This window comes from Python bivittatus, unplaced genomic scaffold (assembly GCF_059951505.1).
Source record: "Python bivittatus isolate LINGU-HERP-01145 unplaced genomic scaffold, Pbiv_v1 ctg000070_np1212, whole genome shotgun sequence".
NCBI lineage: Eukaryota > Metazoa > Chordata > Lepidosauria > Squamata > Pythonidae > Python > Python bivittatus.
Window position 1 is genome coordinate 49,039,175 of NW_028277034.1, and position 130,579 is coordinate 49,169,753.

At 40.3% G+C, this 130,579-nt stretch overlaps 2 protein-coding genes across 2 annotated transcripts; one reads left to right on the forward strand and one right to left on the reverse strand.

Annotated features, from left to right (window-relative positions):
- The first annotated feature begins 28,875 nt into the window (after positions 1-28,875).
- Positions 28,876-85,314, forward strand: PRKG2 (protein kinase cGMP-dependent 2). Its single transcript, XM_088133139.1, has 19 exons — positions 28,876-28,996; positions 32,089-32,619; positions 46,853-47,019; positions 51,117-51,230; positions 53,685-53,790; positions 54,909-54,972; positions 60,628-60,705; positions 65,426-65,520; positions 66,238-66,306; positions 68,980-69,078; positions 72,203-72,353; positions 74,206-74,342; positions 75,168-75,257; positions 77,145-77,286; positions 77,888-78,051; positions 78,834-78,956; positions 80,902-80,964; positions 81,999-82,065; positions 82,776-85,314. Exons 2-19 carry the CDS (start codon positions 32,102-32,104, stop codon positions 82,869-82,871), a joined length of 2,343 nt encoding a protein of 780 aa, XP_087989265.1. The 5' UTR covers positions 28,876-28,996; positions 32,089-32,101; the 3' UTR covers positions 82,872-85,314.
- Positions 85,315-90,615: 5,301 nt separating this feature from the next.
- Positions 90,616-121,578, reverse strand: BMP3 (bone morphogenetic protein 3). Its single transcript, XM_007425362.3, has 3 exons — positions 120,821-121,578; positions 99,553-100,463; positions 90,616-93,763 (listed from the first exon to the last, which is right to left on the reverse strand). The coding sequence occupies exons 1-3, from the start codon at positions 121,152-121,154 to the stop codon at positions 93,572-93,574; spliced, it is 1,437 nt and encodes a 478-aa protein (XP_007425424.2). The 5' UTR covers positions 121,155-121,578; the 3' UTR covers positions 90,616-93,571.
- Positions 121,579-130,579: the final 9,001 nt, after the last annotated feature.

Genomic DNA, 130,579 nt, shown 5'->3' on the forward strand with positions numbered 1-130,579 from the left:
TCCTTCCTTCCTTCCTTCCTTCCTTCCTTGGAATTGGAAATGCTGTGCCAAAATCTCTCTTGCAATTTCTTAGAACTATCCATCCTCTGAAAAAAGAGACTTTGGTTTTTCTTCTCTTCTTCTTAGAGTGCTTGAAACATAACCATCCATTGGGGGAGATAGTCAACATCAACAAGATGGTGGATGGAGCATCGGGATAAAAGCTCCACCCCTTAATGTACATGTACATTAAGTTTTTGAAGGGAAAAAAAAATTATGGAGCACAATAATCTGTGAATCTGCAGAGGAATAAATCTCAAGGCCCTATAAGTTATAGCCAGATTATCAAACAGACAAAGAGTCCTGCATTAGAGGGTACGAGTTTCGTATTACAATATTGGAGTATTTTGTTAATTTTTCCCGTGATTTCTACAATACAGCACAGTAGTTTTGATGATGAAACCAGTGCTGAAGGGGGAAAGAAGAGCATACGCTGCTTTCAGTATGTGTTGATGCTCTTAATGTATGTTGATTTGTTAAATCAATTACTGAAAGCCCAAACAATTTCAAATTAGCATGTACGTATGTGTGTGTGTGGTCACATATTTTCTGACCATCTGGTGAAATGTTTAGGTATGTATCCTTTTAAAAATAAGCATTTCTCCCCTGAGCTCTGCCCTCCCCTTCCCTGAGGAATTTCATACGGTTATTATCTAATTGTATATCCGGAAGGGGCCATTTACGCTATCAAATCGGTCAGCTTCATTCACATTTCTTACCATTTTATCTCAGGGAGGTCATGTTGCCTTAGAGGTTTCTGTAGGTGGAATTTGGTGGCAGCCTTAGATCATACAAGGTTTCCTCTGAGGACTTGTTCTTATCCAGCCAAGATTGTGAAGGCATCTCCCAGAAGAAGCTCTGCTGACTTGGGAACTCCAAAAGCTTCAAGGTACTTTCAAGAAGGGTGTCCTAATCTGGTTCAAATTCTCTAAACTTTTCTCTGAGAACTCTAAAATGTTTTCCTGATGAACAGCCATGACTTTCTCAACCACCAGATGTCAGCTTTCGGCAGGAGGAAACAAAGAATGCTATTTGTTATATAATAATTACTAGCAGTATCCTCCAGACAAAACGAGAACTATGATCTGCTGAAGAATCTGGAAGGGCATTCTTGGATTACAAGCTTAGACCCATACAGGCTGCATACTGTTACGTCCTAACTGATATCAAGCATCTCTTTTATAGATGTGTAGTAATATGGATTCCTGGAAGTTGTTGAGTAATATACATCCTTGATTGGATTTTGCAAGTCCAAATGCATGTAAAAGAGAAGAAAGAGAGGTTACCCTCCAATCAGACCAGACAATTTTGAAATATAATGTTCAAGGGTAACAATAACGTCTCCTTCAAGTCAAGTACAGTTGACTTAGTTATTTCATGAACACAGCCATACAGTCTTTTTGGCAATAGTTCCAAAGTGATAATGATTGATGATGATGATTCCATGCTATCAAGTCGTTGCTGACTCTTAGCAACCACAGAGATAGATTTTCTCCAGCATCAGAGCCTTCTCCAGAGAGCCAGATCTTCGCATTACATGTTCGAAGTAGGATAATTTGAGCCTGGTCATTTGTGCCTCAAGTGAGAACTCTGGGTTGATGCATTTAATGATCCATTTGCTTGTTTTCTTGGCTGTCCACAGTATTTTCCAAAGTGAAACGTTTTCTATATTCCCATCTGACCTACAGCCCTGTTGTTCCCCATGGTTCTCCCCTCCAAGTTCTCATTGAACCTGGCGTTGTTTAGCTTCTGAGCCCTAGCCCATATTGATCTCATTCATTCCCATATCAAGTAGGGCTACGCAGGAATTTTTGTTTCAAGCTCAGAACAAAAAGCCCATTGGAACACTTCAGGTGGATTGGAGTGTAACAGAATACAATTTACATCCAGTACAAAGCTGTATAGGACCAGGCGTCTTTCCTTATATTATACAGGAAAGCCTTCTCTATTATCTAGGCTAACCAGCTATCATTTTTTTAAAAAACTTGTTGCAAAAATATAATTTGTGGTGGCCCAATCGTGATCAGAACTACCAAAATGAGAAGTGAGGAAAGCTTGTCCTTCTTCACTTGCTTTCTGCTCCAAGTTACTTCTTCAAATACCTGCAGTGGGGAGTGAAATGGAGGGCCTAGAGAAGCCTTGTTACCACAGGACTGTTCTAGGCTCTCATCTCTGTGTCTAGCAGCTGGAAGAAAGGGCTAACCTTTTGTTTCCCTTTAATTACTAGAATAGCATAATTAACCCCGTACTACTAAAGGGGTGTTGTACTTTCTACTTCAATACTGACTGGATTTTTATGTCACACTAGCACAGCCCTTCTCCTAGTTAAGCATGTTGTACAAAAATGGCCAATATGTATGGAACAATAAGTTTGGGACAAAGAGAACTTGAAACATGGTCTTGCCTCTTCAGCAGTAGATGGACTGGTATTGCTACCTGTCACCCAAACTATGCAAAAAATAGGAGATGGCTTTTTTTAGATTTTTTTAAAAATAAATATTGTTCAGGCTGGCTTTAAAAATACCTTTATTTTTTGCTTTAAGGTAGTTTAGGTTGTTTTCTATGGAATTGTTTCATCTATTTTGAGGATCTTAGACTGAAAAATGATGGATCAAGGACTTGTTTGGGGTTTCCATTGTTCCTAATAGAGGAACACTTGAAATATCAAAGTGGATCTTTTGTTCGAAGCTCTGAAACCTGATACGGCTATTCTGAGTTCAGAAGGTTTTGAGCGTGGAAATTGATTCAATATCTGAAATAATTTCATGCAGGGGTTTTGTAGCCCTTTCATAGGTGCCCAGGTGCCCATAAATAAAATTGGTCTAGGATACAACTGTTAGGAAAAACAAAACAACAAACGAATTAATAGTGACACTGAGAATGTATTGATTCCATTTTCTCCCTCACCACTACTCAACTGATGAGTTTCTTCTTGGTATTGGTTCCAAAAATGTCTCCAGGGGAATTCTAAGAAATCATCATTTCTCATACCTCTACAAAGGCCTACAGTAAATTAATGCTTAATTTTACCTGCAGGCTTCCCTTGGCTGATACTACAGAATTTGTCCAGACCGTGATTCAGTTATGAGGATCTCTGATAAGGAAGTGCATTGAAACAACTAGGTAAGCTGTTACGAAAGAATTCCAGTGACTGCCAAGTATAAAATGCAAGCCCTGTTTATAGTAAAATCAAGGTTCATCTTGCACCTCTTTTTCCTATCACTGGAATGCAATAGACTGGAAGACTCACACTTTTGGACAGAAGGAACACTTGCCACATGAACTGGATCAATGGACTGATGTGGTTTCAGGCTGTTCTCTTCTGACCTTGCCAAACTAGTTCTGTCAGCCCCACTAAGTAGACCTGACCTGGAAATCAACTCCACAGGAAGGCTAAAACTACTTTTATTGAGATTGGCTATAACAACAGAATCTTGCAAGTCTGATTGTGCTGTTTCTCCTCCCCCTTCTTAGACTCCAGTGAATCAGGAAGGACTCTGAGCTGCTTCTGAATATTATCTTGCTCTGGACTTGCAAAATGTTTCAACCCCTTTTGCCTAAGTAATGGTTCTTAGATATTTCTGATAAGGTCATCTTCCTTACTCTCTACAAATTCTGAAAAGAATCCCCAAGGGTATGAGAGAGAATCTTTTGATCTGGGTTACATTCCTAGAAGGTCTTGATGGCACCTTTGTTTGGAAGAATCAACTACTGGTAGAAGCTGGTTTGCAGGCAAAATGAGCTCCATCAATAGGTCTGGATTCCAATCTGTTTCCAGATGATGATGGAATTACACAGTCTGGTGATGGATTAGGCAGACAGCAAGAAAACCAGTTTTGCATGCTGTTTAGATGTGGACTCTATTTAGCACCAAACCTAATGTCTGCTACACCCCCCAAAGCTATACCCAAAGGTTTCTCCCTTTTTGAAACAAGTTGTCTAGTGAATAATTTATTGGAATCCTTTGGCACTCATTCCCATTAGACCTGCCAAGTGTACAGCAAAACTCACATTATTCTACCCACTGTGAGTTAAATCCTTCATCTTAAATCTCATGTGAGTTTCTGAGGAGCAAGTGACCTTTGAATACTTTTTAGAGCAAACAGAATTCTTCTGGGATTCAGAGCTTGATGACTCACAGAGCAGAAGCAAATGCTGATTTGCTCAGGTCATGAATTAATTCAGTTCGTTCACCATTACACCATGCTGGCTTAAAATATGGCTGCTAATTCTGTTGCATCCCAGCATGTGTTTTTTTTAATTTTTTTTACTCAGTTTACTATTGTAAATTAGCAGGATTTCATCATGCTAATAATAATAATAGTATTAAACTCGTAGACCCAAGTTTTTCACAGGAAGGGGAATTCCTACATCAAAACTCATTTCGAAGAGAGAGCACAATAGCCAGTTTTGTATTACCGAGAAAAACCTGGTTGGAACTGGTTACTAGTTTTTCCCCTATGTTTTCTGGAAACTTGCAGTAATTTTAGCACCTCCCGGCTTTTTGAAAGTAACCAACAAGAAGCTGGAATGGAGAGTGAGGCAAATGTTTCCTCTGGGTGTCTTCTTGTATAGAGCGGACCTTCTTACTTTAAAGGTAGCATGGTCAATTCTTACATCGCAAGTGTGCATGCCAGATCACCTGTGGTTATTACCTAAAAAGATCTATGTTATTTGGGGTTTTATTAACAAAAGCACAGAATAGAGATCATGGGAAGCAATTTTCCTATTTGACTCTTTCTTGGAATCCACCTGGAATCCTGTATCCCATTCTGGGCACTGTAGTCTCTAAAGGGCATTGACAGACTGGAGCAAATTCAGAGAAAAGCTACCAAGATGACAAGGGGACTAGAAATCAGGTCTTATGTGGAGGTGGTTAAATAAAGTGGACATGAGAGAGGAGATAGCAAACGTAGCCCTGGTCCCTCAGGGGAGAGGACTAAAACCCAGTGGGTTGAAACTAGAGGGAAAGCTTGTAGATTCATGTTGGATATGGAGAAGAATTTCCTGGTAATAGGAGCTTTCACCATTGCAATCGGGTATCTCATGAAGTGATATTTATTTATTTAAATTATTTATATGGCCACCCACCTCACAAGAGTCATTCTGGGTGGCATACAAGAATTAAAACAGCAACCACAACATACAACCCCTGGTGCCCAAGTTCAAATAACCCCAATCATAGGAAGCCACAGCAGCAGCCACAGATCAGCTTCCTGGGGAAACAAATATGTCTTCAAAGCCTTGCAAAAGGCTAACAGGATCAGGGCCATCTGGATTCCCATAGGGATGGTGTTCCATAGGGCAGGCGCTGCCACAGAGAATGCACAACTCCTGAGTCCAACAACATGACAGTGTTTGATGGAAGGGACACTGGAGTGTGTTAGATTTGGGGGGCTGAGCAGAAACAATGGGAGAGAAGTGGCCCCACAAATAGTCTAGCCCAGTGTTGTCCAAACTTGGCCACTTTAAGATGAGTGGACTTCAACTCCCAGAATTCCCCAGCCAGCCCACTTAGTGTTGCCAGGGTTGAGCTGAAGCCCATTCTCCCCCATCCAGACCTTTATAGCCTCCAGGCACCAGGAAAGGAACTTGGCAGCATTGCTTGGTCAGTGCAGGATGGTATCCTCACCATACTGATGATACTGCATCCTGTTTTGGTAGATGACTTCACCCAGCAGCTTCATGTAGATGTTGAATAGGAGCAGGGAAAGGATAGAGTCCTGAGATATTCCACAAGCAGGGGTCTCAGAGTTGACCTTCCCCCCACCAACACCAACTGGAACTGGCCCCAGAGAAAGCAGAACCACTGTAATACAGTCTCCCACTCCCAATCCCCCAAGCTGGTCCAGAAGGATATCATGATTGATGCTATGAAAAGCTGCTGAGAGATCAAGAAGGGCCAATATGGAGACATTATCCCCATCCCAAGCCTGCCAGAGGTCACTGACAAGAGTGGTCAATGCCATGTCAGTACTATAACCAGGACTGAATTCTGACTGAAAGGGGTCCAGATAATCTGCCTCTGGAGCTGTAAGACAACCACCTTCTCAACAATCTTCCCTAAGAAGGGAAGATTGGAGACTGGATGAAAATTGTTCAGACCCACTGGTCCAGCAATGGTCTCTTAAGGAGGGGACAGACAACTGTTTCCTTCAAGGCAGTGAGGTTTGCAAACTTAGTGTCCTTTAAAAGTCTCCACTGCGGTTGCGAGCAAGATGGCTAATCCCATTGTCTCCTGGCACTCAAACCCATGGAAAACTGCTGTCCTGTGGTCTCCTTGCAAGGAGCAGCTGTCCAGAGCACATGTGAACAATCTCCCATCCTCTCCTTATCTGGAGAGGTTCCAGGGAACTGGTCTACTCACTGGTTCCTTCTTGTTTGCCGTGGTCATCAGCTACGCTTTCACAGAGCCATCTTCAGTTCGCCATACCTCCCCTGGAAGCTGGGACCAAAGCATTTTTAAGTTCACAATAATAACATTTGGAAGGGACTCAGTTAGACATTCACTGAAGTATAAGAAGGAGGAGGAGGTACAGCACAATCAGATTTGCAAGATTCGGTTATTAGGGTCAATCTCAATAAAAGTAGCTCTAGCCTTCCTGTGGAATTGATTTTCTAGTCTGGTCTGACACAACCTCAAACTCTCTTTGGAATCCAGGACGGCCCATCAGGTGCCTGGGGCAGACCATTTGAGTAGGCCCTGCCTCCCTGCAGATACAGGACCAGAGACCTCCAGAGCCAGTGGTATGTTCCCCTTCGCTTCCAAAATGCTTTAAGGGATCTCATACCAGACTGGGATGAGTAGACTAGATTATTTTTGAGATCCCTTCCAACTCTGTTATTCTGTGATGATCAGGTTCACCTAACTCTTTCTGGTAAATGGGGGCAGTTAAAATACCGTTCTGTGGTCATGGGTTTGTAGATCTATTTTATTTTAGCTTAAGGGGGTAAAAAGCACAACGAATTAAAGAACAGGATATGTCAAAATGCATTTTAGTCAAGGAATTAGTTTTTACTACCAGACTTATCAAACTCCTTTCCTATTAAAATTAATTATTGATTTCTGCCCAATCTGAATTTGTTAGAGTATCTTCGTATGGGAATATAGCTGGATAAGACTTTTTTGTATTGTTAGCTAGTGATAGAAAAATATTACAGAATCAATTTCTGTCAATTTCTCATATTTGTGAATTGGTCAGGTTCAGTTTTCTCATTTCTCATTTTTGTGAATTTGTCAAATTTGGTTTGTTAAGTTTGGAAATTTCACACTAAGATTTCTATTATACAAAATATATTCTCATAACATATGCATTTTAATGTGCTAATTTCACTGACATACATAGCCTTTTTTGCAAACAATTTTCCATAATTTGTTGTTGTTGTTTAGTCGTTAAGTCATGTCCGACTCTTCGTGACCCCATGAACCATATTGCGCCAGGCCTTCCTGTCCTTCACTGCCTCCCTGAGTTTGCTCAGTTTCATGCTCATTGCTTCAGTGATGCTATCTAACCATCTCATCCTCTGCCGTCCTCTTCTCCTTTTGCCTTCAATCTTTCCCAGCATCAGGGTCTTCTCCAAAGAGATCTCTCTTCGCATTAGGTGACCAAAGTATCTGAGCTTGAGCTTCATTATCGATCCTTCCAATGAGCAATCAGGGTTGATTTCCTTTAAGATTGACTGGTTTGACCTCCTAGCAGTCCAGGGGACTCTCAAGAGTCTTCTCCAGCACCACAGTTCAAAGGCATCAATTCTTCGGCGCTCAGCCTTCTTTATGGTCCAGCTCTCACAGCCATACATTACTACTGGAAAAACCATAGCTTTGACTATGAGGATCTTTGTCGGCAAGGTGATTTCTCTGCTTTTTAATATGCTATCTAGGCTTGCCATAGCTTTCCTCCCAAGGAGCAAGCGTCTTTTAATTTCATGGCTGCAGTCTCCGTCTGCGGTGATCTTGGAGCCCAAATAAATGAAGTCTGTTACTGCTTCCATTTCTACCCCTTCTATTTGCCAGGAATTGATGGGTCCAGATGCCATGATCTTAGTTTTTTTAATGTTGAGTTTCAAGCCAGCTTTTGCACTCTCCTCTTTCACCCTCATCAAGAGGTTCTTCTTCACTTTCTGCCATTAGGGTGGTATCGTCCGCATATCTGAGGTTGTTGATGATTCTCCCTGCAATCTTAATTCCAGCTTGTGATTCTTCCAGCCTGGCATTTCTCATGATGTACTCTGCATATAGGTTAAATAAGCAGGGTGACAGTATACAGCCTTGTCGTACACCTTTCCCTATTTTGAACCAATCGGTTGTTCCATGACTGGTTCTAACTGTTGCGTCTTGTCCCGTATACAGATTTCTCAGGAGACAGGTAAGGTGGTCTGGTACTCCCATCTCTTTAAGAATTTGCCACAGTTTGTTGTGATCGACACAATCGAAGGCTTTTGCATAGTCAATGAAGCAGAAGTAGATATTTTTCTGGAACTCTCGTGCTTTCTCCATGATCCAGCGAATGTTGGCGATTTGATCTCTAGTTCCTCTGCCTCTTCGAAACCCAGCTTGTACATCCGGTAGTTCTCGGTTCATGTATTGCTGAAGCCTAGCTTGTAGGATTTTGAGCATAACCTTGCTAGCATGTGAAATGAGTGCAATTGTGCGATAGTTTGAGCATTCTTTGGCATTGCCCTTCTTTGGAATTGGAACATAAACTGACCTTTTCCAATCCTGTGGCCACTGTTGCGTTTTCCAAACTTGCTGGCATATTGAGTGCAGCACTTTAACACCATCATCTTTTAGTATTTTAAATAACTCAGCTGGAATACTGTCATCTCCACTAGCTTTGTTGTTAGCAATGCTTCCTAAGGCCCACTTGACTTCACTCTCTAGGATGTCTGGCTCAAGGTCAGTGACCACACCAGTATGGACATCGGGGACATTAAGATCTTTCTTCTATAGTTCTTCTGTGTATTCTTGCCACCTCTTCTTAATCTCTTCTGCTTCTGTTAGGTCTCTGCCTTTTTTGTCCTTTATCATGCCCATCTTTGCACTAAACATTCCTTTCATATCTCCAATTTTCTTGTAGAGATCTCTAGTCTTCCCCATTCTATTGTTTTCCTCGATTTCTTTGCATTGTTCATTTAAGAAGGCCTTCTTATCTCTCCTTGCTATTCTCTGGAAATCTGCACTCAGTTGCTTATATCTTTCCCTTTCACCCTTGCTTTTCACATTCCTTCTTTCCACAGCTATTTGTAAAGCCTCATCAGACAGCCATTTTGCTTTCTTGCATTTCTTTTTCTTTGGGATGGTTTTAGTTGCTGCCTCCTGTACAATGTTACGGACCTCCGTCCATAGTTCTTCAGGCACTCTGTCTACCAAATCTAACCCTCTAAATCTATTCATCACCTTCACTGTGTATTCACAAGGAATATGATCTAAGTCATATCTGAGTGGTCTAGTGGTTTTCCCTACATTCTTCAATTTAAGCCTAAATTTTGCAGTAAGAAGCTCATGATCTGAGCCACAGTCAGCTCCTGGTCTTGTTTTTGCTGTCTGTATAGAGCTTCTCCATCTTTGGCTGCAAAGTATATAATCAATCTGGTTTCGGTATTGACCATCTGGTGATGTCCATGTGTAGAGTCGTCTCTTGTGTTGTTGGAAAAGAGTGTTTGCTATGACTAGCTTGTTCTCTTGACAGAACTCTATTAGCCTTTGCCCTGCTTCATTTTGTACTCCAAGGCCAAACTTGCCTGTTATTCCGATTACTCCTTGACTTCCTACTTTAGCATTCCAATCCCCTATGATGAAAAGGACATCTTTTTTTGGTGCTAGTTCTAGAAGATGTTGTAGGTCTTCTTAGAAGCGGTCAACCTCAGCTTCTTCAGCATCAGTGGTTGGGGCATAGACTTGGATGACTGTGATATTGAATGGTTTGCCTTGGATACGCACTGAGATCATTCTGTCGTTTTTGAGGTTGTACCCCATTACTGCCTTTCCCACTCTCTTATTCACTATGAGTGCAACTCCATTTCTTCTAAGGGTTTCTTGCCCACAGTAGTAGATATAATGGTCACCCGAATTAAATTCACCCATTCCCGTCCATTTCAGTTCGCTGATTCCCAAGATGTCGACGTTCAATCTTGTCATCTCATGTTTGACCACATCCAGCTTGCCTTGGTTCATAGATCTTACATTCCAGGTACCTATACAATATTGTTCTTTACAGCATCGGACCTTCTTTTCGCTTCCAGATACATCCACAGCTGAACGTCCTTTCGGCTTTGGCCCAGCCGCTTCACTCTTTCTGGAGCTACTTGGAATTGCCCTCCGCTCTTCCCCAGTAGCATATTGGACACCTTCCGGCCTGAGGGGCTCATCTTCCGGCGTCATATCTTTTAGCCTTCTAACATTGTCCATGGGGTTTTCTTGGCAAGGATACTGGAGTGGGTTGCCATTTCCTTCTCCAGTGGACCACATTTTGTCAGAACTCTCTGTCATGACCTGTCCGTCTTGGGTGGCCCTGCACAGTATAGCTCATGGCTTCACTGAGTTACGCAAGCCCCTTCGCCACGACAAGGCAGTGATCCATGAAGGGGTTTCCATAATTAATGCATTTCTATACATTATTTTCATACCCATATATGCATATGCACAGAGATGTTTCTGCAGACTTTTCTCCAATCTACATTTTTATTGCCAGCCTGCATTGCAAAATTAGGAAAACTGATAATTATATTTTGCTTTGTCTAGCAGTTTGAAAACATGACATTTGATGCATTCCTATTCAAATGCAAAATAACTCTCCTCTTCGCTATGGTGACAGAAGGAATCTGCTGGCAGATACTGAGAAATATAACAGTAAAACCATTTGCTTGAAGTTCTCTGTTGCATTTGTGAAAAGTATTAAAGGGATGGGAAGGTGACTACCCTCTATAACCTAAGAATGGCTTTTTCACCTTGGTGTCTGTGTCCCCAAGAATACTTAAAAATCAGACCATCCACAGGAAGTCTTAAAGTCCGTGCAAAGAGCCTCAATAAGCAGTACTGAACCTCAGTATGAAGTTTTGTTCTTCTCCCACCCAGCTGGAAGCCTAGAGTATCTGCTGCAATAGGAGAATCTGAAATGTCCGTAATGGTAATTTTAGCCAACATAACTGCAGAAGCTTTTCTATAATTCATATAAATGGCTCCCCATCTTCTTTAAAATTACATATGCCTTGGACTGGGGAATGGGTTTTGGCTGCAAACAGGGAGAAAGGGAAGATTATCTGTCTCTTTTACCGTGGAAAAATGTGGAAAATAAAAATAAGAATGAATTCTTGTGGGACGATATTTCAGGTTTTCTCATCCTCTTTATAACCTCCATTGCGATTGTCCACTGATAACTTCAATTACCAAATCATCCAGCTTTTATGCTTAGCTTTTCTAATCCAAAAAGTCAATATTTGCATATTGTAAAACTTTATTGTCATCTTTTATCATTCATCCACAGTTTCCATGATCATATGCTCTTCTCCCAACTTCCTCTTCCTTCTTTGATTTATTTTCTGCTCTTCTTCTCATAGTGCACTCAAGGCAGCTAACAATCCAGAATAAAACAAAGTCTTTAAAACCTGTTATTATTAGCATAATTCAAAAGGCCTAGCGGAAAAGGATTTCTAAAAATGGAAGGAGTTGGAGCCAAATGCAGCTAAGCAGTTATAACTCTCCAAAGCTCAGCAGCAATATAGCGTATAATTCTTTCTTGCGTGCCTTAATGATGAGCCTTTAAAGAGAGGGCATCTTTAGAAAGGCCTCTTCTTCAGCCCTGAATGCCCAAAACAAGGTGGTTCTGGCAAAAGAGGCTTCTGTTTTTCTATTTTATTTTCAGGGTGCTTGAGAATTCCCTTCAGATTCCTCTAGTGGTAGATTTGAGCTGAGCTTATTGTTCAGTGTGGCACAACCAGTAAGAGCTGGTTTTCTGTGATGCCTCTCTCCATCCTTCTCCAACCTTCCTGGCTGCTTTAGTCTGCAATCTGAAAAAGTCTCATAACCTCAAGGGTATTGGCAGAATGTGATTTTAAAAAAAGGCAAGACATGATCATGACGGGGCAATTGAAGCTCTGCCCATTCTTCTGTGGGGTAGACAATGGCGTTCTTGGCTTTTTGAACACACCTGTGGACACCCCCGCACTACCTCCTGATCGCTTCCTTTGTGATATCTGGAAATGTAGGAACCTGATGGGCTGCAGGCTGATTTTGAAGAGTTTTGTATAACAAAAGGTAGGACATTCATACATAGACACACCCGCACACGTTTATCAACTTGCAACTGACTAATTGCAAGAATGCATTCTCCACCCATGAAAAGCCCTAAAATTCTCTTCTTCTGTAAACGAATATATCAAGCAAATTCTCATGCACCGAAACGTGCAGAAAAAAAGGAGAACTTCTGTGGCTAATGATGACATTAAGCCAGTTCAATAGAGCAGTCCTACAAAGAAATAACTTCAATTGTGTTCTGTAGTGTTTATTTCCAACAGGATTAAAGTTTATGTCTGAAATCTTATGCACACTTATTTGGAAGTGGACTCTCAAGCACAGTGAGGCATTCCCCAATGAAGCTGCATAGAACAGTGAGCAATTCTGGAGCTTAAAATCTATAAGGCTTGAAGTCTTGCATGGATGCTAACTTTGAATAGAGAAGGAGGATGTGCTAGAGGAAAGGGATGGATTTTAATAGAATGTAAAGCATTCTATTGCCTATTCTATTGCCTTGCAACATCTGGGAAACCTTCAGATATCAAAAAGGCTATTTGAACTACTGTACTCAATGAGCAAACATGGAGCAGCTGAACTGTTCATTTGGGTGAGGGGCAACTAAACAATAAATGTGAACCATCCCCTAGGACGACACATTCTGAAAATAAAAATACAATTCAGTCTGTCTGGACAAAGGCATACGCTCAAATATCTCCTCTCATAAACTTTTATTACCATTATCAAGAGGAACAGATCGTGCATTGCCTTTTAAGGACTAGATGTTACAGAAGGTAATCATTGCAGGGAACTTTGCCCAGTATGATTGTTAGTAAAATATTAAAATGCAGTATGAAAAATCTTGTTTGGCAGAGTAAACAAAAAAGGTTGCATTTGTTTGTTTTCCAATAAATATTACCAAGTTAATAGCAAAAAAATAAATGTTTTCACTACAGCGAGAAAAGCTTCTGTTCCAGCAGAATCAACCAACATCTGCCATGCCTATATGTATGTTTCTGTATGTATGTGTGTGTGCAAGTTCATTCCTTGGCTGCTTGTGGAAAAATCCCAACAACTGGGCTGCCACGAATTAGATGAAACAAAGATTACACCTTGATGGTGTGGACTAATTTAAACTACAGCTTCCCATATAGGAGGCTGCTGTAAGCTTGGCCCTGTTTCCTTCTATTTTGACTACTGCTGTTCTGAAAAATCCTTCTACCTTTACTTCTATCAGTTCTTGTTCAATAAAACGAAAGAGAATTTGCTTGCAGTAATATCTCTGTGAGCGGGGTATAGCGTTCTTACATATGATTGGAAATGAACGTTCAGCAATACAGTTCCTTCTCCTTTTACCCACTAGAACATTAGGGACATTCAGAGCAGGGACAGCAAACAAGGGACTCCCACTTTACCCCTATCTTTGAGCAGAGGCATAGAGAAAGGAGAGTCAAAAATGTCAAGATGGCTGCTTGATCATATGTCATAACCACTACCTTGATTTTTTGATGCCCCCTGCAGACACTCCTGTCTTTTCTGCTCTGCTTTCCTTTCCCCTGATTGGAAGGCTGAAACTCTTAGGCTTTCATCAACAACATGAGATTCAGGTTTTCTATCCAAGTACATGAGTTCCTAGATAAACTCTATTGTCCTTTAGGACTGTAGCATCTGGCTCAAGATTAACAATTCTCAAACTATGGTCTGCTGAGGTCTATGAGATGGTCCAAACAGTCTTCCCACCTTCACCAGCAGTCAACTGGACAGAATAGAGCCTGTTTGCTCACTGTTTCTCTGCTTTCATAGCCAATCAGCTGGATTGGTGGCTGAAAACTGGCTCATTGTAGCGTACGAGTGACGATACAAGCAGCAACATCCTAAAATGAGTCCTAAAATACAGAAAACTGACAGTTGTGAATGGGCATCACTGTCTGACTGGGAGTCCACATATACTGTGGTAAGTGAACTCTCACATTGCAACCCTCCAAAAAACCTGCAAATAAGAACTATGGCAGTGAATATCTAAAAATAGGTACGTGCTGGAGATCTACTCACTCCTGGCTCCTCAGTGCTCACATATTTCTGCTGAAGAATATGGTTGCCCATCAGATTTGTACTATGAGTTTTTCACATGGCATGGGATGCATAACATAATAAGTAATACATAAATGTATTATTTGGATTATTTTTTAGTACAGATTTAATTTAAAAAGACCCTTTAACAAGGAAGACATGGAATGGCACACGCAGCTAGAGTCATTATTTTATTCACTAAGAAACATGAACTCCTAAGCTCTTAAAGACAAAGATTTATGGAGAGCTTGCTGGTTTAACTGGGTGGTGCCTGAATTTTCTAAACATTTATTTAGTTGCCAACATTGAGAAATGCTCTCCTATATATAATACAGATCTGGGAATATTTGTCTGCCAAGCTTCTTGACAAAATAGATGGATTTGTTGAGAAGATTGACCAAGCATGTTGTAATGAAATTACAGAACAAGAACAAGTTGTAATGGATGATTCTGAAATTACTTTGAAGAGGGACTGAAATGTAACAAGTAATGAGAAAGATATGGAGAACGATACGGGCAAACAAATGGAACCGATGGATGATTTATTCCCAAAAGGAGATATACAAATATTAAACCAGGATATATTTATTTCTATATATAAATAAAACTGGATATTCAAAAGAGCTCTGTTAAGGTTTTGAAGGACTTTATTAGAAGTGACAAACAAAAGGACAAACTTTACTTATTGGATATACAAAAGAAATCTGCTAAAATTCTGGAAGATTTTTGGCTTGAAACACAGATGAACAGAAAAGTAGCTCTGGAATTCTTTTCGAAGGGGTTAAAAGATATTTTTAAAAATTCAGGGAAGGAATACAAGGTTGGCTGATTCAACCAGGGCTAGAGGAGAACAATAGGTACATCTGGTTGCCCTTACTGGACTTTTGGTGATAAAGAATGACTGATGAAGCATTTGGATTTTTTTTTTTAATTCAATAGATGAGATATCAGGTGAAGAGAGATTATGTTGTATTTAGAGATAGTGATAAGCTATTAAGATTGTCTTTACTGGCTGGGATGAAGGAGGAAATTACTTCTTCCTTTTTTTCCTCTTTTCCTTTTTCTATTTTTTTCTTTTTTACGCCTTTTTCTTTTCTTTTGTATTTTTCTGTTTGCATTTCTGTAGCCTGTATTGGCTTTTATTCTTTTCATTTAGAATTCTTAATAAAATTATTTGAAAAAAAAAAAAAAACCTAAAGAAGAATTGGGCAAATCTGAATCTCTAACTCTATCATCAACCACATCATTCATGAAACATTCTAAATCATGCCATACCCAAAATTGTGCTAGAAGAAGAGGAAAAGATCACTTTAAGCGGTCACTGTTGTGCACTGAGGATGAGACAAAGACAACAACATGAATACGTGTCATTAAAAAAAAAAACACTTTTCATCAAGCATTTTGATCCTATTTCAGCATTCCTTCAAATATAATTTTTCTTAAGAATGTTAATTATAATTGTAAAATCAAAATATAATGTTTCATTGTATTTTTATTGTACTGTGGATTGCCATATGGCTATTGTTAAGTGCAAAGAGTCTGTGTTCAGTGGTGGGTACCAATCTTATAAAAAGATAAAATAACATTTTATGAATTGTATCTTCCTTTTTTTTTTTTAAAAAAAAAAGACCATCTTAACATTTTTATAATTTGAATTGTATTTCGAAGCTGTAATCTACTTTGTGAACTTTTGAGTTGCAAAAGTGAAGACTCTCTCAAGCTGAACTTGATTTCAGGTAATACCTGGACAATGTTGGCCTTTAGGAAAGTGGTGAAGACCTGGCTTTTCCCCCAGGCACTGGGGCCACGATGTTGACAAAGCTGGGACGAGGTGCTGGTAGATGAACACTAGTTTTATCAGGGCCTCAACACTGTTTATTGTTTATTCTTTTAAATGGTCTTTTTACTGTATTGTGTTTTCATTTTGTTTGCTGGCCAGAGTTGGTTCTGTTATATGGGCAGCTATATAAGTTTGTTGAATAAATAATAAAAAGTTTTCTTGGCAAAAAAATATCCCTTCTGTTGGGATTTTTTTTTTTAAAGCCTTGTTCTAACCTACATCCCTGGGACATTCTGCTGGTCTCCCATCTAATCAGATGTTGCACGTGCACACCCACACCCACACACACACACACACAGAGCGGCAGGGTGTAAGATGCAGGCAGGAACAGCATACACTGAATGGCACAACCAAGTAGCTAGCATTGTGTACAGGAACATCTGCACAGTGTATGGCTAGACCCTCCCAAGTCCAGATGGGAGATTCCACAGAAGATCATGGAGAATAACAGGGCTAAGATCCTGTGGGACTTCCAGATCCAGATAGACAGGCAGGTACTGGCCAATCAGCCAGACATTGTGATAGTAGACAAAGACCAGAAGACAGCGGTGGTGATAGATGTAGCAGTGCCAAGTGACAGCAACATCAGGGAGAAGGAGCATGAGAAGCTGAAGAAGTACCAGGGCCTGAAGGAGGAAGTAGAGAGGATGTGGAAAGTAAAGGCCAAAGTGGTCCCAGTGGTGGTAGGAACACTTGGGGCTGTGACTCCTAAGCTGAGAGAGTGGCTCCAACAGATCCCAGGAACCACATCAGAGTTCTCTGTCCAGAAGAGTGCAAGGCTAGGAACTACACAGAACCATCAAACTCCCAGGCCTCTGGTAGTGGACCCGAGTTTGAGGAACATGCATACCACCTATAGGGGTGAGAGAGGATACACACACACACACATCATATATATATATATCAGACCATGTCAGACATACACACACACACACACACACACACTATATATATATATATATACACACACACACACACACACACACTATATATATATATATATATACACACACACACACACTATATATATATATATATATATATATATATATATACACACACACACACATACATACACACACACACACTATATATATACATACCTACATACGTACATACATACATAATATTAATCAGTCATGGGTCAACAAGGCACTGATGTGAAGAGTGAGCTGTACCTCTATTGAACTAAAATCCAGTCACTAATAGTTTGAACAATATAATAGTTGTCACTACTGAGGCTTTAAATTGCACTGCTCCTGACAAATTCTTAATGCTTTTGGTATCATCCAACACTAGCCTACATGTAAACTGATCTAACTACACATGGGATTATTTTTTTTCCTAACATAGTTCAAGGTAGAAGTGTGAATTTGCCCAGATGCTGAAGTTGTTGTTGTTCAGTCATTAAGTTGTGTCCGACTCTTCGTGACCCCATGAACCATATTGCGCCAGGCCTTCCTGTCCTTTACTGCCTCCCTGAGTTGGCTCAGTTTCATGCTCATTGCTTCAGTGATGCTATCTAACCATCTCATCCTCTGCTGTCCCCTTCTCCTTTTGCCTTCAATCTTTCCCAGCATCAGGGTCTTCTCCAAAGAGATCTGTCTTCGCATTAGGTGACCAAAGTATCTGAGCTTGAGCTTCATTATCGATCCTTCCAATGAGCAATCAGGGTTGATTTCCTTTAAGATTGACTGGTTTGACCTCCTAGCAGTCCAGGGGACTCTTAAGAGTCTTCTCCAGCACCACAGTTCAAAGGCATCAATTCTTCGGCGCTCAGCCTTTTTTATGGTCCAGCTCTCACAGCCATACATTACTACTGGAAAAACTATAGCTTTGATTATGCGGATCTTTGTCGGCAAGGTGATGTCTCTGCTTTTTAATATGCTATCTAGGTTTGCCATAGCTTTCCTCCCAAGGAGCAAGCGTCTTTTAATTTCATGGCTGCAGTCTCCGTCTGCGGTGATCTTGGAGCCCAAATAAATGAAGTCTGTTACTGCTTCCATTTCTACCCCTTCTATTTGCCAGGAATTGATGGGTCCAGATGCCATGATCTTAGTTTTTTTAATGTTGAGTTTCAAGCCAGCTTTTGCACTCTCCTCTTTCACCCTCATCAAGAGGCACTTTAGTTCTTCTTCACTTTCTGCCATTAGGGTGGTATCATCTGCATATCTGAGGTTATTGATGATTCTCCCTGCAATCTTAATTCCGGCTTGTGATTCTTCCAGCCTGGCATTTCTCATGATGTACTCTGCATATAAGTTAAATAAGCAGGGTGACAGTATACAGCCCTGTCGTACTCCTTTCCCTATTTTGAACCAATTGGTTGTTCCATGGCCGGTTCTAACTGTTGCTTCTTGGCCCGCATACAGATTTCTCAGGAGACAGGTAAGGTGGTCTGGTACCCCCATCTCTTTAAGAATTTGCCACAATTTGTTGTGATCCACACAATCGAAGGCTTTTGTATAGTCAATGAAGCAGATGTTTTTCTGGGACTCTCGTGCTTTCTCCATGATCCAGCGAATGTTGGCAATTTGATCTCTAGTTCCTCTGCCTCTTTGAAACCCAGCTTGTACATCCAGTAGTTCTTGGTTCATGTATTGCTGAAGCCTAGCTTGTAGGTGCCAAACAGCAAACATATCTCTTGCCACTCATTGCAACATCCCTGGTACAAAAATATAACCTCACAATGAATTCTGACCTTATTCTCACTGTGCTTAAACTGTTTCACAGCAATAATGAAAACTGTAGCAACGGTAGGAAACTGCACCTTAATTACATTGGTGAACAAATCTTCAGAACTGGAAAATGCATGTTTGTTTGGAAGGCTTTTCTCTCACTGAAATATAAGGATGTTTTCTCAGTGACCATAGAGAAAATAAAATGAAGATGAAAAATGAACCCTTTTTGAAGACAACATTTTTTAGTACCAACAAAAAATGTGTTTTTACAAAAATTGGTTATAATTCCTCCAGAGGGAATCAAGCTAACCTAATTTTGTTTTATTTTTCAAAGCAAACTATTATACAGTATTTGGCTGTTCTTTTTCCTTTCTTTCCTTCTGTAATTGATTTGCAAAGCTTGTGTTTGCTGTTACCTCAACCCTTGGAGTCTAGCAAATGTTGCTTATTGGATACTATAATCTTTGGTTGGGTTTGTATGAGTTATTAAAGCACCTTTTGGGATAAAGGGGCAACCCTATAATTGGGCAGAATGAAAAAACAGCATCATTTTACAGATTCTGGGGGTGGGGACTGGTCACAGCATTCATGAACATTTTGGCCATAGACCTGGATAGGTTCATGAGGTCCCCAAGGTGAAATCCAGACATTTCCATGTAGAATGAGAAAGGAACACAACTTAAATCATTGCCTTAAACAGCAAAATGTCTTGGACAATAACAAAGACCCTATAGGTGTGTTGAAACTATACATGGGGGGGGGGGCAGGATTAATTGTGACAATACACCAAAAGCCCAAAGATCCAAGATTTTTTAAAGTGAGCATGAATTCTTCTTTAGTGTGGGTTGATTTGTCACAATCCCAAAGACTTCCAAAGTATGCTTCTCTAAAGCTGGAGGAATAGTGTTACTGAAGGGAGATTGTCAGCATAGAACTTTGTAACATAGTTTATCCATCTGGTTCCTAGAGATGCCAAGAACCCAGGACAGGGACAGAATTCAAAGCCAACTGCAGGGATAATAAATAGGCAAAGAAGTGTTGCTATAAACTTTATTAAATAAAAGTGTAATATCCTTCCTAAAAGTATCCTGCTAGTATAGCAAAAGAAGAAAACTTTTCATCAGTCTTAAAATAAGATCAGCTGGGAGCCCAATTAGTTGCTATATAAAACTGGAGTATCTTTGTGTCAAGCAGCAAAAAGGCTTGGATAGGGAGTTAGAAGGACTTGTCAGATTTGGCACCACTGGCATTGAATGATCTAAAAACTAAGCTTGGTCAGGCCAGATTAGTATATGGATGGGAGCCAGATCGCAAACATTGAAAAACATCCTGGAAGAAAGTCCATGAAAGCATCAGGAATCAGGCATGATTTAAAAAAACAAACAAACATGAAATATTCTGCAAGCATTTTCATGTATGAAGTTTCTATCAAGTTCTCAGCTTCACCCAATAATTCAGCTTCTATTCATGATTGATATAGTGTTGTCCAGAAATGTGGAATTAGCTTTAGTCTTTACACAAAAACCCAATTTTCATATATGCATTGCCATAGTATTACTGGATCTGCAGTTACTGTATGCTTATGTGGAAGGGGAAAAATATTGCACACCTGAGAGATCTGCAGGACTAGCCATACACACATCTATGCAAAAACTAGAATTTATAACCCATTGATGTTTGCACTCTACTGAGAGCCACAGAAAGAAATGGATGCCAGATCAGTTTAAATAACATAAAATAAAAATAAACTGGGAATGTAACATTGCAGAAAAAGTTTCAGGGGCTTTCAGACAGATGGCAACCATTGCTATCAATTAAAAGGTGTTTTACAAGTATTCTAGCTTTTTTCTATTTAATGGATTTTATCTGGAAAGAAAAACAAAGGGAAAAATGAGTGGGAAAACAAAGGAGGTTTACAAACGAGAGGTTACATTGTCAGGACCTCTTGTGAAAATTCTGCAAATGAATCAGGGCAGTTGTGCCATGATTTTTTTTTACCTAGAATACCTGAACATTTTTCTGTTACTGCCAGTCATCTTCATATATGTATCCAATCCATTTTATTACTTGTGATAGCAGCTCCAAAGAGCCTACTTGATAACTAAATACTTCTGACAGTATGGTGTCATGGCAATATTTGGGAACTTGCTGTAATATTTTGTAAACAAACTCTACCTGTAACTTTTAGAAATACAGTCATTTTATAGTTCACTTGAGTTATTTTTATCTTCAATTATTATTCTACAGTTTTACCCAAATTCTATAAATCTCTACTACATTTACTGTCATCTTTAAAACCTTAAAACTCATAATTTTAGTGGCATTGGTATCATGATTTTATAGTTTGTGCTCATGATACAGATTTTAGTCAATTTTTATAGCCCATAGAATAAACTACTACGACTGCTACAATGGGACTCTAAAATTTTATTCTTGGATGTTATGATATGAAATGCTGGTTGATGACCACAATAAAGAAACTATTACAGTGTTTTTCTTTCTCTCAATCCCAGGGATTACTTTTTCTGAAAAAAAAAAAAGTATGAGAATGATAAAGAAAAAGTGCAAAATGTTCTTGTCCTGAATGAAATGACTGGCTTTGATTTATCTTTACAATGAGAGATAAATCTTTTGGGAATCTCTAGGTAAACATTGTTTGCTATTAGTTAATAATTTACTATTAGCAGCTAGAATGTTAATTACTGTTATATGGAAACCAACAAACTACTATCAAAAGTAGGAAATATAACATATTTTTAAATACATTGCTGGCTAATTTTTAAATAGACTTGCTTTCTGCCTTGTTTTCATTATCTACCAAGTTAGTAAAACTGTAACAAGGAAAAAAACGGTGTGGGTTTTTCTCCTAAAAACACGTCAGAATGTTATAATACATTTCTAGTTATACTGCATTACGTCCTTTGGTGCAGGATTTCATTTTGAATAGCCCCCTTTTATCAAAATCTCACTATCAGGCAGAGGGGTTTTGGGGTTCCCCCCACGTACCTGAATTCTGCATCTAGGGCAGTGTTTTTCAGCCTTGACAACTTTAAGATGGGTGGACTTCAACTCCCAGAACTTTCAGATTCAGCATGGTTCTCTTCCTCCAGGGGTTACTAAACTATCACTCATGTTGGCGTGCAAGACCCCAATGTATTCAATGAGAATAGCATTTGCACCTTGTCAAGCGGCAGAAATGAAAACCCCAACCCTCAAATCAGCAAACCTGGAGGTATTATTGGCAGCCTGGCTTGCATAGTACCTGACACGTGTGGCAGATCTCTCATAACATGGGCCCTGTAGGCTTCTGAGTACATGCACTGAAGCACATGAGAGCGATCATATTACTGGAGGAGGGAAGAAGAACCACAGTGCAGGAGTGTCCGCAGGATGTGGTCAAAAACGTCAAGTTGGTAACTGCAACAGTGCGATTGAAGTTCCTCCTGGTTTTGATAAACCTGAAAAACAGGCAGAACCTCGCCATCACAGTGGCCATCTTGACTTTTTTGACCACCCCCTGCAAATACCCCAGCTACAGGGCCTTTAGATCCAGTCCATAGCCTGCTCACTCCATCTTCTAACATGACATTTAGGTTCACCCCCCCCAAAGCAGCTGTTTCTGGGGCACAATTTCCAGAAAGGCAGCAAAGAGGGTAAGAGACTTTTGAATGGCTTGAATTCTCACAAGCTTAGGCTTTTGAATGGCTTGCCAGGAGCCCGACAAAAGAGGCTGAAAACAACATTTAATTTAATTTGAATTACAAATGCATATAATTAAGACTGAACTAAATTGATTAAATATAGTTGATATAGTAACTGCCCTTGCAATGAACAATTTCCCAATCCCCCTCCCCATGACAATTGAGTGAATTTTTAGAAGAGCTTTGCAGGATACATCTAATGCTTGGCGGGCCTCTATCTATGTACTCTTACGCCATGGACTCTTCCTTTGCATCGGATCCACCCAGAACAGCCATAAATTGCTTGCTTTCTTACCACATTGTTTTTTGTTTCTCCTCTGGGAAAAACAATGAAAAGCTAAAATACATCCGTAGAAAGTTGAAATTAATAAAGATGAAATGGGCAGCCTATCTATTAGTTTTGGTCCTGATTAACTAAACTAATTAATTTTCTTATTTGCTGCCACATTTTCTTCTTAGAGATGCCTCTGCCCTGTTTGTTTGGATTGATGCCCATAGGATGGCATAGAGCTGGTTTTCTGTCCCCCCTCCCTCCAGAAGTGTTGGGTTATGGGTCTTATCAACTCCCTGATGACACAGCTTTGGACTACGTTGATTGTGGATGCAGGTGGCTGTAGTCCCACATACTGTACATGGACAGCATCAGACTTGGAAAGGCTGGTGTGATAGCTTTGTAGAATCTGATGAAATCATCTCCTCCCTTGAAGAAAGCAGTTGACTCTTTGTCTAAAGTTGGTAGCTTCTTTTTAATGAGGGCTTCTGGAGATGCATGAAAGACAAAAATCAACCCATGAACTCTTTGCAATATGCATATCCATATTCCCCTGAACTAGAATCAAGACCTTCAACCAGAGCTTTCACTACCTCCAACTTGCATATGAGAACTCACCTTTTTCTTTTCCCAACAATTGGCATGTTGATAACTTGCTGGCTTCTGAGTAGGTTCAGTTGCAATCCATTCTAGGCCAGGTGCGGTAGCAGTCCTGACTCCTGACCCATTGTGAAGGCAATTCCCTAGAAGCTTTATTGTAGCTAACCAGCACATTTATTTCCTCTTTCCCTGACTTAATTACTCTCCCATTTCTTCTTCACCCTCATTGGCTGTGAATTCCCAGGTATAAGACATGGTTTCCTTCTGCAGCAAATCTCAGAACTTAATCTTGGTCATTTGTTTCTAAGTGCTATTATTAGGCTAGAGAGCTCTGTGACAAATTCAGCAACGCAGCTCATTTTCTGTAAATAAACTTCAGTGTTTCACAGCTCCTGCTGCTGTTACAAAGAGCGTTGGCCCAAGATAGTACGCTCAGAAACAGTCCTAGAATTCTTTGCCAACCGATGCCATTCAGGGAAGCTCCTGGGGAGATTTTCAAATCCGGTTCTGCAGCACGAAAGGGAGCGATAAGTGTCGGAGCCTGTATTTGGGGAAAGGCGGTGTGGCTGCCTGGCCTAATAGGCAAGAATACAATGCTGTGATCCTTTGCCATGGAAAGATGGATGAAACTGCAGATTGCCAAAAATACAAACATTGCTATTAACCATCATTAACGTTACATTTCCATTTTAAGCCTAACAAATTCTCCCAGGCTTTGGCTGGATTTCCACTGCTGTCTCATTCAGCATGTTCGTTTCCTTGTTGTCCCAGTCCTATTTTATGGTTTTTGGCTTTGGCAGCATTTTATGGTCTTCATTTTCGTGGTTTTGTGCGGTTTGAATTTTCGTAGGTAGCTCTGCCCATCTCAGAGGTATTTACACACAACAGCAGCAGCAGCAACAACAACAAAGAGAGAATCTTTTCATCATGGTGGAGCCCTCATTTGGCCAACCTAGAGACAATGATTTATTTTCATCATCCTTTTTCTTGATTCTTAGAGCAGCTTCTCTAGGTTGTTTCTTAACTTGTCCATTTAGCAGACAAACTTCTGCTTTTAGACCAACTTCTCGGTTGCTTCTTCACCTTCACTCCAGGAACTATCAGAAGTGATTCTCCTAAAACTTCCAGACCATTTTAGAACCCTTTATTTGTAGTCCTTGAACAAGTCCTGGTAATACTTGCTGGAACTGATGGTGGTGTTTTCTGCTATTCTGAGATGGGAAATGGTCCAAAACATAGTGTAAATTTTAAACCAAGGATAACCTAATTTATAAAACAGACCTTTAAAACTCTTCCCAAGAACTCAGGAACAAAGCAATCAGAAAATCCTGGCTTCGTCCATATTGCATCCTTCCCCAGCTCCTTTTAGTCCTTGGCCACTGTCAGAATGTGAAGTAGTGGCCAACATTTACATCAAAAGTTTGCCCATCTCTGAAGTAGATTATTTTGCCATCAGTCTGTATTATGGATTCTAAATAATATTATTTTAAACATTACAAAATAATGCACAACAACAACTACCACAATGTCGAGGAGGAGGAAAATCACTGGTGTTGAGGTCAGAAAATCTATCATTGCAGTACCTCCATGACTTCAAAAGTATCCACCACTTCACCTTGAAGCTTTCCTGAAACCAGGTCCTACTGAATCCAAATGGTATGCACTTGGACGGGGGGTTGGACTCAACGGTATCAAACGTCCATTCCCACCTATACATTTGATTATTTTATAACTTTCTGAGTTGGCCCAACTATTAAATTGGATTTTTGGGGGTGGGGTGGAGGTATGGCTAAACCTTTGTTGTAGAGCCAGTTTGGTCTAGTGGTTTAAGGCAGCTAAAAACTGGGAGACCGTGAATTCTAGTCCTGCCTTAGACACTATGCCAGCTGGGTGACCTTGGGCCAGTCACACACTCTCAGCCCTAGGAAGCAGGCAATGGCAAACCACTTCAGAAATCTTGCCAAGAAAACTGCAGGGACTAGTCCACGCAGTCACCAGGAGTCAACACTGTCTTTAATAGTTACACAGGAAGAAAATTTGCAAGCTTTCCAGGTAGAGGTCCTGTAGCAGATACTGGAAAGCAGCACCAGGTCCTCTCCAAATATTAATTAATATAACTGTAAAAGGCGCAGAAGATCACCTGCTAAATTGGTCTTTTAAATTGGATGTGAGCCTTCTGCCTCATTATGTTGCTGTCACTTTCCCACTGTTTACTGCAATGTCTTCTTTTCTGCTAAGTGCCTTATTGAAAAGAAGCCTGTGTGAGTATGGCTCTTGATGGGGAAAATTTGAACACTTCTATGCAGATGCTTTGGGTTCCATGAACATGTCTTTGGACTGATCACACTTATTCAAAAACAAAGTAATTTTACTTGTCAAGAGCAGGAAGCCAAACTAATTTTGGTGGTGAACAGTGGGTTCTCTTTCTACAACCACAGATTCAGGTAACTCATGCATACTAGGGGACACTGCAATATTTTGGGGAGGGGCGCTTTTTAATTTCTGAACTTGTACACTACCTGGTTCCAATTAGGTAGGTTTGGAGGCTTGCATAGGGAACAGCTACTCCAGTAAGTGTTCTACACTACAGGTACTCCTCATTTAGCAACCACCTCATTTAGCGACTGTTCGCAGTTACGGCAGTGATGAAAAAGTAACTTTGTGATCAGCCCTTGCATTGATGACCTTTGCAGGTCTATAAAGCAAAGATAAGCTGAAGCAAGATTGTAAACACAGTCGTGGTTTCACTTAGAGACCGCTTCGCTTAATGACTGAGTTGCCAGTCCCAATTGCAATTGCTAAACGAGGACGATTTGCACATATCACATTAGACAGGGTGTTTGAATGTATTTTGGAGAGAAGACAGCTGCAGTTTGTGTCCAAACAAGTTTCCTGCAAGATCTCTCCTCTCCCCAAAAGACAGAGTTTGCAGTAATGCATTAAAACCAGTCCTTCAAGTGACTGTTAGCAGAAAGTTGACATTGAGCCCCTATTTGAAGTGGGATCAGGTAGTTGTTTTTTCTACAAAAGAAAACACTTATTGAAACAAGTAACAACATTTACATACAGTGTGGTCCTAAGAGGCGGTGGTTGTTGTTTCTCTGCCAGTATTCTTCTGCACACAGTGGTTTAATTACGCCCCTTCTTTTTTGTGGCCTATTATTTTTTTTTCTCTTTTGCATGAATTCTCAAAGCATCATCCCTGGGATTTGCATTTTGAAGTACCGAGAAAGCTATAAAGGCACAATTAGTGAATTTTATGTAATAACTTTGTCATTTTTAATTAGAACAAAGTAAAATGATAGAGGGAAGGAAGGCAGAGCAAGGCTCCAAGGAATATTGCTATCAGGGTTTGGTTGCACGTAGAGCCCTTTGATGAGAGGTAGCAGTTAGAATAATTTCAGTGAACAAATGAAGGACTCATAAATTCAGAGGAACAGAATGATACGGGGATTTAACCTCCATTTTTATGGTGTCATGTGGTCTTACGGACTTTTATGCATGTTTCAAGACAGTGAGAGAGACTTACGTCCTTTTTTCTAGCTCCTTTTCTAGCTGCATGAAGGGCAGAAATTTAGCAGGGGAACATACCGTAATAATCTGTTGCCTTCCTTCCTGCTTTGCAAATCTTATAAATCTCAAAATTCTGACAGAGAAAAAAATGCAGTCCCTTTCCTTATAATTGCATATTTTTTCTTGTCCCAGCTCCAATATGCAGTAACTAATAATGGTTTCAACTGATTCAATGGATGAAGTCAAGATTCATAGGACCTCAGCCTCAGATGTTTATAATATTGTATATATTATATTATGTATTAATTTTGTAACTCTTCCTTTCATACAATGGTTTTTAAAACATCTCAAATGTGCTTGCTTTTGGTTGTTTCTCAACTGTGATGGGAAAAGTCTGTCAACTGATATTCTCACGTTGCTCCCCACCGTACAAATATCTAAGACATAATAGATTATTAACAAGTTTCAACCATTATGTAAAGCATGTTACATGGCTGTCTCAAACCCAGATTTTTTTTTTTTAATCCTTTGCCAATACCCAGACTTATTTGGGTAATCACTGAAGATTCCACCTGTCAACCTTGTTTCTGGAAGATTAGGTTTGCAATTGTGTTGCAGAACTCAACAGGAGCTTGCATGTGTGAAATGGATAATCCCAGGGATAACTCCCGAAAACTAGGACAATAGTTCCCAGTGAAAACAAGGCTTTGCAAAGCCTTTCACAGATTCATCTGGGCTTTAAGTCATCCTGAGTCGAACTCAGCCTTTCTTAGGGAATCTAACAGCATTTTTAAAGACCTTCCCAGCCTGGTTTTAAACATGATTATTGCCACCACTACTTGTAAATTGGCTAGCACCCTAAAGAGGAATGGGCAGCATATGCATTTTAAAAATAAATGCACATAATGTAAATGCGCAGCATTCAATCGGCCAATTTCCTCTTGGGACAGCTGAATGAGAGAAGCTGAGTGTGCCACTGAACAATATATTTTATTTATATATATGGAGAGATGAGATGAGATGAGATGAGATGAGATGAGGGAGAAGGGGAAGGGGAAGGGGAAGGGGAAGGGGAAGGGGAGGAAGCAGACAGAAGGGAAGGAAAAGAAAGGAAGCAAGGAGAAAGAAAGAAGGGAGGGAGGGAGGGAGGGAAGGAGGGAGGGAGGAGAGTGAGAAAGAAAGAAAGAAAGAAAGAAAGAAAGAAAGAAAGAAAGAAAGAAAGAAAGAAAGAAAGAAAGAGAAGAAAGAGAGAGAGAAGGAAGGAAGGAAGGAGAGTGAGGGAAAAAAGGAAGGACGGAAGTAGTGAGGGAGGGGGAGGGAGACGGGAGAGAGAGAGAGAGAGAGAGAGAAAGAGAAAGAGAGAAGGAAGGAAGGAAGGAAGGGGGAGAGGGAGAGGGAGAGGAAGAAAGAAAGAAAGAAAGAAAGAAAGAAAGAAAGAAAGAAAGAAAGAAAGAAAGAAAGAATTAAAGAAATAAAGAAAGAAAGAAAGAAAGACCCCCCCCCCGCCGCCTAGACTACCGCATTCACACATGCAAGTCATCCCACGGAGCAAAGCACGTGTGAATCCCACCGCGCTGGCTCCTTTCCTCCTCTCCTGTTCCTCGCAGGTGCCGCGCGCCCTCCAGGGAGTAAACAAGCCGGTCCCTCGGCGCGCGGGCTTGAGGCAGCGCCGCTTCCTCGGCTAGCCCAGGCGGGCCAGCTCCCTCGCCCCCCCTCGCCTCGCCCCCTCCCTGCCGCCGCCGCCGCCGCCGCCGCCCCTCCTTCCCCTCCCGCGCGCGCGAGGCCGCCCTCCCCTTCAGCCTGCGTGCTTGACGGTCCTCCTCGGCTCTCCCGAGCAGTCAGGGCGGCGGGCGGGCGAGAGGCGGCGGCAGTGCCCACGCGACGCGCTGCCCGCCTTCTGCGCACCGCCGGCCCGCCTGGCTGCCTTTCGCTCGCTCGCTCGCTCGCTCTCTCGGCGCTGCTGCTCCGCGCCGGGGCCAGCTGGCTCTGTCTTGCCAGGGGCGAAGGAAGTGGCCGGGGCGCGGGAGGGCTGCCGGGCGCCCGAGCGGCCAGGTGAGTACGGCAGAGCCGGCGAAGCTGCAGGAAGGAAGGAGAGGAGGACGCAGGCGCGCGCGCTGCAAGAGGGGGAATGTCGGGGTGCGCCGGCGACCCTATTGGCAGTTCACGTGCAGGACGGCCGCACGGGGGTGGCGTGTGCGCCGTGGCATCCCGCTGCCGCCGCTTCGGTCGGCACCGGGCAGGCGAGGCGAGGCGAGGCGGGCGGGGGCAGCAGGAAGGGCCCCCTCCTTTGCAAGGGGCGACCTGTCCCGGTGTCAGGACGGGACTCTCGCATTCACACGCCCGCTCCCGCTCCCGCTCCCGCTCACTTTGCGTTCTCTGCCTCCAGCCAGCCCGAGGAGCGCGCGCGGCTACCGTGCGGCGGGATCCCGTGGGGATGAACCCGGATAGAAAGGACTGGCCGGGGGTCCTTTCTTGACCCCCTTGCGAACCAATTCGTCATTTGACCTCGGCTAATCCACACGGTTGTTGTTTTAGTGCTCCCCCCCCCCCCATTTTATAACTCCAGTTTGGGAGGGGGGGTTAAAGGCAGAGGTTCTGTGTGAAAGGTGCTTGCTTGCCAATGGCCCGCAGTGGTGTGGGAAGGGGGACCCGGGGTTGTTTCAGGGCCGAGGGCTAGAGGAGGGGTTTCCCTGAAAGGGCGGTGGGCTTTGGGTGCAACATGTTGCCATTCAGAGTACAGCGAGGTTCAGAAAACAACCGAAGTCCCGTGTCTTCTGGCACTTTCCTCAGGTTGGAGAGAGCCACCGAAGATATTTCATTTTGCGTGTATAACACGAGGCTTTCGTGGCCACTTAGCTGTGGACTCCCCTTCCATAAGCCGTTAGGCTTCCCCCTTCCAATTGCAGTATTTCCCTTCTATGTTTTCTAGAGGAGATGGATGGACGAATGTCAGGGAAGTGAGTATCATCAGGAAAATTTTCATCTAAGAGATATAAATCTGTGCTGTGTGATTTACTCCCTTTCTCCACGCCAGAGTGTATCGGGGATAAATCAGCTTGATGTGACAGGAACATTTTGCTTGAGTGTCTCTGTCGGTGGGGCACAGGGATGATAGCCAGACCGCTCTCAAGATGCAGCAGTGGAACAGGACTGTTTGATTGGAGTTTGGCCACATGTATCTCTATTGCTTCTTGTGGTAGAAGAAGAAAGAAGAGATGAAGTTCTGACATGACTTCATCTCGCACCTGGGTTACTGGGTTGGTTAACGAAATAGCTCCCTAGCAAGAGAGATATGGAAGGTTTTCACTTCTCTGAGCAACCAAAGTTTCGGTAGTCAATACAAGTTTATTAGGAATGTCCAATTTCCCCAATCTGGTGCCCCCTAAATGGGATGATTCAGCTCGCCTGCCAGTGTGTAGCTGTAGTCCAATACAACTGAAATGTAACAGGTTGAGGAAGCCTTAACATTATCTGTGTGTGTATGTGTGCATGTAATGGATCCCTCTGGAAAAGTTCAGGTCATCAGGGGTTCTGGTTTTTCAAAATTTTAGAGCATGTAAGCTGGGGATAGGAAACCTTTTTTTTTTTTTTTTGCTTCTCCAAAAACTACATTTCTGCCAAAAAAAAAAAAAAAATTTAAGGAAGATATTCTAGATACAGGAGCATATGGTGAAGTTGTTGGACTAGAAGTGGGGAGAACCAGGTTCAAGTTCCCCCTCTGCCATGGAAACTCACTGGGTGAATTTGGTCACTTTGTCTCAGTTCAACTTACCTCACAGGGTTGTTGTTGTGGGGAAAAATTGAAGGAGGGACTGCTCCATATGCCACTTTGCATGGCTGGAAGAAAGGTGGGACATAAACTATATAGATTCAGCCTGACTAGATGGGAAAATTGAGGAAATGAAAGAAGAGGACAGAGGAGACAGGCAGGGAACTTCATGTCAACAGAGGTGAATAAACAAGAGAATTCAATTCAATTTGAACTAAAAGGGAGATTTTTATTTGCTAAATGTTATAATGGGACGATATAACACATAGTCGTCATGGCTAAGTCCATCATGAAAGATGTCAATTAACTCAGGTGTAATTTTCAAGCTTCAAATTGTTCTTGGGCACCTGGATTTTATGCTTCCTTCTGGCAGGAAATGTTCATTTACCTGTGTCCAGTTGGGCGGCCTTTTGACTTGAGAAACAGAGCCAGGACATGCCACAGAGAAAAAGGAATTATTTTATTTTGCTATATGCATTTACAGCATTGACATTTTGTCCAAGAGAATAACCAGTTTTCTGAATACAAGTGGTTCTGGTCCCCTGAAGTTAGCAGGTTACCTGAAGTAACTTCTGGCCTTGTGAAAAATCCATTCATATACCTTCAGAGGATTTCTCCATGCTGTGAGCAGGATCTATGAATTGTTTCATTTTTGTCCTGATTTCTTTGCTCACCCACTCACTAAAAATATACTGTCAAAAGAATCTTTTAAACTTGCATTATGCCAAGATGTGTTGAGCCTGTGAAAGCACTGAACGATAAATGAAATTGAAACAGCATGAAGAAAATCCTTTGGTGGCAAAATCCAGCAGGAACTACTGGAAGCAGGGAGGGGAGGGGAACACACACCTGGTTGTTTGATTACTTTGGCATTTGGAAGTTTGAGTGTCTATCTCTGCGTTGGTTTGTTAGTTCAAAGTTCTCTGTTGATTGCAGAGATTTCCCAGTTTTTGTTTTTTTAAAAACTGTGATGTGGGGTTAGATATAAAAATTTACCTACATTTTCCCCTCAACATTTGTCAGTGCTCTTAACAAGTATCCAGGAGATGGTTTCTCTCCCCAGCTCGCCTCTCCAATCCTAGATTTCTAATGTCTGTTTTTATTTTCTGCCAATCATCTGAGTTCAGAATTTCAGTTTGAGTATGAGAAACTTGTACTTAAAATGTCCAGCAAAAGCATCGGCTTTTCGTTTGGAGTGGTTGGCAAGCAGATATCCTGCTAGTTAGATAGATGAAGCTGTTAGAAAAAAATCACAGAAGCTGAAGGAAACTTGCCCATTGCCAACGTTCTGCTTTCAAGGTAAAGGCTCTGATTGTTCCCATCACCCCCTTTTGTACAACAGTGTCACAAGGTTGGATCTGTTTTCTTTGCCCAGGTCACCAGCCCCAATGGGAAATGGTTCAGTGAAACCCAGGTACCTGAAGAGGCCAGACAGCCATGTCGGAAGTTGTCCTTTCGGTTGTTCCCGTTGCAGCAAGGTCCTGAAAGACCCAGGGTTGAGTATCAGTACCATCACAGGTGCTGCGGATATTCTGAGAAGCAAGATCTGGGAACTTGAAAAAGAACTGAAGAGGCAGGAGGAAGAGTTACACGAAAGGAACTATCACATCCTCGAGCTCCAGGAGCAACTCGCCAAGCAAACGAGGACCATCTCAGATCTTACTGAGGAGCTCAAGTGTAAATGCATCCAACTGAACAAGCTACAAGATGTTGTGGTCACCCAAGGGACAAATCCTTTCCTGTTTTCCACCCTTATAGAGACACCCAGGGCCAGCCAAGTGGCAGGCAACAACAGGAGGAGGGGTGCAAAGGAAGGGGTGTCTGCAGAGCCAACCACCCGGACATATGACCTAACTGAGCAACCTCGGTTTTCTTTTGAAAAAGCCAGAGTCAGGAAGGCCTCCAGGTGAGCAACTCTCTTGTTCCAGTTACACAGTAGAGCAGTGTTTCTCAACCTTAGCAACTTTAAGATGAGTGGACTCCAACTCCCAGAATTCCCCAGCCAGCATGGCTGGCTGGGGAATTCTGGGAGTTGAAGTTCACTCATCTTAAAGCTGCTATGGTTGAGAAACACTGCAGTAGAGCATAGTATTGGGGAATCAGTGTGCTTAACACATTGCGCTCTGCATTATCCAGGATGGTCACTCAAGATGACTCTTGCCAGCTGCTGTCATAATGTGAAAAATCAGCCATGCTCCTTATTTTTTAAATTTATTTTTATGCTGCCTTTCAAGGCCAACACTTCCAATCTGGTGCTGAGGCACCCAAGGGTTTGTCAGGCAGGAGCATATTTATATATAATGCAGAAATGTAGTGCAGTGGACGTTGAAGCTTGGTTTGCATGTAACAAGCCACGATGTAGTGTGTTTGGGGGATGTCATATGCCTGTTAGGGCTAAGAATTATGGACAAATGCTTCTCAGCGCATGGTGGTTTGAAAAACCCAATGTAGGATATCAGCTGTGTGTTTTAGTATTAAGTGGAATGTTTTTTTTTAATTTCCATTTCTCAAGTAGTTTCTACATGATGGCTATAATTTAAGTCCTGGACTCAGCATTGAATCATTTGGTGTCATGCCATAGTATGTATCTGTCTATCTGTCAGCCTGTCTATCAGCCTGTCTATCTATACAATTCAGTGGCCTCCAAACTCCATAAGACTCTGGCTGGTTTATTAAAAATTAATAATAGAACAATAAAAACACAGATCATCTGCCTCTAGAAAACTTAATCAAATAAGATTGTATTTAAGATTTCAAGATTCCATGGCAGTGGACCAGTCTGTGATGGAGGTTCCTTGTCTGCAAAGAAGTATTTGTTCTCCAAGGAGCTTGCGTCTGTAACTGCATACGAGGAGAGTAATTTGGGGTGGGAAGAGGAAAACGGGGAAGAGCTTATTGTTCAGACTGGTGCACAAGAGCTGATGCTGGCGCTAAAACTCAGTACTTACAAATGTCTCTTCCAAATGAAGAAACTGTAGGCTGTTTTTTTTTTTTTTTTGCTTAAGGTCCACTGGAGTGATTTTAAATGTGTGCTTCAATTCTGCTCCCTATGAAGATTTTCTTCTCTTTTTTGCCCATGGAATGTATCTCCGTGTTTGCAACTTAGGATAATTATGGTGCATGTACACAATAGGGTTGTTTTTATAGCTGATGCCTGCAATAGAGCAGAAAAAAACAAATATTATCTCAGGCTTGGAAATGCCTGTTCCACTATTGCCCTTCCCAAGTAAAAACTGCTTTTAAACAGCAAAGCTGTGGAGCTTCTACGATGTGGATGTTTTTTTTCTTCGCTATGTTTCTCATTATGCACAAATATTGATAGAGCTTAGAGGAAACGTACAATAATTAAAACCACAAGGACTTGTTTAAGAAATTGTATTGTCATGTACTATGGCACATGGTTGGTTATGTTCTTATTGTTCTTATTGCTCTTCTTTTCCATCGTATCTCCTGTTCTTCTAGAAGCTTTGTTCTTTCCTAAGTCCTAAGATTGCTTAGGTCAGAACAACAGTTGGGCTCACAGCCTTTATGGAGGGAACAGTAGTGTTCAGAAAAGGGGCATCTGTGGGGGGGGCATCAAAAAAAAGTCAAGGTGGCCGCTCCCCTGCAATCATGCCTCAGTCTTTGATTGTGCAGGCATGGCCACCATCTTGACTTTTTTGCCAGCCCCTTGTAGACACCCCGTCAGAAAATCTCCTATGTTGAAATCAAGGGATGGTTCTAAACAGAGCCCTATTCCGGGCAACAAATCTATAAGAAACCACCAATCAAAAAGGCAAGAGGACACACTGTTAAAAAATTGCATAAATATATTAGACTTGCTCATTGTGGAAACGAACTTCAGGACTGAATAAATATTGAATCTGCTCCAGCAAGTTTTAGTTCTGACAGATGATACACTGCCAGAATTTGACACTAGAACTGGCAATCACTTCTTTAGACTTTTAGGCCAGGTTGGGTCACCAGCAACTCCTGGGGTGCATTAAGACTCAGGACCTGTTTCATGGAAGTATAGCAACCTTATCGGATGAAAGAACATTGGAGACATGATTTCTTGCCTTTTGAGACAGGAAGTACAGAAATTGTTGAAGCAGAAGCTATATGTTTGCCCAATGTGACCTTGCTGTGTCACCCCCCTCCCCATTCAATTTGGCACTTGGCTAGTTTCCCACTCCTGGTTTAGGGTATTAGTTGGTCAGTAGCAAGTCAGAGTTATGTGATAATCAACCTCAGTTCTTTAGTCCCAGCTGTTCAGCCACATGGGTAAGAAACTGAAATATTAGCTGCCTTCTGTGACACATAATGATAATTTTTCCATGTTGTTATGGAAACAGTTGATGACTCTGATGGGTCAGTGTGTGGTGTATTCAGCTCCCAAGGAGAAAAGAACTTTTTAGAGATTCTATAAATGAATCCTGTAGGAATTTGGGCTGCACCAGAAGAAAATATAGATCTGCAGAGAAAAGGGAAGCAGGCTTGAGAATTGTCAGGCTTTTTCATGTCTCCTTCTGGGGCTTCCCTCAAGAGCTGCAAAGCATAAAGATGTTTTTAAAATGGGAGTTGCCCTTTGTCTGAATGTACAGCATTAAACAGAAAAAATACTACTGGCTGTGTGAGATATTTGAGCTGGGCTGGTGTTTGTTCAGTCTTCTAATTATGAACCCTCTGACAATTCAATTAAAAAAGCAACCAACTCTTCAGGTGTTGGAGAGTCTGTTCTAATATAAAATCATGCTTCATCATATCCACCTCTAAAAGGAACCCCACTATTTCTGGATCCTCCAGCATCAGAGATTTATCCTTCAAGGATAAATCTCTGCAAACACTGAGCCCATCTTGAACCAGTGATTATAGCAGATAATAGCTTTATTCACTCCTAATTATTGAATTTGAGACTTCTAGAAGGTCGGCATGGTCAAACTAGCTATTATGGCCATGAGGGCCTTTTCTCACATCCTCCCAATCACAGCACCAATATTTCTTGGCAACCTCTTTTTTTCTGCCACTTCCCAATGACATTGCCTCTCATCTCATCTCATCTCATCTCATCTCATCTCATCTCATCTCATCTCATCTCATCTCATCTCAATCTGTGATGGAATGTGAGGGTGGCTTTGGAAGACAGGGGAAAGAGATGCCACCTAGGGAACAATCAGATAAAAGAGAAAGGTGTCCACAACAGGGTAACAGTCAAAGAAAGAAATTTAGGAATGACCCGCTACTCAGGCAGTCAATAGGAAGGGCAGGAGATTTGTGCTTTCAGACTTACAAGATTTTGTTAATGTAGCCTTACAATAATGTAGAATTAATTCATCTAGTCTTGTTTCCTGGCTGGTTTACCTGGAAGGGCTGACATCACCTCATCTCATTACACTGATCCCCAGCCTATGGGGGAGACAGTTTCAGTTGTCCTTAGCTGTATTAGCATTACAGTGTTTTCTCCTGTATTTCTATACAGTTCAAGATGTATAAAATGAGTTAAGCTATGCCACACATTACCTTGGAAGGAACCCAGATGGCTGCATGACTTGAAACACAGACAACAGAGGCAGGCAGGGATCAGCAACAGGACAGCAAATTTCATGCCAGTATATTTTTTAGGCTGGCTCAAGGATGAGTGGAGAGGACTTCAGCTCAGCAGTGAAGAAAGCCCTTTAGTTGTTACTCATAGTTGTGCTGCATGAATGACAATAAAATAGCCTTCTGGAATTCCCAGCGGTCATCCAGACTAGGAATGATGGATGTCATTGTGCTATACACCTGGAGTGTGTAATGTGAGGAATGTTCATTGCATCTCTACCTCTTTATGGTGAAACGCCCTGGATTTGGTACATGTTGATCATTGTTCCTGGAGAGTGGAGGAGTGGGCATGGAGAAAGGCCCCAGAAAATATCAGATATGAATATGAAATGGACTAAAAGACCATAAACGTCCTGAGGCACTTCTGATGTTTTCTATGTAGTGATACTGATTGACCTCTGTGCTTAGCAAGTTGCAGCCTCTCTTATATCTTCACACAACCCCCTTTCAGTATAGTCATCTTAAGAATAAGCTCTCTTCAGAATTATCTCAGAAAGTCTCTGGATCATTTTCTTCAAACACAGAAATGAACAAAGCTCAGTTTCATCTGTTGCCATGGGTTGTTTATTAACACAGGGTTGCAGTTTTGCCTTTTGTTTGAGTATTAGAGGTGTTTTTCCATCATCTTACAGTCATACTCCCAGGGCAGTTTACAGACGGTATAAAACAATGAGAAATATAAACCAGAACCCAAAAGTGGACATTTTAAAGTCAAATAAATCAGCAAGATCAACATTTTAATGACAACCATGGGAAAATAAAATGAAACTTTTGTGTGTCGCTACAGAGATGGCCCTTCTCTACTTCCACTTTGGATGGTGGGGCAACAAGAGAAAGGTTAATGCACATAACTGTATGGAGGCACCAATAGAAGAGAGTATCTGTAGCTCAGGGATGAACCGTGAAGTTCTTGGTACTCTCTGAGCTTGGTTGATTGCTTGTAGATATTTCATTACCCGACTAGGTAACATCATCAGTGATGTTGTATAGAGGCAGTTTGTTCAGCACACATCCTGGTCTGTTACAAAGTCATGTATGGAAATAACTGATCTGTCTCCCTATATATATACTGTATTATTTCCTGATTTTCTAGGCCATATGTGACATAGAGGTGGGAAATATCACTAGGTAATCTCAAATGTCTACACAATAAAATCTGTCTTAAATCTGAAGAATTTTGTTCACCTGAGAATAAGGTCTTATAACTATATTTCATAAATAGGGTCTGGAATAATGAAAGCTGTAAGCCATCAGTCCAAAATAAAGTTATAAAATTTGATTCAGAACATTCTGTTTTCTGCATTGGGCTAAAGGTGCAGGTTTTATATGCATGCATGCTACATGATCAGGTCTCTTTGGAAGGACCAATATTGTGATCCAGAACTTCATGACAGGCATTATTTGTCCAGGCTTTAAAGTAATGGGTTGAGTTCATGAAGCAATCATGCCTTTGATAAGTTGACCAAAGGTGGAGTGGAGTTATAGCTTGATCTGAAGATCTCTGATTTCCATGCAGAAGGTCCTACTCTTAGACATCTCCAGTCAAGGACCACCATTTCTGATTATAAGAGTAGATGACAATGGGCTGATTAGAGTGATAGGCATATATTCTACTGGTCTTGGTGCTATACCTATTAATTGGAGTTTCAATGGACATTTCTTCACCTGATGATCATCACAGAAAGATACCAAAATGCCAGATCACTTTAATTAAAATAAAAATCAAGAGTGATGGCTGTTCTCTTTTTATGTTCTTTCCTGCTTGTCCTCTATTGTGCTAGCTTGAAGGTGGCCTGAAGTCTTCATTAATTACTAAGTTGGTGAGGCTGAATTAAAAGTCTTCTATGTTTTTGGGTGCTGTCTTTTTCAACCTTTTCTTTTTTTTGGACCAGTACATCATAACTGAAAGCTCATAATAAGCAAGGGAACAGCAGGACAGCAATGTGACACATTTGTTTGATGTGCATCACCCAAATATTAAATGTTACTTTATTTTTACATGGATTGAGTTCATGTAAACTGTCTTCATATGAGATCATACCCAGGTCTCTTCAGATATCTGTGTTCTCACCTGAAATCTTGCAAGATGTCAAGTAAGAACACCAACAATTTTGGCCATTAAATTTTTTTCATTTTATTTTATTTTGGTGCTTGTACCAGGCATCACCTGCAGTACCCTTGCAGACCAGACCACTAGTGGTCCTCAGACCATGCTAGCAGTGGACGGAGCCACAGGGAAAGCAGTCTGTTTCTCTCTCTTTCTGTCACATAAGACACAGACATCACTCACCCTACTTGTAAGCAGGCAGATACAGAAACACCTTTCATACCCTCAAAACACCACCAGAACATCTAATGAAAAATGAATTGTGTTGCTTCTTGTTTCTCAAATTCAGTGCAGAGGTAAGAAGACCTTGAGGAGTCCAATTTTTTTTTTTTTACATGATGCTTTTGGCACATTGATATCATGGCTTGAAGTGGAGTAACTTCGCCTAGAAAATTCTGCGAGAGAATTGTGTATTTAACACCTTTAGTTTTGCTTTTGTGATTTCCTCATTGCCATGCTTTTTCTTTCCGCTCCACAGGTTTGGATGTTGTTTGATCCTTAATGTCCAATCATTATTAATCTGAAGATATTTCACAGAGAAGCACAATGATGTTTGCATTTTTTTTCATGAATAAACATTTATAGAAAGAAAGTAACAGCACCAGGAGGGTGCGTGCGCGCATGTGTGTGTGTGTAATCATTCATTCTCCATAATAAATAAGTCTGCCAGTAGAAATAAACACTACAAAAAGAATTGTTGGCTTGGGGTAGGAGAGGTAATAAGGAAGTAATAATTTGAAAGAACAAAATAAGCATTCTGTTCATTAGAGTAAGTTGTGTTTTGATGGACTGGAAAGAACAATAATTCTGAATAAATGAAATGCCATGGTTAAGTAGACTTCAGTGCCAAACGGGGAGCTGCTGCTAGAGTAGGCGGAGAGATGGCTCAAAATTATGGGATGTGATTGTGCATCCTCAGTCCCACTGAGGGGCTTCTGTGAGATACTGTAGCTCTCTGAGACAATCAGCATCTGATCTGGAGCTCTCCAAAGCATTGCGAATGGTTCATAAAAAAAGGAAAAGGAAGAATGAAATGCCTGCAAGAAATCACTACTATTACTACAAGCGTTTTCTCATATGAAAAGATGAAAGCTTATTAGGGTGAAGGAGGAAAGAGACAGGGAGTCAGAATATCTGTTTTCAAGAGACAGCAAATGCATAATCAGAACGTTTTGGGCAAGTTTCTATCTTCTTATCATGACTTGCTGAACTTGGTTGTACATTTGGAGGGCAGTGCAGCACCTAGCTGATCTTGAGTAGTCTTGAGAAAACCTGGTAGGGTTAGGACCTGGATGGGAGATCATGAGGAACACCCTGGGCTGTAGACTGGGAAATGGAAGAAAAGCCCCAGAAGAAGACAGAGACAAGCAATTCCTGTAGCGTTGCAAAGAAAACTACATTGATATGACCTGTAGTCAAGCCCAACTATACTTTCACTGTGTTAGTCTATCTCAGGTGAGTAAGAATATTGGAAGAACTTTCATGGAGTTGATGAAAGAGGACTTTCAAATCTATCTTCATCCTTGCATCCCTTCTTTAGTCCAACTTCTGTAAATTGTAAGCTGTCTATGTAGTGATTCTTTCTGCAAGAACTTCTATACTCCCTCTTCTTTTATTATTGAAGTATAATTATCAATTGTCAAGCAATAGCACATAATATAATGAAATATAATTATCTACTTCTTATGAAAACATTGGTAACCTAAGAATATAAGAAGAGCTGTATTGAAAAGCTGCATGCATTAGCATTTGATCTTCCAAAGCTGTTCGAGGTGCATGAATGTAGCACCTGCCTGGGACACCTTAATGTTGTTATCATCCTGGGAAAAAGCTGTTTCAAGGTGTGGTGAAGACAAGTGCTTTATTTGCAGTTCCACATCTTCGAAATTGTCTTTTGAAGATCAAAACGGAACCACTATTGGGCTTTATAAGATGTGAACCTGTTTTGCACTGAAACAGGTTTATCTAACTATGGTTTACTAAATACAGTGGTACCTCGGGATACGAACGCCTCTACTAACGAACTTTTCAGGTTACGACCAGCTCCAGCCACAAAAATTTACCTCGATGTGCGAACTCCGCCTCGGGGTACGGTCATTTTTCCGCCCTGACACGTGGTCCGCGGCCATTTTTCCGCCCCTGACACGTGGTCCACGGCCATTTTCCGCCCCTGACACGTCCGCGGCCATTTTCCGCCCCTGACACGTCCGTGGCCATTTTCCCGCCCCTGACACGTGGTCCACGGACGCCAGAATGGATTAACGGTAATTACATTGAACCTTATGGGAAAATTTGCTTCAGGGTGCGACCAAATTCGGAGGGCGGAACGGATTAACCGGATTTACATTGAACCCTATGGGGAAATTTGCGTCAGGTTACGACCAACTCAGGATACGCCCAGAGTCACGGAACGGATTAAGTTCGTATCCCGAGGTACCACTGTACCCTAATTGGCTGAGCTAACTGGATTCATCTATACTAAACCAAAACCGAACAAAAACACTTTTTTTTCCAATTGGGACCAGCTAGATTCCACCAGAATCTTGACAAGGAGCCATCTTCCCTTTCATATTTCCATTCCCAATTACCTCTAGACAGAGTGGTTCTGCTTCAGTGTCCCTGACGCCATGTTCGGTGCCTTCCCCACTGAAATGCAACCTGTTACATGAAGCCACAGTGTAACCCTGCATGGTCTCCTAATCTGTTTAAATTGAATTAGATTCTTTCCCAGAGTGCCAAATCAGGGTCCACACCAAATATTAGCGAACAGTCATACAGAAGGGCCACTGTATATTTCATCTTCAAATATTTCACAAAAACACATATGTGGAGCTTTCTTATGGACTTATTATCAGTACCAACTCATGATACATTTCTAGGAACATGACCCAGGAAGGCTACCTGGAGGAAAGACAATTATATTTCAAGGTCTTTAATTGGAGATTGGACTGGGATGTTTGATGCAAAGCTTAAATTTTGCCATTTTCCTATGACCTTTTCCTCTGCAGGGTTATAACCTGGCTCTTCCCACAGGCACTGGGGCAGGGTGATATGTGAATCCACCATCTGAGACTGAGTTAATTAACTGGGTTTCCTCCAGGATAGCCACTTTCTATTTATTATTTTTTTCTGGTTATTATTTACTGTTTTAGACCCTTGTAAGCTGCTCAGAACTGTTGATGCACCTTACAAGGATGTGGTTCCTGCATCCGTAGGAATTAAAATTGTAAATAAAATAACTACGTCTTCGGATATTACCTTTATGGCTAAGAAGGAGACAAGAGAGCTCAACTATTGTGCCTTGAAGGAGCCCTCAGTTTCATCGCGGGATGGGGGAGGGAAAGGCTAAGTCTAAAATTGGCCATTATCCTGGGAAGTTTATTGAAAGCTAACTTTCCTTCTCTGTCTTATAGTGGTTTGTGTGTGTGTGTGTGTATTTTGTGTGTGCCAGCACACACAATGGTGTTTCTAATATATAGAAGACCATTCAGGAAAAAAAAAATAAGCTGGATAAACCATACAACTAGGAAAAACAAGATTGCCCTAAAGTTTTTGTGTGTTTTTAGATAGCTTATTTCTCCATTTGAATTCCCAGAATTGGGTGTCCTAGAGCAGGGTTCCTCAACCGTGGCAACTTGAAGATGTGTGGACTTCAACTTCCAGAATTTCCCAGCTAGCATGACTGGCTGGGGAATTCTGGGACTTGAAGTCCACACATTTTCAAGTCGCCAAGGTTGAGGAACCCTGCCCTGGAGACCATATTCAGTGAGCTGGCCAAACTCAGTTCAGGTTCTTGATTTTCTCTTCTGTTTAGATTTTCCTCAGTAAAAACTACTTATGGGTTAATGTATGCTTATGAAATTTGTTTTTTAACGGAACATTGTGACCTATTTACAATATAGCTTTTAATAGGGAGCACCCAAACGTTCAAAGTTTCCATTTCAGCCTGCAGATATGTTTCCTATGCTCTCATGATATTTTTCTAACCTTTTGTCACTGCCATTCTTCATTGTCAACTCTGCTGTAAAAATAATACAGGAAATAAATCAAATCAGTAAATGAGACATGATTGTTCACTGTCAGGGCGTTCCCTAGGGACCTTTCTGTGACACGTGATTCTCTGGGGCCATTTTATGTTGTTTTATTAATCCATGTGTAAAGGTTTCCTGAATGGGATGTGGAGATTTGCTTGTTTCAGAGGCAGAGCTAGCTATTGTTCTAGGAGCAAAGATTGCCCTTTACGTTAGTTATAGGTTCATGTTTGCTCATTTGCAAAAGAATGATAAGGAAGGGCTAATGTCTCAATTTTAATGGGCTCAGGTGAGCATGGACAAACCCATTTGGCAGGAATTTGGGGACAGCAGCGAATGGGATAACTGAAATGGTAAAAGGATTCATTCCCTTCATTTTGAGGGAAATAAATCTTTAGTACAGAGATAAGCAACACAGAGCCCTCCAGAAGTTTTGGATTATAGCTCCCACAAAGCCCTGTCATTACTGCTTGGAGCTAAAATCCAAAACATCTGGACAGGAGGAAATGCTTCTCTTCTTAACAGTGTAATAGAACTTTCTGCTACAGGGTTTGGAAATGACCACTGGCCTAGGTGGTTTGTAGTGGAAATTGCAGTGGTTCAGGAAATATCTATCAATGGCTACTTACAATGACAACTGCATGCAGTCACTGTTAATAGAGAATATCGCCTCTTAGGTATTCTAGCTGCTTGGAGAAAGAACAGGGAAGGGCAGAGAACTTCACCTCTTGTACAAGTTCCCTATGAAGTTGCTAAAATTGATATTGATTATTTACACAACCTTTGAAAGAACATACTTAAATAGCCTGCCTTGGTAAAGCAGTGAGGTGTTGAGTTAAAGATCATGAATGACCTTCCTTTGATCTTAAAATGAAGTCAGTGAAAGAGAACTCAACAGAAAACTGCTTGCCACATATAGGACAAAGAATGTTTAATAAGAGCTGGCTGTAGTCACCGTCTTGTTGGAGATGCAATTCATGAGTAGGTACATTGACTTGTATAATATGACCTGTTACTGTCATATTTGGGTTTGCAGTCAACCATATTGTTAACATAGTTGTGTAATCAACCAGATTGTTAACTGACCATTGTACACTGAAGTCCCATATGTTCTTCTTAGCTATATCCTCCTTATTTGGGGGGTGCAAATCATATCAAGAACTGTAGACTTTTTAGGCATGGGGGCTAAATAATAATTATTTTGCAACACTAAAGGAGAAATCTAAACTGGAACTATAGCAGTGCATAGTTGATATAGGTTGTCAGCATTTGAATTGTTTAGTTTTGTTTTACAAAAGAGTGGAAACTGATGGAGCCATGCAATTTCCCCAAATTCCATAATTCATAAATTATGGGAGCAGTCTAGTTCCTTCTTTTTCCAGGTTCTTTTCCATGAATCTCATCACAGAATCACCACAATGCAAACAGGAAAAAAAAATAGCACTAAGTTGTTTGAATTTTCCTTTATTTCATCTTAATTGCTACCTAATATTCCTGGAACTTTTGTCAAGCACTTTGTCTTTGCTATTGACTGCCTCCAGCATTTTATACTTTGAAGCTCACACAGTTATGAATGGCCTTTGCTTTCATAGTTCTGGTCCTCTGTCATAATTAGGACAGTAGTGTTGACTTTGGAGTCAGTTTTCGGATGTATTGGACACTGCGGAAAATTGCTGCATTGTTTTCTGGGTGCTGAAATCATTGTTCTGCAGCTGAACCTCAATGTGACAATCTGGCTTTTCCTGTCGAACTATTGGCAGCTTTTGGGCAGGGCTGGAAGGAAATAAATCACTATAAGCAGAATTGTATGATTCTTTGATCTGTGGGATATCTCTAGGAGATTTGCAGTAGATTACCAAGATTTTGTCACCTCTTTGAAAAGACCCAGTCAGGAAACAGATACCATAAACTACTGGAACTCTAACTAACTGATATTGGCTCTAATGATAGAATCTTGAAATTCTTGACAGAGTTTCTCCCTCCCTCCCCTTTAACCAAAGAGAATCAAGGTGGGGCAGTCTTGAGTTTCTTTCTCACCCCCTCCTGTCTTTCTGGGCTGATGTTTTTCTAATGGCTGCTGTCAAGGCTATCTCTATACTCCTCTACAGATGTTTGGCTCACAATTGTTTATGAACTACAACAACTATTTCCCCAATTTGGCTGCTCTGATTTTACTCAGTTATCTGTAATGATTGTTAAATGACACTTTGTAAATCACAGAACCCATGTAGCGCAGTGGTTAAGGGAGATCCAGGTTCAAGTCCATCCTTATTGCTGGATGGCTTAGGACCAATGATGCTTGCTCAGTCCAACCTTCCTTATTTTTTTTTCCAAGTTAATTGTATTATTACATTATTTTTATGGGTAAAAATGGGAGGAGGAAGTGCTAGTACAGCATCTTGAGCTTTTGAATGGAAGGTGGGAAATAAATCAAATAAATAAACTTTACAAATCAAGAACATTACCCCTTAAGTAAGAATCATGTCATTTCCTCTGTGAAGCTGGTAATATATCACTTATATAGGACATTTTTGATAAAATATGAGAAATGCCCTTGAGTATTCCTAAATTTCCATCCTTGCTTAATAGATTAAAGCTAGTACAGAATAATATACGTTTACCAAGTCCAGTCCTTTAGCCTAGTATTTATTTATGCAGCATAGGTGTCAGGTAGAAGCCGTGTGTGACATCATCACATAGATAACACATATGATGTCATTTGTTGCATAATTTGTGAAAAGATGTCATGACACATATGATGTCATTTTCCTGACCCTTTGGATGCTAAGATCCTTCTTACAAGAAATGGGGGCTTTAGTTCAATTGAGACTTTCTGGATTAAATCAGAAGCTGTTGTGCCTTCCCATTAGGCAGAACATATGTTGTCCTCAGCAGCTTTCTTTCTCTGGAGGTATAATGTGGTGAATTTAAAACTCTTTTGGAGTACCATAGGGTAGACATTAGAAACATATTGGGGTTCTAAAAGGAAGAGGGTCCTCATTGCGTCTCCTGAAAGACAACTTGAGCACCACTACTAATCTTCTGCTGCAGGACACAGCTATATAGAAATACATTCTTGGAGATGCACTTTTTATCTACAAGGAGTGATGGTGAGATCTAGCACCATGTACAAGCCAAGCACGCATCCTGGGATAATTCTCAGAACCCTCCACAGAACAATTGTTTCAGGCTGAAACCTACATTTGGTCTTTATGTGGAGTTCTGAGGGCCCCCCTCTGAAAGGCAATGGAGCCAAGGCTGAAAAGAAAATTGATTTCATTAGGCAAATAGAGTCAATATGATTATCCTCCATGTATTAAAATATTTTCTCTTTTCTGTCAAGTAAAAATAATAACTTAATAATTTTCAGATGAAGTCTGAATTTGCACCCCAAAGCTTTGGGAGAGCATATAGAGGTCTGGGTCTGTGGCAAGGAGAGGTTTTTCATAGACAAGTTAATGTAGACAAGGTTCTTTGAAGCAGGAATATCTGAGAAACAGCAACCTATTCTATATTTCTTGAAAGGAGAAATCATAACTTATACTCTTCGTGCAGGACTCTTTTTTTTTTCCCCCAAAAAAATGTTCTGCTGGCTTAAATCAATGAAAATCAAATTGAGGATATTTATTTCACACACTTTAGTAAATAAAACTAAAACAGCATGCCAGGTTAATTTCATAAGCTGCGTAAAATATATGAATGGCTTTTAAAGTCCCAAATGTATCATTAAAGGGAAAAAGTCACTGAAGTGCATGTAGTATGTTTTAAATTTATGAAACCAATTCAAAGGTTTACTCATAGATTTTTTTACTGGGTCACTTGAATGAAAAAAATGAATGTTCATTTCCAGGCCTTCCCTTTGATTTGTTTTAGGTCTTAAGAAAATCATGAAGTCACCAAGATGTTTAATCTGCTAAGTTTAATATGCATGAAGAGCTTTACTCAGAAATGCATCTGTTTTTCCTAAGGATAGACTTAGATTTTATTGGCATTGTAACTGCTCCACTTGCCCAGTCTGATTTGTTTGTCTTTCTAATGAATGCTATACATTCATGAATACATGAATTTCCATAGAAATATGGAGTGGTGAGAAATCTGCTGGAAAATGTCTATAACCACTCACTGTACATTCTTTCTGGACCATCCTGTTTAAAAGTTCAGCTAGGAGATGGTATGAAAAGAAATTACCGAAGAGATTGGAGAGAAGCTGCCATAGAGTTCTGAGTTCAGCAGACAAAGGTACCTACCTGTCTGATGAACACTTTGCATTGCCTCTGAAAAAGGAAGTTACCTTCACGGACACTAGATGGGGAATATTGTGACAGAGGAATAGACTGGGTATAATGCTATTCATTCATGTGCGGAAATTAATCTGACTTTTCTCTCTCTTTTTCTCTGTTCTCTGTTTTGCTGAATGCAAGCGAGAAAAAGCTAATCACGGATGCTCTGAGTAGAAACCAGTTTCTGAAAAGGCTGGACCCACAGCAGATCAGAGATATGGTAGAATGTATGTACGGAAGAACATACCAGCAAGGAAGTTACATAATCAAACAAGGAGAACCTGGAAATCATATATTTGTACTGGCAGGTTGGTAACCATTTTAGTTGCATATTTAAATAACAAACTCTGGAATTTTGCTTCTAAGGCTAAGTTTTAGCCTGTTAATATAAGGAAAGCCTTGCTGGGATTACACTTATTCCACCTAGTCCAGAACAAGTTTAATGTAAAAGCCACCTTCTTGTTAATATAAGTTATGTTTACTTTATTTTTATTTACATAATTTATTAGCTGCCCATTTCGCTTTTTCCAAGTGACTCTGGGCAGTGTACAACAAGGTTAAAAAAAAAAATCAATAAATACATTAAAAAGTACAAAAATATAAAAAACCCAAACTAAAACAGAAAAAGCAAAGAGATGTTAAAAATAATGGAACCACCTCACTAGATCACCCATCTCCTGGGATCCCCAGGCCTGCTGGCACAACCAAGTCTTGAGGTACTTCCAGAAACCCAACAGTGACGAGGCCAACCTCACCTCGGGGGGAAGAAGGCCTAATGCTACTAGAATTAAATGTGTCAGAACTGCACCCATATTCCCATCCAGCGTGGCCAATTGGAGGTCACTTGATTGCGAGATTCTTGTATAAAAGCAGGGCAAGGCCCATGGCCATGGTAGATAAGGATTGTGGAAACTAAAATGAGATACATCTGGAGAGGGCTAAGTTGGTAAAGGAAGATTGTCATAATTGTGTTCATCAAGTCTTGTCCATGAGCTGCTTCTTGGATTATGTTTTTATCATCTCACTGCTTTTGCTGTAGACCTAAACACAACCCATGATTAGCCATGCCCTTGGACTGGTGGACACATTTGGAACTCTGAGACTGTGTTGAAAGCACACTTTCAAAATCACTGTCATGGGGCGGTCTTGTACATTCACCACATCTTTGCCATAAGGGGAAAGTCAAAAATGCCCATTTACCAGAGCAAAATGGCGAGCAGCTCATTGCTATTTCCTTAAGCCCACTGGCATGCTATTTGTTACCATTTTTCCCCTGGTAGAAAGGACTCAGATAAATCATTATGCTATGGTCACTGATGATTTTTAATTTTTAAGAATGCCTCTGTGGAACCCAGAGGGATTCTGGTACTTTCCCTTGTAGCAGATTGGTTCCTATTTATTTTATTTTAAATAACTAAAGTAAACTAATTTATTAAAATAATAAGGTTGTTTTGTTAATTAAGTAGGGCAGAAAACCTAATAGATATAAAGCAGGGGCACCTATGTCAAAAAAGTTGATTTTGAACCTCATAAAAAGGGGCAGAGTTTTGATCATGAGATTGTGGCCATTGTCTTGACTTTTGGGCATTGTTTTGCCTAGAGACCCCTGGTGTAAAGGGTGGTATTCCCAAGTCACAAGCTCATGGTCTCACTGAGCAAGCCCACTCCTATAATCCTGTACAATACTTGTAAATAGTTCAACATTGCCATTTCTCAGTCTTTCAGACAGTTTACGATTCCAAGCTGGGTCTCAAAAGGGGTCATTGTAGAAGTAGGGCTCAGATTTTGCTATCCTATCTTCCCTGGCTTTGGTGATTCAAATGCCTTTTGCTTTCGACCATTAACTCAAGAAGTAAGTTGGGCTGGAAGAAGAATGCCTAGAATATGAGCAATGGGGAGGTATCACAGTCTCTTTCTAAACTCCACTCTTCACTTTATGATGTTAAAACCCAAACAGACACAACACTGTGCATACATGTAAGAGTCAAGATATGTCCTTAAATAACCATAACTAATTCTATCTCTTTGTTTGACCCTGACAAACTGCACTGCCACAGTTCTAAAGACATCAATAGCTGAATCGAATTAGTTCTAATTAATGCTATTAAAATCAATACTAGGAAAGAAATAGGATTAAGGGCAAAACTGTCCTTTCCTCTTGCCCAAATATTCATCTCAAATTTCTGTTGACTTCTTTTAGTGCCAGAACAATAGCTTTCTCTTTAACAAAATCAGTATTTTGTGAACAGCGTACTGTGAAATTATCCTTTTTTGTTGTTATCCTGAAGGAAGCAATTACTCACAATGAAGAAAATGTGCCTCCAAGTTTAGAGATCTCATACACGTGAACTCTTGCCTTTGGTTGAAGCAAGAAATTAAGTTAGAGTATAGAAAGAAGTATTGTTAACACTAATGCAATCCATTTTTCAACTGCAATACATATTAGGAAATGAAAACCCCTGAGAATCTTGAGAAAGAGATCGTACCTGATTTTTGCTATCTTTTTTGCAAGTCATGCTTAAAACTCATGCAGAAGCTTTCAGCTTTTTTGAGGGGGGGGGAGAGAGAGAGAGAATCTATTTGCCATTATTTTTAGTACTCTGCCGTATAAACAGTAATGGTAATCCGTACAACTTATATGAAGTCTTTTCCATGGCATGTAATGTTGAAATGCCTGGTCCCTATCACCCACAGCAGGGTTCCTCAACCTTGGCAACTTTAAGACGGGTGGACTTCAACTCCCAGAATTCCCCAGCCAGCCTTGTTGGCTGGGGAATTCTGGGAGTTGAAGTCCACTCGTCTTAAAGTTGCCAAGGTTGAGGAATGCTGACCCACAGGACTTTTTCAGCTCTTCTCCTGGCTTTTTATGGTCTGCTGGAGGTGGACAGCATCAGCCTTAAGGCAACCAGACTGAAACCTAGATGTTGCAGACAGATCTTCCAGGAAGGTCTTTCAAGGATGTGTTTAAATGTCTTTTTTTATTACTATGTTGAAAATGGAATAAAACACACCTGTTCTGCCCAGCATGTGGAAATGGAAACTAACACCAAGGCTCCAAGCTTGGGCTAAAGAGGTCTCTTCTTTTTAGGAGCCAACCACATCATAGATGGCTGTAGTTCAGCAGGAGAACACTTGGCCAACATTTCTAGGGTTTCAATAGAAGCAAATATGTGTAGCTCACGTTTGAACTATGGAGTCCTTGGGGTTCTCTGAGCTTGGCTGTTTCCTTGCCAACGTTTCGTTACCCGGCTAGGTGACATCTTCAGTGCTAGCACTGAAGATCTTACCTAGCTGGATAACGAAACGTTGGTGAGAAAACAGCCAAGCTCAGAGAACCCCAAAGACTCCACATTTCTAGGGTTTCTTATCCCAGTAAACCATGGAAGGCTGCTGCTTGTCAATATAGGAAAGACCAAGAGTCTGACTTGGTAGATTGCAAAGTCCTGTATTTCTGATTCTGGATCCCTAATTGGCAACCCTTTGCACAAATGATTAATCTTATAATTGAGTACGTTACTGATTAGGATTAGGAAGAAGGATGCTCTCTTTTAGTGTCACTCAGACTTGACAACTTCCGTCCGTGGACTTCAACTCCCAGAATTCCTCAGCAGGCATGGTCAGTGCTGAGAATTCTGAGAGCCGAGATCCATACATTGGGAGTTGCCCAGGCTGAAAAATACTGACAGATGTGAAACCGTGTTTATGGATATTCATAATATTGGTGTATCTCATCAGCAGCACCTGCAAGAGGTTGGTGGTAGTCAAAACAGGCCAAGTGTTGGATGGATCAGGGCAGTGCTAGGACCCACCCTTTTTAGATGAGCATCAGTGAAAGGGATGGGCTTGCACTGTATTGCTACATCTATCATCTCCCCTGTCTTGATGCCCGCTGCAGATGCTCCACCCAAGTCTGACATTGTCTGCCCTGACTGGTAAAACTGGGCAGTTGTTGCCCACCACCTCCTATTTGATTCATTTTTTAAAAAGGATCCAGTGATGCCAGGAACTGAAGTTGGGATTTTGTAGTTGTGTTCTATCCCTGAACTATAAGTCCTTACTAGGATCACAAGTGACAGAAAAAAAGCACGCACCAAATGTAACACAAGTCCTGTTCTTCAGCAACAACCAGAAAAGAGAGGGTTTTTTAGAAAGGCACTTGCTGAAACAAGGACGTAAGCTTATTTGAGTGTGTGTGTGATTAGGGTGCTTACAATTTGAAATTGCAATTCGTTTGTAATTAAATAGGTACTTAATTTATTCGATCCAGCTTGTTAACAAAAATACAGTTAAAAATGAAAGCAGATTAATTTTTTAAAAAAGGTACAAAAATAATGAAAGAAGAGCACAGTTTAATACGTGATTATATCAATCCAGTTTTTATTTTGTTGTTTTTCTTTTCCAACAGAAGGTAGATTGGAGGTTTATCAGCATAACAAATTTCTGTCATCAATTCCTGTGTGGACGGCATTTGGGGAATTAGCTATTTTATACAATTGCACAAGGACAGCCTCCGTGAAAGGTGAGTAGGCTTGTTCCGAAAATGTGACAAAAACAGGAAGACAATCCAAAACTCCACTGGCTATTTTAACTGACAGTTGAGATTTTATGATGAAACAAAACTCAAAAATCTGTGAATAAAACTTTGGATTGGTTTTAAGAGATATCAAGACTCTGAAGCCCCAGTTCAGCTACTCAACTCTGCCCACTGGTGAAGCTCCAGGCAGCTGAGTCTGATGTTACAAAATTGTTATAGAGCCTTTCTTTCCTTCCAGTTGATAATACTCTGGCTAAACCAATCCTTTATGTATTAGAGCTTCTATAAAGAGAACCAGATGGCCTTTTTCTGCTTCTTCTGAAATTCTAGTCAAATATTAATTAGACTGGTGAGAATAAGGTTCTAGGGACATTACTTTACTCTGAAAGGTCTTACCAGTCTTAAGTAAATGAGACATATTCATACATTTCCTACAACCTTCCAACTGAGATAGCCTATCCTTAGCCATGTCCAGCCTGATATTTACAGTGTTAATAGCATTTTGTGTAACGGTTATCTCCACTCTTATCACCAAAAGAACAGCCACCACATCTTTTGATGCCCAAACTGTTGCATTAGTGGGTGAGGGAAAGTTGGTGGCAGGATTTTCTTGGGCAGCTTCAAGACAAAACAAGAAACAGGTTCTCCCCATGATCATAATAGAAAAAAAAAAATCATTGTTTCTGATTCCAATTGTAGCTATTAAAGTAGCAATGAAATGTCTATCAGGATATAAACATATGTATGCATAAATAATGTTTATCTGACTACAATACAGCATCATCCTGACAGGAAGACCAAAAATGCTAGAAAGTCGATGGACTCTTGAAATATCGAGAATTGACATCACAGTCCATGGATGCATGGGCGAAGTTAGAGACATCAGAAAGGCAGAGATAGGAGATGAGGGGCAGGCAAATTTGATAAGAATGGGGGAGAAATTAATGCATATCTCATGAGTTTATATCTTCAGCATGCACATGTATTACTAAGTTATTCCAGATGAAACCTGTGTTGTGCAATCACACAGCCTCATTCATAGAACATTACAAGGTTTCTTGTTGAATTGTTTTCTGTTTGTACCCTTTCCCATGGCTACTCCCATTTTTCATTTTTTACCCAGTAATAACCATGAAGGACGGAAGGATAGAATGGCTACAGAGCATTTTTGTTTCTTGATGGATATTCATAGAAGCTCAATATCTGAAAGTTTTAGCTTCATCTTGTCTTTCTAAGAGACATAAAATTGTAATACCACTATTACATGGCCCTCAATGAGTCGTATGATGTTATCATTGCTCCTGCCATGCTTCCTAACTGGTGATAGAGAAATGCACAATTGGAGGACATCATGAATACTATCTTCTTAGAGATGAGAATGAAGAAAAAGATGGAATGGAACTGACCAGTGTTTTTCTGACTAAATCTGATTCCCTGAAAATGGTGCTGGCAGTTGCATCTGAACAGAAAACTTGTAAATTTCTCCCAAAAAAGGTTGTGTTCTCCAGATGTTAGTAATAACACAAAGGTTTAACAATAATATTGCATCACCAGTGTACCAAAGTACACAAACTTTCAGGTCCCCAATCAATGTATTTCCAATGTCATCACACTTATCCATAAAGACATTTAGCAATTAAGGGGATGTTACCCTCTCTTATTCTTTGCTCATTGTTGAGTCATTTGCTAAGCTTTCAGTTTGTACTCATTCAGGGTTTACTGCCACCATATATTCCTCTGATTTCATTCAGCCACCAACCTTCAATTCCATATTCGTGCAAAACTTTCCAGAATTCAAGCCTATTCACTTTTGACACATTTGGTCAATATGCCACAAGGATAGCCCAGTTTTACCCCAAGCATGCTCACAGTTTTCTATGCAAGGTAGGATCTCTAATCTAGAGATCCTCATGCATGCCAGTGTACTGTGGAGGTATATGGAGTGTGTTCAGCATATTTTTTTCCTAGTGAATATGGAGGCGTAGAGGATCTCTACATTCAAAATTAGTTTCTTACACTATTTGGTTTATAACTTTGGAAGATATTAAATAATAGTTGAACCATTATTCTGAAATGCTTTGGACAACTACATTTATTTATCTACAATATTACAACTACATTTACATTGCAACTAAAATAAATACAACTACATTTATTTATCTAGAGTAGGTTGTCTTCCAAAGAAAATTGACAGAGGTGGTGAGCAAGGTAAACAAAACAAACAAAAAAAATATTTGTGATAATGACTAATAAGATGTGAAGCTAGTTGTGACTCTTCAGTGTTAATTCCTGGTAGAGAAAAGTGTGAACGTATTCTCAGTAGCACAAAGAACTTTAGTAAACATGATTCATTGAGGAAACGTGTTCTGAATGTATATGAGTATCATCCTGTATGCTAGAATTGTCTATTTTTCTGTTTTGTTTTCATTTTTTCTATAGCTGTCACCAGTGTGAAAACATGGGCATTAGACAGAGAGGTTTTTCAAAATATCATGAGAAGAACAGCTCAAGCAAGGCACGACCAATATAGAAACTTTCTGAGAAGGTAAACATGGCACGCGCATTCCCCCTTTTTAATATCAACAGACAGAAATGGGATATTCTGAGACAAGACTTTGTCTGGCAATTTGTAAAGTCTTGTGTTCTCAAGAATAACCCATTAAAGAGGGAGAAAAATTAAATAGCTGCGTAGAGTGTTTTGGTTGGTGTTCTTGGATCCTCCTACCTGGAAACACTCTTCCTGCTTTTAGAAGATAGATGAGTTATATCTTACAATGAATTCTTAGATCCAGAATTATCACTCAGTCATTATACTGAACACATTGCAGATAAATTTGAATATTCTTTAGGAGCTCAGTTTTGAATATCTGTTTGGGTTCTTTACTGCAAATAGCTATATAATTGGGAGCCACGCATGCAGCTCTGTCTTAATCATTCATAAATTTCAATGTGAAAATAGATATTACAAACACAATAATTTTGTTTACATCCAAGGTCAAATGAAGATACGATTGTTTACACAAAGAGGCATCATCTCTTCCTCTCCATTTTCCATGTCCACCAGTTTTGTTCTGGAAGTTTTTCAACTCTCTGAAGCACATTTTGATTGAATACAAATGGGTGGGGAGTATCTGTTCTATCAATATTTATTTCATTGGTGGACAGAAAATGGTGGTTTTCACCCTGTTTTGAAGGTAGTTGTGTGGGTTAAGCAAGTATCAGTTTTGATACTGTTGACTTGAGTCTCATAGATAACCTGTCCTTTTTCAAGATACCCATTTAATAGCAACCTCTCAAATCATAGTTCTTTGAAGAAACATGGAACTCAGATTTAAAATGCTATGTTATTATCCTAGTAGTAAAACTCAAGCCAAACTGAAAGAACATATTTTGGGTAAAAAAACTTCTGCAAAGGAAGTAGATTATAGTGGTTCTTCTGTACCACTGCTGAACTTCCATTTATATACCAAACCTCACCATTAATCATTTGCGTAAACTGTTTTTTATAGATAGTTACCCATAATATGCATAATATTTTTAGGAATATCTAACTGTCCAAAAAAGAACTAAAGTCAAAACACTTTGAAAGTTAAAGTTAAAAACTGAAAGTCAAAACTTTGTATACAAATTGAATTCAATGGATTTCTTTGATTTTTTTTAAAGTGTTTCTTTACTGAAGGATTTACCTGAAGATAAACTAACCAAGATTATAGACTGCTTGGAAGTGGTAAGTCTTGGGACCCCTAGTGAAATGTATTTAACCTTATTAGCTCTTCAGCAAAATTGCTCTAGGATAAAGTCAAACCAGGTTATATATTACATTGTGCTCCGATTAATCTCTGAATTCTAATGTATGTTATTTAATCTGGAATAAATAAGTTTATTCAGTAGCATTCTTAATGTGCAGAATCTGAAAGACCCATTGTGTTGGAAGTTACCATCCTTGCCTTTCTGAATTCCACACTGAAATTCCTAGAAATACTTTCTAAGCTGCATGGCTTCCCATATAGTTGCTTTAGCAACATCTAATTTTGGTGACCAGCATGTTCTATCACTATACATTACATGAAATAGGCAAATCATACTGCCTAAGGGGCTGAAATTTAAGGGGAATAATGTCCTATTCTGGAAGAGAGCCAATTTGGTCTCATGGTTAAGGCTCCAGAAACCAGGAGATTGTGAGTTCTAGTCCCACCTTAGGCATGAAAGCCGGCTGGGTGAATTTGGGCCTGTCATTCCCTCTCAGACCCCGATGTCAGGCTTGGGCAACAGGCTGGTTGGTCAATTCCTGTCATAACCAACAGATCAACACTAGGAAGGAAGGAAGGAAGGAAGGAAGAAAGGAAGGAAGGGAGGGAGGGAGGGAGGGAGGGAGGGGGGAGAGGGAGAGGGAGAGGGAGGAAGGAGAGGGGGAGGAGGGAGGAAGGAAAGAGAGGGAGAGAGAGAGAGGAAGGAAAGAGGGAGAGAGAGGAAGGAAGGAAGGAAGGGAGGGAGGGAGGGAGGGAGGGAGGGGGAGGAAGGAGAGGGAGGAAGGAGAGGGAGGAAGGAGAGGGGGAGGGAGGGAGGAAGGAAAGAGAGGGAGAGAGAGAGAGAAGAAGGAAGGAAGGAAGGAAGGAAGGAAGGAAGGAAGGAAGGAAGGAAGGAAGGAAGGAAGGAAGGAAGGAAGGAAGATGCTATAGGAAATCTATAAATTTAATCCTTTCATAATAGGGAGAAGGGAAGGGAGACTGACTAACATTTGGAGTCTAGAGATCTGTATTTAGAAGCACTTAGAATAGCTTATGGAATTGTAACACTTATCTGTAAAAATGTGACATGCTGTGATGCTCATGTCATATATCACTGAATAAATATCTGTGGTAATGACTGATAAAAGCAACAATAGCTAGCTTTCAAAAGAAAAATCAGGATATTCCGGCCAGCTTCTTCTGTTATACTTTTGAAATAATTATTTGTATTTCGAAAAAATGTCTGACATCCATCATTAATATATCTGCTTTTCTTCTTTTCCTCTGCTTACGCTTTCATCAGTGTAAATGAACAGTTTTTATATTTGAAGGGCTAATTAAAATTACTCTGGGCAAATTGGTTTATTGTGGACATATTCTTACATAATCATGGATTTGCATGCTCCAGTAGAACAAATGCTAAGGAAAAGGAGTTTATTTGTACACGGGAAGGTTGCAGAGCTATCTGATGATGAGAAAATGTAGTCTGAGATATATTAATTTTGAATGCCATTGATGCTCAGCTTTTGTCTGTAAATTCTTTCTTCCCTCCCTCCCTCCCTTCCCAAAGCTGATGTGTTGCCTGAGTGACCTGAATTTTTCCCGGGCAAGTCTTTTGCAGCATGCTCCTTCCATTTGGCAGGGGAACCTAAAGAGACCAACTGCCTGTCTTCAAAATTATGCGACTGCAACAATAGATTGCCTTCACTGAAATCATCATCTAGCACAAATTGTTTGCAGAGCTGGCCTGACTGCATAAGCTGCAGCCCAAATCATCCGTTTCAGGCTGCTGTATTTTAGGCACCGGAGGGCTCTCTTACAGCAGCTCAGGCCATGGCAGGCTTAAGCTCAATATTGTCCACTCTGGCCTGCAGCTGTTCGCTAAGTTTTTGGACAGGAATCCCAGCGGTCCTTTAGCAAAAGGCTCACTTGTTTATCCCCTAAATTAAAAACAAACAAACTGACACTGCCCATCCTTGTGATAAAGGATGGCAGCAATAATGGGGCAATCCTGGGGGGCTGCAAAGGTGAGGCTAGGGACCCATATGCAGGCAGTGGGGCTTCCTGGTCTAATTTTAGGTGCATTGATGCAGAGCTGGGGGTCTGAGATGTATGAAGACCCTGTCGAACACATTTGTACTATCTACATACCCTGCTGCCATATAATAATAGTAATAATTTGTTAAATTTATGTGCCCCTCAACTCCCAGTGACTCTGGGCAGTTTGCAATTGTTAAAACGTTTAAAAGCAAAGAATAATACAAGAAACAAAAACAGCACGAGACAGAAGGACAATGATGGCAAAGAAAACAAACCTGGAGGGGAACCGAAAGAAAGAAAGAAAGGAACATCAGTCATCCTCGCCAAAGGCCTGGGGGGAAAGCCAGGTCTTTAGAGCTCTTCGAAATACCAGTAGGTTGGGAGCCATTCAAATTTTGGGGGGAACCTCATTTCAGAGGACAGGCGCAGCTACAGAGAAGGTGTGGTCCTGGGGCCCAGACAGATGGGATTGTTGAATCGATGGGACCCGGAGTGCTCCAACCCTGCTAGATCAAACTGGCCGGGCAGATGCTGTGGGAGACAAGCAGTCCCTCAAGTAACCAGGCCCTAGGCCATGTAGGGCTTTATAGGTGGCAACCAGCACCTTGAATCGCACTCAGAAGCAAACTGGCAATCAGTGCAGCTCACAAAGCGGAGGTGTTACGTGGACATACTGAGGCACTGCATTCTGGACCAGCTGAAGCTTCTGGGTGGTCTTTAAGGGCAGCCCCATGTAGAGCACATTGTAGTAGTCAAGCCATGAGGTGGCCAGGGCATGAGTGAAGGGCTCCCCAACCTAGGAAAGGGCACAACTGGTACATCAGAGGAGTTTGAATAAAAGCCTTTCTGGCCACAGCTGCAACCTGCTTACTGAGTAGGAGCTGTGAGTCCAGGAAGACCCCCCAAATTGCACACCATCCTGGAAGGGGGAAGTGCAACCCCATTCAAGATCAAAGTTGAAATATCCCCAGATCCGGGTGGTCCAAACACCCACAGCCACTCAGTCTCTTTTTTAATAATAATTTTATTAAAGATTACAGTAATACAAATAAAAATACCTCCCCATTCAGTCCTGGTCAGCAAAAGTCCTAGACGGCTAACAGCATACTAAATTCTCATTTTCTGTGGACCTTTAAAGGTTTAGAGCAGGGTTGTGAAAACTTTTAACCTGCAGATGTTGCTGGATTAGATCCCATATTGCTTCTGACCATGAGCCCTTATGTCTGGGGGTCTGAGGGAAGAAAACAAAGATGGGGTTTGGCTGGTTTTTTCTTTCTCCTAATCTTAATAGTTTAAATCAGTCTTTTTTCAACCTTGGCCACTTTAAGATGTGTGGACTTCAACTCCCAGAGTTCCCCAGCCAGCATGCTGGCTGGGGAATTCTGGGAGTTGAAGTTTGAAGAAACAGTGGTTTAAATGTACTGTATAAGTTCATAAATAAATAAATACCACACAGACAAGCACATATCCAAATTGGTAATCACATTTCACTCCCTTGAAACGTTGTGAGGAAACTGAAATCGATATAACAAAGGTAAAACATTAGCATGAATAAAAGGCTGTGGTCGGGCTCTTCTACTGTTTACTTTTCTTTAAGGAAAAAACAATCTTGTTTGGGTTCCTTTTCAGACTTAAGTAGTTTGGGTCAGTGGCATCCATGGGGGGTGTCAAAAAAGTCAAGATGGCGGTCATGGCAATGCAGGTGGAGCATTGTATATATGTGCATTATCAATGCAGATACAAAAGGGGTGGGGCTTCTATTGCACTGCTGGGATTGCCATCTTGACTTTTTTGACCCAGTTATTTGGGTCGCGCTTCTACCTGAGACATCCAGTTCATTGTTTAGATGTGTGCCTCTGTCTGTAGGAAGGATTTTGCCAGCATAGAAATTGCATTGTTTGATAATGAAAAATGTCTTTATGACACTGCAACCTTGGTTAAGGATTTATTAGGAAAGTAATATCCCAATTCTTTTCTCCCTTTTTTTCTCCCTTTTCTTTTTCTCCATTCTGTCTTCACTCAAGGAGAGAATCATTTCCATAAGAATGCAGTGACATTCTTGTAGCCCACAAGATTAACATTTTATCCTTTTTTAACAACGACAAAAAAACCCTGTTTCTCTGTTCTTCAAAAGTAATCAAATATTGCTATTGATGTGGAATTTCTTCTCCATTATAGATTCATTAGATCACAACATGAATGATAATAGTAGTTGAATATTTGGCATTTCTCCAGCTATGAAGAAAACCCATGATGGGAAAGTTCCATGTATTTTAGCAGCAATCTAAGAAATTTCACTTGACCAGTTTGAGCAACTTGATCAAAGAAACCAACTGGAAACCTCTGTTCTTCTTTCAGGATCCCAAGAACAGAGTGAATTAAATTGTTTTGGAAATATATTCTTTAATTTAAACTTTATTAGACCCTCTGCTTTCTAGAAGGAATTAAGTTCCTCTTTGAAAGTCCAGCACATTTGCCCCAATGATCTAATTTGCATCTTTTTACTTTCACTACCCAAGTCTTCCTCCTGAACTCTGCATGTCGAGCATTTATAATTCCTCAGGTTCATTGTTTATATGATGGAGACGGGCAGCTGTCATGTCCTGGAACGTGAGCATTTTTGTAAGCTCTGATGTTCTAAATTGTATTATTAGTATATCAATTTTATTAGTATTATATCTATGGTAGTCTTCCCAAACCTGGCGCTGTCTGTATGGTGGACTTCTACATTGAGAATTCCCACTCAGAAAGCCTCTTATTTGAGAGCCAGAAACTGGAGCCACCAGGATCATATCGACTAAAGGCCATTCAGAAACCAATCCGTTTTGATTGTCATCTCATGCTTCTCCAGCATCTCACAGAGTTAAGGGATTACTTGTAGTTCACCTTTATGGATTCTGGATTTCATGTCAATCCTATTTAAAAACAATATATGTATGTATGTATGTATGTATGTTTGAAGCCTGAATAATAATTACCTTTTGGTTTATTGACCTACATTAATGACCCATTGATTTCAGTGGGTTTGCACAGACTAAATCTGAGCAGTTGATCAAACGAAGTAAAGAACTGGGGAATTACATGCCGCATTCTTTAATTGATTTATTTGGATTATCAATTAGCTTTAAACCCCTTCAGTCATTTAAAAAGACATTCATGTTTAATTGATCAGGGTTTTTATAACTTATGCAGAATAAGACAGTACTTGCTACAGGGAAAATGCAGGCAGTGGAGCCAAAAAAACCTTGGCTTTTGTTCCTTCTTCCAAAGGCTGCTGAGGCTTTTTTAAACCTAGCTTTTTAGAATTTGCATTATTTTTCTGGCATAGAAATATTCTGGTCTTGCAGTATAAAAAGCCCACAAATACAATGGTTATGTAATATTCATATCATCCTTGGTTGAAGGTCTATACTTCAATGCACTTTGATTAAGCAGATTGATTAATATAATACTTATATGTAGGTCTGGACTGTAGCTTTGGTCGGAATTTCTCTAGAAATCCAAACACACTTGATCGTATGCTAGAAAATGCCAGTGGTTTTAGGTTAGTCCCTTGGGAAGGTCTAAATAGGTTGTTACACCTTATCATTTACCTGTGTTTCTTTGGCCCACAGGAATACTATGACAAAGGTGACTGCGTTATCCGTGAGGGAGAGGAAGGAAGTACCTTCTTTGTTATATCCAAGGGAAAGGTAAGGTACCTTAAAAATACAGGCACAACCTTATTTGGCCAATGAGCCACGTGTAAAGCTGCATTTTCTCCTGTTTGTTTCCTGAGAGATAAAAGATATTCCATTAAGTCTATGAGAGCATCACAATAGGATATTGATCCTTCTCTTCAAGGCAAGGTGCTATACAGAAGTGACAGGTCAGAATGAGATGTGAGATCATTAGGAATTAATTGGCCAGTGAACATCTGGGTCTCTAAGCTGCCAGACAACATTTGAATTAGTTGTCCAGTCACATGCATACCTCTCCACAGTTATTCTCCTTTTAGCTGTATATCCTCCATCTGTCCATCATTTACTAAAGTCTGCACATGTTTCAGTAATAGTAATGATGGTATCAAAATAAATATCAGCAATCTTGAATAAAGGAACATCTCAGCAGCACTCAAGAACTATTAGGAAATGCACTACCTGGTCTGGAGCAAGAAAGGAAACAGGAGGAAGGAAGTCAGTGACCCAGAGAACCCACTCTGCTGCCTTTAGTTTCCCAGTTGGGAGCAACTAATCTGTGCAAAAAGATTTAAACTGATTTTTTTCCTGACTTCCCTTTTCTGGAACGTGACATTAGCCATTTGAAATCCCTCTGTATGACCTTTTGAATCCAAGCCAGTTTACAAAATTTTCTTTCCCTCCCTCCCTCCTTCCCTCTTTCTCACAACAGTATAAAATAAATATCTAAAAAAATCACCAAAAGCAGCATAATTACCTAAGGGACCGCCTCTCCCCTATGACTTCAACCCATCCCACCTGATCACACAGAGAGGGCATGCTTCGGACCCCCTCAGTAAAAGAACTTCGTCTAGCGGGGTCCAGAAGGCGGGCCTTCTCTGTGGTAGCCCCCGCTCTTTGGAACATTCTGCCCCCGGAGGTGCGATTGGCCCCCTCACTCCTGGCCTTCCATAGGGCCTTGAAGACCTGGTTCTGCCACCTGGCCTGGGGTGAGGAGGGAATACCTCAAGCATGGGGATGGCTAGCCCCATAGAGGCCTCCTGTCTTCAGCCTCAGATTTTTCATCCTCTTGGACTCTCCTTCCCTTTTTTTAGTAATGCTTTTAATTGATGTTTTATCTATCTATCTATCTATCTATCTATCTATCTATCTATCTATCTATCTATGTTTTTAATGTTTGTTGTGAGTCGCCCAGAGTTCCCCCATCGGGGGGAGATGAGCGGGTGAGAAAATAAATAAATAAATAAAAATGCAGAAGCAGATAAAAAGCTATGATGAACATTTGATGCAACATCAACCTGATAAAATATTGTAAAAAATAGGCAATTAAACTAGTCAAGCAATAAAATGAAAGATAACCAACAAACACGGTAGAGACATTAAAAGATTTAAAGATTTTTTTCTATTAAAAAACAATAAAACAGGTGACTAAAAAGAGATAATCAATAAGCATAATAATACATAACATTATTAGATTAAATATTTGAATAGGGTATTTTAAACTCCCGAGGAACCTTTCCCTTATTAACTTTATTAATAAAATTTCTAAAAGGATGCCGCATATCATAAAAATCTTGTGGATATGCATATCCTTTAACACGTTACATGTGTTGATTTTTCCATAGAAATACCATAATTTAACCATATGTCAAGTGATAGGGAGGAATCTGATTTCTAGCACTGGGCTATTGTCAATCTGGCTGCTATCAACAGGATAATTAACAGCGTTTACACAACACTGTTTAATTCTGACCTGTCGGGCCCTGACACAATCATTTATATCTCACAAAAGCAGTATGTGATACAGAAAACAATAACAATGTATAGTAGTAGCATGCACGTAGATTGGATCATACTATGTGGGAAGGAGCAGACGACCTCTGGTTCTCATTGAACTATGTTCCCAGCAATCTATTCTTCTCACTTGGCAGTGCTGACTAAGAGTTGTAGTTCAACAATGGTCTGCAAGTTATACATTCTTGGCTTAGAAAAATATTATGCACCATTATGACAACTCAGTGCAAAGGGGGCTAAAGTCTGCCTTAATTCGACAGCAGCATAAATGGCTCTTCCAGCTCCATGGTCCTGCATTGACCTCCTCATGGCAAGGAGCTGATCTGGTTCTAGGAGAGAACCAGAACTGTTGGAAAACACTTCTGTGGGTGCCCAGCCTGTGCACCCACGAGGGGCAACATTTGCTTTGCTCTTAGAAAGGAAGGGAGTTGCTTCATGGAGCAGCTTCAAAGGGATGCTTCACTCAAAGCATCATGAAAGTGAAGAACTCTTTCAACATTCGCACAGCCCTACTGGAACCAAGCATCAAGTGGGTCGTTGAAGAAGGGAGGTTCAGTTATGGAGGGATAACAATGGAAAAGACCTTGTTCCTGGTCGTCACCCATGTTTGAAGATAAAAGGGCTTGGACAAGATTTGCATTGTGATCTTAACTCAGGGACATTCCAGGCCCAACATCCTGTAAATCCAAAAAACATAAAACTAGAAGAAAATTGGGAGGTTAGCAAGTTGGAATCCCTTCCACTAGATTGAACTGATGTTCCAGTAAAACTAGGGGCAGGGGGTGGCTTACCTTTTTTTTTTTTTGGCTGAGGGCTGCATTTCCTCAAGAGTCCATTGGGGGTCATATGGTCAATGAGATTATAACCAAAGAGAGTAGGACCTCCACTCATTCTCATTCTCATTCTCTCTCTCTCATTCTGACATCTGCTTTTCCCTCTTTTGGTCACCCTCTCCCCACTGCACCCCAAAACAGAAGGTACAAGGAAAGGATACATGGTTCTTTATAGAGAATGGAATGAGTCTCTTTCACAAAGGTTATGGAATTCACTCTTGGGTTGGCAGGACCATCAATTATAATCATCAGTAATATGTATCTGCTTTATAAATTCCTTGAAAGTTGATTCTGGGATTTTTCAACAACTGGGTGGAAAAGTTGCCTGAAAGATTGTTTGCCCACCGGTATTGGTATTTCTCTGCAGTGCACACCCATCAGGGCTTTAACGGAAAAATGGAAAGTGTTCAAGCAACCCCACCTAAACTGAGATTAGGTCCAAAACATGCCTGATAAACCCACAGAAATGCAGTGTAGCTCCATAGCAGATGAAACGTGTATTCTCTAAAGTCTGGAAGACAAGCCATTGATGTACATATGAGAGAGGCTTGATTTTAATTTATTTAAGATATTTTTATCTGTTTAGACAAACACATGCTAGATGGCTAAAAACAAATGTGGCATAACACACCATCATGAAGTATCTAAGAAAACATTATCTTTTAAAAGTGGTCTGCAGTAGAAGTAGGGTGGTGGAGGGTAGGTTTACTCTTTAAAAAGATGGTCAAAATTCCCTTGGATATTCCCTGACTTTAAACATGACTACAGTAGTTCTTTGGATCTCAGCCAAAGCCTTCAAAAGCAGCACTTAAAAAAAGCACACACACAGAAAGAAATAATTCCTCTTTTTTATCCAGTGGGGGGAGAGACTTAATGAAAAAACATTTATGCATTAACTATTGGAGAACACAGATCATGCACGAACAGAGACAGATGGTATATAACCAGTTGGCAAGCTCTAGAAATAAACACTTATGCTGGCTGCTTACAGGGATCAGTTCTTCTTGGTTTCTGCTAAACAATATTTGCAAAATCTGGAAACTGAGAAGCTAAATTGGATATTTGCTGCTATATCTGGGCCACCAAACTCCAGAGTAGATGGCAAGAAAAAGTTACTGAAAAGGTTCTTTGCTGCCACCTTGTGATCATCTGGGTTGTTGCAAGCTGGATCTGGTGGTACTAGTACTGTATTTGTAAGACATTTTAACAAAGAAGATTGAGAATTGGAGTCAGATTTTTTTAAAGCTAGGAATATACAGCAACTACGACTATTAATCATTATAACAATATGATTGCTGTGGTAGGACCCACTCCATAAAGTAAAATAAATAAGTCTGAACCAGAACATCATTGACATATTTTATATTTTAATGAAAAATAATTAATAGGATAACTCCCTAATGCATTTAATATATTTTTTCTTCAGTTATATTTAGAAGTACCATTTGGAGGCGTTTGGGCTTTTGAACTTCACTTATCATAGAATCATAGAATTGTAGAGTTTAGAGGGACCACCTGCTACGTGCAGGAAAACCAGTTAAAGTTGCTAAGGTTGAGAAATGCTGCTCTAGAGAGTGACAAGAACAAACTCTTACAATGTTTTTGCAAACATTTCACCTTGCCGACATGAAGGCATTCTATAATTGGGAACTGATATTAACTCAATAACCTGTGAACTTCAGAGAACAATTGATTCTATTCAAATTATACTGACTTGGAACCATGCTATGCCTTATTCTTTGTTTAATATTAGCTCTGGCACTCTCTGACCCTAAAAAGTGCCCCAGAAAGAATGCATAATGTTGGAGCCTTGTTTCCAAAAAAGGACTCTAAGAAAATTGATCGGTGTCTATCGCTAAGGGGAGCCTATCACAAGGTATCACATTCGATTTTAGCCAGTATTTAAAAGACTGTGATCCAATCCTTGCCTCCACTTTCCAAAATCTAGCCTTGAGTTGTAAAATCCCATTGGAGCTCCCTGTGATAAAAATCTGCTATTTTCTGGCTCTCTTAATTGATCATTTTGATGAACATTAAGGATGAAATATGTCTATTCAGTTATATTGTATTTATTTTTGACAAGTAATTAGTGGGTCTTTGTTTCCTAGGTTAAGGTTACTCAGACTGCAGAAGGGCAAACACAGCCTCAGTTGATTAAAATATTGCAGAAAGGAGATTACTTTGGAGAAAAGGCCTTGATCAGGTTTGTTTAAAATTATTTCTCATTTGGAAACATTCACATTCACTTCCATTGTTATTTGAAAACTTCAGAAGCTCAAAAATGGAGCAGGGCCTGAGAATACAAGATATGGACATAATTCTTTAAGAAATTAACTAAAGTTCTATAATTCATAGATGACTGAAACAGTAGGCGTTCATGCTACCATTGTTTTCTATAGGCTCTACCATTCAAATTGTCTATCTTGGTTACTGTAGGCTGAATTTTCTGCTTTTTGGTAGACGCAGTTGATGGATTTTTCAAGTAGATCAGTGTTGTCCAAACTTCTGGGAGTTGAAGTCCACTCATCTTAAAGTGGCCACGTTTGGACAACACTGCAATAATGGGAGGATTTAAACCTTGCAGTGGCATTTGGGCAAACAAATAATGGCTACTTAGCTAACAAATTAGGCTGTGTGTTTTATCAGTACTGGTGCTATAATATCATTGTTAAAAAGATTTGCAAAGATACTGTAGGAAATCAGGGTTTATGTACAGGCATTTGGGCATCTAGCTGCTTCTAATTAATCAAACAATGTGATCTTGCCTATCTGTATTCAGAATTAAGTTATATGCTCAGGGAAACAGACTGCTAATAAGTATATACAGGGTTGTGGCTGAAATCTAAGTTGCCACGTGATCTGTAACTTACTCTTCTTATCTTCGTAAAATCAACCGTCTCTGATGTGTTTCTGTTTATAGTGATGATGTTAGGTCTGCTAATATAATTGCAGATGAAAATGATGTGGAGTGCCTTGTTATTGATAGAGAGTAAGTATTACCTTCCTATATTGCTGTCTCCTTTCCAGCAGCTCTTCATATTCACTGATACGTTACATCAAGAATGCAGTTTTTCTGTGTTCTCTTCACTTCTATTTTCTGGCCGAAATTGGGGGAGGCGGGAATTGAGGGGGAGGGAAGCAAAACAGCCAGGTGAGAGCTTAAACCAGTGTTGTCCAAACTTGGCCACTTTAAGATGAGTGGACTTCAACTCCCAGAATTCTCCAGCCAACTTCTGGGAGTTGAAGTCCACTCATCTTAAAGTGGCCAAGTTTGGACAACACTGGCTTAAACACTGAAGAGTGGAAAGACCCCTGAAGGGAGGAAAAAAGCAGTAGGTCAGGAACCACCACCGCACTGCATTGCAACTGCAAGATCCTGCAGTTGTGTTTGTGTTCACGACAGTTTCTATTTTGTCCTGAAGCTGCACAAAGCATGTGGTGTGCGTTGTGGAATTTTGTTGCCAAGCTATGCGTGTGTGAGGAAGGGGGGGGAAAAACCTAATGTAATTAAGCTGATGACTGATGATGATATCTCTTCTAATCCCATAAATATACTGTTGGGATACTTCATATGATTTTATAAAAAAAAGGACATCCAGTTCCCATTTGGATCATCAAAGATTTTAATTACTTCTACACCGCATGCTCTGGCTGCTTAATGACTGAATAAAGAAAATGTGGAAAATCTCCAAAGTCGTGAACATTTAAATATTTCAGGTAGAGCAAGAAAGGAAAAGAGAGCCAGTTTGATGTAGTGGTTAAGGCATCCGGCTGGAAACCGGGAGTCCGGGAGTTCTAGTCCCACCTTAGGCATGCAGCCAGTTGGGTGACCTTGGGCCAGTCATTCTCTCTCAGCCCTAGGAAACAGGCAATGGCAAACCACCTCTGAAAAACTTTCCCAAGAAAACTGCAGGGGCTTGTCCTGGCAGTTGCCAGGAGTCAACAATGACTTGAAGGCACCACAAAAAGGGGGGCGGGGGAGGAAACAGACCTTAGTTATTTTGGAAAGATTTGCTGCAATAGGGACTGAATGGTTACTGTTTGCTGCATCTCTGTTTACTTAGACTGTTGACTTTATCATCTCTAACTTTCATATTTTAATTGACCTTTTTATATATAGTGACTCCTGCGTCCAGTAAGACTATGGGCCGTAGTTAGTTGCTTTGTGAATTTTTAAAGGCAGAAGCTTGTTCCTTCAGATACATGGAACAGACTGACATAATAGGAAATGAATAAGTGTATATGTAAGTTATATTCCAGTGAGCATCGAGCCGTATTAACAGGATGGCAAATGAAAAACAGTGTGAATTCAAAATTGAATTGGAACTCTAGCATTGTTTCAATGCTGGGCAATATTTTAAAACGTTTCTCAAGCATTTCAGTAGATGTTGCATCTGATATGAGCTGAATGGTATTTCTGTACTTAATTGTATTGATTTTATCAAGGCTAGACTTTCTGTTCTTTGATCTTTCTTAGCATTTATATGGCTTTAAGTTTAATGTTATTGTTGATTACATATCTTCCTGGGAATCTTATACTTTAGGTACAACTGGAAAAAATATCTAAAATAAATCTAATGTGGCCCATTTAGTTTTTCTCAAGCTCCTTGGATTCTTGCAGTCTAGGCAGAAAGCAAATGACTAGTTTATCAGGTTCCTGGGAGGCTGCATTATACGGTTGTTGATTTGAGTTCAGTTTTGTAGATCCCAAGTTGTTCGGGTCTGTAATAGGGGGATAATTGCCTGCAATCTTATTCAACCTTTGAAAGGTGCAGTCAGATTTTTCAGAGAATTAGTTTATTGCAGCGATGTGCAGTGACTGCTGTGGGTGATTTTCTTTTCAGTCACAGCATCGAAAAGGTCAGATGCTCTGGATATTTTTCTTTTTATTCAATTGCACTGAAGTAGCTGCTGCTGCTACTGTTACAGGATGACTGTTGTTATGATCGTGGCTGGGTTCACAAGTCATGCTAAGTTATAATACAGTTTGTTTGGCTTTGACTATGTTGCGTGAACAGCTGTGGGGCCTTAGTCAACTAAACATAGTTAAGCAAACCATGTCTAGATAATGCATTAACCCATCACTGTGTTTGTCTGCTGCTCAATAATTACAGTTCTCTTGATCAGATTTCTCCTCTTTGATTCTCCTCAGCCAGATAAGTTAGACCACATTTTACTTTATTGTCTGGGAATTGTGGATGTTGCAATCCACCAAACTTACAGAGTACCAGGTTGGGAAAGTCCTTAGGCAGCATGTTATAAAAAGGGGACAAGTTGGATACAAAAAGAAAACCCCAAAACATGGTTAACTGAAATGCAAATATAGGTATCACCCCATGTAGGAAAGGATAAGGACTTTCCAGTTATTGGTGGACTATGTTTCCCAGCTCCATTCAATATTCACCAAGCTGGCTAGGACATTCAACATCTGGAAGAGTACAGGTTTTACCATCCCTACTTCTGTATTTAACTGGAAAAGGCTACTAGGAGGTATACTATAGATCAGCCTTCATCAATCCCTATCACCCATAGCCTAAATGCCCCTTGGCTGGGCTGGCTATAGTTTATGTGACTTAAAATCCCAATATATCTAGGTAAAGCTGCTGCAATTTTTTTTCTAGCAAAAGGATGTTTTGTTGACTCACTTCTGTTGTGTTTGCAGAACTTTTAATCAAACAGTTGGAACATTTGAAGAACTTCAGGCATACCTTGTGGGTTATGTAGCTACTTTGGCTCGAGATGATGAAGAAAGGCATGCTCAGTAAGTTTTCCAACTGATTTCTTAAACTGTGAGGAAGGTAAGCTCACCATTGTTGTGTCAGGGTAAACAGAATTGTAACATCAGGCTTATAAAAATACACAAGAAATCATACCACCTCTGGTGTTGCTAGTTTGGTAAACATTTTGGTCAACAATTTGAAGCTTAAGAAAATCAAGCTTGCAGACATACATGGGATTTTTGTTTTAGCTAACAGTTAAAACAACAGAAAATACCAAGACTCAGGAATTCTGCTTTAATGAATATAAGATGCTGCCCTTTGCTTCCAGCTGTTTTCTGCTAAAACTATTCAGCAATGACACATTCCAACCCAGCTGTGATTTCATATCTGGGCTGTGTTTCCATAGTGCATATAAGTGGCAATTATTTGGCAATCTTTCAAGCTTCCGACATATTTTCCATAATTCAGAGTCCTTGTTTCACCTTCTGCTCTTTACATAAATATGTTCAGTTTGGATTCCCTGTACAAGATGACAGGAAACTCTTAAGCATGGAAATCTAAAATGTTCTCTGAGGTCTTCCATGCTATCTTAAGTCTAACATCCTGCCAGTCATTTCCCCTAAGACCAAACAGACTCACTTGAGACAAGTAATTTGTTTTGCTGTCCCCCAGTGCAGACCCACTGACACTTCTATAATTCAGTTTTGAAATTAGTAAGTGATCCACCATTTCTGTTTAAAACTTCTATATTGTGTGTTACTTTATAAATGTGCCCCTTTTATTTTTAGTAAGGACAGAACAAATATATTTCCAGTAAAAGCTAATCAAGATCACTTGGTACTATCTGCTACCACCATCACTAATGGAGATGCTGACTGAAACCATGGAAATGCATGGATCCCTCACAGCAATTGTAGATGATGGTAGGGTCCCCAGTTTTTGTCCCCAACAGGATGCTCACCTTAGGCCAAGCTGGGTGGCAATTCTGGGAGTTGTATTTCCAATATATCTGGAGGGAAAAAGCTTGAAGAAGCCAAGTGGCCCATCAGTCTTGTTCTTGTTTTAGTCCTTTTAATTTTAATGGATTATTCTAGTGGTCTATAATAAAAAACAGGAATCAGGGTGAAGAAATAACAGTTGGTTTTCTAATGAAAAATCCTTTTATTCTTGCTTCATTACTATAAATTCACAAAAGGCCACTGAGAGCTATAATAAAGCCAGATGACTCTTTATTGAACAAATTATCATTTCAGGCCACAGATATACAGTACACACAGAGAGAATGCAATTGATATTTAACATCTCATGAAATGTTGCTATTAGATGAAGACTTTAAATAGCACTGTGGGCGATGCCTGGGGTTCATTTGCATGGATTTTTGACTTCTGAGGGGGAAGAAATCCTTGTAAATTTAATTGGACTGCTTCACTTGTGCTTCAGTCAGATTTTCCTTAAATAGAAGATTTAAAATTCCTTTTTTCCAATTAGTGCTCCTAAAGCTTATTCATTATTTTTCCCAGTCCCAGTATTGAATTCCCTGTATTATTGTACAGCAAACTTGGATCCTTATGGCATGCTAAGTACCTTTGAATTCAAGGGCACTGAAAATACTACAGGGTAATCTAAGCAACCTGATTCTGTTGAGTTAGATCAGTCATGATGCCACAGTTACTGTGACAGAAACATAGAACAACTGACAAAGGACACTTTCCTTCCCTTTGTTGTTATATCATTAAAAGTTAGGCAGGATTGCCCCAGGCACTGTCACATGGATGTGACATAAAAGTTCTGCATGATGCCTTGAAGGATCAAATTCCTACACATATGTAGAAAAAGAACAGACTCCCTCCTTCTCCCATTCACTCCGTTAGATGGCGTACCTGCAATCAACATATACAGAGATATATTTTTCATTGAAACGAATTAGGATTTCTTTCTGAACGGTGAGAAACACAGATTGCTTGTGATGCTCAGGTTCCAAGTCTACACAGTCTCCTTTGAAAAGGTTCCAATGCTTGCCAGAATGGGAAAGAATCATCTCCTTCCCCAAGGCTACCTTGAGTGCCTAGACATAGCAAGGCAGGGTGTAAATCAAAATAATAAATCCATCACAGATGTCATGAGACCTACCACCCTAAACAACCAGGATGCTAATTCCTCAAAATGACACATTGCCTCTGGGTAGAAACCTCCAAGATTCACCACCATTGCTGCTAGAACCCAAAGAGCAGAGATGTTTGTGCTAAAGCCCAGTACTGATTCTGTAGTATCTCTGAAGAAGGCCTCCATTTTTCAGCTCTACTTAAGAGGAGGAAACCATTGGATGTGGGGCTTAGGGTAAGGGGTAAAGCTGGCTAATTTGCCATAAAATGCCCAGTCCCCGGTCCACTAGATACTGTTGCAACATGTCATTGAGGAAACTTTACATATAGCTTTATTTACCTAGTTTTAGTTTCTGCTGGACAGCTCCTTTGCCAGTCAAGGCTGCTGACACTATCCATGCTGCTGACCTCTCCTCTGCTCTGTTTTGGTAGTATACGTACCTCTCATGCTCATATGAAATTGGTGATCAAGCCAACTGGCACAGGAGATCCTGCATAAAATCATAGTGCTTGATCACAGGGATAGGTAACCAAGGTGCACCCAGGTTGTATGTACATTCTGACCATGCCAGATTTTAGTAGCAAAGTGTCTGAATTTCAGCAGCACAGTTTGAATAAAGAGGGGTGTTTGGTTTTATTTTGCAAAATAAATTGTGAAATGGGAGCACGATATGCTAAGTGAAGAGGGGTTTAAGGGTGGAAATGTGAGTGGTTCCCATCCTTAACACCTTCCTCAAAACGCAAGCTGAGATGTTGTGCCCCTGCCCTGTCTCAAAAAGAAAGAAATGACAAACTCTTTCCATCTTGTTGCCAAGAAAACAAAATGGGTATATCTATATAGTCACCAGGAGTTGAGCTTGACTCAAAAGAGACATTACCTTTTAAGTCAGAAACATCCAGTTTCTGAATACTTCATCAGCAACAAAGCACCTTTGGATTCAGAGCAAATCACAGGCATATTAGGAAACTGTTTTGTGAAAAGCTAACCGACCATTGCAGAATTTCTCACTTGCCTGCTCAATCAGGCTGAACTAAAGAGGACGTTTTATTTCTTTTAACGCAGAGTCTCTTCCGTGGAGCGACTACCTGGTGATGTCTCTTTGGAGATGATTCAGTTGAAAGAAAAAGTTACCCAGTTTCCCTCCTCTTGCCCTTTTCAGAACCTGGAAATTGTTGCTACTCTGGGTGTTGGTGGATTTGGAAGAGTTGAACTTGTAAGAATTTAGCATTTAAACATCTGACTTTGGATTGGGGAAGTGCTTTGATATAGTTGTGTTCTTACATTATCTAAAACTTGATTTCTTGTGATGCTTCTTTTGTATTCATACTCCAACATACAAATGAATATTATTGGTAGTCCATATTTGATTACCCATAAGTACAATACATAGTGATATGTTTTCCTCTGTAGTCTACATCCTCCATGATATTAATACAACTGACTGTTTAAATTGTGCTGGTCTTTGATAGTTACAGGATATAATGTGTGTGTGTGTGTGTATGGGTGCATACAGAAGAGAGATAAAGAGCATAGCAAAGCTGGATGGGATGGAATCTCAGGGCTGCATATGGCCCCCAAATCTCTCCCTCGGTCTCTGTCTCTCTCTCTGTGACCCCTTTTTCTAAGCACAGTTGACATTAAATTAGTAGCATGGTTTCCTGCCATGTTATGATAGGAAACACAAAACCTGTAGGATAAGCCCTAAAGTGGCTAAGTTTTTTTAAAGACTTCTGGGGAAGAAATGGCGAACTGAAGATGGCTTCGCTAAAAGCGGAACCAACAACCGCACCAGAATGAAGAGCTGGAGAGTAGAATGGCTCTTCGTAATTCCTCTCTGGACAAGAAGAGGACTTGAGATTGCTCAGAAGTGCTCCAGACAGTTGCTCTTCATGAGGAGGCCACAAGACAGTGGTCTCTGGTGGGTTTAGAGCTATGGGAGATGAGGGAATAGCTATCTTGCTCAAACCATGGTCACTGCCTTTAAGGACACTGGGTTCGCATACTTGGGACAAAGAAAAATGAAAAATCAAGTTCTAGGACATTATTTGAAGGGACTAAAGATCAAGATTGTTAAAAGTAAAATGAAGGAATATAAAGTGGGTTTATTTGATCAAGGTTAAAATAGATATATTGTTATCCCTGGTAACCCTTAATGGACTTTTGCTGATCAGGACTGAAAGGACAAGGTTTTAAGGATTTGTTTATAGATAAGAGATGGGACATGGGAAGAAAGATCATTTGTTGTATTTTAAGAGAAGGTGATAAGTTACTAAAATTGTTCATATTTCTTATGATGAAGGGGGAAGTAATTTCTTTATATATTTCTTTTCTTTTTCTTTACTATATTCTTATTCTTTCTTTTCTATGTTTTCTATTTTTTCCCGCACCTTCTATTTTTTCTTTTTATTCTTTTATTCCTTTTAGTTTGCATTAGTTTTTTATGTAAGTGTAATTTTGAATAAAATTACTATTAAAAAAAGTTTTTTTTTAAAGAAGGGCCTTCCTCAAAATTCTGTCTCAAACTTGGAAAAGAAATCCAGAATATTATGACGTTTGCTTTACACAACCACTATTACTTACTGTGACTCCCCCCCCCCCAAAAAAGTACTACTGAAAGATTGCCCATATTTGCTCTAACAAAATCTACTGTATATACATGGTGAAGTTCACTGTATTTGGTGAAAACAATAATTTGGGTGTGCTTTAGTGTTTTGCTGAATGGCTGGTCCTATACACTTGACAAAATGGAAGTGGTCCTCTGCTTAGATTCTTGATAATTGGGGGTTTAAAACACATGGCTAAAAACTTGTTCCTAAACCTTTCCCCAACCTGGGAGCCCTCCAGATGTGTTGACTTCATCTCTAAGAACTCTCCAGCCAGCATGACCACTGCTGAGAATTTTGAGAACTGAAGTTCAAACTTCTGGAAAGTGCCAATTGAGGGAGGGTGCATTACAGCTTGGATTTGCAATTCTATTTTGCTTTTATTCTGAAGACTTTGAGAATGGGAGAGAACTCATGTTTATGATTCTGACGGTATTTTTTTTTTTTTTTTGGTGAATTCAGGTGAAAGTTAAGAATGAGAACATAGCATTTGCCATGAAATGTATTAAGAAGAAGCACATAGTGGATACCAAGCAACAGGAACATATTCACTCAGAAAAGAAAATTCTAGAAGAGGCCTGTTCACCATTCATTGTGAAGTAATTTTTAAAAAATATTTATATAAACCTATTTAAAAAAAAAACCTCTTGCAAAAAATGACAAGGTCTGGATGTGGCATCACTGTTTTTCCACACTCTTTCAGAAACCATGAATCTCATTATCACTCTTTATCCCACAACACATTGTTATCGTCTGCAATTCACTTTTAAGCTGTTTTGCTTAACAGGAAACGTTGATGATACTTTTCCCTTGCATCACCCATCGTATATAGTGGGTAACTGTGTTTAGTGGAGAACTTTTCATGGAAACTCATATACTGTACTTTAGAATCCTGATTTTTCTACATTTTCAGACATATAAAGAACTTCCGCAGGTAGAACAGTGTCTTCACTCCACCCAATTGCCCACTATTGTCCTCAACTGTGGATGGGTGGCCTGAATCTGAATGATTTTTATAATGAACTTCACGGAAGGGACAAGATTTCCCCTGAATTTCATGCAGCCCCTCAATCCTGGCATTCTACAAGGCAGTTAAAATAATCTTATTCCACCAAGTTTTTAATCCTAGGTGATTGTTTATGGATATCCACCTTGGTTGGGTTGATACATATTATGTTCTGTTTTTATGTGGTCACCCAGAGATTCCAGATTTTCGTGGGTCACAAGAATTGTTCCTACATACATACAGTGCTATAGAAATGTCATTACTGTTACGTTAGATACATTTTATTTTCAACTGAATTTGTTCTTTCTTTCTTTCTTTCTTTCTTTCTTTCTTTCTTTCTTTCTTTCTTTCTTTCTTTCTTTCTTTCTTTTTCTCTCTCTCTCTCTCTCTCTCTCTCTTTCTTTTTGCTTTGCTTCAGATTGTATCGCACGTTCAAAGACAACAAATATGTTTATATGCTCTTAGAAGCCTGTCTTGGAGGTGAACTATGGAGCATCCTCAGGGACAGGTATTATTACTACTATTTGCCCATTTTTTTCATTTTTTATATAAAGAATGGCATTATAAAAAATATAAAAATGATGAAAGCCATACAATTGTATATAATTAGAAGGCGGGAAATTTACATTATAAGAAAACAAACTTTGAAAGCATTTGGCTGATACCTTCAGTCACACGGATGATGTGTGCTCCTGAGCCATGACAGGGAGAAAATACAAACAAGCTGAAATAGTTAATGTGGGATGCCCTAAATGGAGCAAATGAGATTTTGCAAACTGTGGTCTTTTATGTAATAGATTTTTTTTTTTAAGTGAGACTGTTTGATTATTGGGAATCTGGATTGTAGATGAAACAAAGTGGTGGTCTCTCTCAATCTGCAACTTGATCCTATGCAGATTTACCTGGTAGTAAATCTAGTTGAGTGGCCCTTGGATTTATTTTATTTATAAAACATAAAATGGGTTTTTTCATTCAAAGTGACAAAAGAAAATATCAAATTATTATTATTTCAAGGTATAATAAAACACAACAGAGTACTTCATTTTTATGAACTTTTGAGAAAGAAAATGTGTGTATTTGCAAAAGCGGGTGAGTTATTTCTTTAGTGAGTATAGGAAATTCTAAGATAATGCATCTTAGGATCTGAGCTGTTAGAGACTGATCAGGAAATGGATTTTAGAGTTATGGTGAATGAAAATAACAATTCAAGTCTATGACTGCTGTAAAAAAACACAAATTCAATGCTTGGAATCATTAGGAAGGAAATAAAAAATCAATAATTCAATACAGTAATTTTCTTATATAAATCAATGGTGAGACTACATTTGGAATTCTGTGTCCATTTCTGGTCAGCAGTCCAGAAAAGCAATAATATAAATTTGGAAAAAGGGCAAAAAAGGGCAACCAAAATTATTATGGACTAACAAAAAAAGTCTAGAGTGTCTGGGGTTTTGTGATGGAGTTAAGGACGGCATGATACAGGTATTAAAAAATTATGCATGGTATAGAAAATGTGGATAGATTTTTCTCTCTCCCAATGTTCATCCATTAAAACTAAATGTAGGGAAATAATCAAAGAAAGTGCATGAGTAAATGACAGCATTTGCTTCCATCAAATGTTGTGATAGCCACTAATTTAAATAGTTTTAAATGAGACTGAAGAAATTAATGGAAAAATGGATTATCGGTGTCTACTAGACTTGAATGCTGAATACCAACTCCAGAATCACGGTGGCCCTCTCTTTGAGTACTGTCTACTGAGGGGTTACAGGGAAGAGGAGAAGGTTGAATGTCTGTGAAACCCCTCTTAGATTAGCATTATCAGCCTATGATGGGATCAAGTAACTTTCCAAAGGCAGTTCTCCCTCTTTACAACATTCTTCTTCTAGAGGTGCCTTTGAGGTGTCAATGCTCCTATAATTCCAGAATGCTATGAGGGTAATTTTATTTCAACAGTCCTTAGTATGATCGTGGATATCCACTGAGTTATTTTATGTATGCTTTGTTCTATTTTATGATGTTCCTGATTTTTGTTGTACCTCTTCAGAATCTACTAAGACTGTAACAGGATAAAAAAACATTGAAAATAAATAATTGGAAAATGAAAATAATCCTTCCTTCCTTCCTTCCTTCCTTCCTTCCTTCCTTCCTTCCTTCCTTCCTTCCTTCCTTCCTTCCTTCCTTCCTTCCTTCCTTCCTTCCTTCCTTCCCTTCCCTTCCTTCCCTTCCTTCCTCTCGATTCCTTCCTTCCTTCCTTCCTTCCTTCCTTCCTTCCTTCCTTCCTTCCTTCCTTCCTTCCTTCCTTCCTTCCTTCCTTTCCTTCCTTCCTTCCTTCCTTCCTTCCTTCCTTCCTTCCTTCCTTCCTTCCTTCCTTCCTTCCTTCCTTTCCTTCCAGGGGTAGCTTTGATGAAACCACTACGAAGTTCTGTGTTGGGTGTGTGACAGAAGCTATTGAATATTTGCATTCTATGAGTATAATCTACAGGGATTTGAAACCAGAAAACTTAATTTTGGATGCCCAAGGTTATATAAAGTTGGTAAGTTTAAAAGAAAAGGAAAAAGGAAAAGAAAATGTATAGGGATATTGCAAAGGGAAGATTGCTTTGCATTTAGCATGCAGCCATTCAAAGGAAAGTTTAAGAGTACTTATATCTTTGTACCTCTGTCTACTGAAGACAAGACTATTTTACCTTGAAGACTGGGAAGAAATATTACTATGGAAAGACATATATTGATTTATACTTACATGCAAACACAAATGCATTTATATATTGTTTCTCATTAGAAACAATCCCGACTATTTCTTTGTTAAACTGGTAATATATTTTCCTGTCAATTTTCCAGGCACAAGTTCCTCCAGAGTTCACATTTGATCAAAGTCGTATTGTGAGAAGGGTGTATATTACGGATTACAGATGGGGAGGTCTTGCAATCAAATTCCAGTTACTAAGGACTGGTGGCAAAAGATAGCTGTTACCCTTTTGTTTACAGCTTTCCAAGATGCATCTGAGTGGCCACTGTGTGAGGAAGAATAGTGAATCCATCTCAGTAGACGTTCTCATAGCAGACGTTAGAAACAAGAATAAACAAGCTTAGATAATACTGGTAACAGCATCTTCTCCTCCTCTTTTCTACAAGGTTGACTTTGGGTTTGCTAAGAAGATCAGAGCAGGGCAGAAGACCTGGACATTCTGTGGGACACCTGAATATGTTGCACCTGAAGTTATTCTGAATAAAGGCCATGATTTCAGTGTGGATTTCTGGTCTCTTGGAATCCTTGTGTATGAACTGCTTACAGGAAAGTATGTCCCAGGAGACTGGTTTCATCAAGCCTACATTGAGGGCCACACTGGAATGCTGGGACATATGCTTATAAGTGGGTGAGGAGCCCACCGCTCAAGGGTTGTACACAGCTCTTGTCCTACATCTGGGTGGCCCCACATGGGCCCCTTTTGCTTTCTAATCCACTTCTTGGAGAATTGTTTCCACTTCATCTTTGTGTATGCAAGAAATAGAGAAGAGTTGGCACGGAACAGCCTGGAAGGAAAAGGGTTGGGAGACATGGCTGACTCTGCTCACCATCAGTTGCAATTGCTGATGTTGTTTTCCCAAGACATGGGGAGCCCTTTGTATGGAAACCATTCCTCCGCTGTGCTTCATGGCAAGATTGCCAAAATGCCCATCAATCTTATTTTTGTGGCCTACCCTTTGACTGGATGGGGCTAATAATGTGGATTTTTATTTTTTTTTACATTGGGAGATTTGAGGAGGGAAATGGGTACCTTAAGCCTTGCAGAGGGCTTAAAGCACCTATATAACTCCTTAAAGCCCCTAAAACCACTCCCAAAATATAGCCTGGCCCCCACCCAGTTTTGAAGTGCACTCCTGATATGCACATAAATTCTGATACAGCCCTTAAGCTAATGGAAGTGTCATATCCCTGTTTTATGGTGGGGTGGGGGAAGGGGAATAATTTTAGCACCTGGTCTCTAGACAGTTCTTATAAATGCAAGACAAAAAGCAGGGGGGTTAACCATGTTCTTTTCCCTCCCTCCTCTCAATTTTGAAATGACATCTACTCAAGTCCTCCATTTACTGGAGTCGATCAAATGATGACCTACAATTTGATTTTAAAAGGCGTTGAGAGGCTGGATTTTCCCAGAATAATAACCAAGCGCCCTGAGGATTTGATTCGGCGGCTTTGCAGGTGAGAGAAGGGTGATTGTGTTGCAGAGGTGTGAGAAGAATAATTGAGCGGGGTTGTATTTCCTTAAGCACCCAACATCCAGCCAAATTTTAATCCAGAATCATGTTTGTTGGTATTATTTAGCAGCATAATTCCATTTGGATCTATTTGGACAAAGGTCCCATTGTGATCTGTGGGATGTCCTACCTGGGAGGTGTGCTAGATTATTTAGTGTGCTTTCCTCAACCAAGCAACCTTCAGATATCCTGAATAGAACTTTTAAGAATTAGAACTTGTATAATCTGTTAGAAGTAGATGTAAAAGTTTAAACAGAGCATTTAATCATACTACAACTTAAAAAAAAAAATCAGGGATTTTATTGGCCCCACCAAATCTCTTTTTGATCTATGGCATGTCTCCATGTCATAACCAGCTATCTTTTCATCTTTTGGCTTCTCTGTTGATGTTAAATCTTTTGTGTGAGTTGCTAGGCAACCACCTTAAAACTAAGCACTTAAGCAATTAAGGCCTGTAAACCATTTTAATGCATGTTCTACAAAGACGTATAGCAAGATTGGAACTTAATTGAAGTCTGAGTTGCTGAGATTGTGGCATCAGACAGCATCAAGGTCTGAAGGCACATGATGCAACCATAGTGGGAAATGATTGTTCTCCTGGGAACATAACCTGGAATTCTGTCATTAAAAAAAAAGCAGAACATCAAGGAAAACTGGAAGATCAAGAGTACTGCATTCTTGCCAACCAGAAGTTTGCATGGAATGCAATATAGTACCTGAAGCACAATTTCCTGCTGTTCTGTTCCCATCCTTCACACAGATTGGACACTATGAATCTTCATTTCAGTGCCTTGAATGATCTCTCATGTAATCATATGCTTACCCTCTTGCTTTTAGTTCGTTCAAAACCTACAGCAATTTTAATAATACATATGGATCATGGGAAGCTTTGGGCTGCCAAACCAGTAATGTGCAAGGAAGTTGTAAATCAGAGCCTTGTGGATCACTTTTGGCTGTTACAAATTAATCTCTGATTAGTTGAGGGCCTATGGGAGCTGCTTCAAATACCACTAGATATAATTGCCTCAAACGCATACTCAATCAGCCAGTTGCTTTACTCCTCTGACCAGGAGAGCCTTGCAGTTATTCCAAATGGCCAGCAAAGTTGTACTTTGGGACTCCTCAAACACTTCATGGAGTAGAGAATTTGCAGCCAGACTAAAGCCTTTTTTCTTGATATATTTGACTTGCTGGTTTTCTGTGTTAAAGGATAATTTCCGTATATGTGTGTACTTCTGTTTTATGCAGAGAAATATTTAATCGTTTAACTCCTTGAAAAGGAGAATTAGATTTCTGGAGAATAAAGCTATTAATGGGTACTGCTCTGTGCCACTTCTGTGATCACCCACATACACCAAAATCACCTGTGGATCTGCAGATCTCTCTTAACAACTTCAGGCTCCACACCCCTTCCCCATAGCAGCCATAGCACCTAAAATACCTACTCAAAATTTAATGTGTCCACTGGCCAGAATGATGGGGATCCTTACGCTGCCCCACACATTATCCATGGGTAATACAATGTATGGTGAAGGTGTTAAACCTGTCCTAGGGAGACACACATTTTAGCTTTCACTAGGTGCCTTTGAGCTAGTCACTTGCTCTCAGCCCAGCCCATCTCACAGTTACTGGGTAAGCAAAAATGCCCCATACACACCCTTCATCTCCCAAAGAAAGATTGAATATAAATAATAGTAACAACAATGGTAATAACGATGATATTAATCCACAATAAACTGATCCACTCCCAACCACTTTTATCCTGAAAATCAGTTAGGAGATACTCAAGTCTCTAAGAAATTAATTATGGAATTGTGATGCTATTGCCAAATTATAAAGTGTGTTCTCATTCTCTTTCTCTCTCTTTCTTATCCATACATGCACACTAGACAAAGTCCTACAGAGAGATTAGGAAATCTGAAGAATGGAATCCATGACATTAAGAGGCACAGGTAAATAAAGATCTGAGTAGCTAATCAATGAAGAGTTGACTGTACATAAGATCTCTTATTGTATTCCTGCTGTTGCTTTTAAGGCTTTAAGATAGGAGTGGGTAACTGTGGCCTACAGGCCAAATTAGCACTAATGAGCTAATTTCATGTATGTCTCAGCCTCACTACAGATCCCAAATGCAAGAGATCAGTTAAGACCAATGGTTAGAGCCAACAGTTCCTTCCTTCCAGTCTGATGCTTTCAACAAAGAGATTATCAAGAACAGAAAGAAGGGGGTATCAGAGCAGAAATTTGCCCCCACTCACTTTTTGGCTCTGGACCCCACATTGCTTGTTTCAGCTGGGTATAGCAGGTAGTCCCCAACAAATTACCTGTGGGAATGATGTTCTCAGTAACCACAAAAAGATTAGGGTTTAAATGTATCCTGGCTTTAACAGAAAGGAAGGTGATCCAACACTCTGGTGTTGTCACAGTATGTGGGAATGACCTTGGGAGAAAGGAGGAAGAGCCACAGACTGGACAACCAGCATGTAAAAGATTTCTCAGCCCACAGAAGGACTGGGGGTGTGGGAAGCATTTCAGAAGGGACCCTCCTTAGTTTTTCAGAGAGTAAAAGGAGAGAAATACTTCGAGTTTTGCAAGATTCTGTTAATGTAACTTACAATAAAGGTAGAGTTAGTACTCCTAGTTGTGCTTCTTGTCTGGACTACTTCAAAGGGCTAACAGGTGTTGCATGCAGCCCTCAACCAAATTTTATGCAACATTTCAAAGACCTCCAGAAGAGATCATGCCTTTAGGAGAAGGATCTCTCCATCTGGCAGTCCACTGGTAGGAGAAGCAGGGGAGACAGATTTGAGGGTGTCACAGAGAGGAAGAGCCTTGTTTATCATGAACCCTTGACAGTTGACAGGACCCTGCAGCTCTTGAAAAAAATACCCATCTCTGCTTTAAGAGATGCAGTGGCAAGTCTGTTTGGGACTGTAATTATGAAACCAGTTAAATAACCATCTTGCTATTTAACTTTCCATTCTAGGTGGCTGAATGGTTTTAACTGGGAAGGACTCAAGGCAAAGAAGTTAACATCACCCCTAAAGAGAGAGGTACTCAACCAGTCCCTTTTCAATTAATTGATCAACAATGTGCAAAGGCCAGTGTCTCATTCTTCTCAGGAACAGGGTTAACCAAATTGCCTTTTAAGATGTGCGTTATGAAGATGCCACAGGGGTCCTGTTCCCTCACACTTAATTGGGTCAGTGGGGATAGAGTCACAGTATTGTGGGCACATCAAAAAGGAGTTGACTGGCGCAATTAACCCCTGATGATTCAAAATAGACCCAATTATGACAAAGTTAAAGTTAAAGTTGTGTTGTAGGGACCCCTATACACATTAATTTGTTTTGACCACCTAATCCTCCAAGAAAAAGAGCTGGAGAGGAAGAATGGCCAGAACAGGTAGCCTCTCTTTTACAGACCTCACTGCCAAGGCCTGGCATTATAGTACACATCTCCAAACACTGATTGGCTGCAGCAATCCATGTCCACTATTGCCTAGCTGGCCAATAGGAAAGAGGCTTGTAATGGAATGAAGCCTTGCTAAGACTCTCCCATGCAAAGCCTGATGGAATATCAGGCAGAAATGGGAGAAAATGGATCCAAAGGAGGGGCTGGGCATGGACTTTATTGTGATTGTCAAGTGTAAGCCCAGCGTGGCCAGATGGTAGTGTTGTAGGCCAGATCTGATGGAGTCTGGTAGCAAAATCTCTCTTTTAAGGTTTCCTTCAGATATGCTTATACCACAACTCTCTTGTAGCTTTCAGGTCCCATGGACTACAGCCACTTTGACAGATACCCACCTGAACAGGGAGTTCCACCAGATGAGCTTTCAGGCTGGGATAAAGATTTCTAAGAAGACAAAATCCTTACAAGGCTAGTAATGTAATTGTCAGCATTCACAGGTTGTCTACAGTGATTGTACACGTCCTTGTTAAGAGCCCAGCCAAGAGGCATTGAAATTGCATTTAAAATTCAAAGGACCATGGATCACACTCTGATTTCCTTTGTAAATTCCCAACACGAAGTATTGCATTGTGAAGCTATGAGAAGCAGAATGAAGGAGACCAGTGACCAGCAGCTTAAAGCCCTGCTAAATTACAATCTAAATTCCACATTCATCTCCTTTGGAAGTGTGTGGCCCATTTATTACATCAGCCTCTATGCTCTGATGTGCTTTGCATAAAACGCCACTGTGAGCAACCTTGGGCCCCAGAGATGAGAAATGTAGGAGTGTGAGGGGAACACTGGAAAGAGAATAGGGTTTGAATAGCTTCGTGTAGGTCTCAGTGCCCGTTTTTTGTCATCTTACCAGGTAAATGAAATCCGTTCTTAACAGCAAGTGAGTCCTGTAAACTAAAATGTGCCTCTAAAATCCTTTCCCTTATAAAAATATGTTAAAATTAAGTTGTATTGTTTTTCCGAAAGCAAAAACACAGATGTAAAGATGCAGAAAACAAAAATAAATCAATGCCAAAAAAGGAAAGAAAAAAAGTAGTAAAAACTAGATGTACATGCACACATACACACATATTTTTTCCATATATGCAGTGTGCATGTGTGTGTACCTACTACACACACAGTCACATGCAACGGCGTACATTTTCACAGAAAAGTGGTTTTATTTGTATTATTTTAGAGAGGAATGAATCAATGCAGTTGTATAAAGCATATGATGACCAATTAGACTTTCAGGAAGAAATTCAATTGTTACTGAACAATTATTTCCACAGATAGTCATCTCTATCTGTTTCAGTTAATTTTGTAAAGTTATGAACAGAGATTTCTGTTTATATGTAGGCTTTTGACATCATGTTAAAAAATGAAGTACTGTATGAATGTAACAGAAATATGTTTTAAAAAGTTAGACTCTGGGGGCACTTTTTGCTGAGTCCCCCTGAATGGGAGTCTTGTCTGTACTCCTTAGTATTTTTAAATCTTTTCTTAATCTTTGCTCCTGTCAAGCTCCCTTTTCCTAAATCTGCCCACATCTGCTCTCCCAACCGCATATACCTATGCAGGGACCTGGCATGGGATACGCTCAAAAAGTCAAGATGGCCGCTATCGCAGTGCAATCCAAGCTCCGCCTGCTTTTTCTGTGACTCACAAAAGCAACACACATAAAAAACAGGCAGAGCATAAATTACACCATTATGATCAGCATCTTGACTTTTTTGACCATAGCCTGCAGACATCTCTGCAGCTGAGGCTGCTTTCCTTGATAATGATAAGCATTGTGACCATCTTAATGGCCCACTGTGATTCCCTCTCAGAGCTTTAAGTATCCTTTTTGGGGATGATTTATAGTAACTCTTCCACATAATAGAACCAGGCTTAGATTATTTGGAATTCAAGCACACCAGCCGCGTAAGAGGCTATTTATAAAGACAGAGATCCTGTCTACGTTTTGTTAAAGAGAAAGTTTAGTCTTCCAGTTTAATCTCTTTTTTAAAATAAACTGATCAGAATTAGTAATCAAGCATTTTATCTTGTTGTGGAGCGGTGGCTTGAAGTAGCAGTACCGGCAGGACTACTGGACTTATACCGAGTCTGCATCTTTACCAACTAGTATCATATAGCTGGCATAGCAATTCATCAGGATCCGGACAGAACTTTTGCGGAACCCTCTACCTGGAGATGCTAAGGAGATGAAGCTTGGATCATTTGTATGCATAGCGAGTGCTCTATGATTGATCAGATGGGTCCTTCCAAGATCTAACAGTGGTTCCGCAAAGGGGGGAGGGGTGGAGTTCTGCACCTTTACAGAAACGGTATCTCCAGGTAAATGATCTCAGGTGATTGGGCTGCAAAGCGTCTCTGCTAGTTGAATGAAATGGTATTTTCATCCAATGTAATTCAGTTTTATTTAGATTCTCCCAAATAGGGATGGCCTTCCAAGTGACCATTCGTCCTACTGGCATGGCCTAATGGTAATTGGAGTCAACAACATTTGCAAGGGTACAGAATTCTTACTTTGATTTAAAGGAACTCTCTAGATGCCAACTGGTACCCATTAGTTATACCAAAGACCTCACATTGTCACCAAGACCTCTCTAATTTTTGCCCTGTTTTGGAACTTTTCAAAATGTAAACGCTGTAAAAAAAACAACTTTTTAAAAAAAAACAAAGTGCTTTCCCTCTATTTATTTGTATATAAATGCAATCTTCATTCATATATGTATATGTTGGAGACTATTTTTAACAAATACAGGAAGGTGCACTTTAATGCACAGTGTAGAGAGCAAGAGACAGCCCTTGTCCTTTTTAAATATCTGTCAAATGCATTGATTTCTTTGTGTGCATAAATAAATCTGTTCCACAACATCTTCCATTTCATCTGCTTGTATTTTTCAATGTCGTCGTAAAGGGTAGGCCAAACCCTGGCTTTCTGCACATTGCTGTCTCCTCCAGATGTGCTGACATCAGAGGGAGCTTTTCTGCAAATGAATGAAAACGATGGGTTGTGAAAACCAGGGCTGAAAATGGGTATACAGCCTTTCACAAAACAACAGGTAGGAGTTCAGGCAAGCCACCGGTTCTTTCCCATGCAGCTTTTTTCATGATAGCCGCATTATGTGTGCCTTATAACAATTTGGTAGCACATTCTAGCAGTGGTGCCCAGGGGAGGTGAGTATCAAAATCTGCAGGACGAAAAGTGCAGCATTGTGATCTGAGCCCCACCCCTTTGTACATGTATCAGTGTTGCACGAATATACAAAAGGGGCAGGTCTTCAGTCAGGGCCCTGCACCTGCCACCTGGCAGATTTTGAACCTTTCCTGTAGACACCCGTGCATTCCATAGAAGTGCAAAAGATGGGCCATTTTCAGTGTAAGAGGGCTATCTTTCTTGATATTCACTTTTAGCTCAAGTTTAACAGTGATTCTTGATCTTTCAATGTGATATAATAGATACAACTATTTACAAGATGTATTAGAAAGCTGTAGTATTCATGACGTTTTAAAAGCCCTGGTTTGTCCACTGGTATTATATTCTTTTATCCTTTTTTCATGTTTATGCTTGTATTTGTTTATATGTTTTCTTTAAAGAGTCCAGTAAAAGGAAAACAAAACTGGATATTCAGCAGTTAAAGCTGCATTTAAAAAACAACAACAACATAATGAAACAGGAACCTCTTTTTCCCAACATGTAACACTAGGCATAAAACCCCAAAGGCCGCTAGCAGAGGCTTGCACGACATTGCCATTGCACTAGCCTGAAGCCAGTTTCTCCCTCTAAAGACTTGAATGGTACCAGAGAGACAGTAAATACCTTTTGAGATGGTGTTCATTTGGTTAATGAAAAATCGTTTTTCTTCCATCTTTCCTGCAAGCCCCTATTAATCTACCTATTACTTTATGAAACACTCTCCCTTCTGGATATTGACTTGGATTTGTCCCAGAGATGTGCATCGCAGAGCATTTCTTTCTTAGCTACTTACGGCCTCACTGGACAGCCTGGCCACCACTCAATTTCTTCATACCCCAGTCTTGTTACATCCCCAGGCAATGTTTTAAGTACCTTTATCCTGTGCCTCCCATACTGCCATACACATACCAGCTGCAGAACACATGAGTCAGGATAATTCATCATTAGGCCAGCAGCAAGAGCTATCAATCACCACTGCAAGAACTGGGTCAAATATGACGTTTTAGAGGATTTGCTTCTGCAATTAACATGAGAATTAAGGGCTCCACATAATGGTTAATGCAGCCTTAGGAATTATGGTCCCTACAAATCCAGACTGCTGAGGAAAGAGGTGGTCCAGTGAATCCTGAAGTCCTCTTCTCAAACCTTGCCTTTACCTTGAACATGCTAGATTGCTTGGAAGGATAAATCCACTCCGAGTTAATACCTTAGCTCCAATGGAGGAGTAATGCTGACTTATTGTATATGAAGGTTGTAAGAAGCCCAAGATAATGTGTGTGAAACACTTTGAATAAGTGTTATATAAATACACTTTATATATATAGATAAAAGAACACGAAAGACACTGCAGACTACAGCAACCATAAAAATCTGCAGTAGCTGAACATGCTCTCAAGCACACTGGACACAAAATCCTATTTGAAAACACAGAGATACTGGACAACACCAACAGCCACTATACCAGGCTATACTGGGAAGCCATTGAGATTCACAAACACCAGCACAGTTTCAATAAAAAAGAGGAGAGTCTAAAAATCAACAAAACCTGGCTACCAATCCTGAAAAATACAGCCTGCAAAAGGTCAACGAACTCAGCTCAACCACCAGGACATGTGAACAGTTCACACAATGAACTTGCTAATCACCCCCAGCAGCCCCTTGTTAACAATTCAATAGAAGAAAAAACCCTGCCTAATCCCCAGGAAGATACAGACAGATGCTGACACCAAAACAAGCAGCCACTCAGTAACCCAACCCCCCCACACACCCCCAATCCCCTCCCTCAGATCTCTATAAATACCCACAAAAGGGTCCCCTCATCCTGGGCACAGAGAGAACTGCTCCTCCTCTCTGAAGATGCCGGTCACAGGTGCTGGTGAAACGTTAGGAAACAAAATTTCAAGAACACGGCCACACAGCCCGGAAGACCCACACCAGCCATAGTATGCCGGCCATGAAAGCCTTCGACAATACTTTGAATAAGCATTATCCTTTGTTGAAATAATACAGGAACTGTAAATGAGATCTGAAGGATAACCATCTTTGTTTTCCTCTTTTTTTCACTAAAATATTCCTAAAGTGGTGGTTCCATTAAAATCAGTAGGACTTTACTTCCACAAAGACTATTTAGAACTGTGAATGGAAAGCAGTCACTTGGAGAAATCATTATTTGGGTTCTGTGGCAGCTAGCCTAGAGCCTGTCTGGAAATAATTTGTCCACAGGGCTTTTCCTCTTAGCTGAGTAGTACAAAAGAAACAATAGCTTGGGTTTTATAACACCATTCTTGAAAACTCCAATGTAACATCTAGCTTTGCATCCAGAAATGGATTGAAAACCAAAGCTGACTCTGATTAGAGTGCAAGTGTATTGTGTTCCCAGTAGTGAAAACACTGCAGATGAATCATAGCGTTCAAGAAGTTTGCTGGTAACACAAGACACCGATTCTGTTGTGAAGGCTATTTGCCAACAGAATGCAAGCAGTAAATGCCATCCCCTGGTGGGCCAGCACAGCCTCAGTCACAGAAGTGAGATGTCTAAATATCCAAAATCCAATAAGAAACCTCTAAAGACTTTTTACCAGCCTGTATTTATTCATCAGGTGACAAAAGCAATCTTCTTAAAAGGCCAGACATCGGCATGGTGTTTCTGTCCAACCTGACAATGCTTGGCCCACAGCTTCACAGACCAAGGTTGGAGCTTGTTTTACAGCAAAATGATGCCAACAGGGGAATGGAAAGTTATGCCTCCCATAGGCTGGGTTCACACACAATATGCCAAGCTATAGCTTGCTTACTCATGCCTTATTTCAGTGTTGTCCAAACTTGGCCACTTTAAGATGAGTGGACGTGAACTCCCAGAATTCCCCAGCCAGCCATGCTGGCTGGGGAATTCTGGGAGTTCAAGTCCACTCATCTTAAAGTGGCCAAGTTGGACAACACTGCCTTATTTATTTAAAGTATAGGTCAACTCAAACTGGTTACGATTAAATAAACCCCAACTGGTTGACTTCAGAAAATATGATAGCTCTAGGGTTTACAAATCACACAGTACAGCTATTTGAAACAAGCAAAGGACCATCGTGCCAGCAGGACCAATTACACATGAAACCTTACTACACAAGTAAGCTAGCTTTGAACCTTGTTTCCACTTGCACCTAATCACGGTATGAATATACTCTGGCTATTCTCTTTATTCTGCCCTGTCTCCAGGTTGATGTCATCCTTCATCTTTCCATAAAATCTGATGCACCTGGCTGAGCAGAATCAGATTTGTAGGGGGTGGGAACTGCCTGGTGCCTATTGGCCACTTCAGGCTGATGCAGGAATTCCTCCTCTCCTTGACTCTCTTCGGGGCTGCCATCTTTTTTTCCTCCTGATGGAAAGAACTGGGCACAGCTGCCTCCAGTCTACTTCTTGTAGTGTGCTTGGAGCACTTTAATGCATAGCACCTGTTGTTTTCTAACCCTGCAAAACTTCAGGGATGATGGCACTCCCAAATTGATCTTGACTCCAGCTCCTCCTGCTTAGCATTTCAGCTTCTTAACCATAGCAGAGTCCCCTTGCTTGCTAAGCTTCCCATAACATCCTCAATAACATGTTCTTCTTGAGCATCCAGTATTGGTCTAGATTAATGTTTCTCAACCTTAGAAACTTTAAGATGTGTGGACTTCAACTGCTGGCTGGGGAATTCTGGAAGTTGAAGTTCACCCATCTTAAAGTTGCCAAGGTTGAGAAGCACTGGTCTAGATGGTCCTTCGTGTACTCCTGAAAGACAGATTTAATGTATATATGCAGAATTTAAGTCACTTTGCCCCCTAAGCATTTGAATGCCATTTGAGTAGCCTAGAGGGCAAGTGACATGTAGCATACCTCTGAATAAATTAATATACATAAATATTTTCCCCAACTGGACCTATTTTTAATGAGATGCTTCCCCCCCCCCTTTTTTTTCCCTTTGAAATTTTACTCAGCTATTATCTCATGTTTGGATGAAAGCCTATAATGTACCTTGCAAATGTAAAGAAGAGAACTTTTCATTTCTTGAAAGCTTATCTGTATAAGGTTCCTGCTGGCCTTCCATTCCAGGGAGATTTTTCAAAGTCTGTTTTATGAAAAAGTTTCAGTCCTTTACCATTTCATACTGCCCTTTGATGGAGTAATGGAGTGTGAAGTGCATCCTTCCCACAAACCAGTTATTTCTGATGAGTCATAAACTAGCCATAATTTTCATTGGAATCTCCCCAATTTGCTTCACAGAACTAGATAAGTTTTTTTTTTATCCAGTTCAGAGTCCTTGCTTTCAGCCTTTTCTCATCAGGTTTTCTCAGAGTAACTCAGCCCTTGCTGTGCAGATATGGTTACTTTGATTATTGGTCCTGATCTGGTTGGCTGTGGAAAGTTGTCACGGGTGGGAGAATATTTTGAGGATGGTGACAGGCTGTTAGAATTGAGCAAGGCTGGTCTAGTCACACAAAGACAAAGACACCACCCTAAAGCTCACGCACAAGGGCTGTTTGGCAGAGGCCTGTGTAGGGAAACCAGATTGTTTTCTGGTACATGATCAGCATTGAGGCATTAAATTGCAGGCTTGTGATGTCTTACAATCAATGAATATCATAGGCTCCAGAGCATTCTGGTGCCAATGAAAATTGTGGGTGAAGACATTTTGAGACACCAGGTCCTTAACTGGCAAGAATACTTGGCAATGGGGCATATGAATGAAGAGAACAAGAAGAGCTATAATTTTTTGAAGGTCTTTTGAAGGTCTTCTTTTAAAAAAGAACTGGATTATAACTCCATCAACTCTAGAAAATGGCAAACATGTACTCACAAGTGCCCAAACAGCTGAAGATAAAGAAAAACTCAAGCAATCTCTAGGTTTCTCAGTGAAAATGGAAATGCTTTTTACTCAATGCGCAGTCCCTACAATTCAGTTGAAACAAACCAATTGTTTCTTTATTCCAGGCCTGTTCCAAGAAGTTATATACCAACCAGCCATGGATAATGACTAAAGGCCCAGGAAACCTCATTTGCAAATCCTGGAGAGGGGAAAGTGTAATAAGGATGGGCTGAGTGTGAGTTGGGCTTGGAAAATCACACGATGTGCCACTCCAGTAAATTCACCAAGTAAATCTTTATAGTATGCTTTCATGGGAATGGACAAATCAGTCCATTTCAGTTTCACTCGGGTTGTTTTTCCAACTTCAAAATAATTCCATCCTGCTATTCCATCAATCTGAGATTTTAAAAAGCATATATTAAAAAGTCATGTGTGATTTTGTACATCTTGCTTCTAATAGATGCAAATATGCACGACATGTTTATGTTATAGTGCTCATGTTTATGTACATTGCTTCTAGTATCTGCATTGTGCAGTGAGGCTGAGGGTGACTGGCCCAGTCCCAAAGTTAGAGTGGACAAGAACTTGGAATAGAGTATTATAGTGCAAAACTGAAAAAGTATCAAAATATACCTGCATTTCAAGTATGAGTATTTGTCCAGGAAATGTGAATTAGGCAGCTTAGAATACAGAAATTGAAAATGTTCTTCCACTTCCCTCTCTAACAATTGTGGACTGCACTGATTTTGTCAGAATATTTTTGTAGTTACTAGAAATTAAATGAGAATATTAAACTTCATATTAAACTGTTTTTCAAAAACATAGCCTTGTACATAATAGTTTGCAGTGGAAAAAAAAGTATTATTACTAAAAGAGAGAAACAAACAAATCAGACAAGCTTATTCATCAGTAGTGAAAATATCCTTTGTGGTCTGGGACATACACATTTACTTCTGGAGGCAGATATATAGATATAGATATAGATTTTGCAAAATTAATATAAAAACTGCTGTGTGTTTTAAGAGGACTAAAATGCAGAAATTAATTAACATATGCATTAGAAATAAAATAAATTAAATGCATTAATAAAAGCTTCTTTACATATACAAATATCCTTTGGCTTTTTAAAAACTTTACTTGATGCCAACTGTACAAGCATTTATTCCTAAACAAAAAAAAATGTACAAAAGTCTTATTTCACTATTTATATACATTTTACATAGAGGAGGAGGAGCTAGATTAATCATAAATGAATTGGCTCTTTGTTAAGACAGTATTCAATCTTCTGAATCTGCAATTCACTTCTCGTGAGCTGCAAATTAAAGATGTAAACTCCATTTGCAGAGCTACAGTTTTTCCTGAATGAAAGAAAATTGTTCTGGGCTTTTAGCAGAGTGTGTAAGGCACTTTCCATCTTCTGCAAGATGCGGGGCAGTGGTACATTTGAATCCAGATCCTAATCTTTCCAAATGTTCTAGGTTCTGCATAGTCATGACGGGAGGGGAATGAAAAAAGTCAAGATGGCAGCTAGGAACACAAGTTCAAAGCCCCACCCCTTTTTAATAAGCTTTGCATGTGTGATACATGTAAATAAGAGGGCAAGGCTTCTATTGTGGCTGCCATCTTGACCCCCCCCACCCCCCACACAACATATATGGATGCAGCGCAGAGTATTCGGCAACAATGGCCTCTACTTACAGGGGTGGCCCCATTTTCACTGAAATAGATCCTGAGAGCAAAACGTGAGTTCATACTTCTTGCTAAGCCATGATTTAATCATAGTTTATTAAATACATCACAATTGGCCTGGCTTATACAGCCACAGACCACCTTTGCAAACTCCAATGGCTGAGTTCAGACAACGTGCTGAAAACAACCCAGATAAATCAAGGGATGGCTTGTCAGAATGGCAAACCTGGTTTAAGGAACTCTCAACTCTGATGATCCAGGGGCCTAGTCAAGACCCCCACTTGCCCCCCTTCCCCAAATGGGCCATGCATTAAACACATTTGTTATATTTTCTTTCATCCCTGGCTTCACTTTGTAAAGATCACCACCTGGATAGGCTGGAATTTTATACCCATTACCCTGGAAGTTACTCCTACTGGAACTTTTGAGTAGATAATTATGTCAGGCTCTCTGTAGGGGTTAAAAAAATGTCAAAATGGCAGCTTCAATCCTGTGGTCATGGCTGTCATCTTGATTCCCTGCCCATGAATATCCTAAAAATGTAGCAGTGTGCTACATAGTTCCCATTATAAAATGGTTATTACAACTGTTGGCTACCGTAATTGCCTGGCAAATTAAAATCTGCCTTCTTCTCTTGCACCTTTCCCCCCTTATCAGTTCTTTCTGGTGTTCTATACTGAGATAAGAGATCAAAGTTCAGGGATTTATTGCTAACACAGGTGTAAGATGCCTTGATCCTTACTACATATGCAGCAGAAATATATTTCTGCTTGCAGATAAAAAGTCTCCATTATTCTATGAATGAAAGCCCTTGCTTGTATAAGGGGGACACACACACAGGGTTGGAGAGAGGCAACACTACTGCCAGGAAGACCAACAGGTTAGATTTTGGGGGGGTTATTTGTAATAAGGGAATGTAGGCTCTTACTAGGTTATTGCATATTTTGAGTCTTCTGATAACCTAAAGTAGAAAGGTTAGCTTCAAAAGCATAACGTGTACATTAAATCTCCTTCACCATTAAATTCTGGAAGAGTGGATTGGAAAACTAGCAGCTTGAGTGAACTGTCTTCAAATATAGCATAAAAATATACTGTGTTTTTCCTGCTAATCTTCAGATCCTGATGAGTCCTTTCCAGTTTTCATTTCCTATCCTCCCACCACCACTCAGACCTCCCCACAGAGTGTTTGTCACTAGGATGAGCTTTCAACAGTTCCTGTTGTATGCTCACAGCAAGAAAATTACAGTCAGGAAACCTATGGCGTGTTCCTTCTCAGCTCTTATTTATCCATTCATCTTGGTTCATAAAACTGGAGAACAAAATGCTTTGGTAAATGGAAAGAGGAGAGGTTTGTGAGTCGCTGCAGAAAAGCAGGAATACGCTATCTGCAGGCACAGGATTCCACTGTCATGTTGGGATAGACTTTGAGTACCACATTTTTGTTTTCATCGAAGAATAAGATGCTGAGAGATGACATCTTGTCTGGGACACAGCAAGGTTCAGGAATCCCAGAGACAACCCCTACAGCTCTCACTATGCTCTGGATGGTCGCATGATTTGACGGCTTCAGGGCCTACAGAAAACAAGAGGGATAAGAAGAAAACTCAATACAGGACACAAAACACCTGGTTCTTTACAGCAATGGAATTATGGACAGATGTGCCCTGCAATTCAACGGGGAAACTGCATTTTCCTAGACCCAGAGGTAGAGCTGAAAGCAAATGGTTAGGAATCACGGTCCCTGGATCCCCAAAGAATAAATACTGCCTCTCACAAATTATTGTTTAAACTAGAGGCAAGCACAACATGGTCTTTCAAAAATTCTCTACCAAATTTGAGGTTGAGAAATTGAGTAGTTGATTTTTACAAATTCCTCCAACGTTACAATAATTTCTTAGGAAAGGACTCATGTTTGGTAGTGGCAGTAGCATCCCTGATGAAAAAGCTTTTGAGGTGGTTCTTCTTGAGGGCTTCCCTTGGGATTTAATAGATGAATGACAAACTGGGAGGCTGTAGACCCCAGAGATGATTATATAATGAAAGACAAGTCATTTGCACACAGCTCATAGCCACCTCTTCACCACATTGCACTCCTGAAAAAAATTCCAGAATTCTCTTCTCCTTTGAAATAATTTGTAATCAATCTGTCTTCCATCAAACCAAATGAAAACTGGCAGAAGAAAACTAAGGAGAATTTCTACAACTTGCAGTTACAAAAACCAATGTTTGTGACAGTATTTGTGGGGAGATCTAGAACTTCTCATTCTGTCCATGTGCATGTGTGTTCTTTGATTCTCCATGCCTTGCTTGACAACAGAGGTTGAAAATGAAGACCCTTTTCTGACCCCTTGGATCTAATATCACATGCATCCTGGTTAAGAGCACCCCTATGAGGATCTAGATGTAAGACACTTTCTAGCAATGGGGTAGCAATGCAAATTCAGCTTGAATATTTGGTTATTTTGAAGGAAGCAAAATCTCCCTCAAGATGAGTTTAATTAATGATAATTTCATGGACAGATCTAGAGTTCAACATTATACATCATGGGAAGGTTGCTTCTCCAAAGTCTATCTTGGTTTCTGGAACCAGTTCTAAGTTTATTTTTCTGCTTTTGTGATTTCATGTACAAAGCTAGCATCTAAGAAGTTTGCTGTCACATAATATCTATGATGTTCCACCATGGTATTGTTTGGGAGTAGCTATTCCTCAATTATCTTGGAACATGTGGTCAGCAACAGCTAAAAATGGTGCCACTGAAATTTGGTGGCCAAACGACCAGATTTTGGCGAAACAACTAGCTATTTTAGGGATCTTAGGAGGATCTTAGGAGGCTTCAAAGGTAGTAATGGTAGCATTTGCCTCTTTCTATTCTCATTCCTAACTCCCTTACCCCCAGCTAGCGCCCCATTCCAAATACCAAGTCATGCCCCTTCTGGGGAGTCACGGTCTCATGGGTGGCCTCCTGTGATCTAAAGTTAGGAGAACCTTGACACCCAAAAAGGGGTGTCCAACCTCTCTTAGAATATCATTTGGATAAGATTTTAAGTTAAACTGAAACATTGTTTCTCTTCCAAACATTGAGAGTATCTCTTTTTCCAAAGAATTTTCTCTACTGAGATTTAATTAAAGTGTGAGAAGCCAGAGTTTGCAGACTACTGAAGAGACAATCGTACAATGAAAGCAGGACATTTACACACATGCTTAACCACCTCATTTTTATTGCAAGAGAAATCTTGAAGAATTTCTCAGAAAATCCTCTTCAATTTTGAAAGAAAATTGCCTTTTGTTATATTGAAAGAGGCCTGTTATGGGGGAAAAAAAAAAAAGAGAGTAGAACTTCTCTGCCTGGTGCTATATTTGCTGTTGTTCAAAAAGTCACAATAATGTGACATGCCATTTGGCCTCCTAAAAAACAAAATTCCTATAGATTTGTAAAGTAGTAACTTGCTTGGTTGCCTGTGCTGTGCATGAATCACATCTCACTGACCAAGCAGGAAGATTTTTTATGAATAAATTGATTGTCAGTGTAACTGCAGATGACTAATGTAGTTGGAACAGATGGGGTGAAAAAACCCTATCTGTGGATTACTATTATTTGCAAAATGTATATGCAAGCCTGAACTAACACGCTTATTAACTAAATAAATAGTTTATAGTTTATTTCACAAACATGTTATTGAAAGGGGAGTATTTTTAATAAAACAAACAGAATTGATGTGTAGTCATTTCTTAAGGAAGAATTTGAAGGATTTTGCTACATAAGACAAAGGTTTCTTTTTCTAGATTTTTTATCCCACCTTTATTATTTTTTATAAATAACTCAAGGTGGCAAACATACCTAATACTCCTTCTTTCTCCTGTTTTCCCCACAACAACCACCCTGTGAGGTGAGTTTGGCTGAGAGAGAGCGACTGGCCCAAAGTCACCCAGCCGGCTTTCATGCCTAAGGCGGGACTAGAACTCATAGTCTCCTGCTTTCTAGCCTGGTGCCTTAACCACTAGACCAAACTGGTTCTCAAAGTTTGTTGGGGCTAGATAGTAAAAAATGCAATACATGTTTATTTCCAGGCCTGAGAGCTGAAAACATATTGAATTTAAAAGACTTAAAGTTCCAGAACTTAATAGTTCTACTATACTCCTGGAAACAGAAGCCAGGCCTTTTCTGTGGTGGCTCCATCCTTCTGAAGGGATTTTTTAAAAAGGCCAATCTCTTAAGCTCTTAAAAATATCCTGCCTCAATTTGTTTTTAAAAATTATCCTGGGCAAAGCTATTAACAATTTAACTATTCAAATACAGTTCATTTTTAAACAACATTCCAATTGACTTAAACTGAGCAATATAAGACTGTGGGTTTTTAATGAGATTTATTTTCATACATTTTAAAAGATTTTTTAACTGTTTTGTGTTTGATTTCTAAAAAGTGTTTATGTAAGTCATTTGGGAGGATTTGTTCCAAAAGGTTCTGATCCTTCAGTTGTACCAAAGTCCTTTGACAGCATTGCACATCCTTCAGAGATCCTGTTCTTGTTACTACATTATTTATTTTTGTTAATTTATCTTTCGAGTAATTTTGAGTAGTTGAGTGAATTTTCAATCAAAACCTTTTTCAGTTCCATAATGGTTTCCAGTCTGAAAACTGGGAGGATATGGAGTACCATTATGGAACTAACAATGGCAGAGGTGTGTGTGTGTGTGTGTGTGTGTGTTTTGTGATCTTCGAAGTTCTGTCTGTATTAGAGCCCAAAGTTGCACCTGACCATTCTGATTCTGATTACGTGCCATCAAGTCATTGTCGACTCTTAGTGACCACACATATTTTCTCCATGACAATCTGTCCCCAACAGTGTACCCATCACCAGTGTAACTGAGTCCCTCCACCTTGCTGCTGGTCATCCTCTTTTTCATTTTCTTTCCACCTTTCCCAGCATTAGAGCCTTCTCCAGAGAGCTAAGTCTTTGTATAATGTGTCCGAAGTAGGATAATTTGAGCCAGTAGAGTTTCAAATCTTTATTCAATAAAAAGGATGCAGTTAGTATCTCGTAACTGAGATGCACCAAGTTTTATTGCTATTAGATCTTAAGGAAAGGTGAAATTTTTGTTCCCTCCTCCTTGCTTTTTCACTTTTTCTTCTGAACTTTCTCTTGGAAAACTGGAGGTTTTTTATAAACCAACAAGCAAAAAGGCTTGGAAGGGAAGGGAAGGGAAGGGAAGGGAAGGGAAGGGAAGGGAAGGGAAGGGAAGGGAAGGGAAGGGAAGGGAAGGGAAGGGAAGGGAAGGGAAGGGAAAGGGGAGAATTATTTCAGCAGTTGCCTCTGTTAGGGCCTGGATTTCCAAACTCCACTGATATCTAAAAAGCATTTTATATAGGCATTGCCCAGGGTCCCCTTTGGAAACTTCAAAGCATTCAGAGTTAACTCCAGAAGCATCTAAGTATTAAAGCCTAAGGCCTGTGCCGTCATTGCAGGATTCCTTTGAAAGAGTTCAGACAGATACCAGCATTAGCTATGGGCAAAGGGCTTGTTTCAGACTGAGTCACGCCTGGAACTTAAGGCAGTGAAACTCTGCTCTTCATGGCACTGTGCTTCCCAGCCCTGCCTCTCCCATTCACTGCAATTCAAAAGTTGTTCTTCAGAACATGCAGGAGCGCAAGTGCAGCCTGTCAGCAACTCATTAAAATACCCACCTGCATTGCAGAGGCCCCCTTTCAAACAGAATCTGAAGCGCTGCACGTCTGTTCTATGCACCACCATTCTAAATGTTTAGCCTATTGTTCATTGACGTTCACCTGCTACAATGAAAGGTTAGCAAGTTTGCAGTGAAACTGAATATACATTCAGTGCACCCTTGAATGGAATGTGTCTGGCTGAACACGTGGACTTGGAGAAGGGAAGGAAATAAAGGGTATTGACCTAATGAAAACATTAACCACCATAGCAAATACCAATACGTAGAAATACAACAAAGCCCCCTAATGATAGGCCACATTACAATTGTAATTTTGAATGTGACAAAGGAGGAAAATGATGAATTATGGTGGGCCATCAATGCAGTTCATTATTTTAATGCATTTTGAATCGCATCCAATTTACTTGTTCTCCAGGTTACATCATCTTTTGATTGTACTTACTTAGGAACACCACCCAAAGATTATGCATGGTTCAAAAATAGTTGGGTATTCCTGGTGTACAACTGTCTATAGAAAGCAATTGCTTGATTATGCATTTCAACTGGTTGCCACAATACTCATGTTATGAGGATTTCTTAAATGCCCTTCCAGACAGGCCAGTTCCTACAGGAATGTAGGTACATAGTTAGAATACATCTGAGAATGTCATCAGATTTAAATGACTTGAATGACACAAAGATGCATTACTGATTGTGAAATAGTTTTGAAAAACGCTACTTGTAAGCTCAGCTTAATTTTGGAAAATAATGACCCAGCCGTGCAATGCCCAGACCTTTGATGAGTGGACAATGCTCCTGACTTTACCCATGGATACCACCTCAATATCAACTGGTGCTGGTTACTGAGTGCATTTAAGATCATCTTAATATATTATTTAAACAACTTCCTTGCACAGTGCCAACGCTGCATGTTATCTGATGGGACTGGTTTTATAACATGTGGGATATTTCCTTTCTTTGCTCTCTAATTGGGAGAACTATTAATGAGTTCCAAGAAATTTCTCTAGACTTGTATCAGCAGAACCTTGTTGACATTTAATTTCTGGAGGGAATGGAAGGCAGGCAAGTCCTTCAGATACAAGAGAACCTGCATGACATCCATTCGTAATCTAGCACTGAAAGCTTGTGTTGCAATTTCTCCTTAACCCTACTGGAATCTCACGGGCTGGGGCATCCTAAAATCCATACAGAGCACTTATTTTCCAGAACAGCAAATTTTAGGAAGAAGCTGAAACTTTCACAAAGAATTAAACATTATTATATTTTTAGAAACTGGCACCGACGGGGTATTAGGAGTGATTAACTAAATAGGCATTTATGAGTTCAGGCATCCTTATTATGCAGCAAGACATGGACAGTGTCTTTGCGATTTAATGTAAAATTTGATGTGTTTCACCCGTGTAATTTTATTTTTATATCCCTGCATCAACCAGTCTGGGCTTTGTACAGCAACGGCCCTTAAAAACAGGTACCTATATTTACCCTATCTATCTAGTAAATTGCCCATTTCCTGCATGCTATAGTTTAATAACAAGCAAGCTGGGTTTTTTATTGATGTTTTTAACAAAGCCACATTTGGAATGTTAAAAGAAAAGATTTTCTAAGTATTACATGCAGTGCTAAAGAAAAAAAAGGACCATTAAAAAAAAAGGAAAAGAAAAAAGAGATACGGTACCTTTGGAATAGGGAACTGGCATTCGCCTGAACAATAATAGGCATCAAAAGATTTAGGAGAAATAATCCATTCGCTCCAGCCTATATCTGCAAAATCCACTTTGAGGTAGCGTCTTGAGCATGATCTTGGTTCATTCCATTGCTTCCTCCTTGCCTTTTTCAGGGTCTGCTCATCAAACTGGAGTGTCTGGCTTTTCTGATGATTGTTTTTTCTTGGCTTTTTCTTACTCTTTGCCCTTTCTGCTAGCCGTGGCTGCAGGGTTTTGTAGTGCTTCCTCTCCTCCCATCCTTCGTCCTCGCTATACTGATACTCAGCTCCGGGAAGCTCGTTGTTCTGCAAGGGCAGAAGAAAGCTGGTGGAACGTTTGGGCCGCTGTCCACTGAGGTCATTTATTGACCGGCTATCCAATTTGGGGAAACTCCCAGGCAATGGGTTCCAGTGGCCTTGCAAGCTAGAAACCACACTTTCTGGTTCTGAAATGGCGGAGTCATTGGCATATACCAGGATGTATGGTTCGTAGCTGAGATGTGAGCTCTTCCATGGAGGTTGGCCAACCGAGGCCATTTGGACTCCAATCATCAGGTGGTTGTGCTCCTTTGCTCGGCTCAAGTCATGAGTAATGTTTTTGCATTGCCAGAAATGGTCATCCTGCAAAGCAGTAGAGATGTTGACTAAGTAACGCCCCAGGGTCCGTGATTGGTTTGTTGATGATGGAAAATTCAGCAGCAAAAGCCTAATCTGTAGGTCAGATTTTCGGGGCCCCAGATGAGAACAGCTCTTGGGTTGAGGGCAATTTGTGCTGCTGTTCTGGAGATCTCCAACATAGTAATGCAACAGAGCTGACAAGATGTTTTCAGACTTCGTGAGGGAGGTTAGATTAAAAACATACACCTCTTTGTTGCCAAGTATCCCTAGGAAAACAAAAATATTGACATTAGGAGACCCCAAACAAGCCCTCCCCAGTCTTGCCTGTTTCTTTTGTACTTTTATTAAATCAACTCACTGAATCTTGAGCCAGTATCAGCAATAGAATAGAATAGACTGTCCATGACATCAAAAAAAAAAGAAAAATCACAATGGTGGCCATGACCACACAAGCCCTGCCCCCTTTTCATGTGTGTTCCATGAATGATGCACATAAAAAACAGGGGCTTTAATCACGTAGTCATGGCCACCATCCTCTTACTTTTGTTCGACAGGCTCAAAAAGTTACATAATATTCCAGATCACCAGCCAATTAAAAATCACATAGCAAGCTAAAAAACATAGATCACCAGGCTTCCTTTTTGCATACCCTTTACAGTCTTGACGAACAAATGCTGAGACTGTACTTATTCAGTTTATGTGGCTGCTTCCTTGCCAAGAACGTGGAGCCATCCTGCCTGGATGCTGTTGAATGAAACTGACTCTGATCTTCCTGACAAGACTCCAACCATTTTGTATCTGGAGCAAAGCAAATAGCATGGGGGAAGTCTAATTAAAAACTCTGGAGAAAAAAAGTGTCAGCACTTCAGCAAAAAGACAATGTCCCTGAAGGGCCAATTTATTTATGTGAACATTCATACCACTCTTTCCCATTCCAGAATAAGCTTCAAGACTATCTACCTATCTGCAATTATCTGGTTCTAGTCTCAGGCTCAGAAAGACAGAGTTTAGGGCTCCTGTCATAATCACTTGCCATTCACTGACTGAAGGAATGGTACACCATATCGGTTTTTGAAAATGAAAGAATCTTCAAAAATGAATTGGGCTATGCTACAAGAACTCAAAGGCCTTCTCGCTGATCGCTAAGAGAAGAAGAGAACAAGAAATCCATAAGCTGTGACATGATTGCTTCCTTGTTGGAATTGGGGGCCTTATATCTTCAATGTTTTAATTTAGCATTTCTAAATTGGCATCTACTTAACAATATATACATTTCATGCTCTCTGCACTTAAGACCAGATTATTATAACATGGTGATGTGGCCCAGAGTTTGACCTAGAAGTTCCAGCTAGTGTTAAAGGGGCAGCTGACCGCAAATATATCACTCCTATTCTAGAGGCACTGCACTGGCTGCTACCCAAGTTCAAGCTATTTTTTAATAATACATGAAGTCCTTTATACAATTCAGGACCTGGTATCTGGCAAAGTCTTGCTCCCTTAGACACCTGTCCATCAACTAAGATTTCATGGAGATGCTACCACCAGGAAATGGACAAGGTTCTTTGTGGGAAGAGCTCTGCCAACTGTAAATTCAATCTGTGGTCCTCCTGGCTTGTTCATGTTGGTCAAAGAAGGAAGGACAGGTGAGCTGAGGGAGGTGGTGATGCAACCTTGAGAAATGGTGTGATGCTGCCAGCCTTGAAGAAAGTGCTGGCACACCCCCCTCTTCAATAAACTATTAATCAACTCAGCCATCTTACAAATTCCAAACCTTCTCTTTTAGGAATTGTTGCTAAGAATGTGCAACATCTTTAAGTCCTAGATGGATTGTCCAGATCCCTTTTAGTTGGGCTTCAGGCTTTGGCATGTGATGCAAACCTCATTTGGTTGCTCTTATGTAAGACTTGAAGAGGGATCTGGATAGGAATGGTACACTTCTGGTCTTGTCACATTTCTCAGCAGCATTCAATACCAATATCATCTAATAACTTTAAATACTGATCAAGCTATCCTTTGGGGCCGCTTATGAAAGTTGAGTATGGGGGCATTGTTTTACAATGATTGTGCTCCTTATTGGCTAGGGAATGAGAAGTTGAGACCTTGGACACTCCAATGGGAAGGGCCTCAGGTTTCAGCCCTCTGCTCTATGCTTTTTAACATCTAGGTAGAAATTGTTGGGGGAAGTCATCCAATAGTTTGGATGAGAGTCCATCAGTATGCTGAAGATACTCATTTTTCCATTTAACATTAAGCTAAGCTGGAGATGTGGTGCAAGTCTTGATCTAGTGCCTGGATCCTGTGAAAGACTGGATGGTGTGGAAGATGAATCCCAGTAAAATGGAACTGGTATTGGTACAGAGACCTTCAGATACCATGATCTTAATGGAGTTGCACATCCCCTGAAGGAGCAGGGACACAATTTGGCAATGTTCTTGGACTCCTGTAGTAGCAGATAGAACTTTCCTGTCCAGGAAAGTTTTTGATCAGTTTTGGCTGGTCTTCCTAGATATTCTGTCTCACCTTTGTCACATCCTGGTTAGACTACTGCAATTTGTTCAACATAGGGCTGCCCTTGAGGATAACTTGGAAGCGGCAGCTGGCACACAACTTAACTGTCCATCTGCTTACTGACACTAATTAGTTTAGCACAATTTATTTATTTATTTAATTTATTTATTTATTTATTTATTTATTTTTCAAATTTGCCACTGCTCATCTCACTGGAGAGCAACTCTGGGCGATAATAACAATAACGCTATTGCTGGTTACCGATAAGCTCCTGGGCCCAATTCAAGATGCTGGTTATCACCTATAAATTATTCATGGCTTGAGTCCTTGGGACCATCTGATCCAGGTGCGATTTGCTGCCTCGTATATTCTAGATGTGGAGAAATCAGGGTGTGGGGCCTGGAGGATGCCTTCTCCCTAGCAGCCTCCTCACTCTGGAACAGCTTTCATGACAGGTTGATTCCTTTAAAATTGTACTGTTCTGCAGGAAGAGGAGCCCAGCTTCGGTTGGCAGTAGTAGTAATTTTTAGTATGTTTTAATGATCACCATTTTTATGTTCTTACTTTGTAAGCCACAAAAGTGACTGCATCAATCAACAAATGGACATTTTCAGGATAGCACATCAGCTAGGGATTTATTATATAGCCCCACAAGAAAGGACATTGTTAATGCCTGTGGCTCAAGCATCAATTACTTTCTAGGGAATTCTGTGGTCTGCTCCGGTTGCCACTGAATCATTTCGCCCAGTCATGTAGTTAGGTTGGGGGTGCTCTGCCTTTCTGAAATGGTCTGGCCTGATCTTGCCATTCCATATTTTTGAGCTTTTTAAAGTTATTTATGATTTTAGGATTTAAAAAATTAATTATTATTGTCATTTTCGTTGTTTCCAGATGTAAACTGTTTTGAACAAATTACAGCGCTCTGGGATTGTAAGGCAGGATCAACTCTGTGTAAATAAATAAAAATGAAGTAATTCAATGAATAAATAGAATTAGCATTGTCAAATCTGCCTCCTTTTCCCAAAACTCTGCTCCTATTACCACCCCTTGTTTTTCTCCATCCAGTTGCCTAATTTAAAGGAGTTTTTTTGTGTTGCTGCTGTGTAATAATTGGAAACCAGGCCCACTACAGATCAACTTTTCATTTACCTTTTCAATTATACTGTATATAAAAATGGAATATTGGAATATAAATGGAATGAACATGGGAGGAAACACAAATGTAAGAAAGGGATAGGAAATTTGGGATTGGTTGTATCTCTTGCTTTATGTGAAAGAGAAACTTTTCATTTATGAAAACACTCAGAGTTACAAATAAGCTTTCTCCTTTTATTCTCCTTGTTATCTGAAAGTGAGCAGTTCCATGCTTTAGAAATAGGGAAAGTGAGGACACCTACAGGCAGATGGTGGAACGACAAGGATGAATCCATACCTTTATTTCTCTACTTTAACTCACTTTATTTTCAGCTACCTCAGTCTGCCTGCACAATTAGAATACCAGATTCCCAAATGACCATATCTGCTTACAGCTGTAAACACCAGGACAGTTAATTTGGTCTTTGCACTTGAAAAAGTAGAGCCCAACATTCAGCTGATTAAATGAATGGACAGCTGACCTCCATGTAGCAGAAGATCCATGTTCTCTTCCATTTCTTTAAAAAAGGTAGGTGCTCTAAGGCCCCAGTTGAGCCTAATATCAGGAGCCTTTTGGAAGTGACCCATTTCAGACCTCTAGTAAGTCTTCCAAGCCGCCTGGGAGAAGGGAGGTTCAAAAGGGAGGAAAAAATATCCTCAGAAAAAGGGGGGCATCAGACAACGAAAAAAACAGGATAGGCAATTTTCAACAAGACTGTTCTACAAGGAATGCATCCTTATGCTTCTCACCACCTATAAAAAAAGCATATGAATGCATAGCATCCATGCACAATGGAACAGTACAGGGAGTAGTGAGCCCTTCAGTAAAAATACATAAATAAAACTAAAATTATCTTAACTCATGCTAACATTAGTTGCATGTCAGTGACGGCAGATAAGTCTAGGCCTTAAGCAAGGATGCATGTTTCCTTTGCACCAAAAAGCACTCAACAAGTTCCACAGTGCCCCTTAAACATTGCTGTGCACAGAATTAATTTGCTAAAGACATGTTTATAGCACACTTCAATCATATTTTCATAGTTCTTTGTAAAAAAGAATCAGTTTATCAAAACATTAATGCCAACAAAATATACAATAAAGCCTCAATAAGAAATGGCACAACTATAAAAAGGCTGGGTAATACAGGTTCCAGAAAGAGCTGCTCACTCCAATGGTCATAGGGTGGAATAAGATCTCAAACATACCTCAGTTCCATGTATTAAGAAACAGCTACTAAAGTATTAGACAGTTCAGTCCTTCAATCCAGCTGCTATTCAGCTTTTCCTAACAGACGTCCCCAGTTACTTCAATTCCCATAATTCCTAGAGTCACGCTGGCAAGGTCACTATCCAAGTGATGGTAATCATAATTATGATCTTCTATGATCCAAGTCACAATTGCGACACTAAATCAGCTGTAGAAATAAATGCATTTGGAAGAAGCCTTAATGCCGTGCAGTCTCTAAGCATGGTACTCTTAGCCGATGGATTATAATACCCTGATCACTCTTCTCATTAAAATGGGGAAACCATGCAAGACAACCAAACTCAGATCAACTCGGTCACCCCCAAACACTCTGAACCCCCACCCTTACCAGCACTGGCAAGGCAGGCCACAGCACATAAATAGAGAGCAAACCCCAAACCCATTTTAGCACTGAAGATGTTACCTAGCCGGGTAATGAAACGTTTGAAAGAAAAGAACCAAGCTCAGAGAATCCCAAGAACTCCACATCAATGATTTTTACATATTTCTGTGACACTTGATTTCATACTAACGCTCTCTTTTCTATTCAGAAGTCTTGAGTCCCTGGTATCATGGAAACTGCCAATGCTATCTTGAATTCAAGCCACGGACCGTTACATTTCCAATTCTGTTTACAACAAATTGCAAACAAAAATGGGGCACGACATACAAATAGGATGGAGGCTGCAGCTGTTTCAAAGCATTAAAGATTTTAAAATTTGCTACTCTTCATCAATAGATGTCACTGTTTTCCTGGGTTTTCAGCTAGGAATGTTTTGGAAACTCTGTCCACCTGGTGATTTGATGTTCTGACAGTTGCTCTCATGAATATAGAACCCTTTCTCTTTAGCTGTATTGTAGGAGTTAGTCCACGGTAGCAAAAAATCAGGAGCCCGGTAGTGCTGTTTTGATTAACAAATTTTATTAAAAGGCATCAGCTTTTGTGAGCTGCAACTTATGCTTTTTAATAAAAATTGTCAGTTAGAAAAGGCGTTACAAGACTCACTCTGATTTTTTTTCTCCTTTATTTACAGCAGGGTTTAACTTGTATAACTTATTATAAGCACATTGCTTCTTTAGTACACCCACCACTTTCCCTGCCTTTCGGAGATTTTTTTCACACAATAAACATTGTCTCCATTGGCATATATGGCTGTTTTTGCTTAACTGAGAAGCAGATGTGTCAAGGTGATGACCGAATGATGGATGGATGTGGACAGATTTTCACAGAATTGCTAATATTCTTTGCACACTACATATCTGATTACCCTCTCACATATGTCAGACACATGGCACGTATGTGTACCCATGGAACATATCTGGCCCACATGAGGACCCAGTGGAGCCAATTATGCAAAAGAAAGATTCTTCAAGATGAATGCTAGGATGGCAAACTACTTTTTTAGCACTCTTACGCTGACTGCCGCAACAACATAATTATTCCCGAATCATTTTGTTAAACATTGCTGCTGGTATTGATGCTGGCATTGCAGTCCTATCTTTTAAAAAGGCTCAGTCTGTAGGGTTAGAGAGCATTAGGAAATGCTGTAATGAGTAAACATTACAAATAAAATCAGACTTCTCACTTGCTTGATGACGCTTACGCCTCTTGTAAAAATTCCTTTTAAACAGGAATCCACAAGGCTGGTGTTGCATTGATGGATTATCCCCAAGGCAACTCAGCAGGAATATTAAAACAAAACATCGGGCTCCTTGGAAATTGCCTGCATTCTGCATGAAAAAGCACGCCTTATTTTCATTTAAACACTGAGTGGCATTGTGTGGCAAGATGTTCACAAGACTATACCTCTGAGCGTTCAGCAAATTCACAGCATGGATTGATGCCCCATTTAAACTATTAAAGAAAGTTCCCAGCACACAGGAAAGGAGCATGCTGAATTCATGTTCACCAAAAGTAATTATTTTTGAATATCAAGAATATTCAAAATATTCTTGATATTCAAAAATATCAATAATTCAAATATTATTTTTGGCAGACAGTATGTGTCCCCATCACCAACAAGCAACTTGGTGATGGGGAAACATACATGCAACTTGACACACTGTCTGCCAAAAATAATGCAGTGCAAGGAAAGGGTGCCACTTAGCTACCAAAATGTGTCAAGGCTAAGATACCAGTAGCCGTATCAGCTCTGAACGGCAACTGCCCCAGGTCCTAAATGCCACCTAGAACAATGCTTTCCCTCTTTCTTTTTTCCTTTTTTTAAAAAATGGCATTTTAAATTGGATTATTATTTTGCCATTATCACAGCATTCAAAACAGGAAGTGGCACCACAGTTATAAGATGAAATCAACAGATATGCGAACCCCACTATGGTTTAATAATGTCCTACGGCAGCTTCCCCCTTTCATGGTTGAACTTAAGAAACTAAACAGGGATGGAACTGGTTAGCAGAGAGATGAGAGATCTCTTGGTTTGTAAGCTACATGAGGAAAGTGAAAAAAACCTTCTGGATTAAGGCAAAGCCTAATAACGTCTGTATTGTTGCTAAGAAAACTAAATGAATGTGTCCATGAAGTCATCAGAAGTTGAGTTCAACTCTTTCAGAAGATTATATCTAAAGAAAAGGGAAAACAGAAAATAGGGAGCATCAGAAATACAGTTCTGGTCATGATTCAAGAAGCTAATACTATAGCTTCTCATTTAAAAATATTCTATGATTTATGATTTGCAAAACCCCCCAGTTTTCCTAGGGCCTGCATTATCCAAGGGCAAAGGTAATGCCGAAAACTTAGGCAACCAGGTGATTTCTTTGCTATGGCCATAGAGCTTTCATGGCAACAACACCCCCTTTTCCTTATAACAGTTATGGCACAAAATGTAATTTCTGAAAGCAAAGGCCCAGTGCTCACAGATACAAAAAGTATTATGTCCTTTTCATTGCTGTTTAAAAGAAAAAAAGGAAGAAAACCAGGAGAAGAATAAAGAAGCCCAACTCAAATAAGACACCAATATCTGCTAATATGGTACAGAGACAGAAAGTTTTATCTTCACCGAGTCACTGTTACGTAATCAATTAATTAACTTTTCTTTCCAGCAGTTGCTGGAAGCTGCTAGTTGCTACTAGTTTTCTATGCAAAGATTATGTTCTGTCTGGAAGAACATTTAACTGTAAGCATTCCCACTTCCCATTTTAAGAGAACATCTACCATCCTAAAAAGGTAGACCCAGAATGGTCTGGGGCACGCCTGCAGACAGGAGATGCTATCGCATAAACAAATATTTATGATGCAAAGTGGGCTTTCACGTGCATGAGTAGGCTGGAACAAGTCCATACACCTTTAGGGAGGATACATGCAATCTTTATGGACCGCCAAATTAATCCCATAGGTGAAAAAGGATGCCGTGCTGAGACCTGACTGGTTACAATAATGATGGATCATCATTAGCCCCAAGTTACATTAAACATTTAGCAGCTTGCTTGCCCAGGTCAGAAATATATCATCATTTCTATTATACATCTCTCTTGTCATGACTTTATAATTCGGTCCCTAATATTCTGCAATTGGAAAGAATAAAGAGTTAGTAGTAATTGCTTTTCTTCTGTCTTTCTTCAGATCCTGTATTTTAATGCCTTCTTCTTCTCAACAAGTGGCTTGGGTTTTCCTTCTTCTTAGACTTCTGTAGAAAAATTACAACTCCAGGTAACAACTATGAGTATATTATGAATTGGGATTTTCTTTCTTTTTCTTTCTTTCTTTCTTTTTCTCTTTCTTTCTTTTTCTTTCTTTCTTTCTTTCTTTCTTTCTTTCTTTTTCTTTCTTTCTCTCTCTCTCTCTCTCACTTTCTTTCTTTCTTTCCTTCCTTCCCTCCCTCCCTTCCTTCCTATCATCCATCCATCATCCATCCATCCATCCATCCATCCATCCATCCATCCATCCATCCATCCATCCATCTGTTTCATTAGGCTATTCAGAAGTCAGTAAAACTTTAGAGGTGAACATATTTTAGTCAACTAACTGGGTGAAAGTTTGGGGGTAAAACCCCCCCCATTTTTACAGGCAAAAGTAAGAACTTAGGCCACCCAGTGCAGATTGGGGGGTGGGGAATATTTCCTTTTTGATTAACAGAATTCCACACCATATTGCCAACTGTTTTGAAAATCTGTCACAAGCAGCTTCCCATAGATTAGTTGGATGATGAATAAGATTACAATCCATAGACATCTTCATGAAGAACTCCTGAATACTTTTAATACATAGATACATTAAGTAAAAAGATATGTAGTATCTAAGGTTAATCAAGTTATTTGGTTATCTGAGGTACAATTCCTATGGATCCATCCCCTCTTTCCTAAAATGGTTCCCAAATAATTTGCCAGATAGAATTTCTTTTCCTTTTTCTTCCTTCTGTTCTGCCAGCAGTAGAGTAAAATCTGACTTCATTCTCTTCTGCTGTTCCATACACCTCCAATCCTAGCTGCATTTTGTATTTTGCAGATGCGCTACTGGGTCTTTCTGTGTTACTATAAATGAGTGTTTCAATCCGAAGAAAAATAAAACTTTTTTTTAAAATGGGAAACCACAAGAATTGGCTCAAGGGCAGGTATGATATGAGAAATGGCTTTTAAGACACTGAACCATGTGCATTTTGAAAGGAAGAATTTAAACCATGCTCCTTTAATAGATCTGTTCATTGTCCATTACAGAATGCGCATGTGTAAAAATCAATGAGAAAGAACAAGTATCTGGAATCTCTTTGAGTACATTTGGGGTGCAGTCTTACTCCCTTTTAATAAATCTGCGTTTTACTTACTATTAAACACCATTTCTTTAAGTTCAATATATATTTTAATCAACGCAAGATCAAGTGGCCCTACACAGAAAAGTTGTTCAAAGAAAATAGAAATGTTTTTGCAATGTAGTCACAAAATGCAATTGTGTTCTTCCGAAACACCAACATTTATGGCCAGCTCTTAGTTCTACATTCCAAGTGACTATTGCCAACAATTAAATGACACTTAGTCCTAGATTACTGTCTCATATACCATACTTAAATTTATTTCCAACTAATAGCATTATCCAAGCAAAATTATTACTTGGCACAAAAATATTAAATACCACTTTTATAACATGCTTTCTTAAATACATAACAGTAGACCTTGCTGGGAATATTGTTGGGAATATCGTTCCTTAACTGAAGACTTCTTGCCCTTCCCAGGACTAGACCTACACACTTTGTGCCCTTGAGAAGACCTATACACTTTGTGCCTTTGTGCCATTGCCAATCCTACTTACCAAATGAACATACGTAGAGCCTAATCCTGAATCAAGTTCTTCTCATTTGCCTAGAGATACAATGTGCAAGATGACACCTCCAACAGCTAATGAGTAAGAACTAATCAGAATCTGTTCATCCTATCTTTTCTTTCAAATGCATTAAACTTCCTCTCCCATAGTTTATAACCAGCACGTTCATCGAGTTTAAGATGTATTCACATATCTTAGCTCAGTTAAATCAGCAATGAAAACACTTAGTTTATGGGGAAAGGTGGACAATCTGTTAATGAGTTTATAAATGACCAGTTTTGATATGCCAGTAGAATCCAATGTCCTCTGCATTCCACATCCTATTTTAAAGCAAGGCAGTGGGACAAATCTTCCTTACAGAAAAAAAAAAATGTGACGGTTTCTTAGTTTGGAAATTAGTGGTAATTTTTTAAAATTTCTCTTATCCAGTTACTAGATATTAGCAAGAATATCCAGCTAATCAATGTACTTGGTGCCTTAAAGATGTGCAAAAAAATTATCCTACTGGGCAGATCAGGTTAAGTGTAATATTTAATCTAGGATCTGTGTTTTAAGTCTAAACTGCAACAGAAACTGCTTAATTTTCCTTTTTCCTTTTAACATATTAAGCATTTTTTCTTCCCTACCTCTTTTCCCCGCCCTTTGTTCTTTCCTCCATCCTCTAAAAGTAATTTATACCAATGAAAATAATGGTGAACAATATTACTGTTTTTACACATTTTAGAGCCCAGCCTGACAATACATTCTAAGAGTCATTTCACACTTTCTAACTTTGTAGGCAAGAATTGCGCTTCCAAGGTTAAAACACCCCTCCCTAAAGTGGACTGAAATCATACAGCAGTAAAATTAACTGCTGTAAATTAGTAATAGTAATATAATTAGTAAAATTATATTAGCAGTAATATAAACACTGCAATAGAAATCAAATTTCCCAGCTGGTTGAAGGACTGTTAGGTGAATTTCAAGCCAATACTTTTGGTGGAAAAGATGTTGAGACAAGTATTGTTTAGTGTCAAGATGCCAAAACGGGGGGGGGGGGGGAGCTATCCTAACCTCCAACAATATAACTTCCATACTCTGCTAAGAAACAAGCACTGCTTTGCTGTGGACATTCCCATATTCCTATGCTTGTTCTTTGGCAATATGTATATCTAACATGTTCTGTCACACACCTACTATGTTGCATTTGCATTTACATTTGTAGGTGTGCACTGATTATATGATAAGGCCATGAAAAACTATCCCAGGGAATGCCAAATTTATTTATTTATTTATTGAATTTATATAGCCACCCATCTCACTTGCATCTGACTCTGGGCGGCGTAGACAATTAAAATAAAAACTAAACAATCAGCATCATTTATCCATTAAAAGCCAATTTAAAAAACTATACCCAGTGTCAGATGCTGGCTTCTCAACATTATATTCATATCTAGTCCTAACTGCAATATATAGTTTAATTCAGTGTTTCTCAATCTTGGCAACTTTAAGATGTGTCAGCTTCAACTCCCAGAATTCCCCAGCTGGCATAAACAATGATTTAACTTACGGCTAAGCTGTCTGCAACCACAGTCTGAGTCTTGTGGTTTCAGGACATCTCACTAGTTGACTCTTCCTGGGATTCAGATGGACCCCCAATTTATCAGCTGGAGTAAGCAGCCTCAGATTGCTGATAAATTGTCAGCACAGTCTGCAAAGCTTAGAATCCAAGGTTTCAATTTATCTAATAAATATCTTTTTTTTTTAGTCACCCATGTTCTATATTGCTTCATTTTTTTTAAAAAAAAGAAACATGACTTCAGAAAAATTAGAGGACGAACTATCTTTTTCTTGCTCCTATGAAAACAAGATCACATGAACTAGATTTTAAGATGGGAGAAACTGCAACTGTCATTGCTGGGGATAATTTCTGTGGTAAAAATGTTTTGCCTAGAATGATGTTTTTGTTTCAGATAATATCTGTTTTGACAACTGATGCACCATTTAAACAGTGGCAAAAGGATATATTTAAGTTTGCATGGCAAGGGAAAAAAATACAAGTTAAATTTAAGGTGTTATAAGATGCAAAGGAAAGAGGAGGATTGGGTTTACCTGATTTGAAATTGTAATTTGCAGCTTGCTGTTTGGTTTGGATGAAAGAGTGGGCGCTGCTGAGAAATAGAAGGCTTTTGGAGTTAGGAGGACATGACCTGAGATTTGGGTGGCACGATAAAGCCAAGGTTAATGTGGATTTTAAAAATCATTATGTTAGACATGCCATATTGAGAATATGGAATAGATACAAGCCCAGGTTGGGTCCGAAAAAAAAACTTTGCTGCTCTCAACACAAGAAACATTTTATAGACGAGAAATAAGAGGCAAACACAAATGGCTACCATATCATGAGATACTGGAATTTTGTCAAGGGGAATACAAAATAAAATCAAGAGAACAACTGGTGACTGAGGGATACAGCTGCCAATGGTTTTTTATTTACAGTTATCAGAAAGATTTAGAGTAGACAAAAGAGTTTATGATATTGAACACTGTAAGACTGATTTTGAAATAGAATTGTGTACAAATGATGAACATATTAATTGCTAAAATGTATAAACTTTTATTGAAATTTGAAACAGAAGATTATTAGTTTATATTAGTTTTTACCTTCATTTTTAAAACTTTTAGTAAGATTATACATAAAAAATGAACTAGATTTTAAGGACAGGGGAAATCATTTTGTGAAAATATTGGATTGAATCCAGATTATGCCAGAGTCATGACTGATTTACGTCCAATTGTTTTCAACAGGTGTACTCCAAGTGTGACTTTGTCTTGATCCAAGCCACTGTATAAAATTTTTACAATGAAAAACTCATCTGTACCCTTATACAGAATTAGATGGTTGAATCCTGGATTGATGAAACACTTCATACTGGAGATATATAAGTAACATTTATTTATTAGATTTTTATCCCGCTTTTATTGCTTTTTATAAATAATTCAAGGAGGTGAACATACATAATACTCCTTCCTTCTTTTTTTCCCCACAACAACAACCCTGTGAGGTGGGTTGGGCTGAGAAAGAATGACTTTCATGCCTAAGGCAGGACTAGAACTCAGAGACTCCTGGATTCTAGGCCAGCAACTTAACCACTACACCAAACTAGCTCTTTTAAAAAGGGTGGGAAGAGATACAATAATACAACATCCTTGTATTATCACACATATGAAGTTCTTCTTGTACTTTCTCTTCATGTACATACAGAAATGTGACCTATGGATTTCTTCTTACATACAAGGATCTCCCTACGTGGGAGGAAGAAAAACAGCATTTCCTTCTCCCACACCCCACCCTAGTCTGAACTGAAATGGTCTGGAATTATACTGTTTTGGTTTGTCCTAGCTGTTAGATCTAAGGGAATGGATTCTTACAAACCCATTTAACAAGGTATCCTTCCATTAGATTGCAAATGTGTTCAAGAAGATGATTCCTCAAACGATAACTGATGAATTAATTTTGCCAGCAGAATAATGTAGAGGTAGTAAATATTGTCCACACATAGCAGAAAAAAAATCTCATTGGTTTTAAAGGCCAGAAAAACCCAAGTTTTTCTAAGTTTATTATAATAATAATAGAAAATATTATTTTCTATTAGTTTATTATAACTAATAAAAAAAATTAGATCCAGCCATAATTCTTCAATCCAAATTCAAGCTAGAGCAGTTGCACCGCATATAAACTATAATGAAGAAATTCTGCTGTCTGTTAAACTTGTGGGCAGAGGTATCTGCAGGGGGAGTCAAAAAAGACATGCTAGGGGCCACAACCACACAGTTGAAGCCCCACACCCTTTTAACGTATGCCACATGCACAATGCACTTTCAAAAAAAAGACAGGGCTTCAGCTGCTTAGTCATCTCTGCCCATCTTGACTTTTCTGACCCTCCTGCTAGTAGAGAAAAGTAAGATCTGCAGGCCACCACTGTATGATTAAAGATGTCACAGCAAATACACTTTTCAGTCATTAACAACTTGAAAAATCTGCTGTCACATCCTAAGGGACAGGAAAGGTAACCCCTAACTGGTTAAATCTTCTGCATAAATACTTGTAAAAGTGGGAAAAACCTTACAGTCACTTCTATTCTACTTCTCTGGTACTTGAACTGCAAAATGATCAGGGAAGGGAAGGGAAGGGAAGGAAAGGGTGAGTGAGCTGTGTTTGCAAGACTTCTGCCACCCACAGGCAAGTAAACGGAATAAATACAAGAAGAATGCAGAGATGGGCTTCTATCCAAAGATATTTTAGCTTTAGAATAATAAATACCTTTTAATCAAGTTTCCCCAAAGGAGCCAAAACAGCTTCCCCTGAGTGGTGGAATTTTCTATGAATGGCATTGCATACAACCAGACAGGGACATTTTGGCAAGATAAATCTCCAGATCCTAGCTTATTGTTATCCTAGTTTGTTAGTGAACATGAAAGTAGAATTGCTGAATGTTACATTAAAGTTTTGCTTAACCCCAGCTATGACTTCAAATGAGAAGTGGAAAAAAGAGTGAGCAGTTGTGAAAAAACTTCTGAACATGTACTTTGGATTTTTTCCTCTCATGGTGAAATTAACACAACTGTCAGCTGGTATAAATGTTAGTTCCCAATATTCTGTCAGACTTTGAAGTGATCAATAATCAGAAAACAGGATTATTTCTTCTTTATTTTATTCCATTTAAGTGCTGCTTGACTCCAATTGATTCTGGGCAGCCCACAGCGGTGCAGTTGCACAGAAGAAGAGGTGGGAAGGAAGAGGAAGCATGTTCATGGTTCCAAGGGTATCTACACAGGAATTCCCTGAATTTTCCGCAGAGATATAAATTGTTATTATTCACTCCTGTAAGGAATAGGCTGTCCCTAGAAATATTATTCAAGTTAAGACTTGATTTTTTTTTTTTAACAGACATGCAGTGTGTGCAGTGCTCAGAGAAACTTTGCACCTTGCTCTTTACATGCATACATGTACTCTCTCCCAAGCCATGGATTTGGTTAACAGATAAGACATGGTATTTTGATTTAGTTTGTGGCTTTTAAAACCACAGTTACCGTAGTACTTTCGAACAGGTCCTTTTCATTTGAGTCTAAAGATGAGCAAAAATATTTCTGCAACACAATTGTTTTACCATACTTGATTGACATGGACTTTGGTGCAGTGTGACCATGTTGGAGACTATAATATAATACACAGTGCATATTATACTACATTATTATACAGTGTAATTTTTTTTATCCATCCATCCATCCATCCATCCATCCATCCATCCATCCATCCATCCATCCATCCATCTCAGTATTTCCAGATCTGGGCAACTTTAAGATGGGTGGACTTAGCCAGGCACATTAGGGACAACCTAGAGAAAGCTGAAACACGAGTCTATTCCACTTTCAGTAGACCATAATATGGATTCAGATGCCATCACTTTCAAGTGGGAGTCATGATTATTTGTTTTATTTAGTTATTTGATTTCTATCCCGCCTTTCTACTCATTCAGTTGAACTTTAATTTCTTGGATTTGCCTGAAAGGGTTTCATTGGTACAAAGAAGTAACTTCAGGGCAGTAATCTTATAAGAAAGTTTCTGAGATTGGTTTCTAAATAAACATACACAGGACTAGTATGCAGGCAACAGAATACCCCCCACCCCTACTGAATTAACTGTATTTAATTTTGTTGAGTTCTATCTCACCTTTCATTCAGGAGCTGAAGGGAGTGTACATAGGAGTCTCTGCTAATTTTCTGTAGAACAACAATGCTGTAGGTTGGGCTCAGAAACAGAGAGCAAGAGAGTGACTGGCTGAGGTTGGCCTTGAACCAGGGTCTCCCCACTCTGTTCAACATCTTCCAGACAACTCCATCCAGGCTGTATGCAGAGATCATCTTCCATATGGAAGTGAAATTCAGAGAGAAGCCACCTTTGATAGAGTTATTATGTAACATTCAAGCCCTAAAGTCCTCCTAACAATGTAAATACTGCTATTCTGCCTTACATTAAACCTAAACGGAGTTTCTACTAAGATAACAACCTAGCATTATATAATCCTATTCCCGGAAAGGCAAACAGCAGCTTCAAGGAGATTGTATATGTGATCAGAAGAGGAGACACTAAACTTCATCCTCTCCTCCTCCTAGAATACTGATTATTACTATACCCAATGAATTAAAAAATTGAACTTTCATTGAGAGACTCAAAATAGTCACTTTTACAACAAGCAGAACTAAGACCAGAATTATCCTAGCAATAATCTTCCCAAGCTTTTGGCCTCGACATGTATTAGGCTATGGGAATTCCCAAACAGCGTGATTTAGAATCCTTATCTGTCTCTTCCTATGTTAATTATGCATGGAATATCAATTACAGCCAAGAAAAAAGCAACAACTGTTTTTTAGCTTTTAAAAATAACTTTGCCTAGTTGCCTGAGGGCAACTCTGACTCACCAGTGGTGAACAAGCAAATTACTATCTAGAAGATTTCTACAAACTACCAATTAAAACGAAGCACACAATATTTTGCCTGGAATGACTATGACCACTATCTACACCTTTATGCACACCAGAATACTTCTATTAAAATAAAAGGATCTTGGACTACAGACCCAGATGACTATCAGGACACATACAACTGCTTCTACAAAATTAACGGGACACATATTGAGATGCCCATCTGTAAACAGGAATAAATCAACAAAAAAATGTCTCCATTCCACAGAAAATGATGGATTTAGATTTAGTTGTGACCATCTTAACTCCAATTCAATGCAAAGGGATTTTTCAGATTGCAAATAATTGAACTGTTCCACTGATATAGAATCTCTATGCAATCACTCATCTTTATTTTGGAAATACAGTGCTCAAAAGGTCTAGAATATTACATTAAAGACAACTGCTGTAGAATTAAGATTTAATTGGTGAAACCCCAGTGACTTAAGCAAGCAAGAGGTACATTCAATGTTTCCATACTGAAAATTCATGAAAAGCAATATGACAACTAAAATGCTAGCACAGAACCAGTTGTGTGTATGCACGTGTGTGAAAGCACAAAACCTTTTTCTCCTCTCAAAATTATAAAATATATACCTTGCCCTGGCAAACAATGCTATTGGACAGATCCAAACCACCAACTATATATTGTTTCATCTAGAGGCAAATCATTTCAGGAGTTGCAACATTGATGTAACTTAGCTATATCTTTGACTACAACGGCTTAAGATCAGAATCTAGTCAGCAAGCCATAATTCATTCATGAGGCATCAGCAGGTTGCTCACAACTGGGTAATAGCTACAGTGGTCAACCACCCCATATGGTGACAAAACACCCCTCCCTCTTGATTTTGATAGCTAAGAAAACAACTCTAAGTCTGCAGTCATATATACTTATTACGGTTAAGCATAACTGAACACAGTGGGAGATCTTGCTGAATGAACCTGCATAGTCCCAGTCAGCAAAGCAGCATCAGATTTTGTAGAAAACATCAGCAGGGGAAAAAAAACAACCTAGATTAAAAATTAGAAAGTCACTGAAAGAGGGAAAGAAGCAGTCATGGATTGCTCTCTGGGATGAGTTTTATTCTCTTCTGCACAATATTTTTGACCAGCTTTCTGGAAAATGGACCATTCCACTGAACCTTATAATCATGAATGTTGTAAGGATACCTTCAGGAGCTATAGGCTATTTCAGATCTCCACGTAGGAGAGATGCACTGCTGGATTACCTCTTTAGCTGCCAGCAAAACCAACATGCCAAACTCAATTTTGGCGGTAGGGGAACAAAATGTTCTGGAGATGCGCTGGAAGTACACGAGACCAAAAAGCTTCCTGGTCTCTCCCCAACTCAACTCCAGATCTAGAGTATTTCTAGAATTGATGAGGATTAATTTCCTCCTGTTGAAACAAACAGGAGAATTGACTTTTTAAAAAAGAAATGGTCAAAAAGACATCAGGATTACTTTGTTTATGGATCAACACTAGATTACTAATTCATATATAGCAGCGGACTAAAACTTCAGCGTTAATTGGAGATCCAATAACTCTGAGATGTCAACGTCTTCCGTATTCCATGTGAAGAATCCTTGGCTGGATCCCTTTGCTAAGAAATAGCTTCTATCTGTATAAGAATGCCTTGGTCCCAAAATATATTATGCAAAAAAGTAATATTTTCAGTAGGTTATCTAGGGGATAGCTAAAGCATGCCTTACAGTAGAATTTTTCCAGGCCACATCAAACTTACAATTATTCCAAACAGGGCTATATGTTTAGAGGCATGTTGAAAATAACTTATGGTTAACTGCATATTCAGTAGTATACTGCATTTATTTCTTTACGTAAGCAACAGATGCACATAAAACTGACTTGTAGGCCCAGTAAATACTGTATACTAATATAAGAGGATAATATTAAAGATTCTCATTGCAATTCTGGAATTAGATTGCAGAAAAATGTACTAAATATTCATCAGAGATTGAATAACTGACGACACTGATTTTCACATAAGCAAGATTTTGAGTTCCTCAGTTGTCTAGGGTAAAGAAAGCTGGTTAGTTTGGTTTATGCAACTGATATGGGCCTATAAAATTCTGAGCTACACAGAATGCATAGGGAGGAACAAGCTACTTTTACCCTCTGCACACTGCGCTGTTTAATGAAACGGACAGAGAACTTCAACATAAATTACCAGTCTGATTAGCATGCTCAGAAGCAAAGCACATGAAGTGAAGCCACAGGAGATGGCTATCTCTGCTCGGTGTTGTATTGTTGTGTGCTTAATCATATTTATAAGCAACTGATTACTTCTAATTAAAACGCTGATCGGGGCAGACTCACCTACTTAGGTTGCATCCTTGATTTTACTACCAAGCAAGCATATGCTAGATTGGGTTAGAAAGCACACAGCTGAACACTTAGATCCAAAGGGCTTAGAAGGCGTAAAGTGGAACTTTTATTTTTTTCTTATTTATGCTTACTGGTTATTGGATTAGACTTTTAGCCCCTGCTTGACACTTTTATACTGCCAAAAGCTTCTAATTATAGGGCCACTAATAAATTCTAGGAATATATAAATAAGTTGAAACATCAAATAATGCTGTTAATAGACTTGAGGTATTATCTCACAGATTTCAAATACATGTCCAACAATAGACTTTCTCAAGATTGAGCAGGTAGCAACTTTGGGGGGGGGGGCTTGGGCGGGGAAAATCTTTGTATAGTAGTTAGAGAGAAGTGCGGACTCTGGTCTTGGTCCAGCTGCCAAATCATTCACCGGATCCCTCTAGAGTTCACTGGAGCAGAAGCAAGAGAGATCCGCACATCCCGATGTCTCTATGAACTTTCATGCACTGTCTGTTAAGCATCTTCAGCAAGACAACTTTATTAACAGCTGCAGAACTTCTAGCATGTAATCATTTCTCAGGATCCAATTTATCCCTGAGAAAAATAGGTTAAATGCCTTGAAGAAGCACTTAATAACTGGTGAAGTTCCTTTTTTAAAAAAATTAAAGCCCATGGCTATAATTTGCTTTTAATTAAAAAAAAAACATATCCAGATTGACACAGTTGGACATGAACTTTCCTTCCCACCTCCACTTGTTATTTTTAATCACCTAGCAGGTCTTCTGCAGGATATAAGACTGACAGCTCTGGGAAGTCTGTTTTTAAAGATATGGAAACTCCAAGTATTTGTGCAAACAAACCCTGTTTACACAAGAAACTCCTCCATCTTTTCTGGTCATCTGGTCATCTTCTCTGCCCGAACCGAGTTTTAATCCCTAAAGCTGACCCAGGGTGAGTTTGCTTCACTTTCTATTTTAATATTGTGTGTCCTACAGCCAGTTTCTCGCCCTGCGTGTATGGGAGGCTCCTCCAGCAGGAAAAGCACCACCACAGCTTCCTTCCCCATTTGAGTTAGAAATACGCTGATAGTTCATCACCCAGATCTTTCTTAACCGCTGGCTGGGCTTCCTAAACACACAGGCTTGAATTAGCAGGCCAGGGTAAGAAGAACGCCGGGGTGCTCGAGGGCTCCGCGGCCCGCAGACGCGGAGGGGCAGGGCAGGGCAGGGCAGGGCAGCGCGCTCCGAGCCTTCCTGACAGCAGCGCGCTGATTTTAACCCGCGACCAGCGCGCGCAGCTGGCGCGGGCGCGAGTCCCCTGCTAACCACGCACCTGCGACTGCGAGCCGCGCAATTGGCCCGGAGCTCACGTGCTGCGTCGCGGACAGCCGCGGCCCCAAAAGTCCCGTCCGGTCGCGCGCCTCGCCCGGGAGCGAACACCCGCACCTGTCACAAAGCGGGCAGCCGCGCACCTCGCACTCACTCGCCGTCCAGCCCCACTCCAGCCTCTCCGCGCGATCCTGCTCGCAGGGCGCAAAACGCGCTGAGGGAAGCGCCCGCCTGCCCGTCCCCGCGCGGCTTTTGGCGCTGCCTCCCGCGGAGCCCTCGGACTCACCTGCCGGCAGCGCTCGGAAGCTTCGCACCGTGTTGCCTTCCCGGAGATGAAGCAGCCGCGACGCTCCGGGCGCCGAGTCTTGGGCCTGGCCGCTGTAGCGGACGTAGAGGCGCAGCATGTGTTCCGCCACCTTGTCGCCGGCGGAGACCCCCGGCGGGGCGGGCTGCGGGAGCGTTTCGGCGGCTGCCGCTCGGCTCCTGCGCCCGCCGCCGCCTCGTCCGCCTCCGACGCTCCCCTTGCCGAGCCCGCCCGAGCGCCCGCCGGACCCCTCCGCCATCAGGCTGCAGCTAAGCCAGAGGCACCACCAGAGCAGCGCGCGCGGGGAGCCCGCCATGCCGCCCGCCTTGGGGTGCCGGAGGAGGACTCGCTACTCAGCCGCCCGTCCAGCCCCGGAGCGCACGGCGGGGGGGGGGGAGCCGAGCGCACGCAGGCGAGCCCCGCCGCTGCCACCGCCGGCAGGTGGGGGTTGCGGAAAACCGGGGGGGGGCGCTGGGCTGGGGGGGGCGGTTCTCTCTCTCAGGCGAGCGACCTGCCTGGGGTGACGGCGGGGCGAGCGCAGCAGCTGGCGCAAGCGCTAACGCCGGCAGACGGGCGAACGCGCGTGCGGCGGCGGCGGCAGAAGCAGCGGCAGCTCCAGCTCCAGCAGGTTCTCTCGCCCCTGCCTCGAGTGGGGCGGGCGCAGCCCTGGGCTGAGTTTTGTACGGCGTGTGTGCAGGACTCGCAGCGCTGGCGAGGCGGCAGCCAATCGCGCCGCCTCCTCTCGCAGTCGGCTGCGAGACGGAGAGAACAGAGAGGGAATGTCTCGGAGCGAAGGGGTTGCGCCACCCCAAAAGCCCGCCCGCCTGCGATGCCAAGGCGGTCCGCTGCCCCGGCCGCTGGGTGCCTCGCTGCGGGCGGTGGGCGAAGAGCGGCAGGCTCTGCTTTCGACCCGCCGGGTCAAGGTCCTGTACGCCGAGACGCCGAAGCAGGCGGGCTGCGGGTCCCCACGGCTGGCAGCCCAGCCGGGGGAATCGCGCTGGGGAGGATCAGGGGGACATCTGTTCCCCCTCTGTCCGGATTTTATCCCAAGGGCGAGCCTGCCCCTTGCAGGGAGTTCCGGGGTGGGACCCTCGAGGGAGCTGCTCCGGGCGAGGGAACGGAAGGCTGCGCTGCTTGCTAGGAACCCGAACTGTTCTCCGGTTCTTCATGTCCCCGGTTCAAATGATTGTGCCACTTGGCACAACAGCCCGGTAAGGTAGGCCAGTATCCTCAGATCGCACGGCGAGACTGAGATAATATAAAAGGATCCAAACATAGGACCTGCCTGGATTCCTGCTTGACATGCTACCTTCTACAGGCTCAAATTTCGGATAAGGCTGGGAATTCAGGAAGTTGTAATCCCAGCACATCTAGAGGGTGGCTATTAAAGCTCAGACAGGTGACTTTAAGCTGCCCGAGTCTCCTGCTTCATTTTCCTCTTCCCGTGAACAGGTAGAATTAGGGAAAATACTTCTAATTTACTCAAACTGCTACCTCTGGGCCAATGCATGAAATTGGAATATTATGGCCTCTTGGGCTTGCAAAGATGCTCCAAAGATAATTTATTTCAGTCCCTTTAGATGGACTTTAAGATTAATTACTTTTCCCAGCTTGGAAGCAAATGCAACACCGATTACTGAAATTGGTGTGATTTATTTTTCCTGAGGGACAAATGGCAAGGTGGCCTTGCTTTAGGGTGGAGAAAGAGTAGGATATTTTAAGAAGGTGGGACCCTTTCTTGACTTCCCTCATGCAATACCCTCCAGATGTTTGGATCATCGGTTTCCAGAATTTCCCACCAGCAGTCAGCATGGCCAAAGGGCATTCTGGGAATTGCAGTCCCAATCTAGAGGGTGCCAGGTTGGAGAGGATTGTGAATGATGCAAGTCCCCCCCTCCCACACCTTTATTTTTCTATGATTAAGACTTAAGCGTGTAAGTTACACAACAGATTTTAGGGTCCTCAGTTCAGAGCAGTTGACGGAGTCCTCCCCCTCATCTTCTGAGTGCACCCACTAACAAGTACATCCATTTTCTCCCTCTCTCCCCATCCCTTAATAGAACTGACTGAATAGCATTGCACAAGAGAAGCAGAATCCCAATTAGCTGGAACTCTTAATTCACACATCTGGAAATTGTGTGATTGAATGGGGGGGGGGTGTGAACAGAGTTTTTCTACATTTTGTGGAAGTGCCTGCTTGACCCTGAATACACAATATAAAAATAAGTATGAAAACTTAATTGCATTCTTCTTCCCAATGCCATCTCCTTCCATTCTTGATTGATTTATATTTTGACTCATTATTTGTGAATATGTTATATATTTTGCACTGATAACTTCCTCTCTCTCTGCCCCAGAATTTCCTGCCAGTTGATGTAGATTGATCAAACAGCAACTTAGTGCAGGGCAGACATATTATCTTTAAAAGAAAATTGCTTCAGGCAATTTTCCAAAGGAAAAGTGAATGTCAGAAATATTCTCAGGTGTCCTTGTGTTTACTTAGCTCTGAGAGTTATCTTCCATTTTATCATTTCTCCAGCAGCCTTCAGCCTTTCTGGCTTCCCACACTTCATTCCACCCCAAGGGAAGACCTCAAGCAGGAACATTCACAGAGGCTTTTTCAGGACAGATGCCATTTTCACCGCTGAGAGAGGATCTTGCCCTTGAAAAATTGGTAGAGAACGACTACTTTCCCAGTGAGAAATGTGGAGAACTCATCTACCCCATTAGATGGGGGATTTGGTCCCCACTCTACAAGACCTCTGTAGAAACTTACTTTAGAAGGATCATTTCAGAAAGACATCGGGACAGAACATAAAGAACCACTGACTTCAAAATGAAAATAATAAACCGAAATGACTAAATACTGTTAAGCTAAAGTTGTGTTTTGCCTACGGGCCATCAACAATATCAAATATCTATCCTAGCCTTTCCAACATAGTGCCCTCCATGTGGATTGGCACTTCAATCCGTAATGGCTTCAGCTCCCTCTCAGCCAGCATGGCCAATGGCTAGAACTGATTCGTATGGATCATGGATCACCAGGGATCCACAGAGGTCCACCAGATTGTCCACTGCAGCCCCCTCCCCACCACCACCAGGGATGTTTTCTAAATTTCCCAGTCTAGGCTACAGCTCCAGAATTCCCAGGGAACTATGTTCTGTTTTAAATCTTTGCATTACATTTGGTATAAGCACGGCCAGCTTTTGTTCATAAATGTATTGGTGATAATAAACACAGCAGAACGGAAACTCTTCAATAATTACAGAATGGGCATCAAAGGAAATGTAATAAATATAGTGCATTTTAATGTAAAGTCAAAAAAGTTCATCAGTATCAAAGTTTACCATTAAGTACAATACGTTCATTATTTGCCCTTGTTTAATATGGCCAATCCACACCTTTGTTAAGATAATGAAATTTATTTATTTATTTAACTTAACATGCCAACTTCAATGTGGGGGAGTCTCAGAACAGCAAACAGGAAAATATTATCCAAGGCTATGTCTGGGTTTATCACTGCTATGCTTTAATATGATTTTTTTGGTTTTGGATGGGCATGTGGCAGTAAAATCAGCCAGCTGTGGCTTATGCAGTAAACCATGATTAGGCATACCATGATTTAATGTAATGTATGCACTCGGGATATATGCACTAATAAATCAGTGAATAAAACCAGCAGCATTAAAAAGAAATGCACATACACCAGAGAGTAAAAACTTGGGGAAGTAAGTCCTTTTGCTTCCCAAATGGCAGATAAAGTCTCAAGAGAGAGAATTTCAAGATCAGAATGCCACAGCAAAGGATGGGTTCCAATGATGGACCATGAGAAATTAAAAAGTGGTAGCTGACTTAAGATCATATTATACCATACAGGGGCAGATAAGTTAACCCAGCTTCAGCTTCTCAGCTTCAGCCACTTTAAGATGTATAGACTTCAATTCCCAGAATTCCCCAGCCAGCGTGTTTGAACTCCAACTCCCAGAATTCCCTAGCCAGCATGTTGGCTGGGGAATTCTGGGAGTTGAAGTCCACACGTCTTCAAGTGGCTGAGGTTGAGAAACACTGTGTTAACTAAAGAAGGAAAGGATTTCCTGAATGGTGAATATGTTAGACTGTTGCAGTAAAGGCAACACTAATAAATGGTTATCTGACTATTACCTAAACAGTAGATGGGGCCAAAGTGATCTAATTTGGGTTTCTGAGTCAGATCACTGAATAAAGTTGATCCAGTTTTGAAAATTGATTCCATCTGGGACAAAAAAGGCCTTTCTGCACATGGGCAAAAGGCCATTGAATTCTCAGACTGATTCATAAGCAATGATAAACTCCTTCAAACAGTTTTATTTCCAAAACTGAAACTTTGCGCAGTCTTCTAGCAATGTTTCTCATAGTAACTTGAGACTCTCCCCCCACCCCATATAAAATACCCAGCACTACATGGAAGTAAAAGTTGGACTTTGAAGAAGTAGGACAGGAACTGTATTGATGCTTTCAAACTTTGGTGTTGGAGAAGACTCCTGAGAATACTTTGGGCAGCCAAGAAAACAAACAAATGGATCATTGAACAAATCAACCCAGAGTTCTCACTCAAGGCAAAAATGATCAGGCTCAAATTATCCTACTTTGGACACATTAAGCGAAGACCTAGCTCTATAGAGAAGGTTCTAATGCTTGGAAAGGTGGAAGGAAAGGGAAGAAAAGGACCATCAGTAGTAAGGTGGATGGATTCAGAGTGGCGATGGGTGCTCCGTTGGAAGATCTGAAAGACTAGGTTAGGGATAGATTGTCATGGAGAAAATCTATGTGGTCGGTAAGAATCAACACTGACTTGATGGCATATAATCAGTTCTGAAAAGTGGGGAGAAAAATGTTGTATGCCATCTTCTATAGACCCAAACGACTGGCAGTTACTCACTGGCTGTGTTCTCATTATATGCTTAGTTAACTGTGGCCTATTCAATTGAGTCTAATTTCTGAATTACAAATGCAAGCTGAGTTTGCACAACCCAGAGGCCAAATGTGGTTGACTCTTCTGTGATTCCATATTGTGACGCAAACGCAGCCAGTGTGGGTCAAATCTCTGTGGAAAAGTAACACCTCCTTCTGGAGGTATAAATGTGATCATCTGCCTGTGTGGTAATGTGTCCTGCCCTCTTAGTCCATCAGTAGGAAGGGCTTGGGGGAGGCTACTGCATGGGGATACAAATACAGAAATCAAATCCTTAACAATTCTTTTCTTATTGTGCCTAAACTCGACAGTCAATCTACAGGTGCAGGAAAATGGTAACTGATACTAAATGTTCCAGAGACCATGTTCCAGAGATGGTAAGGATTTGCATGGCTGAATATGCCCCACCAAATAAGGACAGCTATAAAAGGATAACTATAAAAAGGTAGTATGTCAGAAGGAAGGTCTGGCTAGAACCCATCTCTTTATTACGTTGCATACTCTGCATTGCATCTCTTTTACTACATTGCCTATCCTTAAAAGCCACCATGGTTGATTCACTCAAATAAAAACCAAACAAGCTTTATTTACAGCTTAGAGCATTTGTGAGTCTAGTTTTTGAGATGCTGCCTTTTTAAAAAGAAGGAGTAAAAAGATGACCTCATTGGCATCTTGTAGGCTGATAAAATGCAAATGAGTTACAGCTGAGTTGAAGTTCCGTGAGCAGAAACTCATATATTTTGGATATGTGAAATGAGCTGATGGTGGACCTGAAAAAAAGATTATGTTTAGCAAAGCTGAGGGAAGTAGAAGAAAGCAACAACAAGTAGGATTGATGGAGGTGATGAAAGAGAATACAGGGATGTCCTTGGAAGAACAACGTGATTACTAGAAACAGGTCAAGATGGTGTTTGCCCATGCAGTTCCCAGGACTTGGACCAACTCAGTGAGAACTAATATATACTTTTTCTTTACTTCCATGGTCCCTTGGCAAAAGTTTGGATACAGAATACAGAATACTTTAATGGCCAAGTATAAAATATATACAAGGAATTTGTCTTCAGTGACAAACGGCAAGATCAACAGTGCGTTTGGATAGCAACAGAAAAATAATAAACAATAACACTACACAGTAAAATAATTCTTTCAAAGGGAGAAGCCACTGTCCAGCACATATCGAGTCATGTAGTTCCGTGAGCAGAACTCATATATTTTGGATATGTGAAATGAGCTGATGGTGGACCTGAAAAAGTCATGTAGTGTTTAACAGAGCAATGGCACAAGGGAAAAAACCATTCCGATATCTAGATGTTTTAACATATGGTGCTCTGTAGCGCCGTCCTGAAGGAAGAAGTTGGAACAGTTTATATACAGTACCTAAACTGTACTGTAGTTTGATGAGGCAGCTTGGGATAGAGAGAATTTGCAACTGTTTCATAGAACAGTTCTCAAAATGTTATGTTGGAAACCTGGGTAGATAGGTGTATTTCAAACTTATTTAGGCTGTGTTCACATTATATATTAAGCCATAGATAATTTGTTTAACCAAGGTTTATTAAACCACAATTGGGTTAATATACATTGGATTCATCCAGTGTGTAAGGCCAACTGAGATGAAAACCAAATCACATTATGGTTAATGTGTTGTGTGAACTCTAATTTTTATAGTGTAGATATAGCTTGTGCTCAAATGCCACTTTGGAGAATGAAACTTCATTTTGTTCCTGTGATGCCCTTATAAATCATCTAGATCTCCCTTCTTTTCACTTCTGGTGCTTTGACTGTAGTAAGAGCACCCCTAGCACCTAACTGTCTACCATTTCTGCTCCATTTAGGTATTTCCACCTAAGACCTCTGTATGTTTTGATAAAGACCATTTCATAAATGCAGGGCCTTTCCTAAGTTGTAATCAGGTATCAGTTTAGACTGTGGATGTATTTACAGTCTTATTCAGCATGCTTCTTGATTGTACCATGACCAAGTTGAATCACATTTGTATTGTGCTTCCAAGTGATCCCTGTGATGTCATTTTTTTGTCTGGAAGGCCAAACTGTAGTAGAGCAAGAGAGGGGTGTATAAGCACTTGGCCTAACATTGGCTGTGAAGAGTGTTAACATTTACATCAGTTTTCCATCACCCAGTGCCCTTCAGATGGGCTACATGTTAATCCCATCATCCTCAATCAGAAGGGCCGTAGAAATTACGGGATTTTAAAACTGGAGAGCACAAGGAAGGTTGGGAAAAACTGAGGTAGACGATGTTCAGCCCTATCTGATTTGGGGCAAATGAATTTGCTTTGATTAGGATTCTGTGCAGAAATAGAGTTTCTGGTCACACCCATGTTGATCCATCAAAAGAAAAAGAAAAAAAAAAAAAACAATGGAGTAAGTGCAGTTGTATGAAGACCAACCCAAATAGAACACAAAAGGGTTGGAAGTGGTGGAACCCCCAAACTAAGGGTAGAGAATATGTTGAGGATTAGGAACAGCATCTTGTCTCTCCCATAGCATGGAGAGCTACAGGTGACACCATAGAAAGGTTGGTGTGCCATCACAGTAAGGGAGACTTTCTTGGGAGGGGGGAGGGGGGATCATTTGCTCCCATTTCTACCCTTAACTCCCCCAACCCTCCATAGCTCAAAATCAATCCAGCTAGACAATTTTTCAAGGAGGGGTGTGTGTGTGTTTAAGGGTAGAAATTGGAACAGTTTGGTCCCCAGAAATATCCTGTTTCTCTTTGTACTTTATTATAGAGGACCTCCTGCCTTCTGAAAATTGGTGCTATGCTTTTGAGGTGCTGAGAGTTGCTCACTGCTGCTCTAAATGTACAGTTGTAGATCCCTTCGGTCCAGTGTATAAATGAAACCCATTTTCCCATTGTATAGTTTCAGCCCTGCCTTGGTTGTATGGTCAGAATTTTTTGACCCCCTCTGCGTTGAGCACTGCCCTTTCAAATGTCACCAAGTGACATTCCTTCAACTTTGTATAACTTACTATGACAAATTCCTAGTTTTTTGGTGTGGCCTAACAGCGCTCCCTAAAGCATCTTGACCCTACTCTCAGAGGTAGAATAGAATTCTACCTATAGAATTCATCTTCTCTTTCTTCAGAAAACCTCTCCCAAATCTTGCATCTTACAAAATGACCCAAGTGATGAAATTTGTGCCTCTATCATTCAATTACAACATCATTGTAGATTGATGGAAGATGGATTCTGCCTACTAGATTTCTGATTTGTTGCTAGACCTAGGACCTCAACAATGGACCATTTTTGCTCCTACCAAGGAGAAAACCACACCTCCACCAAATCTGGCAGGGCAAGCTACTGTATATAAGCAGGGAGCAAACCCCATGCTCAGTAGTACTGATGATGTTACCTAGTTGGGTAATAAAATGTCTGCAAGCAAACAACCAAGCTCAGAGAGCACCAAGAACTCCACATTTTTGCTTCACTGAGCAAAGCAACAAATGAGTCCCTCCAAAGAGAATTATCTAGTTACACAAAGATGAAGGAAGATCACCTGGTGACATTTGGAAGGGCAATGCTTATTCAGTCTGACTGGGGGCAGCCAATCAGAAGGAACTTACTGGAGAACTCTTGAAAGAAGAGGTCTGCTACCTATCCCCACCTTGTAGCATTTGTTACTGCAGTTGATTTCTTAGGGCTGTGCAGACTTCAGATTTTAAAAGAGAAATGGGACTTGGAACACCTGTCCAAACCCAGCATCCTTTCCTGGTTGTCCTCCTGCTGTGCAATCCTGGGGAAGGTGCTTTGGGTAGCTGCTACGTGCGCAGCCATAGTATTTACACACTGAATCTACTTGACTCTGGGGGCCAAGCAAGGAAAACAAAAACAAAAAAACCCAAGAAATATTACACCTCACTAAATAGAAATAGAAATGAAATCCGTACATTTCCTTGTCGAATCACTTCAAACCAGCACCAACAGGATGGCCTTAAAACTCTTTGGAGAATGCCTCATCTAAATGTGGAGGCTTTCAAGGGAAAGTTGCTTTGGAGCAACCATGGAGCACCAATCTGCTCGCTTTCTCCAGATGGGTTTGATACACAGCTGGACTAATAATAGTGCCTTGTATTTGTATCCTGCTCTTCAGCTAATGTTACAAAGCTCAGATAGAACACAAGGCAGGAAATGGCTTAAATGTGCAACCTCCAGATGTGACTTTCTGCGCATTGTGTAAGCATTCTGGTCCTGCTGTGGCTGTGGCTTGGGGATGAAGATTGGATGAAAATCGCGAGTAGTGCTGGGCAAAGTATTTGAAAGGGATGCGTTACAAAATGCCTTGATTGGAGTAAAATACTTCTCAAAGCAGGAAAGTAGACGTGTCATCTGGAAGTCTTGGCCCAACTGCTTCCAAGCCATGTCTTGTTTGTTGGCATGCAGGTGTACGGACGCAGAGACAACACTGGTGCTGGGACTCCAGCAAAGCAAAGCAAAGCAGCTGTGTGCGCACACAAAGGTAAGGATGATTGAGAACGCTTTCAAAGCAGCCAAGATGATGCGGCTGCTTTAATGCTTCAAGTAGGAAGGCAGTATGTGTCTATGCCTGCTTGCACCACAGCATTTTGGGAAAGATCTCTCCAGTGCTTTTCATCACCTTAATAGCTAATTCATGACTGACTGTGTAGGAAGCAATTAAGGACCATATTCTTGCTGATTCTCTGAGGCCCTTCCTAGGAAGGTTACTGGTTTCTTCTGTTTATAGTTCTGGTTGTTTTAGTTTGGGCTGCCTGTTTATTTGTGTTTTAACTGTTTTAATTGTTTTTTT

Excerpts from the sequence above, each read along its gene's own strand:
- PRKG2 (XM_088133139.1), top strand. The coding sequence starts at position 32,102 with ATGGGAAATGGTTCAGTGAAACCCAGGTACCTGAAGAGGCCAGACAGC. Across the intron at positions 65,521-66,237 it reads GGAGAAAAGGCCTTGATCAG|TGATGATGTTAGGTCTGCTA; the intron begins GTTTGTTTAAAA and ends TTCTGTTTATAG. Across the intron at positions 74,343-75,167 it reads TGTTCACCATTCATTGTGAA|ATTGTATCGCACGTTCAAAG; the intron begins GTAATTTTTAAA and ends GCTTTGCTTCAG.
- BMP3 (XM_007425362.3), bottom strand. The coding sequence starts at position 121,154 with ATGGCGGGCTCCCCGCGCGCGCTGCTCTGGTGGTGCCTCTGGCTTAGC. Across the intron at positions 100,464-120,820 it reads CTTCCGAGCGCTGCCGGCAG|GGATACTTGGCAACAAAGAG; the intron begins GTGAGTCCGAGG and ends TTGTTTTCCTAG. Across the intron at positions 93,764-99,552 it reads GCCAGTTCCCTATTCCAAAG|GCCCTGAAGCCGTCAAATCA; the intron begins GTACCGTATCTC and ends TGTTTTCTGTAG.